The sequence below is a fragment of the Xenopus laevis genome, chromosome 7L (assembly GCF_017654675.1).
Source record: "Xenopus laevis strain J_2021 chromosome 7L, Xenopus_laevis_v10.1, whole genome shotgun sequence".
NCBI lineage: Eukaryota > Metazoa > Chordata > Amphibia > Anura > Pipidae > Xenopus > Xenopus laevis.
In genome coordinates this window covers 64,029,184-64,173,362 of record NC_054383.1, presented here as the reverse complement: position 1 = coordinate 64,173,362, position 144,179 = coordinate 64,029,184, and the positions used below count along the sequence as shown (strand labels likewise).

The 144,179-nt window shown below is 39.6% G+C and overlaps 5 protein-coding genes across 9 annotated transcripts in view; 2 read left to right on the top strand and 3 right to left on the bottom strand.

The window, feature by feature from the left end:
- The window catches only part of LOC108695810 (glycine N-acyltransferase-like), an 11,700-nt gene extending 8,605 nt beyond the window's left edge, over positions 1-3,095 (bottom strand). Inside the window, exon 1 of the mRNA XM_041570023.1 lies at positions 2,975-3,095. Within this exon, the coding sequence (XP_041425957.1) occupies positions 2,975-3,052 (78 nt within the window). The 5' untranslated portion in view covers positions 3,053-3,095. The remainder of the gene's footprint in view (positions 1-2,974) is intronic.
- Positions 3,096-27,837: 24,742 nt separating this feature from the next.
- zfp91.L (ZFP91 zinc finger protein L homeolog) lies at positions 27,838-43,661 on the top strand. 4 transcript variants are annotated; one of them, XM_018225597.2, is made up of 12 exons: positions 27,838-28,142; positions 28,555-28,586; positions 28,825-29,052; positions 32,146-32,182; positions 32,295-32,381; positions 33,854-33,943; positions 34,232-34,348; positions 34,455-34,502; positions 41,179-41,257; positions 41,357-41,471; positions 41,564-41,663; positions 42,868-43,661. In XM_018225597.2, the coding sequence occupies exons 1-12, from the start codon at positions 27,952-27,954 to the stop codon at positions 43,268-43,270; spliced, it is 1,527 nt and encodes a 508-aa protein (XP_018081086.1). In that variant the 5' UTR covers positions 27,838-27,951; the 3' UTR covers positions 43,271-43,661. The 4 variants fall into 4 exon arrangements, with proteins under 4 accessions (XP_018081086.1, XP_018081088.1, XP_018081085.1 ...); XM_018225596.2 differs by having other exon boundaries at positions 27,841-28,142; positions 34,452-34,502; XM_018225598.2 differs by having other exon boundaries at positions 27,848-28,142; positions 28,855-29,052; positions 34,452-34,502.
- Positions 43,662-72,100: 28,439 nt separating this feature from the next.
- LOC108696331 lies at positions 72,101-85,041 on the bottom strand. Of its 2 annotated transcripts, XM_041569119.1 has the most exons (4): positions 84,944-85,041; positions 84,212-84,294; positions 77,901-78,021; positions 72,101-73,027 (listed from the first exon to the last, which is right to left on the bottom strand). In XM_041569119.1, the coding sequence occupies exons 3-4, from the start codon at positions 77,990-77,992 to the stop codon at positions 72,418-72,420; spliced, it is 702 nt and encodes a 233-aa protein (XP_041425053.1). In that variant the 5' UTR covers positions 77,993-78,021; positions 84,212-84,294; positions 84,944-85,041; the 3' UTR covers positions 72,101-72,417. The 2 variants fall into 2 exon arrangements, with proteins under 2 accessions (XP_041425053.1, XP_041425052.1); XM_041569118.1 differs by having other exon boundaries at positions 84,212-85,033.
- cntf.L (ciliary neurotrophic factor L homeolog) lies at positions 81,595-91,438 on the top strand. The gene is made up of 2 exons (XM_041569032.1): positions 81,595-81,690; positions 90,864-91,438. Exons 1-2 carry the CDS (start codon positions 81,595-81,597, stop codon positions 91,317-91,319), a joined length of 552 nt encoding a protein of 183 aa, XP_041424966.1. The 3' UTR covers positions 91,320-91,438.
- Positions 91,439-100,745: 9,307 nt separating this feature from the next.
- Positions 100,746-139,594, bottom strand: osbp.L (oxysterol binding protein L homeolog). The gene is made up of 14 exons (XM_018225592.2): positions 139,211-139,594; positions 130,156-130,364; positions 121,991-122,241; positions 108,341-108,533; positions 108,126-108,234; positions 106,767-106,818; positions 104,842-104,973; positions 103,817-104,062; positions 103,530-103,650; positions 103,303-103,406; positions 103,125-103,220; positions 102,878-103,047; positions 102,564-102,784; positions 100,746-102,475 (listed from the first exon to the last, which is right to left on the bottom strand). The coding sequence occupies exons 1-14, from the start codon at positions 139,510-139,512 to the stop codon at positions 102,333-102,335; spliced, it is 2,349 nt and encodes a 782-aa protein (XP_018081081.1). The 5' UTR covers positions 139,513-139,594; the 3' UTR covers positions 100,746-102,332.
- Between the last annotated feature and the right edge of the window lie 4,585 nt (positions 139,595-144,179).

Here is a 144,179-nt window from a genome sequence, read left to right as displayed (position 1 = left end):
AGCTAACTTGTATGTATGTATATTTTTATATGTATAGCGCTCCTTGAGGGCAAAGCACTGTACAGCAAACTTTAGTATAATATGACATTAAGCATAATACTTTCGCCAAAATTCAAAAATTTTCACTATGTAATCTATCGATGGTACCAGATCGATGGTAGCAAAGGTGTCAGCATGAGATGTTGCTGCAGAGCCCAGCACAATGCCATGACAGTGCTGAGAAAAAATACTTTATTGCCAGGGTATCAATATATACAGAGAAGATAAGAGGGATAACCTTAAAATACACTGGCAGAATAAATACACCTTTGATCTGGAAGATTGATTTTTTTTTATAAGGTAATGCTGATTGAAGGGTAAAGTTTCTTTTGAAATTTGTTAAGTACTTTGTGTAACTCCAATAGGAATGAAAGGAGCTGTTCACCTTTGAGTTAAAGTGATTCTGTCATGATTTTTATGATGATTTTATTTCTAAATGACACTGTACAAACTGCAAATAATTCACTCTACAATCTAAAATATCATTCCTGAACCAGCAAGTGTATTTTGTAATATTGATGTTTAGGCAGTCATTTGAGGTCATTTTGCATGGTCATGTGCTTTCAGAAAGAGCCAGCACTTTAGGATGGAACTGCTTTCTGGTAGGCTGTTGTTTCTCCGACTCAATGTAACTGGATGTCTCTCAGTGGAACCTGGATTTTACTATTGAGTGTTGTTCTTAGATCTACCAGGCAGCTGTTATCTTGTATTAGGGAGCCCCATGTCAGATTTCAAAATTAAATAGTAAAACATCTGTTTGCTCTTTTGAGAAATGGATTTCAGTGTAGAATTCTGCTGGAGCAGCACTATTAACTGTTTTGAAAAAATAATTTTTTTCCCGTGACAGTATCCCTTTTAAGTATCCCTTCTAGTATGATGTAGAAAGAGGCTGAGACAATTTGCAATTGGTTTTCATTTTCTATTATTTGTGTTTTTGAGTTATTTAGCTTTTTATTCAGCAGCTCTTCAGTTTGCAATGTCAGCAATTTGGTAAGTAGTGTCCAAATTACCCTAGCAACCATGCACTGATTTAAATAAAAGATAGAAATAGGAGAGGGCAAAAAAGTAGCAATAACAATACAGTTGTAGCCTTACAGAGCATTTGTTTTTTTTAGATGGGGTCAGTGACGCCCATTTGAAAGCTGTAAAAAAAAATCAAAAGAAGGAATATAATTCAAAACTATTTAAAAAAATAAATAAATAATGAAGACCAATTGAAAAGTTTCTTAGAACTGACAATTCTATAACATACTAAATGTCAAATTAAAGATGAACCACCCCTTTAAAGAGTACACCTCCCTACAAGCTTTTTTGTCCTTTTTAGATGGTTCACAAAATGTAATATTTGGTTGGACATCAACATAAATATAAATGAGGACCAGGAATTCTTGTGAACAGCTTATTTTCTTGACCTTGGCTAGATTACAGACTACTTCAGTTTTGGAGTTTAGAATTCTTTGAAGACAAATCCCAGGAAGACTCAATGTGTAGAGGCACTGAGCTCCTACTGAAGTTAAAACAAAAGACTACCTATATGACACTTTCTGTTACACATACCGATGCAATTGTACACTTCATTCATAACCTTGATCATGATCAATACTCAGAATATGCATAACTAGTAACTTCACTCTTAGAGGATAAGGAATAACTCCACCAATCCAAGTCTTTGTAGACAGAAGTATGGTGCAGAAAAATGCTATATGCAATAAGGCTTGCAGACAAAAAAATTGAAAAAAAAAGGACTGCACACAATGCTGAAGTTGTGCAGCATTGTGTGTGGTTTGTTTTTTAAACTTTTGTCTCTGCAAGTTTGTACACGAGGAGCATTGGACTGGTAGTGCACTGGCAGTTATTTTACTTTTTTCTAAAGAGTGTATGCACCACTCAGACTTGTTTGCTACATGTCAATAAAGCTTGGGGAAAAATTTATTTTAATCATTGATTTAATTGTTTATTTTATGTAATAAAAGAAAGTTCTTTCTTATCTTGTTATCGCCTATCTTCCAAGTCATAAATACAGAATTGCAATGTTCAACTTGCTCAACCTTTCTCTGCCAGTACAGTAATCTGTTTGTATTCAGCAGTCCATTAAAGGGGTGGTTCACCTTCAAACAACTATTTGTTTTCAGATAGATCACCAGAAATAATGACTTTTTCCAATGACTTTCTATTACCTATGAGTCACCGTTTTTCTAGTATTGAAGTGTCAAGTGTCTTTTTTCACCATCTGAAGCAGCCCCAGGGGGGTCGCCGACCCTGTAAACTGTTCTAAATGGGTACATTTAGTTGATACATTTCTTATTTTTGTCCCTGCTGAGAAGAATCTTTGGGTTTTATTACAGGCAGCTGTTAGAATTGATACAATAGTTACTAAAACTCCAGAGATGCTGCTGAGAAATGTATTAACTAAATGTTGCAAAATTGTAACAATTTAGAGTCTGCGCCTCAATTACTGAGCTGCCAGACTGAAACACCACAGACAGGGACATTCAACTTTAAACTTAGATTTTGGAAAAACAGTAAAAAATAAATAATGGAAAGTAATTGGAAAAAGTCTTTATTTCAGGGGAACAATCTAAAAACAACTGAATTGAAAAAAGTGTTTGGAAGGTGAACAACCCCTTTAACTTACATTTTCTCTTTATAGTAAACATTAGAGTTTATTATGCATGAAAGCCAGGCAGAATAGGAAGTCGAAACAGCCATAGTAAATAAGTTAATTTGCAATGTTGCTAAGAATGGATGATGTTTAGTAAGAATTGTGATATTTCTGCCATGAGACAAGATAATAACCAGCCCTCATTTAGCAGTAACAAAATTACTTTCTTTATATTTTTCTAAAATTTCTATATTTCTTTTTATTGCTCTCCTACTATATTGCTTTATTCTTTATTTCTAACTTGCATTTATCTGATACACTGTGTTTTCTTACCTTCAGAGCATCTGGAAGACGACCACCTAAATCTTGTTTGAGAAGCTCCAGCTTCTCAGGAGACTGTAAAGTTATCATGAAAAAGCAAAGTGCAAACCATTCAACGATCAATGTTCTTGAGTGAACGTAAGTTTCACAATGAACTTCTAGATCAGGAAAGTATCGTTTATTGTCACCAAGTGTTAATAATTACATAAATTCATGATGAAGTAAGTAGGAAGTTGAACAGTGGAGTTGCAGTCGATGTGATTTATTTGGATTTTAAAGTATTCGATACAGCTGTGAATAAACATCTGCTTTCTGAACTAAGGTCTTTTGGTTTTAGTAATGTTGTACATGAATAGGAAACTGGCTAAAGGATTTTGTACAGAGGGTGGTTGTCATTGTTAGTTGGGGTCCTGCAGGATTCTGTATTGGATCATGTGGTAGGTTCACACAGTGCAAAAGTCTCTTTAAAGAAAAGGGGCTTTTATTTTATTAACCTGCAATATATGAAAAACAAAGCCAATTTTCTATCAGTAAACAGTTCAAAAACAAAAGTTAGCTTTCTTCAGCAATACTAGTTCAGCAATATTATGATGGCAGCAATATTACAGACCTTTGGACAGGCAACTGTGTGTGTATAGATATATAGGGGGAAATCATTAAAGGGATCCTGTCATCGGAAAACATATTTTTTTTCAAAACGCATCAGTTAATAGTGTTACTAATGCAGAATTCTGCACTGAAATCCATTTCTCAAAAGAGCAAACAGATTTTTTTTATATTCAATTTTGAAATCTGACATGGGGCTAGACATTTTGTCAATTTCCCAGCTGCCCCCAGTCATGTGACTTGTGCCTGCACTTTAGGAGAAAAATGCTTTCTGGCAGGCTGCTGTTTTTCCTTCTCAATGTAACTGAATGTGTCTCAATGGGACATTGGTTTTTACTATTGAGTGCTGTTCTTAGATCTACCAGGCAGCTGTTATCTTGTGTTAGGGAGCTGCTATCTGGTTACCTTCCCATTGCTCTTTTATTTGGCTGCTGGGGGGAAAAGGGAGGGGGTGATATCACTTTAATTTCCAGTACAGCAGTAAAGAGTGATTGAAGTTTATCAGAGAACTTGAGGCAGCTGGGAAATTGACAATATGTCTAGCCCCATGTCAGATTTCAAAATTGAATAGAAAAAAATCTGTTTGCTCTTTTGAGAAATGGATTTCAGTGCAGTATTCTGCTGGAGCAACACTATTAACTAATTCATTCTGAGAATTTTTTTTTTACCATGACAGTATCCCTTTAAAGGGCGAATTTTTGCCTCGGACGGCACTCCGTTCCACTCCGTCAGACGTTAACTCGCATTACATACACTAATTCATAAATATGCAAATACGTCTCGCAAGAGAAACGCTGGTGAAGCTTAAGTCAATTTGAATAGGGTGGGTACATATAGGTCATATATATGTCTTTATTAGTGATGTTGGTGAAAATGCTTGAAGTGGCTATTTATTATTAAAAATGTTAGAGGAAGCAAAATAAAGACAAAAGAGATGCTCTAATGCCCTAGACATGGGCCACCCTAAAACAAATGTGACATGACCCTCAAATGGTTAAAAAAAACAGTTACAACTTTTAAACACAATCCCACTTTAAAATATGAAAAAAAATATGTATTTTTTTATGATTTTTCTACATACAGGATATGATGTCACTGACATAAGATTGAGGAGGATGTAGCTTCATCTTATCAGTTTGCCAGGTATAACCTGGCAAAAGGTGTAATGTAATGGAAAATTCGCACTTTAGTGAATTTGTGGAATAACGTTTGTTCGCCTGAATGAAAATTCGCCTGATGAAAGGGCGCAAAACTTTGTTAGCGATAAACTCTTTAACTAGAGAATTCTCCTCTATGCCTGTTAGTGAATTGGCGATGTCCCTGTGGATTGTATTTCTGATGATTTTCACTAGCTACGGCCACTTCACCCAATGGTAAATTTGCCCCATAGACTTTAGGTTTAGTCTCTCTCTCTGATACTTCTGTTAAACTGACCAGCTAGGGTATTAAAACCTCTTGATTAGCCAGCTGAGACTAATTAGACTCAGCTCATCAGTCTGTAGTTGCTCACTCTACTGCCAGGAGGCCCTGACTTCCACAGCTGAAGCACGACTTGGCAAACTTTGTCTGAACAAAAAAAAACATTTTGATTTGTCTTCCAATACCTTTGTTGTACCACCTCATCTGCCCTGGGTTAATGTTCTTCATGGAGAGTAACCACATAAGGCACATAGTCAGTCAACAATACAAATTGTATCGCTTAGTGAATCAATGACCCACTTTGAAGCTAAACACTGTTTTTCAATAACTTAATAGTTATTTTCTCTGTCTGAGAGCTGGCACTTTGTCTGCTACAGATCTCACCTACCTCATATACCAAGTATTTTGTTTCAGTTTTACCCAATGTACAGTTCTTGGGATTTCCTGTCAAGCCTGCTTCTCTTAAAGAGTGCAAGACAGCCCTTAACTGGTTCAGATGACCTTGCCATGTTTTACTGTAAACTACAACATCAAGATAGGCAGCAGCAACCTTGCATGAGGGGGCAACACCTTATCCATGAGCCTTTTAAAAGATAGCTACAGGTTGGTGACATTTGGTGGGCCAAATGGAATAATGGTAATTTGTGAGTTGCAAAGAATCAGCCAATAGCCTTTTGTTAAGTCTATACTGCCTCACCTTAGTAATCCAATAGTTCATCTATTTGGGGCATTGTGTAGGCTATGGTGACTGAGTAGATGGGGTTTGAGTGTGCAGGACACCATGCACACTGATGACCTCATGCATTTCTGGGTGTCTAGACTCGACCAGTGGCTAGAACTGGTGCAGTATGCTCTGGAGGTGCTGGCTTGCCCCCTTTTTCTGGTGGGGATCTGTTGTTACTCAAGTTGGGTCCTACTTTATACTAACCAGTTTCTAGAAAATGTAGAGACACCTGCATTCATACCAATAACAACTCTTAAAGAATCAAATCAAAGCTGTTGTCGTCACAGGCCTAGTGGTAATGCTAATAAAGTTGTCTCTAAGCACTCTCTAGACACCTGCAGTTATATTGGCAATCTCTTCAACATGTGCTTAAATTTAAAATCACATCTCTAAGGCTGTTGCTTTTGTCTCTAGCCTATTAAAAGATGAGGCTACTATACAAATCCTGCTGCCTCTGAGTGCTCTTTCTAGAGATGTCTGCAATCACACAAATTAAGTCTCTTAAATGAGTGCTCAGCTGCCTCTTACATGCTGCTGTCTCGGGCCCGCTAAGAGATTTATAGTCAAGTCCTGCTGTCTCTAACTGCTTTCTCTAGACTACCTCTTACATGATGTTCTTACATGCTTTTTTCAACTAATACTAGTGTTGGGTTATATTTGTATTGAAGGCTTGTGTTATGTGTAAGGAGCAACCAAAAAGAGCATAATGGATTTGCCGCTCACTCAGTTCAATAGCAGATTTGTCAAAATGTACGATGGTGCGTAAAATTGGGCAATTGCGAGTCAAAATCAAAGCTTGCTTAGCAAATGTAATGCACATCAATGAGAGCAGCTGCACTATTTTATAAAGTTCCTGCACCAGGAGGGATATGACATCCCTCTGGGGACCCCTGATATTCAGGAACTTAAAAGGGGCATACTGGAGCAGCTGCAGTGCAGACTGAGGTGTTGCTACAATATGACTTAGGCGCTCTGCCTCCAGGGGCGATCCTTGCCCCTCCACTGCCTGAGGCAACTTGTTGCTACCACCTCCCTCCCTCGTTCGCTCACCTTTTTACACCACAGGAGGTTGAGGGGGTGTTCTCAAAGTCGTTGGAGGGGTCCAGGGGGGTCCAGGACGCTATTGCACTCTCTGCACTAGAATAACCAAATTTCTAGTTTTAAAATCGGAAATCTGGCCCTTAAAGTTACCAGGAACAGCATTTTTGCCACCCCTAGTAACTAGTGGGGCCTGCTGCCTGAGGTGTGTTTCTCAACTTGCTTCTTCATTTATGCAAGAGGAATGGGTGACTTTGCTTCCTTTTTTTGGAATTTAGTCACTATACTGGCAACCATCCCCTGCTGATCAAATCGCGTACTAGTATAAAGAAATAAAGACTTGTGAATGCTTTATTACTTCTTACTACTGCTTGCATATATATTTGAAAATTTGATTAGCATTTTCCACTGTTTCAAACAATCACACTTATTTGTATAAAATTGTGGGAAAAACATTGCGCTTGAAATTACAGTTTGCTCACTGCACGTCTTTAAGTGAATGAGCCATGTTCACATCTCTTTTGTTGCATTGGCACCCAACATTTCATGGTACCAGTATTAAATGTATGTTTGCAAATGCAAGGAGTCTGACTGGTAAAATGGGAGAGCTGGAGATGTGACAATTAAGCCAGCGATTATAGAGGGGTAGGGGGCGGTGAACATCCTGCACTCGGGCCCAGGCAGACCAGTTACGCTGTGGAGCAGCATGGCGTTTGGTGTGTCACACACTGCTGCATTACTGCTGAGAATCCTCCTGATCTGTGTGGCCAACTGGGATTCCGCCTCTCCACCAGGCACCCTCATGAATCATCCTAGGTGAGGGTGAGTGGCTCATCATTGACAAATTGTCAATGTAATCGTCTACTCGTCTATTAGTCTCTTCTCTGGCTATGGGCAGTGTGGGGTATTTATGCATGGAATTTACCCTTTGCCATCCTACTACTATGAGTTCTGGGGGTATTTATACATGTAATTGCACATGTGTCATCCTACTATGAATTCTGGGGGTATTTATACATGGAATTGCGCCTGTGCTACTATGAATTCTGGGGGTATTTATACATAGAATTGCGCCTGTGCCATCCTACTATGAATTCTGGGGGTATTTATACATGGAATTGCACCTGTGCCCTCCTACTATGAATTCTGGGGATATCATTGCCAATTTGTCAATGTGCTCATCTTATTGTCTCTTCTCTGGCTATGGGCAGTGTGGGGTATTTACAGTATACATGGAATTTACCCTTTACCATCCTGCTGCTATGGGTTCTGTGGGTAGTTATACATGGAATTGCGCCTTTGCCATCCTACTATGAATTCTGTGGGTTTTATACATGGAATTGCGCCTGTGCTATCCTACTTTGAATTCTAGGGGTAGTTATACATGGAATGGCACCTGTGCCATTCTACTATGAATTCTGGGGGTTGTTATAAATGAAATTGTGCCTGTGCCTTCCTACTATGAATTCTGGGGGCATTCATACATGTTATTGTGCCTGTACCCTCCTACTATAAATTCTGGGGGTATTTAAACATGGAATTGCACCAGTGCCCTCCTACTATGAATTCTGGTGGTATCATTGCCAATTTGTCAATGTAATCATCTATTTGTCTCTTTTCTGGCTAAGGGCATTGTGGTGTATTTATACATAGAATCTACCATTTGCCATCCTGCTGCTATGGGTTCTATAGGGTATGTATACATGGAATTGCCCTTTTGCCATCCTGCTATGGGTTCTGGGGGTAGTTATACATGGAATTGCACCTGTGCCATTGTATTATGAATTCTTGGGGTTTTATACATGGAATTGTGCCTGTGCCCTCCTACTATGAATTCTGGGGTATTTATACATGGAATTGCCATTCTGCTATGAATTCTGGGAGTATTTATAAATGAAGTAGCCATTCCGCTATGATTTCTAGGGGTATTTATACATGAAATTCTACTGTGCCATCCTGATTTCTAGGTGGAGGTATACAGAAAATACACGGTTTAAGATCTTAGTACAAAGTTAATCCAGAAAGTTGCAATTGCAACTTGGAGTCAGGAAGAAATTTTTTGAAGCAAATTGGAGAGGCTTTAGAAGGGATTGTTCTCCTTCCTTTGTATCAGATAGAAGTTAGAAAGGTTTTACTTAGGCCAAAAGGCTATGGGCAGTGTGGGGTATTCATGCATGGAATTTACCCTTTGCCATCCTGCTACTATGAGTTCTGGGGGTATTTATACATGTAATTGCACATGTGTCATCCTACTATGAATTCTGGGGGTATTTATACATGGAATTGCGCCTGTGCTACTATGAATTCTGGGGGTATTTATACATAGAATTGCGCCTGTGCCACCCTACTATGAATTCTGGGGGTATTTATACATGGAATTGCACCTGTGCCCTCCTACTATGAATTCTGGGGATATCATTGCCAATTTGTCAATGTGCTCATCTTATTGTCTCTTCTCTGGCTATGGGCAGTGTGGGGTATTTACAGTATACATGGAATTTACCCTTTACCATCCTGCTGCTATGGGTTCTGTGGGGTATTTATACATGGAATTGCCCCTTTGCAATCCTGCTATGGGTTCTGGGGGTAGTTATACATGGAATTGCGCCTTTGCCATCCTACTATGAATTCTGTGGGTTTTATACATGGAATTGCGCCTGTGCTATCCTACTTTGAATTCTAGGGGTAGTTATACATGGAATTGCACCTGTGCCATTCTACTATGAATTCTGGGGGTTGTTATAAATGAAATTGTGCCTGTGCCTTCCTACTATGAATTCTGGGGCATTCATACATGTTATTGTGCCTGTACCCTCCTACTATGAATTCTGTGGGTATTTAAACATGGAATTGCACCAGTGCCCTCCTACTATGAATTCTGGTGGTATCATTGCCAATTTGTCAATGTAATCATCTATTTGTCTCTTTTCTGGCTAAGGGCATTGTGGTGTATTTATACATAGAATCTACCATTTGCCATCCTGCTGCTATGGGTTCTATAGGGTATGTATACATGGAATTGCCCTTTTGCCATCCTGCTATGGGTTCTGGGGGTAGTTATACATGGAAATGCACCTGTGCCATTGTATTATGAATTCTTGGGGTTTTATACATGGAATTGTGCCTGTGCCCTCCTACTATGAATTCTGGGGTATTTATACATGGAATTGCCATTCTGCTATGAATTCTGGGAGTATTTATAAATGAAGTAGCCATTCCGCTATGATTTCTAGGGGTATTTATACATGAAATTCTACTGTGCCATCCTGATTTCTAGGTGGAGGTATACAGAAAATGCACGGTTTAAGATCTTAGTACAAAGTTAATCCAGAAAGTTGCAATTGCAACTTGGAGTCAGGAAGAAATTTTTTGAAGCAAATTGGAGAGGCTTTAGAAGGGATTGTTCTCCTTCCTTTGTATCAGATAGAAGTTAGAAAGGTTTTACTTAGGCCAAAAGGCTAGACGTGTCTTTTTTCAAACTAAATTACTATGTTTATATATAAGTATTATGTCGATGCAGTACGAGTGGAGCATTTGTACAACTGTCCCATTATAATATAACATTGCTGTCTAACTAGCATAAAAAGGATCCATGTAGTGAGAGATATTTTAATTTTTCACATTACTAATGCAGCTCCTCATACCTTGCATTTTGGCAGAGCAAGAGAGTGAGGCAGTACATAGGTGTGGAGTGCCTGTGCTCACTGATTCTTACTATATAATTCATTCTTGTACTTATACCCACTTTGTTTTATTGTATATTGTGCTTGGCCTGCCAGTATTCTCTGTATCTCACTGCGTGTGGTGCCATTGTCCATCGCTCTCCTTGTATGTATTTGGTGTATTCTGCTGCCTATGGAAAAGGCTGCTAGTTAGTCAGGACCAAGGAGGAAAAAGCAAAAGTTTTATGCACAAGAGCGCTCTTTTCCAAATTTGCTTTGGTCACAGCCCAAATAGTGGACATATGGGCTGCATAATCATCTGCTGCTGGGGCATCCCACAAGAAGAAGTCTTGTGGAAAAGCTTGAGGATATTGTCTGTACGCTGTCAAAAAAGGAGCACTCCCAGTGGAAGTGTGGCATGCATTGTTATGAGCGAATTCTGCCCACGGGAGGAGATCAGACCAATCGTCTTGACAGAGGGAAATATGATTCCTCAAGAATTGTTCTAATGCTTGATTCACCCGTTGCGCTGCCCCATTAGTTTGGCGATGGTAAGCAGAAGAGAACTGGAGAGTGATACCCAGAGCTTTACATAGAGAGCGCTAAAACCTAGATATGAATTGAGAACCTCTGTCAGAGACTTGAAAAATGGAATTGAATGAAAAGCTGAGACAGTTCTACTGCTGAGGGAAGTTTCCATCTTGCTGAAGCGATCTATAACTACTCAAATAACAGTGTTCCCTCTAGAGGGTGGTAACTCCACAATAAAGTCCATAGCTAGGTGAGTCCAAGGACGAGAGGGAATGAATAGAGGTTGTAATAGACCACTGGGACAAGTATGGCTAGCCTTGAAGGTAGCACAACCAGTACAAGCAGCAAGACCACCAGACTAGACGTCGTAGAAGCTCTAGAATCTTTTCAGGACTGAGATGTCCAGCCTGCTTAGAACAATGGGTCTGTTGCAAAATGGACAGGCAAAGCTCAGGGGGTACAAACGCCATCCCGATAGGTGTATCAGAAGGAGACTGACCAGACAAAATTTGCTCTGCAAATCTGGGAAAAAAGGAAGCAATAATTCTGGCAGGAGGAATAACTGGATCTTGCATATCAGGATGACGATTCACCAGAGTGAAGCTTCGGGATAGGGCATCCGCTTTCCAATTCTTGGAGTCTGGAAGGTAGGTCAAAACAAAGTTAAGATGGGGAAAAAAGAGAGCCCACCTTGCCTGCAGGGGATTTAGTACAAACCTTGGTACTCAAGGGAAGAGGCCACTTCTGTACGGCCGAAATCTTGGCAGTGTCCATCTTGAATCCTTCGGGGGAAATGACATATGCAAAGAAAGAGATCTTGGGCATCTCAAAAACGCACTTCTCCAGCTTGGCGTAGAGGGAGTTTTCCCTTAACTGAGAGAGTACCTCCTTCACTTGAGAACGATGGTTTTCCAAGTCTTTGGATAAGATTAGGATGTCATCAAGATACACGACCCCCGATTTCCCCAGCCGGTCTCTGAAAATGTCATTCACAAACTCCTGGAAGATGGAGGGGGCGTTGCAGAGGCCGAAGGGCATTATGAAATATTCTCAATGCCCATCCCAGGTGTTAAATGCTGTCTTCCATTTGTCTCCTTCACGAATGCGGATGCGGTTATAAGCCCCACGTAGATCCAACTTGGTGAAAATCTTAGCCCCATTCAGTTGGTCAAAAAGTTCTGAGATATCGGTTTTTAACCATGATGTTATTAATTCCACGGTAGTCAATGCAAGGACGCAGACCACCATCTTTCTTTTCCATGAAGAAGAAGCCAGCCCCAGCCGATGAGGTAGAGGGATGCTCCTGGATATAGTCCTTCATAGCTGAGGTTTCCGCAGGAGACAGGGTGTAAGTGCGACTTCTAGGTGGCATGGTTCCGGGAAGAAGATCGATGGGGCAATCATATTGACGATCAAGAGGGAGGAATTCCGCAGACAAAAGACATTAACGAAATCCCTGTAGACTGTTGTCAAATTCTGTCTCCAAGAAGGTCACCCAGTGGAGAGGAGTAGCAGGTAGACAATGTTCTTGGCAAAATGGACTCCAACGAGTGATCTGATTGGAGGCCTAATCAATGGAGGGGTTGTGCAGACGAAGCCAGGGTAACCCCAACACCACAGGAATGGAGGGGCAGGTAATAATCAGTAACGATAATTTCATTTTATGTAAAGTCCCAACCTGCACGGGTAATTCCCCTGTTGTCATGGAGATTATCTCAGACGTTAACGGTCTGTTGTCAATTGCTGTAACCTGCAGGGGAGTAGTCAAGGGATACAGAGGAACATCCATGTATTTGGCATCCATGAAATTCCTTGCAGCCCCAGAATCAAGGAAGGCAGAACCAATGATTGTCTTACTGGCCAGATGGATCTGTAAAGGCAGAAGAAACCTGTGAGAGTTCTCTTGGGGTTTTGGTGTAAAGCCACCCACATGTGACACCCCAGGTTTACCTTGAAGAGTAGAACCCTTTGGCTTTACAGGGCAGGAACTGGCAAATTGAGCTTGTCCACCACAGTACAAAGACAGACCTGCCGAGCGTCTCCGAAGTTTCTCCTGCTCAGAAAGGCATGCCCTTCCGACCTGCATAGGTTCCTCAAGGAGGAATAACAGAAGGCAGCTGGGATGGAGAAGGCAACAGGGGTCTTTAAAAGCGTGGAGCCAAAGTAAGCTGAAGTCTGCGCTCCCTGTCGGATTGGTGTCCCCTGAGCCGTGTATCCACCTTGATGGCGAGAGCCATTAGGTCTTCCAATAATTCAGGACGATCCCTGGAGACTAAGTCATCTTTGATTCTGGATGACAAGCCTACATAGAACACTTCAGTGTACGCCTCGTTGTTCCAGCCAGTCTCAGCCATCAAGGTTCTGAAATCAATGGCATACTCACTGGCACTCCGGTTCCCTTGCCGAAATCTATAGAAGTCGAGAAGAGGCATTGGCAACATGACCAGGGGCATCAAAGATAGTACAGAAGGCCTGAAGGAAATACTTGGCATCAAAGGTCAGCAGGGAATTCTTCTCCTAAAGTGGTGTTTCTAGCGGTTTCCCCTCCAAACCTTGGCTCGTTCACTGGAGTACTGCGAGGAAACTCAAACTGGATCAGACACTGAGAAGCACAAAATGTCTCTGTCTTAAATATATTGATAATGGGTTGAGTGCAGAGGACCTCTTGTAGTTGACTATATGTATTTTGTGGTCACACCCTCATTGCACCCGCCTAATTGTTTTAAAAAATAGTGGTGAGCACAGCTTTCCCTTGTTTGTTATAGTTATACAGGAGCAGTGACCAGCTCCATGTTGTAGCTCCCACCCTTCCCAGCTATAGTCAGGTGATCCCACTGGTGTCTAATAAAAGGGCAGCCAAGTTTGGGAGTTTCACTTTGAAAGCAGCTAGTAAGTTGCAGGTAAAACTTAGTCCCTTTGTAAAATGTATAATTAAGCAATTGAATTCTTAATGAATCAGATGAAAATTAAGCGTAGGACTGGCCAGATATGGGATGACTTTGACGTAGTTGGCCAGCTTAAATATATTGCAATATATGAACAAACAATCCCTGTGTTGTTTAAAGGGTAAGGCATTTTTTAGTAGCAGTATGCACAAAATGTCTGTCTTAAATATATTGATAATGGGTTGAGTGCAGAGTATATATATATATATATATATATATATATATATATATATATATATATATATATATATATATATATATATATTGCTCTTTCGAAGGAGCTACTGCGCATGTGCCCAAAAGTCACGAAGTGTCCGATTTCCTTTTTCAGAAACTTCGTGACTTTTGCTACATGCGCAGTAAATCTGCACCGGCAAATGCATCCTACTACGCATGCACCAGTAGACGCCGCTGAATCCAGGAAGAAGAACGCTCGGGAGAAAATGGCTGCTTTAGTTTAGAAATACACTGGCATTAGTGCTAATTTGTGCTTAGGGCGCCCAGCCACTGGGATACAAGTGTAAATAATGAATTAGCCTTTCAGTGTGTTAATTTTTTTTTTTTAAAAAAAAGGCTGAATGCCTTTTTGGCTAGAATGGTTTTAATGTTAACCACAACATTAAGGGGCACATTTACTAAGGATTGAAGTGAATTCGGAGTGAATTTACGAATTCAAAAACTTTGACTCAAATTGAAAATCAAAGTACTGTCTCTTTAAAAAACTTCGACTTCGACACTTTGCCACTTTAAACCTGCCAAATTGCTATGTTAGCCTATGGGGACCACCTAGAACCTATAGCCAACAATTGGCTATGTTTTAAGAAGTTTAAGTTTTTTTTTTGAAAATCGTTCGTTCGATCAATTAAATCGTTCAAACCAAACGATTTCTACAATCGATCTAACTATTTTAATTAGATCGAAAACTGCTAAATTTAATCCAAAACAAACTTTGACTATCTAATTTATTAGATGGTCGAATTTCGAAGTTTTAGCATATGCAGTTAAACTGCACCGGCAAATGCCTCCTACTGCACATGCGCCAGAAAACGCAGCTGAATCCAGGAAGAAGAGCACTCGGGAGAAGATGGCTGCTCTGAACTCAGCGAAGTTTTAGCACTTCGAAATCCGACCCTTAGTAAATGTGCCCCCAAGTCTGATTGCCCTTTGCAGTTTGCAGTTTATTTTTTTTTCAGCCTCTGAGGCAATGATTCAAATTCAGGGAGTGTTTTAGGATCCCTCTGAATCAACTGCACATCTATAGCTAAGAATAAATTATGCAAATGGTTGAACTTGATAGTGGGCTTGCTTTTAACCTAAACTGGCATTGTAACTATATGCATTAGTTATACTTTTACTTACAAAGCTACAGCAAAAAGTTATTCAGGACAGGCCAACCCAACAGCAAAAAGCAAGAAAGGAGAGGAGATAACACAAGTAGTGTAACTGGGCAGCTAAACTGAAACTGGCCACCAGTGAATATACTTGTGCAGTATGGTGGCTGGATGTGACCCATTGCGTTTTTCAGTTGTTTTGTTTTCAGATTGTTCTCCAAAAATAAAGACTTTTTTCAATTACTTTCTATTTTTTTATTTTTTACAGTTTTTCCAAAATCTAATCTTAAGCTCCCCATAGATGCAAATATTTTTCTTGCCGAAAGACCGATTTTACCAAAGTCCGACCAATTCTTCGAAATTATCGTGAAGTTAGTGGGATTCGAACAATCATACATCTAACGATTTTTCTGCCAACATCTGTCAGGAAATTGATCGGCCAGGTTAAAAAATCTTTATCAGTCCCAATGCAATCAATCTATGTTTGCAGGGCCAAGCAGGCATCTTGGCATTCCTGGCAAATTGATCTTTTTAGTTGATGGACAATTCGTAAGATTGTGCGATCGTTTCAAGATAATCGTGGTCTCGCATCTTTACATCTATGGCCAGCTTCAATGTTGTTCAGTTACTTTCTATTTTTTTATTTTTTACAGTTTTTCCAAAATCTAATCTTAATGTTCCTGGTGTTTCAATCTGGCAGCTCAGTAATTCAGGTGCAGACTCTAAACCATAGGATCTTACTAAAAGTAAGGGCAGAATCATGGACACTGGCCACCTATAAATATCCTATGGGGAATAAAGAGCCCTAAAATACCTGTCCCTTCTCCCTCAGGGGTAATTGCTCAAAAATACACCATATGTCGTAGCAATAAGACTTCATTTAGCTATGCAACAAACCACCTTGTAAAAGTGATGAAACTGAAGCCCATCTGCTTTTACAAAAAGAGGCAGCTTTGCAACTACTGTAGGTCAAGTTATTATTATGAGTGACTTCAATTATTAATACAGATAATTACTACATAGTAGCACAGAAACCAGTGCAACTAGAATCAGAATTTAATAATCAGCCCTGTAGCATCAGCTTGTATTACAGGCAAACCTCATTTTCTGCTTCATAATTTAGGATGATCCCTAAGCTTAGCTTCTCAACAGCTGCTCAGAGCCCACTGAGCATGTAAGTGCGGCAAACACTTTCCATGATGGTGATCCCATGTGACAAGTCTGAAATCCTGGATCATAACTGCTATTGAGAAGCTGAAACTTGAGGTTGGTGCAATAAGTTCTGCACTTAGGGGCAGATTTATCAAGGGTCGAAGTGAATTTGAGTGAATTTTCGAAAGTAAAAAAATTCAATAATAATTTTTTGGATACTTCAACCATCGAATAAGATACTAAGACTTCGAATTTACTTCGAATTCGATTCGAAGTAAAATAGTTTGAATATTCGAATATTCGATAATCAAAGTACTGTCTCTTTAAAAAAACTTCGAATTCAACCACCATAGATACCACCGTAGATACATTCATCATATAATCCATATAATTTAAATTCCCACAACAGTTTATATAATCAAAACCCCACTTAAACAATTCATATATATCCGTGCAGATAGCAGCAAAAATTAAAGTTTTTAAATTAACGAAAATTAAAGTAAAAGATTAAAAACAAGATACAAAGAAACACTGTTCACACATAACAATTATGTAACATCTTCCTATATAATCAATGCTGGAAACTAAGTATGTTACCAGTGTTACTAATATATCGTTCTCTGAGGATGTAAAAAAATCTAAGAAACGATTACATTTTGGCTAGATTTTTATTACATCCTCAAAGAATGATACATTAGTAACACTGGTAACTGCTGGCATTTTGTTGTATGATATACATATCTATATCTATATCTATATCTATATATTTATATATATATATATATATATATATATATATATATATATATATATAATGTTCAAAGTGGACCAGCACACCAAATCTTCAATCAAAAAAGGTTTATTTCAACATCACTCAAGTGTCCAACGTTTCGGCCCACATTAGGGCCTTTATCAAGGATAAGTGTAAGTGATCATGTGGGTGTTTAATTACAAAAAAAGTGGGCGTCAAGATGACTTCATTAACAATCAATTAATGCGAATGAGCGTCTTAATACATTCAAGTGAACAATGTGTTTTAATTCCAAATCTGGTCTCTAGGTGTCAGCATTGTACCAATTTCACCATTTTTCTTTTTATAGTAATGCTTGTGATTTCCATTTTGTGAGGAATTTCACATAATCATATGCGATCATGTGTGATTAAAGAAATTCAATTATATATGTGTACAATGTGTATCAAAGAGATTGTTAAAAACAATAAAAGAATATGTTGCAAAGAAAATTCTTTAGTCTCTTATTGGACTGCTTACTTTGTCTCAGCACAGTAGACCTATACACACCATCTAAAAGAAAAAAATGTATATCAATGTTACAAACATTGTTACTACTTATGTTTCATTTCACGTTTTGTTATTTTATTTTGTTATTATGTTTCGTGTCTCTACTTGTCACTGTCAATTGAGACTAGGGAAAAAAGATTTTTTTAAGTTAGGAAACAGTTAAGGATTAGTTGCCCATTTAGGCCCTTTGGTGTCACGCAGTCTAGCTCGTGTATCCAGAATGCCTCTTTCTTTAGAAGCATGTCATTATAATTACCTCCTCTCGGTTTTTTGGATATCTGGTCAATTGGCATACACCTGAATGCCGAGGGGCTGTGTCTTGCTTCAGCCCAATGTTTAGCTACAGGCTGCTGTAAGATGTCCTGTTTTTTACTTTTAATTTTTTGTAATCTGTCTGGGTCAAGGGCTGCTCCAGGGGTGCTTCACCAATGAGGCAAGTTGAGACACTCGCCTCAGGCGGCAGCGCCCCCCCTGGTTACCAGGGGCGGCAAAAATGCCGCTCCTGGTAACTAAGAGCCGAATTTTCAGTTTTCAACCCGGAAATTCGGCTCTTCTAGTGCAGAGAGCGCAATTGCGCTCTCTGAACTAGCGTCGTGCAGCGCCCCGACCCCCTCCTGTGCAGAAAATGTGAGCGCCGTGAGGAGGGGTCGGGGCGGCAACGGAAGGCCGCCTCAGGCGGCATAAAGGCGCGGATCGGCGCTGGGCTGCTCTTATGCTTGACCTGTGCATCGCAATGCGCTCTTTCAATTGTCTGGTGGTTTTCCCGCAGTACACTAGCCCGCACGGACATTTTATTATATAGACCACCATTGTTGAGTCACATGTCAATTTTTGTCGAATATTATATTTTTTGCCTGTCTGTAGATGGAAAAAATGTGTCCCTTGTATCAATGTTCCACACATTACACAGCCCGTACACTTGTACACACCTGGTCGTTCAGACAAAAAATGTTGTACACTAGCCTTTAGGTACTTGTCCACAGGGTCAGAGGGGCTTAGGGTTTCTTTTAAATTTCTACCCCTTCTGAAATTGAATTTTGGTTTCCGAGGCAGGTATTTAGAAATAGTCTCATCCGTGGTTATTATGGGCCAATGCTCTACCACACTTTTTTTAATGGGCATGCTGTTCGCATCATATTGACTAACATAGTAGAGATTTTCCTTCCTGTTAGCTTTATTACATCTTTTTAGTCTCACCTGTTCACCCAAGACCTCAGCGCGATCCAGGGAGAGTGCCCAATTTTTAGTGTCAGATAGCAATTGCACTGGGTACCCCCTCTTCAAAAATTTGTCCTGCATGTCCGACAAGTCTTCCTCTCTCTTGGTTCGATCACTGTCTATCCTCACTACCCTCAACATTTGCGATTTGGGGAGGGAGTTTAATAAATGTTTGGGGTGATTACTATGGTAGTGTACCAGAGTGTTCCTATCTGTAGGTTTTGTGTAAATGCGTGTGTATTTTGTGTAGATGGTGTGTATAGCTCTACTGTGCTGAGACAAAGTAAGCAGTCCAATAAGAGACTAAAGAATTTTCTTTGCAACATATCTTTATACAGCTCAACATCCAAAAAGTTCATACATTGCAGATCATATTTCACAGTCTATATCCATAAATGTTCTGGATGCAGGGCTGTAGTATATAGTCCACATATTCGGCTATGCCCTCATTGAGTGATCCATTGGACGAAATTATCGGCCGCCCGGGTGGTCTTTGGGCATTTTTGTGCACTTTCGGTAGTGTATAAATCACTGGTCGTACAGGATACAGAGGCAGAAAATATTTATACATGTCCCTTGTAATCCAGCCATTACTTATAGCCATGTCCAGAATTATACTTAGTTCCCTGCTGAATTTCTCAGTCGGATCAAAGGTCAGCTTCTGATATTTGGATGTATCTGATAATTGGGATAGTAATTCTTGTCTATAGTAACTATAATCCATGATTACTATCCCACCTCCCTTATCAGCGGATTTAATGATAATATCGGGATTTCGTTTTAGGGATTTAACTGCCTCCCTTTCCACTGCTGTAAGGTTGCCCCTCCATCTATGTTTAGCATTACGGTGGGCAGACATATCTGTGTTTAACATACGGTTATAGGTTTTGATGGATGCATTCGTGCTCAAAGGATCATAATCACTCCTTGGCTTAAACTTGCTCATAATAGATGGATTTGCCACCTCAACATCTGCACCCCTTGTGTTAGTTATGTCCAATTTCCGCAGTTCTGTATTTGTCACATCTGTATTTGTAGCATCCATGGCCCCTTCAGGAATAACCGTGCTAATATCTGGAGTTTTATCTGATACATCCTCAGTGTCCCCAAAATGTTCTCTAAGCCTCAGCTGCCTAGCAAACTTATAATTATCTATGAAGTGAGAGAAAGAATTGCCACTCACCATAGGTAACGTATCCAAGGCCTTTTTGCAGCAGTGATCTCTCTGGGTGCGTGAGCTGGAGCTGGTGAGTCAACTTGTCTTCACACCAGCTCACGCACCCATAGATATATTTTTTTGTTTTAGATGGTGTGTATAGCTCTACTGTGCTGAGACAAAGTAAGCAGTTCAATAAGAGACTAAAGAATTTTCTTTGCAACATATTCTTTTATTGTTTTTAACAATCTCTTTGATACACATTGTACACATATATAATTGAATTTCTTTAATCACACATGATCGCATATGATTATGCGAAATTCCTCACAAAATGGAAATCACAAGCATTACTATAAAAAGAAAAATGGTGAAATTGTTACAATGCTGACACCTAGAGACCAGATTTGGAATTAAAACACATTGTTCACTTGAATGTATTAAGACGCTCATTTGCATTAATTGATTGTTAATGAAGTCATCTTGACGCCCACTTTTTTTGTATTTAAACACCCACATGATCACTTACACTTATCCTTGATAAAGGCCCTAATGTGGGCCGAAACGTTGGACACTTGAGTGATGTTGAAATAAACCTTTTTTGATTGAAGATTTGGTGTGCTGGTCCACTTTGAACATTGTATACTCTGATTGACCAAGCACCCTCTCTCGCCAACAAGGAAGGAGTGCAGGTACTTTGTGAATATTTATATATATATATATATATATATATATATATATATATATATATATATATATATATATATACACACACATATATATCCACTCGAGAAGAATGCTGCTGCACACCAGGATTTATCATGAAAAAAGTTAATGATTTATTTGATCGACATTTCGGTCCTCACCATGGACCATGATCAAGATACATCAATAGACAAATGAAAATAATTTATAGACTCACCCACCAAACAACCACCACCAAACCATGCCCCTATTACAGGTGTGTGAATTAATGAATAAGTGAACCTTCAATCAACTGATGTGTGATCTCCAAAACTATGGTCTGAAAGAAAATACAAAAAATACACAATACTGTATAAATATTTTGAAATGTTGTATACAAAACTTATAAAATTGATCAAAAACATATAAAACACGTTATATAAATGTTAAAAAACATTCGCAGTAACCATAGATATCTGTTTAAGAAGGCCTAGAGCAACAGGGTTATATTTCATATTAGCATAAAGATCAACTGTTTCTATCTGATATCAAGAAAGGGAGTGAAAGAGCAGTATTCATTTAATCCCCATGGGGCCACAGTGTCCAATGTTTTAATCCAACAAACTTCTTTTTGTAATAACATTCGATCCCAATCACCACCCCTATTTGGTTCAGGTACTGAATCAATAACCATGCATTTCAAAGTGGGGAGTCTATGGCCCTTCAATAAAAAGTGTTTAGGTAACGGAAGATCTGATTTACCTGTCTCAAATGCTCGTTTGATAGAGGACCTATGGTTTCCCATTCTTTCTCTTAGAGTATTCTGAGTTTTAACAACATATGTTAAACAACAGGGACATGTTATAATATAGATAACGTGTGTGGTTGTGCATGTGATACGATGTTTAATGTGAATCTCTTTACCAGAATGGGGATGACGAAAAGATTTACCTGATGTCATATTTCTACATGTGGTGCAACCTGCACATTTATAACAGCCCTTCTTGAGTGTATTCAAAACACTATTATTTGATTCATAACACTTAATAGGACCTGTCTTCATTAATAGATCCCTTAAATTAGGGCCCCGCTTGAAACCCCACATAGGTCTCCCCATCAGGGACTTAGACAACTTTTTATCGCTCTGTATAGTTGGCCAATGTTTATCCACAATAGTTTTAATTACACTAGAACCTGAAGTATAGCGTGAAGTCAAGATAAAGCGATTTTGTGTAGTAGACTCATTTTTACTAGGTCGAACACCATCCTGAATTATATATTCACGTGCTTGGGCCAGAGATCTAGATAATACAGAGTGGTTATAACCTCTCTGTTTGAAACATTCGAAGGTTTCTTGTAATTGGATTTCACATGTATCACGATCAGAATTATTCCGCATAGTGAGGAGAAATTGTGAGAATGGAACAGATTCCTTAGCACTAGGTGGATAGAAACCAGTTGAGTACAACAAAGTTTTCCTATCTGTGGGCTTACGATATAACCTAAAGACCAGTCCTCTATCTCTCCTGTATATTTCAACATCAAGAAATTGGATTTGTTGTATACTATGTGTGACTGTAAATCTAACGGGACATATAAGTTTATTGAGGTTTTCTACCATGTTAATCAACTCAGATTCATTCCCTCGCCACACTATTAGTATATCATCTATAAAGCATTTGTACAGTAAAAGAGAATCACTGTATTTGGACACAATATTCTGCTGTTCATAGTGGGCCATATAGCAATTGGCATAGGCCGGAGCCATCGAAGCACCCATTGGATTGCCTGTTTCCTGTAAATAATACTGTTTTTCAAACCGAAAGTAATTATATTTTAAAGTTAATTCCAATAACTGACATATAAAATCAATGGGAGGACCTTTATAAACAGCAGAATTTAGTAACGCCCAACATACTGCCTCAATACCCTCCTGATGAGGGATTATGGTGTATAAACTGCAAACATCATGGGTAGCTAGAACAAAAGGCTCGTCAGGTAAAACCAAATCAGTTAGGATTTTTAATAAATGTTGTGTATCCTTTAAATAGCAGGGCAACGATTGTACTGTGTCTTGTAAATAATGGTCCAAATAAAGACCAATAGGATGCAACAAGCTCCCCCTAGAGGAGATTATAGGTCTACCTGGGGGGGTTGCTTACATCCTTATGAACCTTAGGAAGACAATACATTATCGGACATATCGGATATTCTTGTACAAGATAACGTTGTTCTTTTTCAGTAATCCATTTTTGGTTTAAAGCAAACTTCAAGACTTGTTCAATCTCTACCTTATATTTAGTTATGTTTAGCTAAGAGCTTTCTTTTAATTATTAGAGGAATGTGAATATGCAAGTGCTAGAACCAGTTTTTAATCTTTAGAACTACAGTATGTAACTATTAAATTTATATTATTTTCAAATGAGTTAGATATTCGTGATTAACCCTTACTTATTTATCCCTTTAGTGGAATTTAGGTCTGAAAATTTTTTCAGATAGAATTAACTCAATTAAAAGAAGAAAAAAAAAAAAGAAAAAATGAGGGATTCTTTTTTTCTTCTTTTAATTGTATTAAATGTATATTATCAACAACTTAACCAGATACCACATTGTGCTAAATTGTTTGTATCATTATGGCCGAACGTGGCCGAAACAGAAAATTCCGTATGTGCACCAGCCCGTCAACGTAAGTTAATGCTCAGTGCCCATCTAACGAAGATGGTGAAATGACAGGAGTTTGGGGGGGGGGGTTCTAAAACCTGGTAACTCCCAGGAAAAGTAGGCAGCTGCCTAGGGTCTTGCAAATAGGGGCGAAATTAGAAAAAAAATTACTTTCCTGTACTTACTCATGGCAGTGGGCAATAAAGGGTTAAATCCCTCTGACAATAGTAAGGCACAGGAATTAGCAAATAAAAGCACTTCTGGGTCCCCACCCATGCCCATCTCTATTCTCCTGTTGAGGAATACCCCCAGACCATAAAAGCTGCTCTCTCTCCTTCTGAAGCGCCTGGGCCGAGGTTGTCACCTTGTGAGTGCCCCAGGGGAAGCTGGCGGGCTTCAGGCCTTTGTTGCCTCCAGTGCAATCGGCTGCCATTCAGGAAAAGGCAGTGCATGTGTGATAAGACGCTGAGCGCCCATCTCCTATATGGTCCCTACGGATTACAGTGACAGTACGCATGTGCACATACGCGCAACTTTAAAGGGACTCGCCTGCCAAACACAGGTGAGCACAAAGTGGCATTTTTTTCCCCGGAATACACAATCCAGCCCAGGTATAAGTCATGCTGGAACACTGAAACGCAGGAGCCTTTATATGCATTAGCTATTACTCATGATGCCATTACCTTTTTCTTTCCAGACTGTCTATAATGAGCAGACGCTCAGGCTCCAGGGGGTAAGTGCACTAAAGAGAGCTTCCTAAAGGGATATCTAACGAGTAATTCTACTAATCTGTTTTCAGGAGTCCTCCTCTAAGAGAGGAATCTCAAAGAAAGATACCTAGAAATTATTGCATTTCCTGTGGAGAAGCAGCACTACAAGATGTGAAAGGTGCCTTCATGAAGCGGCAGATGCTTTCCCGATTTACACATTCTAAGAGACTGGATGCAGACTACCATCGAAGAATCCATAAGTGACATGGTCAATCAAGTCACGGAGAGAGTCTTACATAATACTGATGACAAATACAAGTCACCTTCCTCTATGGCATACAACAGCAGTAGGCCCCACAGGAAAGGGGAATTCCTACATTTTTTGAGTGTTTCTGAAGGGAACTATCCCAATCAGAAGTTGAAGAACAAGAAGACACATGTTCCTTCAATCTAGATTACCTAGATCCTCTGATTAAAGCAATGAGAATCTCTCTGGAGCTTGACAGAACTGAGGACACCCCGAAACATGATAAGATGTTCAAATCGGTGGAAAAAAAGGTGCAAAATTCCCAGTACATAGGGTGATCAAAGACACCATTGTGGAAGAATGGAAAATTCCTGACAAGAAAGTCGGCTTTTCTCCCACAAGACAAAAGGGAGAAGAGACCCTTCAGCAAAAACTCCATACAGGAGGCCAAACAATACATACCAGGGAAGCCTTCCTCCAGACAGCCCTAGAGCCCAGGGACAAGGGATTTCAAATCTGAAAAGAAATCGGCATGAAAGTGTGCAAGCCCCCCTGTCTTGCCTTGGAGGAAGGATAAAGGAATTCAAGATAGTGTGGGTTCAACGCATACCGGATACCTGGCTGCTGAAGTTTCTAAATGAAGGTTACAGGTTAGATCTTCGCACATACCTGACAAGTCTCTTCATATCTTCAGAGAAACCAAGATCTCCACGGTGCAGTGTTAATATTAAAGAGATCTTGTTCCTAGGAGTGATAATCAACTCCAAGAAACTTCACATCAGGCTACCAGAGGAAAGGATCAGGGAAGAACCAAATCCAGATGACTGTCAACCTTGACAACAACTATTTTCGAATGGGCACAGAAGAATGTGAAAAACATCAAAGCTTCCTACATTCCCTACAGACCCTCGAACTCCCTAGCGGACCACCTTAGCAGAAAGTTTCCGGCAATAGGCGAATGGGTATTGAACCAAGAGGTCTACATCCAAATATGCAAAAAATGGGGCCACATGTCAATAGATCTAATGGCGACATTCCAGAACAAGAAGAATCAAGTGTTCTGTTCCTGGCAGAAGGATCTCAGAGCAACCTTATGGGATGCGTTCTCCTTCCGGTGAAACTTCCATCAAGCATACATTTTTTCTCCAATCTCCATAATAGCGAGAACCATTAAAAAAATCCAAGAGTACAAAGCTCATGTGATTCTCATCCGAGGAGACCCTGGTTCCCTCTCCTTTTCCAGATATCTCGAAAGGAGCCATACAGACTCCCAGTAACTCCAAACATGTTACTCCAGGGATCCTTCCTACACCCAGACCCAGGAAGTTGGGCTTTGACTGTTTGGAATCTGAAAGGATAAAATTAAAGGAATCAAGAACCTAACAGCATCTAGGAAAATATTCACCTCTACCAAGTACAGCAAAATATGGGAAAAATTCTCAAGCTGGGGCTCTGAAAAGTTCGGAACCTCATTTACCATTTCCGAAATAAACATCATAGAATTTTTTCAATCAGGATTAGAGGTAAACCTCAGTACCTCTACCCTGAAAAGGTCAGATATCAGCAATCTCCACATAAACGGATAAACAATGGGCAACTTCTCCTCTGATATAGAAATTCTTCAAGGCTCTCGCCAGATTTCGCCCTCAAGTGAGAGATACGATTCCTCCTTGGGATCTCTCCCTAGTGTTGGATGCTCTGACAAAAGCACCTTTTGAACCAATAGAGGACATCCCTCTTAAGATCCTCAAGCTAAAAACTGTGTTTCTGCTGGCCATATCTTCAGCAAGAAGAGTAGGGGAACTACATGCGCTCTCTGCTAGGGAGAAAAAGATCCCATTCCTCCATGACAAAGTAATCATAAAAACTCAAGACAACTTTGTTCCCAAGGTGGTTACAAAATTTCACATGTTCCACGACATTACGCTTCCGACCTTCTTTGACAACCCTAAAAATGAAGAAGAGAAAAGACTCCATCTCATAGATGTTGTAAGGTGCCTAAAAACTTACCTTCAAAAAGTGGCAAGCTTCAGAAAATCCGACAGCCTCCTTCTGCATAACGGAGGACCCAGAAGGGGCTAGGGAGCTTTCAAAAAAGTAATTTCTCAATGAATCAGAGACTACATACAAATGGCTCACGCCTCTCAGATAGTACCTGGGCCATCAAGGAATTGTTCAGTATAAAAATAAAACCTGGGTAAATAGATAGGCTGTGCAAAATAAAAAATGTTTCTAATACAGTTAGTTAGCTAAAAATATAATGCATAAAGGCTGGAGTGACTGGATGTGTAATATAATAGCCAGAACACTACTTCCTGCTTTTCAGCTCTCTTGGCTTCCACTGACTGGTTACAAAGCAGTAACCAATTAGTGACTTGAGGGGGGCCACATGGGTCATCTCTGTTGCTTTTGAATCTGGGCTGAATGCTGAAGAATCAATTGTAAACTCACTCAACAGATATATCCCATGTGGCCCCCCTTCAAGTCACTGACTAGCTCAGCGTTATAGAGCTGAAAAGCAGGAAGCAGTGTTCTGTTAGACATCCAGTCACTCCAGCCACATTACATACTAACTATGTATCAGAAATGTTTTTTATTTTGCACAGCCTATCTAATTACCCAGTTTTTATTTTCACACTGAACTGTTCCTTTAAGAGCACACTCCACCAGAGGGATAGCGGGATCTTGGGCCCTCCATGCCCAAGTATCTGCAGATGACATATGTACAGCAGCTGCCTGGAAATCTCTACATATTTTTTCTAAACAGTACTGCTTAATTTAGCTGAATTTTGGCTGAGTGTCTTTTCAGCAACTGCAATAAAAGCTTCTCAGTTTTCCCTCGCTGTGTGTATTGCTTTTGTACATTCCTTTATTGCCCACTGCCATGAATAAGTACATGAAAACAGAAAATCTATACATACGTAGCAAGATTTTCGTTTCCTGGACTGGAACATGGCAGTGGGCAGGGGTTCCTTCCCTACTTTGGGGGTATTGTCTCCAGTTGTTGAGATGTGCGCTTTTATTTGCCAATTCCTGTGTCTTCCTATCGTCAGGGGGATTTAACCCTTATTGCTCAATGCCATGTTCTGGTCCAGGAAATGAAAATCACGGTAAGTATAGATTTGACGCTTGATGACGTTATTAACAGGGAAGGAAACAATTTCTCAAAAAAACGGCATGTGAATAATGTTATGCCTCTTCACATAACTTTAATTTAATAATATAACGCTTGAAAGCCATGTTTAGCATTTGTATTCACTAATAAAGTTATCTGACCGCAAACAAAAAAAAACTTTACAAATAACTACAACTCCCAGTGTGCGTCGGTAAAAAGACACGCATAAGTTTATACGTAGAACCAGAAACGCCTAAACTCCAACAAATCAGACGATAGTCACAAGCAAATTATGGAAGAGCTTGTACTAGAAAGTAAGCATGCGCATTCAATACCAGAAGCCTGGAGACTCAAGTCCTCGCATGCGCAGATTCTTGTGGACAGGTCCCCTACCGATGCGCAAAACTTATGACGTCAGACCACTGACCCGGAGGGGGAGCCCAGCGCATGCGCAATATTGTAATCGGAGAGTGGACTGGTTGACGGACGGATGCCGGGAGGGCCGGAGCCGCGGGGCCGCCCGAAACAGGGACCAGGCGCCGAGGGAGCGGCGGGGGATGAAGAGTCAGTGGCAGGGGGCTCCTCTCGCAGGAGGAAAGCGGAGTGTCCCCGTAGAAGGCGGTGCCGCCGGGAATTGCCTGAGGAGGAGGAGCAGCAGCAAATCCAGGAAGGCAGAGACAGGTAAAGAGACCGTCATTATAAAAATAATATGACGCGATATTGAAATCCATAGATCCTTTGTTAACTGATGTTAAGACTTCTATTGGATTATTAAAAGTGGGTTGAAAAGTTGCAGTGGGAGGGACTCGTATAATTTGCATGTGGGACGGACACGTATTGATTTACATGAGGAGGAGCCTGTTCTATTATTTCATTTTACTTCGAATTAGCAAATGTGAGGTTATCGTGTAGTCTTTTATTGTACATTAGTCTCGCTTTTCCCTGAACTAAGGCTTGTCACTTGCATTCGCTACTTTGGAGGTGTGGGACGGGTTTGTACAAAACAGGAAGTGAGCGAATGCAGGTGAACCTAGTGTACTTATTGGGAAAGCACTAAAGAATGTACATTAATAAAGTACTTTTGCATTTGCAGTTACATGGAGGAAAACATGGTGTCTGAAAAAGGTAGGAGTAAATCCTTTTGTTTATCTGTGCCCTGAAGGAGCTTTATTACAAAGTTAGTCCTGGATGCGTTGTGAAAGTGCACCTGTAATATTATGTCTTTTTGTTAAGCCTAGGAGTTTGGTATGATTTTTCCATTAGTATTTTCTAGTGTTACCTATTAGGGTTAACTAAGCACCTAACAGGTAAATACATCATTACTGGTAACTTTCTTTATATCAATAAACATACCTCATTACAGGTAACTGCTTCAAAAACGTTTCCCTTACAGCTCTAAAGCGAGAAGTAGAAGAAGAAGAAGTAGTTGTACAGGAGTTAGAGCCAACAATTTTGGTTACGGATCCACCACTGGAAGAAGAAAGCCACTCAATAGTAAGGGGAGGGGTTCTTCGTAGTTCACGTGCACGACAGACTCCAACGCTGCAACTTATCTGCAAGACAGAACCAGAGCCGCATCATCTGGTGTATGGTGAGGAGCCTACTGAATGTGAAATATTTCTCTAAAGGAGACCTGTTCCTGAAATCTGATTAACAAAACTGTTTAGGAGATGGTAAGGTTTACTTAATAAATTGAGCCATATAGATTAACACCCTTAATAAATTGAGCCATTCAGATTTACACAGCGTATCAGCTGTATGAGAGATGAGGCATTTGACATAGTGAAATTTCATTTGTGAGGTTATGTGGTAAAGTTTTAAAAACACTTGATTTACAGGTTAATTACAATAAGACTTTCTATTCTATAACTGTGACTGACCCATATCTACTAATTGGTTTTTGCAGTATCTGTAAGACCTCCACTAAATAGTATACCAGCTTCACGCTTATACTTTTCTGCTTTCATTAAATTATAGAGTTGCTATATTATTTCCCAAGGTCAGCAACCCCAAGGTGACGTGCATATGTGCATGCTCACAGGAGCAGTGCACCCAAGGGCAACATCATTTACAAATACTTTATAGCAAAATATGACAAGGCTTTGCAAGAAAAATCCATAATGTGAATTTTTTCGCTGGGTTGAAGAAGGCAGTAAAAATTTTACCTGAAGAGAATTACTTCCACGTACAGTAGCTCATGCCAGTAATATAAGTTATAATTGTTGGGCCTTTAATTTAACTTTACGTGTTATTCAGGTTACTTTAATTTCCACATTTACTTTATTAGCCACTTATATGCATGCTTGTCCTGTCTACTTTTTGCAGTTTCGCTGAAAAAGTCTGGTCTCATATCAATTTGTTCTGTTCTATTACATTTATATTAGAGTTTAGTTTACTCTCTTGTAAGTTTGAGCAAGGGCACAAAAAGCGAACTTCGATTTTAATTTACGTTCCATTATAGTTTTGTTAATGTAAATTTTTATAGGAAACATAAGGGGTTTGCTTGGTTAAGTGTAGATTAATGCTCCATGCCATTTCCTGTTGCACTTAAAGGAGAAGGAAAGGTTAAAACTAAGTAAGCCTTATCAGAAAGGTACATCTAAATATACCAGTAAACCCCCAAAGTAATGTTGCTCTGAGTCCCCGGTCAAAAGAAACACAGCATTTCTTTCCTTCTATTGTGTACTCATGGGCTTCTGTATCAGACTTCCTGCCTTCAGCTTAAACCTCATTGCCCTGGGCAAGAGCATGCTCAGTTTGCTCCTCTCCCCCCACCCCTCCCTTCTCTACTGTAATCTGAGCCCAGAGCAGGGAGAGACACAGGCAGGAAGTGATGTCACACCATGTTTATACTGCAGCTCCTATCCTAAACAAACAGAGAGTTTCTAGAGCTTTTTACTCAGGTATGGTAAAACATTCTACAGAATAAATATAGCATTCTAGATTGCACTAATGCAGCTAATCTATTGGCAATAAAATGCCTCTGTAGCTTTCCTTCTCCTTTAATATAATTAAGTTTTGCTCGGTATTTTGGTTAACTTTAAATCAACAATGTATTTGCCGCATGATTCAAAGTTCAGGTTATTAACAGCTCCTAATAAGCAATACTATCATGACTTTGATATTTAATGGTGTGTGGACAGCTATCAGTTGATTATGCATGATCCTTTGCTTGCAAGAACAGCCAAAATGGCATCATGCAAGTCCTTTTCAGCACCTACTATCTCTGTTATTTAGCTCTTATTTCCTTGTCCTATTCTTCTGCTGGGTTCACTTTTAAGATTTGCCTCTAGGTGGCACATAAATACATATTCAACAGTACTGATGATTTCAGAGCTGCTTTTGACCTGTAGGTAACTGAATCCTTCCCCTGTCCTTAGGTTTATTGCTTTTTGGAAGACTAAAGGGGTGTCAGAGGTTAACTTTTACTGTATATTACCCATTACCTTTTACTGTATATAATGCATTTGAGACTAAAGTTTCCACTGTTGCTCATTATAATTAATGTAATTGTGGTGTTGGTACCCTTTGCCTCTCACAATGTATTTGGGATGTGGGGGAATTGTTCTTGGACATAACTGTGAACACTTATTTACAAGCAATTTACTTTATAAACTGTGAAAGGCAGAAGTGCGTTTTGACCACTTGTTGTTCAAATTACGTACCCTCACAAGTCTAATTGACGGGCTGGAACTTGGCAGCGTGAGGTCTCTTTGCGGTAGCTAGCTTGAACCCGCAGGTTTCGGGCCGGCCCACACAGCACTATTGGTAGCAGCTTAGAAACAAATAGTCTCTATTAGTTTAGGTTGATGGCAAATGGGGAGTTTGCTTGCGGACAATATGTGCCAACCACAGATGATAAATCTCTGGAAAATAACTTTGCATTGTAGTCAGCAGAAACATAAGGAGAATAACTGCATAAACGGTAATTTAAAATCGGTCCACTTTACGCATGTACACTGTATAAATAATGCTTTGACGACCAGTTCACTTTAAAATTAGCTTTTTAGAGTGATTTAAGGATTGTAAGACCTTTTCCGACCTTTTTTTATTCTGTGGTGCATGGGTACCAAATTCCCTATCTTATAGGCTGTAGTATGAATGAACTACCAGAAAATCAGTAGGAGAGAGGCTCAGAGCAGAAAAAGAAGTAATTAAAAATATATTAGTAACAATGTAAATCTATCCTCCGGATCAGTCTACTTTCTGGTAACCAGATACCTTAGTAAATTGAGGCTGGATGGAGTCCAAATAGAGGTGAAAATGCATATTTTATAGTATATTTAATTTAACAGATAGGGACAATTATGGAAGAATGTTTTTTGGTGGTCGGACACCCTCTTTAAGCCTGCTGAAAGTGAAAATAAGTTAGGTATTTTGCTTTCATTCTGATTTAAAATTCTATTGAGCCCTAGTGTTAAAATACCTGGGTTTCTAGATCTCTGAACTTGAAATATAATCTTTCTGAATGCTATGTTTAAATCTCAATTAACTAACAACTATCTCACCTTTATCAAGGCCATGATAGTAAATTATGGTGGCTATGTAAGTATTCGAGCAAGGTGAATGTAAAGCAAATATTTGGGTTGTGGGCTTATGTAATGTAATTCTTTGGATCATTGAAGGTTTGTTACCTTGGTATATGTCAATGCAGAATATTTATCTGACTGTTTTGCCTTTTCAGAAATCAATGAAGGGCCTTCTTTCACTGCTACAATTAGGTGAGCCATTATCCATACACTTGTGTGAGTGAACCTATAACATATGCAGTTATTTCTCAACCTCTCCTTTTTCATGTTTTTCTTTCTTTCCTTTACTACCTATATTGTCCAGTGAGGAGGAGGACGTAATGATAAGTGAGGAAGAAGTTCCATTCAAAGATGATCCCAGAGATGAAACTTACAGACCTCAAATTGAAAGGTAATGAAGGTTAAACAAAAAAAAAGTGATCCCTTATTAAATAAATTTATCCTGCGGTAGAAGCGGAGGTCTGACCTTAGTCAGTACAAATTAATGATTTAAAAGAGAAAAAAGTACCCCACTAGCTTCAAAACTCGCTCAGCAGTCTCTAGTAGTTTAAGCCTACCTAATTTAAATAGTCTCAATTGCTTGCAGATTTGCTGATTACTTTAATATAAATCCCAAAAAAAGTGCTTGTGCTATAATTAAATCGATTAGAATCCAATAATTATGAATTAATTAAATAATTGTGATACAATTCATTCTATTATATATATAGGGGTTAAGAAAAATTGGTACCCATATACCCTTAGCTATAGCCAATTTTATTCCACGATAGTGTATATCCTTTTGCTACAAGGATATATTATAGTCTAAGAGTTAATAGTAACCCCCTCCAATCACTTTAAGTTAAAAAACTTTAAAGTGCAAGTGCTTAACAATTAATGAAGAGTAGTAATTTCATCCAGACTGACAAAAAATTCATAAAATTGAAAGTGCTCGATAGTGCTTAGCAATAAATTAAAATTGAGAAAATTGATTAAATAGAGACCGCAATAAATAGGATAAATATTAAAAAACACACAATGCTCAGGTTCAGAAAATAAGTCAGAAATGGAAAAGAAGAGGAGGTGGAGTTGTCCCAAATCTACTACCTGATTATTTCTATCCCTGGGACACCACAAAGTCAAAGAAGGCAGAGTACCCGGGACTGTGGTCTCAAATTTTAATCTAGTCCTAGACTGGAAGAGAACTGTATAGGCCTAAAAAACCACAAATCCACGGGCTCTTGTGAGCTTTAGTATCAGATAGATTAGCGAAGAACCGAGCACTGGCTGAGATTTGAAACCTCCCCACCCCCTCCACTACTTTGAAAACCCAATTGACTTGATTATAAAAAGTTAAGGTTAAAAAGGACTCAAAACGCCGACGCGCGTTTTGCAATACTGGCTTTGTCAAGGCGTAATGAGAAAGCTCCCCTGCTTTTAAACCGACGGCAGGGGAGCTTTCTCATTACGCCTTGACAAAGCCAGTATTGCAAAACGCGCGTCGGCGTTTTGAGTCCTTTTTAACCTTAACTTTTTATAATCAAGTCAATTGGGTTTTCAAAGTAGTGGAGGGGGTAGGGAGGTTTCAAATCTCAGCCAGTGCTCGGTTCTTCGCTAATCTAAGCGAGTTTTGAAGCTAGTGGGGTACTTTTTTCTCTTTTAAATCAGGTAATGAAGGTTCTCAATTTACCCTGCTCAAATCTTTGCACATACCTTTACTTTGGCAGTATATTCTTTTCCACATCTGTACATTCTGCCCATCAATTACCAATGTTCTTTGAATGTCTTTTTTTTTTCTTTTTTTTTTATGTTTTGACTTTGCATCAATTTGTGAACATGTTTTTCACTTATGGAATATCTTCCATTTCTCTTTTTATCTCTCAGTGAGGATGATGAAGACGAGTTGATAAGTGAGGAAGAATTACCATATAAAGATGACCCTCTGGATGAAACCTACAGACCCCAACTTGACAGGTACTTGCAGTTATCTTTTCCAGTACTGTATGGTTATAGGGATTTCCCTGGATATGATTTCCTGTCAAACAACTTCTGCTTTATTGTAAGTATGCTTAAGTTCCCAAGAGCCATTTATTTGTAGCAACAATAACAGATTTTATTTTAAATTACCGTTCTGCCTGTGTTGCGTTTTAGGTTATGGGTGGAAAGGTAACAGTTACATGCCACTTTTTGGTTTTTTTCTGTGTCGTATATTCTCATCTCCTACTTTACACATTTTGGTCAACCTCATCCATTTTCTTTCAGAGAGACTCCACGATCAAGACGAAGAACTTCCCGTGCTAAAGAGGAGGGACTCCCTGTGGAGGTTAAGATGGAAGTAAAGGAAGAAAGTCAGGTACAGGAAGAGGAGACACCTAGAAAGTGAGTGCCAGTCACAGAAAAGGTATTTTCCTTTTCCCACAAGCCTTTTGTGAAAGCTTGTTTGTTTGTTTTTTTTCCCTGCACTTTCCTCTCTTCATCACAGAAGGGGTCGCAGGCGTAAGGATGATAAAAGCCCAAGACTCCCGAAACGAAGGTAAGTTAAATACATAATCAAATCATGCTCATTACACTACTTATAGTGATATGTTCCAACATGTTGCTCACCAACCCCTTGGCTGCTGCTCCCAGTAGCCTCAAAGCAGGTATACTTCTGAATTCTTGGTCTGGAGACAAGAGGTGGCCTCTATTGTGTTCATCCTTTTTTATGGGAAAAAAAGATTTTAGAAAGAGACGGTGCACGGCATTCAAACGATCACAGGAAGACAAAGAGCATATCATCCTCTCGCCCAGTTGATCCCTCGCTACCGCTCTGGGCGTGCAATCAGGCTTTTAAGGTCAAAACTTGGCTATAAGGATCATTCTGCCGGGTCACGATTCACGAGGAAACCGAACTTGGTTAAGGCAATAAAAAAGTTTTATTGATCCATTTATAATGCAACAATTGAAGTGGGCAGGGGAACTATCTTAATGCATTTTGTGATTGTCACTTCATCAGAAGGAAAAACAATTCTGTGCTATCTGTTTATAATGTACTTGTACTTTCCAGAGAAAACAGCCCCACTTTGACAGTGCAGCTTTGTGAGCCATAGTTTGTCTATGAAACAGCAAAGTTCCAGCAAAGAACCAAGTACCTCTATTCCTTTAGTGCAGCTTCCTTTTCTCCTGTAGCCGTGATGGCAAATGCATGTCAGAGTACTTTTTTTTTTCTCATTTGCATACTTTGCTGTGACACGATGCCCGTTATTCTTGACTCTAGAGGACAGCCTGCCAAATTCCAATCAATACGCCCCCCTATCATTGCTAAGACAACTATACTGCTTATGTCAGTTAAATTTATTACAAGCAAAGTGTTTAACTCCTTCTTTAAGCTGCACTTTCTTATTACTAAGAAACTAAACTCGGCAAATGCAGGCTAGGGAAGAGCAGCTAAAGGAAGTGACGATCATTAATCAAATATGGTGACTGCGAGTCAGGGGGCATCCCTGCATTTCAACGGTGGATTACTCATGTCAGAACACACTTCTGGGTTCAGTAAGCAAGAAGGAGATGAAACTGTAGGTATGGTTATGTATCTCCTTTAAGGACTGGAGCCCAAATCTGGACTGCATAGTCAAGGTGAGGCCTTACCAGGGACATATAAAGAGGCCAAATTAGGTTTTCAACCCATGAGTTATGGAAGACAGCACTTTATTTGCTTTAATAGCCACAAAATGATGCTGCCTGGAAATGGACAACTTATCTACAAAAGCCTCAGATCCTTCTCAATTAAAGGGATCCTGTCATCGGAAAATCAAAACGCATCAGTTAATAGTGCTACTCCAGCAGAATTCTGCTTTGAAATCCATTTCTCAAAAGAGCAAACAGATTTTTTTTTATATTCAATTTTGAAATCTGACATGGGGCTATACATTTTGTTAATTTCCCAGCTGCCCCATGTCATGTGACTTGTGCCTGCACTTTAGGAGAGAAATGCTTTCTGGCAGACTGCTGTTTTTCCTTCTCAATGTAATTGAATGTGTCTCAGTGGGACATGGGTTTTTACTATTGAGTGTTGTTCTTAGATCTACCAGGCAGCTGTTATCTTCTGTTAGGGAGCTGTTATCTGGTTACCTTCCCATTGTTCTTTTGTTTGACTGCTGGGGGGGAAAGGGAGGGGGTGATATCACTCCAACTTGCAGTACAGCAGTAAAGAGTAATTGAAGTTTATCAGAGCACAAGTCACATGACTTGGGGCAGCTGGGAAATTGACAATATGTCTAGCCCCATGTCAGATTTCAAAATTGAATATAAAAAAAACAGTTTGCTCTTTTGAGAAATGGATTTCAATGCAGAATTCTGCTGGAGCAGCACTATTAACTGATTCATTTTGAAAAAAATGTTTTTTCCCATGACAGTATCCCTTTAAGGAAACCCCCAAGACACTACCATTTAATGTATAACTTGCATTTATATGATTTCTACCAAAGTGCATAACATTGCCTTTATCAAATTTGAACCTCATTTGCCAGTTTGCTGCCCACTTTTCAAAATGAGTCAAATCACTCTGTAAAGTGGCAGCATCCTGCATGGAACTTAGTTTTGAACAATTGAGTATAATTGGCAAAAATAGAAACATTAAATTCAATGCCCACCTCCGTGTCATTAAGAAACAAGTTAAAAAGCAAAAGACCAAAAACCCTGTATTCCCTCACTTGCTAAAAAGCCATCCAACCCCTTCTTAAAGCTATCTAATGTATCAGCCTGTACGACTGATTCAGGGAGTAAATTCCACATCTTCACAGCTCTCACTGTAAAAAACCCCTTCCGAATATCTAGGCGGAACCTGTTTTCTTCTAATCGGAATGGGTGACCTTTTGTCAGCTGGAAAGACCAACTGGTAAATAAAGCATTAGAGAAATTATTATATGATCCCCTTTATATGTTTATACATAGTTATCATATCACCTCTGTAAGCACTTCTTCTCCAGCGTGAACATCCCCAATTTGGCCAGTCTTTCCTCATAGCTAAGATTTTCCATACCTTTTACCAGCTTAGTTGCCCTTCTCTGGACCCCTCTCTAATACAATAATGTCCTGTTTGAGCACTGGAGACCAAACTGTAGGGCAGTAGATGGGGCCTTACCAGTGCTCTATTAAGTGCAAGAATGACCCCCCCCCCCCCTCAGCTTTTAAAACAGCTCAAGGCCTTTTTTGCCCTCGATACTGCTGACTGCCATTAGTTGCTACAGCCAAGTTTATTATCTACAAGGACTCAAAGGTCCTTTTCCATAATGGATTTGCCTTGTGTAGTCCCATTAAGGGTACAAGTGGCTTGGATATTTTTACATTCCAGGTGCATGACTTTACTTTTATCAACATTGAATCTCATTTGCCACTTAGCTGCCCAGATTGCCAGTTTGTCATGATCCTGTTTCAAGGATGCCGCATCCTGGATGGAATTAATTGGGCTGGATAGTTTTTTTGTCATCTGCAAACACTGAGACATTACTTAAAATACCCTCCCCTAAGTCATTAATGAACAAATTAAATAAAAGTGGACCCAAAACCGAGCCCTTACCTCCGAAATTGCGCCAGCGACGGCTTCGCTGACATTGCAACACTTCGCCAGGCGTAGATTCGCCAGGACAACGCTAATTCACAAAAATCCAAAGTTGTGTGCAGGGGGCGAACGCTTACGAAGTTGCTCTAGCGTTAATGCGGGAAGCAAAGCAAATTTACGATTACGTTGGCTAATTTGCATACAGCTGGAAGTTAAAGTTAAATGGACGTATATGTTGCAGCCAATGCATTACACTACACAAGCCCAGGGAACCTTAATAAAATAAACTAGAGTTGTTGTATTGCCCTACACATGTGCCCACTGTATAGTTTATGTGCCATATGTTAGTAAATGTAGGGGGGAAGCCGGGAACCCCAAAAACAAATTACAATCTTTTGCAGCCTATCACCCTGTAAAAAGTAAAAGATGCCAGCGTTTTTTGGGACTTAGAAAAAATTTCAACAAATTTTTGACCAAGTCCTATATACTATAATGCATTTTGCCTGGTCTGAGCTGGCGAAGGCATGTCTGGCTCAAGAGGTAACGTTCAGTCAAATCTCAATCTTGGTGAATTAGAGTAGTTAAGTTCGTTCGCCAGAGCGCAAATTCGCCGTTAGGGTGCGAAGTACCGCTAGAGTCTATCTCCTTCACTAGCGAAGTTACGCCAGCTCCTGTTAGTAAATCGGCGAAGTTCCAGTTAACAACCAACCTCTGTATCCTATCCTGTAGCCAGTTTCCTATCCATGTGCAAATGACTTCATTAAGCCCAACGGAACTTAGTTTAGAAAGCAGTTGTTTGTGGGGTACAATATCAAACGCTTTGGCAAAATCCAAATAGATCACATCTACTGCCCCCCCACTGTCCAGCATCTTACTTACCTCATCATAAAAAGCAATCAAATTTGTCTGACATGACCTATCCTTCATAAAGCCATGCAGATTGCTACTCATAATGCCATTCACTAGGACAAAATTTTGAATGTGATCCCTTACCAAGCCTTCAAATAATTTACCTACCACAGATATCAAATTTACTGGCCTATAATTGCCAAGTTGATATCGTAATCCCTTTTTAAATATTGGAATGATATCAGCTTTTCTCCAATCCATAGGTACCATACCAGATGAAAGCGGATCTGAGAAAATCAGAAATAGGGGCTGGTCTAAAATTGAGCTAAGCCTTCTTAGAACCTGGGGGTGTATGCCATCTGGCCCTGACGCCTTGTTTACATTAATTTTTATTACTATTATTATTACTCTTCTATTGTATACACTGAAGAAAAGAACTGAATTAGCACATTTGCCTTTTCTGTATCTGTTACAACCATACTGGTACCATTATTTAAAGGAGCAACCCGCATCTTTTTACTATTAATATACTTAAAAAACGTTTTGGGGTTAGTCTTAGCCTCCGCCTCAGTGCACTCATCGTTTCCTTTCTTTGCCTTCCGGATTGCTGTTTTACAATATTTATTATAGTGTTTATATTCACTAAATGCAACTTCTGTCCCCCAGACTTGTAGTATTTAAATTCCTTTCTCTTCTTTCCTATTAACTTTTTTATTAAGCCACATAGGGTGATTCTTAAAGCTTCTACACTTACTCTTTAAGGGAATAAATTGAGAACAGTAACAATTTAATATCATTTTAAATAACCATTTCTGTTCTTTGTTTTTAGCTGAAAGCATAATGCCCCAATCGGTCCTCAAGGCACTAAAATTAGCTTTTCTGAAATTCATGTTTTTTGTGGCCCCGGTGTATTTTGTTTTTTGCACCAGACATTAAATGATATAACATTATGGTCACTATTACCCAGGGGACTTGCACATTTGCTATAAGTTCTGGGTCATTTGAGATCATTAGATCCAGAATAGCATTTTTTTCTGGTGGGCTCCCCATAACCTGTGCCATAAAATTGTCATTCCACAAGTTTATAAACTTGTTCCCATTAACTGATCTGGCAGTACTGTTGCTCCAGTCAATTTCTGGGTAATAAAAATCCCCCATTATCATTACTTTACCCAAACTAGCAGCCTTTTCTATTTTCATCAGGAGATTAGCCTCCTCCTCACTTTCATTAGGGGGTCTATAGCATACCCCTACAATTAATTTGCAGGACTCTTTACAATTGGTGAAGAACTCCACCCATAAGACTTCTGCCCCCTCATTTTCTAACATAACCTCCTCCTTTATATAAGCTTTTAAATCCTGCCTAACAAACAGATACCCCTCCTCCTTTTCTATTGCCTCTGTCCCTCTGAAACAAAGTATAGCCGCTGATATTAACTGCCCAGTCTTGCAACTCATTCAGCTATATTTGGCCACACCATTCCCATAATATTTTCCCTCCAGCACCTCCAGTTCTCCCATTTTACCAGTCCGACTCCTTGCATTTGCAAACACATTTAATACTGGTACCATATTGAACATATAACATGTGGTCCTCCTCATCCTTAACAGTACCCCCAACCAAATCTCCACCCCGATTTTCCCTTCCTTTGCCCACTATCTAACCTGTCTTCCACTGAATCTTTTACTGAACCCTTCCCCCACACCTAGTTTAAAGGAACAGTTCAGTGTGAAAATAAAAACATAGGCTGTGCAAAATGTGTTTCTGTATAAAGGCTGGAGTGACTGGATGTCTAACATAATAGCTGGAACACTACTTACTGCTTTTCAGCTCTATAACTCTGAGCCAGTCAGCGACTTGAAGGGGAACCACATGCATGCAGCTCAGATTCAAAAGCAACAGATATAACCCATGTGGCCCCCTCAAGTCTCTGATTGGTGACTGCCTGGTAACCAGTCAGTGTAAACCAAGAGAGCTGAAAAGCAGGAAGTAGTGTTCTGGTCTGTTATGTTAGACATCCAGTCACTCCAGCCTTTATACATTACATATTTGCCTAACTATATTAGAAACATTTTTTTATTTTGCATAGCATTCTACTTACCCAGTTTTTATTTTTACACTGAACAATTCTTTTAAAAATATCCACCAACCCTTTAGCCATTTTCTCTCCCAAAAAAGCTGTACCATCATTGAGGTAAAGCCCATCCCTAGTAAAGAGCCTGTAGCTGACTGAGAAAACAGCCCAGTTATCCAAACTTAAAACCTATCTATTGGCCAACATTGAAAGTTAATACCTCAGCTTAAAGGAACAGTTCAGTGTAAAAATAAAAACTGGATTAAAAGGCTGTCAAAATAAAAACTGTTTCTAATATAGTTAGTTAGGCAAAAATGTAATGTATAAAGGCTGGAGTGACTGAATGTCTAATATAATAGCCAGAATCCAACTTCCTGCTTTTCAGCTTTCTAACTCTGAGTTAGTCAGCGACTTGAAGGGGAACCAAATGGGACATCACTATTCAGTGGATTTGCAATTAATCCCCCCCCCTAAAGTAACTGATTGGTTACTGCTTGGTCACCAGGGTAACTAGTCAGTGGAAACCAAGAGCGCTGAAAAGTAGGAAGTAGTGTTCTGGTTTGTTAGACATCTAGTCACTCTAGCCTTTATATATTACATTTTTGCCTAACTATATTAGAAACCTTTTTTATTTTGCACAGCCTATCCATTTACCCAGTTTTTATTTTTATACTGAACAATTGCTTATACTGAACAATTGCTTTAAAAGTTTGTGAATTACTCCTTTTGTTTTTGTTTTTTTGTAGGAAGAAGCCTCCTATACAATATGTGCGCTGCGAGATGGAGGGATGTGGTACTGTCCTAGCTCACCCGAGATATTTGCAGGTGAGAGAATTCAACAGTTAACTTATATTCTGAAAGGTAAGTATTTTTCTGTCTGAAAGGAAGCTTACAAGTGCTACAACATTATATTCTCTTCCGCAGCATCACATTAAATATCAGCACCTTTTAAAGAAGAAGTATGTATGCCCACATCCATCATGTGGGAGACTCTTCCGTCTACAAAAACAGCTTCTGCGCCATGCAAAACACCATACAGGTCTAGAATTATATTTCACTTGTGCAGAGACCATATAGAGTTACCTGTGTGTTATGCTGCTGAGTGATGTCTCTTTGTGACCCTTTTTTTAGATCAGCGGGATTATATCTGTGAATACTGTGCTCGGGCGTTTAAAAGCTCCCATAACTTGGCAGTACACCGCATGATTCATACAGGAGAGAAGCCCTTACAGTAAGTTAAAAATCTTCTGTACTCTGTGGTAGTGTGTGTTTCACAGGTACACATTTACACTGTTGTATTGAGAAGGGTTCTTTTGGGTTCTACAGAGTGATTGAAACTGACCACACAAATAAGGTGTACTCAACATTTAGATCAAGTTCAGACAGAAGTCATCTGGCCAACCACAGAAACATCTTTATATATGATTAGCAAAACAGGATATACTGTATATTCCAACTTGCATACTATATATGGTAAAATCAAGCATTATGTGGTTTCACATCTTCAAACTAGCCAAAGCCTTCGGCACCATCTTTAAGGTGGTGTTCTGTTCAGTGAATCACTAATTTTCCCCACAACAGTTTTTTGCTCTGATGTTGAATCCTTCTTGCTTAATTTGTGCAAAAACAAACAGAGTTGGCTGGGCCAGGCGCGGAGCCTTGAAAGCCCTATTGACTGAAAGCTAACCAGTTTAGACGTAGTTAGAAATGGTTAAAAACTAAAACGTAACTTTTAATCCAAATGAATTAAACAAACTGAATAACAAAAGACTCCATAGTGGAAGTGATGAAGTCCGGGAAAAGTGTCCCTAAAACCATTTAAAAAAAACAGAGACTTATGCCCCTGAAGAAGCCGCGCAAACGGCGAAACGCGTCGGGCTTGTGGCATAGGTGGACAGTGGGCGACTAGCTCCCACTTGTTCCCTACGTAGCTAGGTAGGAGATTCTATCTGGGGAACTATTGGAAGGGAGGGTTCTGGAACTGCGACTGGCATCCAGTGTTTAAACTTTTTGCAGCAAGCACACTGTCATTGGTCATGTTCTAAGTTGTGCTAGTTCACCGTCCCACCTGTAGCCTGGTTTTTTAAATGGTTTTAGGGACACTTTTCCCGGACTTCATCACTTCCACTATGGAGTCTTTTGTAATTCAGTTTGTTGGTGGTGTGTGTATGGGTTTTATTTATTTGGATTAAAAGTTACGTTTTAGTTTTTAACCATTTCTAACTACGTCTGAACTGGTTAGCTTTCAGTCAATAGGGCTTTCAAGGCTCCGCGCCTGGCCCAGCCGACTCTGTTTGTTTTTGGTCTAATATTATACGTTCTTCAATGAACACTAACCTGCAGACAAATTCTACTTAGAACAAATTTATACTCGCATCAGGGCATTATATATTGCTTAATTTGTGTTTTCAATGCTTGCATTTTTTCCAAAATAGATGTGAGTTCTGTGGTTTTACCTGCCGACAGAAGGCCTCATTAAACTGGCACATGAAGAAACATGATGCTGACTCTTTCTACCAGTTCTCCTGCAACATATGTGGAAAGAAATTTGAGAAGAAGGACAGCGTTGTAGCCCACAAGGCAAAGAGCCACCCAGAGGTTCTTATAGCTGAGGCCCTGGCAGCTAATGCTGGTGCCCTTATTACCTCCCCTGAACTGCTGGTGCCCGAGAGCCTAGCCCCAGCAGTACCTGTGGTCTCAGAGGAAACTACATCTCCCCAAACCTTGTATCCCAATTCAAGTTCTAACATTTTAGTGGCTTGTCCCATCCAACCAGTGCTTCCACTGGTTGCTACCACTGAGGTTCTTATTGAGGATTCGGACTCTGCTGGACCATAGAGAGGGAAGACAATCTCTTCTGCACAGTACCATGACTGTTTCCTCTCCTTCACCCCAGCGGGCTGGCTATTTCAACCCTTTAATACAGGGCTCTTTGCTTTCTTTATGACCATTTCTGTATTCAGATTCTGCCCCATGTTTTCTCATCATCTTTTACTCTCTCAGCTACACTTTTATGCTATTTGATTGTCCATTCTTCTCTCATCATATTTCCAGTCTGCTTTGTCCCACTCATCTGCTCTATTTTTGTTCTCTTTTTAACTGTTTTGTATGTTTCTGCCCTTTGACTATTTTCTGTACTCCAGCTCTTCTTCCATTTCTCATGGGTGCTGTGCTCTGCACTCTTTGTACATAATATGTTTAATGAATAAAACAGAGCTGTTATGTCTCACAAGTGAAGCCTTCTCCCAGAGAAAAGCTGCTAGCACTAAGTGGAGCACTACCCGAGGTTAACTTTATTTGGCAGTTTACTTTATGTCCTCCTTGTTGATCACTTTTTCTTAATAAGTTTTTTTTTGTTTTTAAAGTAAGTGAGATAATAGTTTGAGGACAGTTTTTTGCTTTTCAAAATACATCAGCTCTATATATTACCCACTGGCGACATTATATAGAAACATCTGAAAATACCAAAGCTAAATAACTGTTTTGAGATTACGTGTTCAGCACAAATGTCTGTACTAAAGATATTGCTGCTCATCCTGTAGTATTATACACTGTGCTTATAGCAGATATCTATAGTACTACTTTGATCATATATATAGCAATCTTTAAACAATCCTTATATAAATATTACACCGGTATTGCACGTACAATTTACACCAAATATGAATGAATATTTTGGTGAAGATGCTAACATGTTAATATTAGATTACAAAGTTCCTTCATACACTCTTTCCCATAAAATGCTCTTTGATGTTTTTCCAAAATTGTGACACCATGTGCCAATCACAATACTTTCAATACTATAGCAATTTCCATTGATTTTTATAGATTTGCTTCCATTTATCACTTCAATTCATATTTATAGAATGGTATGCCTTGCAGGTGTGTTAAAGGTGTTTGTCTTGATAATGGATTTACCGTGTCTGAATTTGTAAGTAGTTGTGGAGAAGTGTGTGCTCCATTGAAGACTAGGTGGTAATATTAAGTGTGTAACGGTCATATTAAAACCCAATTTCAATGTAGGGCATTTCTATAACTGTTTAAAATGCTTGTGCTCCAAAATGCATTACCACGCCCATATAATTTATACAGGCTTTTGGGAGACATTTCTCTAGAGCAGGCCTGTCCAATCAGAGGCATGCAGCCCTTCAAGGTATTTTTAATTTAAGTCAGAAGCATTCAGTTCCAAGCCAATAAGGGTCAAATTTAGGTGGAAAAGATAAAGAAATGAATTTGCCTGAATGAGAAATAATCATACACTTGCTCATGCATTTTTAGAATTGTTTAAGGCTATTAGACTCTAGGCACGGATAGATCTGTTCTAGGTTTCACTCACTCTTCAGACTTTAATGCAGTCAAATTGGGTCAGGTAGCTCAGACATCTTCTGAACTTTTGATTGTTTGTTGCTTGGTGAGGCATCCCTCCCATCGCTCCTGTAACAAGGTTCCGATTTAATATACGTAGGCATACATTTCAGAGCTGACTTTACCTTTACGCTGAGCTTTCTCTAGCACATTTTGAGCCTCTCCCAGCAGTGCCAGCACCACAGTCTAGGAATCGGTGGCCTCTATATGGCATATAAAGGGCTGACTGGACTAACTTTGGTTTAGTGATGTGCGCTCCCCCCCCCCCAGAAAACCACGGGTCGGTCGGGCCGACCTCACACCCCCATTTTCGGTTCCCCATTTCGGGTCATTTTTCAAGCTCTTCTTCCTGCTTTCTTCGCCCGCCACCTTACACTGCTGGGTTCTGGTTTTATAGCCGGTCGCCCTGCCCCTTTTCTGACGTAATCGGCAGACAGGTCTATAAAAGGAACCCAGAAGTCGGGTGAGTGTGGGTCAGGAAAAACTGACCCGCACATCACTACTCAGGATCTTCTGGTTGACCCAGGAGAATTCCCCTCAGCCCACGCTGGTTTCCACTTAGACTATACTATTTGGCACTATAAATGCTGTGAGGATGGGCTCTAGTAGACCCGGTCTTACTGATCAAAGTGGTCCTCCACCCAAAAACTGCATTTGTTTAGCATTTGTGATTCTAAGCAACTTTCCAATATATATTAGTTAAAAATGTCCAGTGGTTTTTAAATATATTAATGTCATTGCATTTGTAAGTGCAGAATGTAAACAGCAAGACAGATACTGCTTTTAATACAGGTATGGGACCTGTTATCCAGAATGCTCGGACCTGGGGTTTTCTGGATAACTGATCTTTCACATAATTTGGATCTTCAAACCTTAAGTATGTTAGAAAATTATGTAAACATTAAATTAACGCAATAGGCTGGTTTGCATCTATTAAGGATTAATTATACCTTAAGTTTGGATCAAGTACAGTGTACTGTATTATTATTATTATAAAAAAAGGAAATAATTTTTAAAATGTTGTATTATTTGCATTAAATGGAGTCTATGGGAGACGTCCTTCCTGTAATATCCTGAATTTTTTGGATAACATAGTTCTGGAAAATAAATCCCATACCTGTACCAATTCCATTTTGCAAATAACTATACCAATTGATTTTTTTTTTTGTTAAAGCAGAATTCAACCTGTGGGGGAAAAAACCCCGTACCCCCCCCCACCCCAGGTAGATCTCCCTCCCTCCTCCCCCCAGGCTAACTACTCCCTGGGGAAATGCCCCATACTTGCCCCTCGCCGCAGATTCTTCCAGCGGAGTTGCACTCATCCATCTTCCGGCTCCTCTGTAAGTCGACTGTGAGATTGGTATTTCTGCGCATGCACAGTTGGAGCAGTTTGCCGGTTTGCGACAACTGCGCATGCGTGGAATTACATGGAAATTGCAGGTCTCTCCGTCAGCTTACCGAGGAGCCGGAAGATGGATGTGTGCAACTCCGCTCGAAGAATCTGCACCGAGGGGTAAGTATGGAGTATGGGGCATTTCCTTGGGTGGGGTAGTTTGCCAGGAGGGAGGGGGTCTACCTGCTGTGGGGGGGGTATGGGTTTATTTCCCCACAGGTTGAATTCTCCTTTAAGGTGTGTTGCTTAGAATTACATTTTAACTACAGGTGCTGAAGTATGAATCACCTGTCTGCATGATGTTTAATTCTAAGCATCTTTTCAATTGGCCTTTATTTGCCACCTTCTGATGCTTTCCAGCTTTTAGGTGGGGGTCACTAACCCCATTTAAAAACAAATGCTCCGTAAGACTGCATATTTATACTTCTTGCCACTTTTGACCTTAGCAACCAGATTGCTGAAATGGCAAACTGGAGAGTTGCTGAATAAAAAGCGAAATAATTCAAAAATAACAATAAAAAATGAAAATCAATTGCAAACTGTCAACGGTTTTAATGAATGTATTTAAAAGTTCTTATTTTTTACTAAGCAGTATTTGCTTTTTAAACAAGATTCTTATTTCATTACCTGTCATAGTAGTGCCGACTTTAACCCTTTCATTGTCAGCCAATTTGGTACATTTTAAAACAATATATAATATTTTTTCAGGACAACCTAAGCTTTCAAAATGTTCTAGAATTGTGGTGTAATTCCACTTCTGTAAAAAAAAAAAAAAGTATAGGCTTCTAAGTGTCTAAAAAATGGAAAATAAATGTTTCTCATAATATATAAACACATATCGGAAACATAATTTATTTTATGAGTGGGAACACAGCAGATTTGGAAAGTTCCATGTCTCCTGAACACACCATTTTCATATATAGATATATATATAGATAGATAGATAGATAGATAGTTTTATGGAGATTTCTCACTTGTATAGATCAAATCTACAAGCAGTTCATTACCAAATTTCCAAAGCACCGCTCCACAAAACCAAATACTTCTGATTTCAAGGCCAAACATTCCACAAACAGTAGGTTTACCATAGAAAACTACACATTATTGGAAAGTACTCTGTTGAATCCAAAATGGGTTAATACATGTTTGTAATCCAAAATACCTAGTTGAAATTGTTTCCTAAAGTTAACATTTATTTAAAAAATATGTAAAATTTTTGAACAATGACCTCAAAACGTCCAACTTGAAGCATCTTATCTCCCACATACCAAGATAAAACACCTTAAATATGAATGCCTGGGGTCCGCTAAACTTTTTGATGCCCAATATGTATGGGTTTACCCAAGTATGTGGCATATACAGTAGGGGCCCAAGAATGAAGAAACCCCATTTGAGCCATTAGTTCTGTAATTCAAGATACTACAAAATCAAAGCATTTACAGTATTTTTTTGGGGGGGGGGGCAATGGTAGATAGAGGTACATTCACCCCAGAAAACTATATATTTTCAGAAAGTACACATTCTCCCAAATCCAATTAGGTATGCATGTCTTTCTGCTCCAAAGCATCAAGCCACAAACCTTTCCTAAATTTGGAGATGTTGGTGACAGTTCTGAAAATCACCTCAAAGCTCTCACCTTGCAGCATTTTATCTCCCACATACTATTAGGTACCAATATAAAATAACCCAAATCTGAATGCCTGACTCTGAACAGTTTAATATCCAATATGTATAGGTTTACCTAAGCATGTGGCATATATGGCCCCCAAAATGAAGACATGAAAGTCTTTCATTTCAGGTACTGCGAAATCAACACATCTACAGCATTATTTGAGGGGCAAAGATAGAAAAAAAGTACATTCACTCCAGAAAACCAAATATTCTCGGAAAGTATACATTGCCCTGAATGCAAATTGGGTATGTATGTCTTTCTACTCCAAAGCACCAAACCACAAACCTTTCCTAAATTTGGCGATTTTGGTGACATTTCCAAAAATCACTTTTAAATGTCCAACTTGCAGCATCTTATCTCCCACATACTATTCAGTACCAAGATAAAACATCCTAAATGTGAACGCCTGGGGTCCGCTGGATAGTTTGATACCCAATGAACATAGTTTTTACGAAGCATATAGCATGTGAAGACCCCAAAATCTACTTTGTGCATACTTACTTGATGGCTTACATTTACACTGATTTATAAACACTGCCAGTTTTATGTGGGATAAAAGCTACAAAATGTGACCACTGAAAACCATATATTTTTGGAAAGTACACATTCTGACTAATCCATAACGGTTAAAGGGGAACTATCTCAAAAAATTTAATATAAGCTTCCTCATACTGAGGTAAGAAACTTTCTAAATACAATCAATTAACAATTCTGCATTGTTTCTGAAATAATCAAGTTTATATTCACTATCCCTCTCTCAGCATCTGTTTATCTTCATTCTGTCTTCATGCAGCAGTTGGGTGTCAGATGAATTATCCAATATATCCTATAGGGAAGCTCCCTTTCCTAGCAGATGTATGTATTAGAGCTCACTCAACTGATTCTAGTACAGACATAATCTAACAAAATAACTGCCTTTTGCACAAATTCTGCATGTAGAGGGTCTGGATTTCTGGTGATTTTAATACAGTGAGCTCTAATACATCTTCTAGGCAAAAGGAGCCCCCTATAAGATATATTGGGTCATTCATCTGACACAACTCCTGAATGAAGACAGAATGAGGAGGAACAGATGCTGAGAGAGGAATAGTGAAGATAAATTTGATTACTTCAGAAACGGTACAGAATTCTTAATTGATTGTATTTAGAACGTTTCTTATTTCAGTATGTTGAAGCTAATATTTAATTTTCACGATCATTCCCCTTTAATTATGTCTTTCTACTCCAAACTACCCAACTGCAAAGCTACGCTAAAGCCAGTGGTTTTTGACATTTCTGAAAATCTCCTAAAAATATTGTAATTTGCCACATTTATCTCACCCAGTTTCTTTTTTACAATGGTAAAACTAGAATAGGGTGTGTAAGTATGTGTGAGTGTAAAAATAGAAGTAGTAATAAAAAGTAAAACAATTAAAGACAAATATAATAAAAAAAAAAAAGTGAAACCACAAACCTGGAAGCAGGAAAGGCTTAAAAATCTACAGGAGGACCACAGGAAGACCACAGGAAGAAGGTTCCAGCAGCATCCCCAAACATCTATGCAGAAAGGAGCGGGGCTAGAGGTATGCACTTACATGCTCTAACAGCAGGCATGTGTTGATGACATCTCTGCTGTATGATGTCACCAGGGAGGTGATCCACTGGCTGTAGGGCATCTTGGGAACCTCTGCTCGTTGCCTAGGGGATTGGGGTAAGTAATTACAGGTCTGGGGTAAGGGAGCAGTGCTGGGAGGGTTCTTGATTGCTACTCCCAACAGCAGGCATCTGGATGCTTTTGATGTGCCAGCTATTTTGGATCTTGGGTGCTGCGATTGGGGGATGGGAGGCTGGAAGACCTGCCTGTGCTTGCTGCCTAGGGTTTCCTAGTGACTGCTAATGCCCTGCATTGACTGCTTTAGCCAACGATGCAAAGAAATCCCTCTAATTGCCAAAGAACGTATTACATACGTTCTTGCCAGTTGGAGTCTAAATGCCTGCCAGCACTTACAGAATACATGCTTGGCAGGCAAAGCATTAAAGGAACAGTAACATCAAAAAATTAAAGTGTTTTAAAGTAATACAAATATAATGCAGTGTTGCCCTGCCCTGGTAAAACTGCTGTGTTTGCTTCAGAAACACTACTATAGTTTACATTAATAAGCTGCTGTGCAGCCATGGGGGTAGCCATTCAAAGGAGAAAAGGCTTGGGTTACATAGTAGATAAGCTCTGTAGAGCATAATGGTATTATCTTTATCCTATTTAACCTGTGCCATATAGCTACACAAGCAGCTTGTTTATATGAACTATAGTAGTTTCTGAAGCAAACACATCAGTTTTACCAGTGCAGGGCAACAGTACATGATATTTTCATTACTTTAAAACACTTTTGTCTTTTGGTGTTACCAAATGGGTCTTCCACCCAAAAAACATTTTTTTCTGCATAATGAAATAAAATGTAATTAAAAGCAACTTTCCAATATACATGACATTTATTATTTGTAAATGTAATTGGAATAGAAAGCCATATTTGTTTATCCATTTCTTCTTACCAGGGTCTGACTTGCAATGTAACATGAGTCTGATATCCTCTAGGTCTTTTCAACTATAAATAACAGGCTTGCAAAATTGTTTTAGAAGTCAGTAAGAATAGAAGAAAACATAAAGAGACAGACTGGCTTTTAGTCTGCCCAGAAGCCTGTGAGACCAGATGCATGAACGAGCAAAGGCCTGCGGAACGGATGATTAAACGCAGGCTGAGAATCAACCCCCTCTGGCAGCCTTAGGCTAATGCCACCCATGGCATTTTTAAACCTCCTGCAGCGACATTACACCAATAATGCTTTCATATTGAAAATCTTTGGATCAGCCAACATGAGCGTCAACAACGCAGCATTGGTGTTAGCTGAGAAATGCCATTTGTTTTCCACGAGTTTTAAATTGCAATGCCAATGCAATGGTAACAACCAGACATAGCTGAAATAGCTGCATGTTCAAGATGGCAGAAGCAGCAATTCTCATGTGAATGTGTCACACATCATTACATGAAGCATTGTATCTCATCATTCATGGTGCCTTGTGTCATTACTTAATTATGCCAACATAATGACATAAGGCGATTATCAGTAACTTCGTGTTCCCTAAAATACAGTGGACTATGGGAAAGTTAAAGAAAACTGCAAGGCTCAAATCAGCTTGAATGGCGCTTACGTGATAGCGTAATTACACCACAAAGGGGATTTTTTAAAAAGCTGTTTAAAACCCCAAATGTGACATAAGCCTTTAGAAGCTTCCTTAGATGACAGCCCTGTCTTGCAATTGCCTTAACATTTTCTAGACTAAGGGGCAGATTTATTAAGTTTGGAATGGTAAATTCAAAACAAAATTTCTGTCAAAACTCACTAATTCAAATTTAAAAGCACCAATTTGAATGTGAATTTGAATGTGAGATTTATCACATCTCGACCATGGAAACAGTTCTAATTCGAATATTTGCCACCTAAAGCCGGCCAAGTTCATTTACAAGTCAATGGCAGAGGTCCTTTGAAGCATTTGAATATGTTAATTGCCTTTCTGACATTAAAGTTTTTTTTCTAATTTTTTCTTAGAATTTTTGGTTCGGAACTATTTAATTGAATATTAGACGTTAAACTTTTTTCATAACTAACCTCCCATTTGAGTTGTGAGTACATTCGTTTATTAGAGTACAATAAATCGCATAAATTCTAAATTCGACCTTTAATAAATAACCCCCTTAGTGTGAGCTGACTGCTGAATCAGATTACAATAGCAAAATTAACAAAGCACCTCCCTCTAGTTTTTAAAAGTGCGCGCACATTTAAAATGTGCTCACAATAACTTTTTTTGCATACATAACTAAGAAGGAATTAAAGGGAATATGCTCCCACCCAAATCAACAAAGCAATTAAATGGTGTGCAGGGTCAGTCATATATACAAATCTGACCAAGAAAGAAAAGATTCTCAAAAGTAACCCAGATACTGCAGTTATCACTCAAGAATCTAGAGATCGATTATTGCACAAATCTTATTATACTCGAATACAAACTCCCCTGCATTGAATGGCAAGAGTTATGATTAAATTGAGTGTAATATGTTGCCATGCCCTTCAGCAGTCATTTATTACTGCAAATTTGAGTCCTGTATCAGGTCCACCTCTGATCTCCCCCACCACTGACCCACACCCACCCCCGTTGTGGGTTATCAGTATGGCAGTATGGATACCAGGTTAGGCTGGAGGGAAGCTTTGGAAACGTGTCTTTCCAGGTTCTAAGAAGACACAAACCCACACAGAAAAGTCCTCAACTACCAAGGCACGGAGCATCTAAATCAGTGCTTTCCAATTGCAGTCCGTGTGCCATCTGTGCACCTCACCCATGTTCTGTTCATTCCTATGGGATTTTAAGAATTGTATGTATCAATGGGTGAACGTTAGAACTCACAATTTGATAAATACGGTTCTAATAATCCCATAGGAATGAATAGAACATGGGTGTTTTTATTTATTAAGATCTAAACTTACTATTTGATAAATCTTCCCCTCAATGTCCAGTGGCCTTTGATTTATTTCTACTAGATACAGTACTTCACGACCTGGATGAATGAGAATTTTCATAGACACCAACCATTTTGTTTTTTCGTGTGCTACCACCATTAATGCAGGTATGGTTTTAACATTTTTGGTGATAACATGGGTGTGGTTTAAAGTGACTTTTAAAAGGGGGAGTGGGCAACACTGCCTCCATTATTGGCCCTCCATCACGTAGACTAGAAAGATTCCTGCCCCTGGTAACACAGAAGTTGGACAGAACTGATCTGAATAATTTAAATAATGATTTTCGTCATTCCTTAAAAAAAAGTCTGACGTTATGACGTAATGTCAAACATTAAAGAGTAATCTGGAAAAAAAATAAGTCTTTGTTTGTGTGCAGTGAGAGTGTATGCGAGATCCTCAGTTTCCTGTTCCTTCCACACAGCAGTGGGCAACAACGGGTTAATCCCCTCCCGCCATTTAATGGGACAGGAAATACCAATATAAAAGCCAGCTTCCCAGTAACGGAACTAGGTGGGGGCGGGCCCTGGTGTGGGCCGTGCAGCCGGGCCCGCCCCCACCCTCGTCCGTGTGATTTTTCACAGCTGAATCCAGCCGGCTGCAGCCCGCGCGATCTGCCGAGGGGGCCCTGCAGGGGTGCGGGCCCTGGCCCAGTTGCACCCCCTGCTCCCCTGGTAGTTACGCCCCTGCAGCTTCCGCTCCCTGGCTGCCATCTTTTTTTCTCCTGTCGCTTCCCCCACTAGTTGCAGATTGGGTACCTCTCCTCCTTCTGATGTCCCTGGACCGAGGATTGCCCTATGTGTGTCCTTGGGAAAGCCGTCAAGGTTTGTGCCATGTGTGCCACTGGTGCTGTAAGCCGCTTATGCCTCCCTAGGCACCGTGCGCGATAGGATGCAGAGTTTTCAGCCTCCAAGATGGCACTGGCGCATCAGCGCATGCACGGTTACACAAACCCGGAAGTAATCTCGGCAGTGGCGCTCGAGGTTGGGCGCTCGGGTTTAAAAAAAAGCATACTTCCCCTCCCTGTTGGCTGCTGATCCGGTAAGCTGTTTCTGTGCCATTTGTGATGTCAGGAGGGTACTACTAAGTATATGTTCCCTGACTATTGATGTGAAGCCTGCAGGGATCCTCCGGGGACAAATGTTCTAATCTATTATGGATCTTTTAGGTTGGATAACTACATCTGCTGGAGTGATCCCTATATGCATAATGAGCTCTAGAAGGCCTCACGCGGGCTCGCGGGGTTCAGTGTTTTTAATTTGAGAGGTGAAATTCACAACGGAGAGGACAAGGGAGCCAGATTGACTATAGGGCAAATTCACTAACCTCCGAAAATTCGCCAGTGATGGCTTCGCTCACATCGCAACACTTCGCCAGGCCTAGCTTTGCCAGGACAACGCTAATTCACTAAAATCCGAAGTGATTTTAGAAATCCAGGGTGACGAATGCTGACAAAGTTGCGCTAGCGTTACTGCGCCAAGCGAAGTGAAATTGCGCTAGCATTGGCTAATTTTCATACATCAGGAAGTCAAAGTTCAATAGACGTATATGTTGCAGCAAATACATTACACTACACAAGCCAGGGAAACCTTAATAAAATAAAATAAAGTTGTTTTATTGCCCTACACATGAACCCAGTGTAAAGTTTATGTGCCATATGTTAGGAAATGTAGGGGAAAGCCGGTTACCCCAAAAAAAGTACGCTCTTTTTCAGCCTATTACCCTGAAAAAGGAAAAGACGCTGGAGTTTTTTGGAAATTTTCAATTATTCTTTAAGGAACTTCGCCTGGTCTGAGGTGGCGAAGGCAAGTCTGGCGCAAGAAGTAACGTTCAGTAAAATCCGCATCTTAGTGAATTTGCGTAGTTAGGGAGAGAAGTACTGCTAGAGTCTATCTTCTTCACTAGCGAAGTTACGCCAGCGACCGTTAGTAAATTGGCGAAGTACCAAAATTACGTCACACTGGCAAATTTTCGCCGGCATTAGTCACTTCGCCCTTTTTGCCCCTATGTGCTAAATGCCTACATGATGCTTCTGGAGTTAGTCCATCACAGTTTGCTGATATGATTAATCGGATGAAGGAAACAATTAATCAGTCTATGTCTTCCATGATGTTGCAAGTCACTAATAATGTGCTCAAAAATCTAGGTCTCGTCAGTAGATCTTCTTCTGCCGGGGATAAAAGTAGTCCGGATAGGATTACCCCTTTAAGAGCAGATGTTTCAGGGGCAGGATCGGATGAATCTGAAGGTGAAATTTCAGATGATGATTCAGTGTAAGAGGGGGAATTTACTTTTAACACTGACATGATTATTATTAAATTATTAAATTATTATTATTAAAGCTGTGAGAAAGACCCTGTATCTGGAAGATCAGGGGAAATCCCCTATTAAGCAGGATAAAATTTTAAATCTTCTTCCAAAAAGAATCATCTCTTTCCAGTTCACAAAGTTATCAAATCTGCTATTCAGTCAGAATAGGATTATTCAGTCAGGTAGCAAGTGATTCCTAGAAAGCTGAAAAACAATTAAATTTCCAGTGGATGTGGCTAAGCCCTTGGAAAATCATCCCAAGGTCGATGCAGCCATTACCAGAGTGGCCAGAAAAACTACCCTTCCTGTGGATGAGGGAGTATCCCACCATGGAGAGGCGGCAAGATGGGGCCCTAAAAGAGTTTATGTGGCAGGTGGAGCGGCCTGTAAATCTGCTATTGCTATAACGTCTGTTACCAGGGCCAATAAAATATGGCTTCAAGAACTGGAAGATGCTATCAAGGCTGGCACAGACAGAGATAAACTAATCAAATTACTTCAAGATGTGAAAGTTGCCAATGAGTTTGCTGCAGAAGCTTCCTTGGAATCTATCAAATTAGTGGCTAAATCTATAGTTACATAGTTACAAAGTTACATAGTTAAATTGGGTTGATAAAAGACAAAGTCCATCAAGTTCAACCCCTCCAAATAAAAACCGAGCATCCATACATACACCCCTCCCTACTTTTACATAAATTCTATATACCCATACCTATACTAACTATAGAGATTAGTATCACAATAGCCTTTGATATTATGTCTGTCCAAAACCATTCTTAAAGGCATTAACTGAATCAACCATCACAACATCACTGTACATTTTGAATATTATGTCATTATACTAATTGCAGCACATTTTCTTTTTATGCATTCTACTTGTTGTCATATTGTCTTTTTGGTTTATTGTGAAAATAAAATAAAATATCTTGAAACAGAAGAGTAAACCAACAGTTAAAAGTCCCTTCTTTGAAGATGGAATCCTTGAAATACATTACTCAATGTGTGGATCCAGGAAAAAAAGTGTCTGAATTTTTATAGCCCCAGGAATATTGCCTTCAGTTCTTTCCAATTGCGACTGGTTAGTGAAGTTGGGCATAAAGGACACATATTGGCACATTCCAGTAAGCTCACCCTCCCCTTTGACACCAATCACGAATAACATAGATTTTCCACCAGCCTTAAACAGAGAGGAATACAAAATATGGCTTATCGATGACCAACTACAAATAATTCATCTTATGGATAAAGGCACCATGGTGACCGGGAAGAAATTGGAGCAACAGCGCACCTTCACCCACTTATGCATCTCCAATATAGTCAACTTAAACATTTCTACATTACACATTTCTACATTACACAAGGAGGAGGCCGTGCCTTCGGCCAAAAATTGACAAAATTCAAACAACTATGCAACAGCTCAACACCACCGAGGCACACCCTCTTGCAATATATAAGCCCCTAACAGGTCCCCACAAAATACTAGAACTGCCATTTATCAAAGTATGGACTAAAGACCTAAACATGTCTCTTACAGAAGAAGAAGCCACTGATATGGTTTGTACTTTAACACAAAGCTCCAGATGTAGTAGGCTCCAAGAGCTAAATTACAAAATTCTGACTAAATGGTATTATACGCCCTCTAGCCTCCACAAAATATACCCAAACACAACGTGCCTGTGCTGGAGATGCAAAAATGAAGAAGGCACCTTGCTCCACATATTTTGGACATGACCTATGATTAAGGCATACTGGGATTCGGTCCTCCGCCTATGTCAACATATTGCAGGAGGGAAAAATCTGAATGACCCCGCATACACCTTGCTATTTCATATGCCCACAGAAGATAGGCTTCAATTCAGTAACTCTGCCCATCCACACCTGTTAAATGCCGCTAAATAATTAATCCCCAGATACTGGAAAAAACAACAGACACCAACAACCCGGGAGTGGCTATTAAAAGTAGATCAGATCCAACAATTTGAGGAGAGATCAACACACACTGACAAACAGATAAGAGACTACACAGCCCAATGGTTTACATGGATGCTCTTCAAGGGAGAACAAGATTACAAACAACTGGTGGTATAACAAAACAGCCTTTTAAAATAAGATACATGCTACCAACAGCTGGCCCTCTCCTCCCCACCCTCTACCTAACCTCACCCCTCCCTCCACACCTAGACCCATAGTTTTTCTCAGGGATAAATAGCCAATGAAAATATAAGTACAAATGTTTTATGTGCTGAAAATGTTGAACATCTTGTAACCTGTGTCATTTGGTGAACATTCATGATTGCAAACCCTTATTCATAAATGTAATTTCAATAAAATATATTTGAAAGAAATAGAAGCCTCTGAGAGACCTGAAGATGAAAGGTTGCCTGGATGAGGATGGATTATTTCTCACTGCATCATAAGATCCTCCCAAAGGGGATGTCTGAAGGGGAATCCTTTGAGAGAAGCAAGATCTGAGAAAACCAAGTCCTCTTCAGCCACCAAGGTGCCACTAGGACTACTTCCACACAATCTTCCTTTATTTTCCTCAGAACTCTTGGGATCAAGGGCAAAGGAGGGAATACATATGCTCTGCGGAACCTCCACTAAATTGAGAATGCGTCCATCATCCAAGCATCCTGCTCTGTTATCCAGGAGACATATTTTGGCAATTTCGCATTAGTCCTTGATGCCATAAGGTCGAGGCAGAACTGACCCCATTTTGTCAGGATCATGTTGAAGACAGATTGATGCAGTTCCCATTCCCTGGATCGGGAGACAACTCTGCTTAACCTGTCCGCTATCACATTCTGTATTCCCGGAATGTACTCTGCTCTCAGTTCTTCCAAATTCTTTTCTGCCCAAGCATGGTCAAGTCTAATAAACTTTTTGAACTCATCCCTCCTTGTCTGTTCAGATTTATGACTGAAGTCATATTGTCTGACTTAACCAGCACAGACTTGTTCAGAAAAAAAGTGTCTGAATTTTTATAGCCCCAGAAATATTGCCTTCAGTTCTTTCCAATTGGAGTATCTGGAGATTTCCAATGGGGACCATCCGCCCTGAGTCTCGAGCCCCAGCGTGTGAGCCCCGCTTGCTGGCATCTATGGTCAATACCACCCAATCTGGCTGACTCAAGGATACTGGGCTTTTGAGATTTACTGCCTTCACCCACCATCTCAGGGACCTAATTGTAGTTGGCGCTAGCCGAATCTGCTGATGAGGCTGGAGATGATTGTGATCCCATTTGGTCAGGAAGTCGTACTGTAAGATTCTGAGTATTGGCCCTTTTTCACACAGTCTATTGTCAAGATAATTTTCTCCACTATTCTCTGGCACTTCACCAATGTCTGTACAGACCTAGTTCTAAAAATGTTCACCGAGTTCTGAATGTCCGAAATTCTCCTTTGCGGGAGAGTGAAGTTGAAGTCCCTGGTGTTGATAATCACTCCCAGGAATTCTAGCAGTTGAGCTGAACGTATGATGCTTTTCTCCCAGTTCACCATCCTTCCCAACCTTTGAAAAAAACTGGACACCCTTATTAGGTGATCATCGAGAATCTCTTTTGAAGCAGCTTTGATAAGGATGTCATCCAGGTAAGCGAACAACTGGATCCCCTGGAGCCTCAGACGCGCTATGGTAGGAGTCAGCCTTGAAACCTTTGCTAGGCCGAATGGAAGAACCATTTACTGATAATGTTCGTTCAGGATCTTGAACCGAAGGAACTTTCTGTGAGATTCTTTTACTGGAATGTGCCAATATGTGTCCTTTATGCCCAACTTCACTAACCAGTCGCAATTGGAAAGAATTGAAGGCAATATTCCTGGGGCTGTAAAAATTCAGACACTTTTTTTCTGAACAAGTCTGTGCTGGTTAAGTCAGACAATATGACTTCAGTCAGAAATCTGAACAGGCAAGGAGGGATGAGTTCAAAAAGTTTATTAGACTTGACCATGCTTGGGCAGAAAAGAATTTGGAAGAACTGAGAGCAGAGTACATTCCGGGAATACAGAATATGATAGCGGACAGGTTAAGCAGAGTTGTCTCCCGATCCAGGGAATGGGAACTGCATCAGTCTTCAACATGATCCTAACAAAATGGGGTCAGTTCTGCCTCAACCTTATGGCATCAAGGACTAATGCGAAATTGCCAAAATATGTCTCCTGGATAACAGAGCAGGATGCTTGGATGGTGGACGCATTCTCAATTCAGTGGAGGTTCCGCAGAGCATATGTATTCCCTCCTTTGCCCTTGATCTCAAGAGTTCTGAGGAAAATAAAGGAAGATTGTGTGGAAGTAGTCCTAGTGCCACCTTGGTGACTGAAGAGGACTTGGTTTTCTCAGATCTTGCTTCTCTCCAAGGATTCCCCTTCAGACATCCCCTTTGGGAGGATCTTATGATGCAGTGAGAAATAATCCATCCTCATCCAGACAACATGTTCAACATTTTCAGCACATAAAACATTTGTACTTATATTTTCATTGGCTATTTATCCCTGAGAAAATCTATGGGTCTAGGTGTGAAGGGAGGGGTGAGGTTAGGTAGAGGATGGGGAGGAGAGGGCCAGCTGTTGGTAGCATGTATCTTATTTTAAAAGGCTATTTTGTTATACCACCAGTTGTTTGTAATCTTGTTCTCCCTTGAAGAGCATCCATGTAAACCATTGGGCTGTGCAGTCTCTTATCTGTTTGTCAGTGTGTGTTGATCTCTCCTCAAATTGTTGGATCTCATCTACCTTTAATAGCCACTCCCGGGTTGTTGGTGTCTGTTGTTTTTTCCAGTATCTGGGGATTAATTATTTAGCGGCATTTAACAGGTGTGGATGGGCAGAGTTACTGAATTGAAGCCTATCTTCTGTGGGCATATGAAATAGCAAGGTGTATGCGGGGTCATTCAGATTTTTCCCTCCTGCAATATGTTGACATAGGCGGAGGACCGAATCCCAGTATGCCTTAATCATAGGGCATGTCCAAAATATGTGGAGCAAGGTGCCTTCTTCATTTTTAAATCTCCAGCACAGGCACGTTGTGTTGGGGTATATTTTGTGGAGGCTAGAGGGCGTATAATACCATTTAGTCAGAATTTTGTAATTTAGCTCTTGGAGCCTACTACATCTGGAGCTTTGTGTTAAAGTGCGAACCATATCAGTGGCTTCTTCTTCTGTAAGAGACATGTTTAGGTCTTTAGTCCATGCTTTGATAAATGGCAGTTCTAGTATTTTGTGGGGACCTGTTAGTGGCTTATATATTGCAAGAGGGTGTGCCTCGGTGGTGTTGAGCTGTTGCATAGTTGTTTGAATTTTGTCAATTTTTGGCCGAAGTCACGGCCTCCTCCTTGTGTAATGTAGAAATGTTTAAGTTGACTATATTGGAGATGCATAAGTGGGTGAAGGTGCGCTGTTGCTCCAATTTCTTCCTGGTCACCATGGTGCCTTTATCCATAAGATGAATTATTTGTAGTTGGTCATCGATAAGCCATATTATGTATTCCTCTCTGTTTAAGGCTGGTGGAAAATCTATGTTATTCGTGATTGGTGTCAAAGGGGAGGGTGAGCTTATTATGTCTGATGTTCGTTGGAGGTTGTCCCATGTTTCCAGTGTGTGGTGTAGCAGGGGGGTGTCCTTTGATTAGGAGCCGCTGTTGGTTGTTATTGATCCACGGGAGATGTAGGAGGTGAGTTGAAGTCCCTTCAAACCATATTTCAAACCATAGTTTGTTGTCAAGGTGGTGCGACCAGTCTATTATCCTATTCAATATAGTTGCTTTGTGATATTGGTGAATGTCTGGTAGTGATGTGCCACCTAAAGTCTTGGGTCTGCTCAATTTGTTCAGCCAATTGTTTGGGTATTTAATCGGGATGGCCTGGAACAGATATAGCAATCTGGGGAGTATATTCATCTTCACTACATTCATGTGTCCAAACCAGGAGAGTGTGGTGGGTCTCCATCTTCTCAGGTCCACCGCAATTTTTTATATAGACTTGCACAGTTCAATTCACCCCAGGTATTTTAAATTTTGAGACATCCCTTGAATCGTCCGCCTTGGTATTGAAATATTAAGGGCATGAAATTTCTTTTTTTTTCTTTAATTCTCTTTATTTTGAATTTTTCAACAAGTCACATGAAATATAACAGTGGTATACAGAAATTGTATCAAGAACAATATCACGTTGTGAAATATTGCAACATACACAAAAAAAAGTAAAATAAAAATAAAAATAAAAGGTTACCTAAAAAAAAGTAAAAAAAAAAACAAAAAAACCCACATATACAAAATGGATACTAACCATAGAAAACCTGACAGTTTCAAATCATGCATTATAAAAAACCTTTATACTCACATCAAACCATCACATTGGAAGTACGAAGACTAGACAAGTTCCAACCAGACCATGTATGTGGTTAAGCCTATTTTCCACTTAATATTAATATTGAAGTTGAGTTTTCTTAAAATTTTCCCAAGGTTCCCATATTTGCTTATATAAATCTAGGGAGTCAGAAATTATAGCCGAAAGATAGGACAAGGAATGTATGTGATCCACTCTGGTTTTCATTTGTGATACAGCGAAAGTTGGTGATAGCCAGTTAAGTGCTATTGTCCATCTTGCTGCTGCCAAAATTTGTTTTGCCATTTGTTTTGCAATTTAGTAAGTTTTCTAGAGGGAAGGCAAAGGAGTGCATTTTCCGGGTCAGGGGGAATTTGTGTATTGAAAATTTCTGAGGCTATGCGAAACGTCTCTGCCCATAAATTAGCCCCCACAGGGCATTTCCACCATGAATGAAAATATGTTCCTCTCTCTTGACAGTTCCTGAAGCACGTATCTAGAAAAGTTGGTAGGTACTTTTGTTTCTGTATAGGAGTAGTGTACCATCTCATAATTACTTTGTATGCAGTTTCTCTGATACTAACATTTGGGGAAAGGTGTCGAATGGAATCCCAAATTCTCTTCCATTTGTCATGTGAAATGGTGATTGAGAGGTCTGTTCCCCATTCTCGTGTATAAGCTGGTGTGTTTTTAGGGTTTATATCAGTCAGTTGGGAATAAATCTGAGAAATACTATGAGCTGTATATTCAGGATGACGACAACGGGATTCGTAACCAGAACTTTCTAATGTGGGCTTGAGAGAAGTTTGCTGAGTATAAAAATGCAACAACTGCTTATAACGATATAATTCCGAGTTTGGAAGTTGATAGGATTCTTGTAGTAAGGTATGCAAAATAAATCCCCTAGGGGTAAGTAAGTCCTTGATACTGAAAAATTTATTATCCTTCCACCAAAAAAAAAAAATTGAATGAGTTGTGTGAAGAAGTAGGAATCAATCTGCTCGAGATCTCGAAAGTTTTTCTGGTGGAGTTCCTACAAAAGGGGCTGGAACTGAAGCTCATCATCTCTAATCTCAGGGGTTAAGTTACGGCGATTTCTCATTTTTATTAAGTGCCATGGTCTCATAATGCCCTGGTTAAGGAGCTAAAAAGCTTGCACCAGTCATTAGACCCCAAATCCCTCCTTGGGACTTAAAGGGGACCTGTCACCCTAAGAAATAATTTCAAATTCATAAAATAAATTTTGTTTCCTTCTGTCTTGGAATTATACAATCACAGCAAGCAGGCAGCAGCCATTTTGTGGAAGGGAAATTGTGTATCACCCCAAAATCTCGTGTATGCACCAGAACGGGGGACCTAATGTCCATGTGCAGTGCCCTACACAATTATAGAGCCTGAGGAAGGAAGGGGGAATGTGAGGAGAGCAGTGACATGTAGGAAGTGCTGAATGAAAGTGAAAGTAATTGACTGCCCCTCCTCTAGACAGTTTAGATATTTAAACACCTTTAAACAGGTATGGATGTTTTAATGAAAACAATTTTTGGGGTTTCATATTTAATTTGCAAAGGACTTTTATTATGCTGCTTTTTATGTGTAGGTGACAGGTCCACTTCAAAGGGGTTCCAAACACTTTTTTCAATTCAGTTGTTTTTAGATTGTTCCCCAGAAATAAAGATTTTTTTCCAATTACTTTCCATTATTTATTTTTTACTGTTTTTCCAAAATCTAAGTTTAAAAATTTACCTTTCTTGAGGATAAGGTAGTGCTCAAAACAGCGGACAAGTTTATCCCCAAGGTGATGTCAGAATTTCACACCACTCAAGACACCATATTACCTACCTTTTTTCCTAATCCTAAATCTGACCATCTGATAGATGGCATAAATTAGATGTGGTGAGATGCTTGTAAACCTACCTGGAAAGGGTCCTTTGGATAAGATCTTCAGACTCCCTCTTGGTGATCCCGCAAGGTAAAAAAGCAGGGGCTCAACCGTCTAAATCCACGATAGCAGGTGGGATCAAGGAGTGCATCCAGATTGTCTACTCGTTAAATTCCAAAACAGTACCCTCTACTATTAAGGCAAATTGAACCAGAGACATGGTGGCTTCCTGGGCCTTTTAGGCAAGGGCTACTTCAGAAGAAATCTGTAAAGCAGCAGTGTGGTCTTCCTTCCATACCTTTATTAACCATTACAAATTTGACGTGTTTGCTAGTAAATCCTCCTCTTTTGCAACTTCAGTTTTGAATTCTGCAATAAATTCTAATTATATCCTAACTTCTCCCTCTTTATTTTGCGTTTTTTCTTTGGTACATCCCATTGTTGCAGACTGCCGTGTGGAAGGAGCAGGAATAATAAAAATCATGTCATACTTACTGAGATTTTCCTTTCTTGGACTGTAACACGACAGTGGGCAAGGGTTCCCACACTCATGGGGGAGACTTCAGGAGTTCAAAGATGGCAGCCAAGGGACAGAAGCTGGCTTTTATGTTGGTATTTCCTGTCCCATTGCATGACGGGAGGGGGTTAACAGTTGTTGCCCGCTGCTGTGTTACAGTCCAGGAGAGGAAAATCTCAGTAAGTATGACTTGATTTTCACTAGTCAATTGTATGTCAGTGAGATAAAACCAGTGCTAATTCCATGTAAAATGCCAGCAACAAAGTGATAGTGGGAGCACTTAACGGTACACAGCCAAGCTTCTGCATGCTGCAACATCCAGAACGCTTTCCCAAACGGCAATCCAGGGCAAAATCAATGTAGAGGAACGGAGCACCGCAGAGCCAGAATAATATGTTAAAAAAGTCAAAATTTATTCTAAATCCATTAAAAATTACAGCAGCATCTCTCCTGTGGGGCTGCCCGCTTAACGAGTGTCGCGACTCACTGCCACTTCATCAGATGCTGTTGGCCCCCACATATGCCAACCTCTTCATGGCTTGGTATGAACGGCTCCACATTTTTTGTATGACCAACCCTCATGCTACATTGATGACCGCATTGGCATCTGGAATGGGGATGAGCTGTCTCTGAATGACTTTGTCAGTCACTGCAACAATCAAGTGGAGGGTCTGTCCTTTACTATGGAGACCGATAACACTCAAATACCCTTCCTGGATGTCATGTTTCTGGTTAAAGACCATCGGATACGGGGGGCGTGGCCTGCATGGGGAAAGGCTAGGACGTGTGTCGTGTGAGCTCCGACCTGGGGCGCAAAAAAACTGCTATTATCCTGCTGATACCCGGTGAAATTCGTAACCCTGCCAAGAGGCAAGTACCTTACCAAGATAGCAGCTGATTCAGATGGTGCGGAGAGGTCGGAGCAAAAGCGCAGCACCAGCGAAAACATCGAGGCGCACCATGCCGAACCAAAATGGCGCCGATCCGACTGCACGCAGCATGACGCCTGAACACACACTGGGCGCTCGGGATGCGGCGGCACAAAGGCTTGCGCAGTTTGTAAGAGACCCCCAGACTCAGCGACCAGCAAAAAGGTGAGACTAGTTGCCCACAGGGAACTGACTCCCAGCGGTTTGAAACACCAGGGAAGGCCACACCGCCTGATCCAGTACCCCAGGCCTCACTCAGCCCTGAGCCTGTAGAACCCACGCTAAATGAGGTTCTAAGTGCAATTACATCTAATCACACTGTGCTCATGGGGAAAATTGATGAGCTTAAAACTGACTTTGCGATTCTAAAACATGACACGCAAAAGCTAAGAGAGAGAACGGGGGAAGCAGAGAGGAGGATCAGTGAGCTAGAAGACCATACTCGCCCCATTCCAGGCCGCCTAACTGCTGCAGAATCACATATTGCTTTATTGGTGACTAAGGCGGATGATTTGGAGAATAGGCTCCGGAGGAATAATATCAGGATCCTAGGGCTACCTGAGAGGGCAGAAGGGGCTGCAACAGAAAGATTCATTGAACAGTGGCTTACTAGCACCTTTGGCCAATCGACATTCTCATCGGCTTTTACAGTGGAGTGAGCTCATAGAGTTCCAGGGAAGCCACCTCCGCCAGGTGCCCCCCCGCGACCCCTAATAGCACGTCTGCTAAACTATAGGGATAGGGATGTGGCACTGGCAGCGGCTAGACAAGCAGGCGAGATTCTTTATGAGAACCAAAGAATCTCCATATACCCAGACTTCTCTACAGAGGTAAGGAAACAGAGAACAAGGTTCACGGAGGCAAAAAGGCTCCTGCGGCAGAAACAGCTATCATATGCCATGTTGTTTCCGGCGAGACTGCGGGTCAATCTCAGTGGTAAAGCCTATTTCTTCACCAAGCCGGAGGAGGTCATACAATGGATGGAGGAGAGACCACGCAACTCCCCACGCAGAGATTGATGAGGATTTACACGCAGCTTGGAATATGGTTGTGCCACACATAGTTTACGGGCGTTCGTGATTGGCATTGTAGCTCCGACTCCCCTTTTTTATTGTCCTGGGTTTGGTGGATTCGTACGCTTATCCAGATTTCTACTTGATTACCTCAGTGACTTCTCGCAGGACAGGTAATTGGTCTTTAAATTACTGCCTAACGGGACATAGACCCCAAATGATATTCTTGCAGGAAACTCACTTGGTGGGAGGGAAAACACTGTCCATGAAAAAGCCTTGGATAGCTGCGATGTATCACTCAGTATATTCTAGCTATTCTAGAGGGGTCTCTATCCTGGTATGTAGAACGTGCCCTTTTGTAACGGAAACGATTATCTCAGACAGACTTGGTAGGTATATAATTATAGGTTGGGAAAGAAAATAACTCTGATTAATGTGTATGCACCCACCCAGTTAACTGACGTTTTTTTACAGGAACTGACCAACAAACTCCTAACCATTGCAGTGACCCCGCTGCTCCTTATGGGTGACTTTAATGCGATAGCTAATGCAGATATAGACAAACTTCATCCCCCCAGAATATCCTCGGCAATTTTAAATAGGTGGCTGAACACTTTTCAAATGGTAGACTTATGGCGGGTGCGTAACCCGAGGGTGCGGCAGTTCACATGTTACTCACCTGGTTACAATAATATGTCTAGAATGGACTTGGCGATAGGATGCACTGAGTTTAACAAATGGGTTCAAAAGGTAGAAATACTTACACGGGGCATATCTGACCATTCCCCCATTCTGCTCACCATGTCGGCCTCGCAAACACCAGCTGATTGGATTTGGAGATTGAGTCCTTACTGGGCTAAGCATGACCAGCTTCAGGAATCCATACAAACTAGCATAGAAAATTTTCTGGCAATAAACAGGGAGGAAGTCTCCCCACAAATCACGTGGGATGCTTTTAAAGCTTTCATTAGAGGGGAGTTTATAAGTAATATTAAGGCGCTGACAGATTGCTACCAAAAAGATCTGGTGCAAAAAACTGAGGAGGTGCAGGAAGCTGAAATTAGGTATGTAGCACAACCAACTGACCAAACTCAAAAATTATGGCAGGATAAACAGAGGGCGCTGCAGCTGGCCCAGGTGGAGCTTACAAAAAAACATATACTTTATCAAAGGTCCAATATATTTGAGTTTGGAGATAAAAATGGGAAATTATTGGCTCTATTGTCCAAAGAAGTGGGTGGTTCTATGGCTATACCAGCGATAAAAGTACCCAATGGGGATATTGATTCCACTCCAGAGGGTATTAATGAAAGATTTATGAGCTATTATGCGGATCTCTATAGTTCCAAGATGACGGTAACGAATGAGGAGGTGGATCAATACTTAATTGACACGGAAATACCAGAATTTGATGTAGGAATAATAGCACAGCTAGCTGAGCCAATTACACAAGAGGAGGTGAAGATGGCGATAGGAGCCTTCCCGGGGGGTAAAACTCCAGGATTAGATGGCCTCCCCATTGAGTGGTATAAGCAAAATGTCAAAAAAATAGCCCCTCTGTTAGTAAACTTGTATAATGATGTAAGGGCAGGGGCACCCCTTCCGGAGTCTATGAGGGAAACGCTCATTATACTGATTTTAAAACCAGGCAAGGACCCCTTGGAATGCTCCTCGTATAGACCAATATCGCTTATTAATGTGGATGCCAAGATACTGGTGAAGGTGCTTGGGACTAGACTGGCACCGCACCTGGCCACAGTTATTTCACCGGATCAAACGGGCTTTATGCCGGGTCGCACAACTGACATTAATATCCGGCGGCTATTTACTAATATTTCAGTGGTACATGATAACCAAGGAGAGAGGGTAGTGGCGTCACTGGATAATGAGAAGGCGTTTGATTCGGTGGAATGGAGCTATTTATGGGCCACAATGAGGAGGGTGGGAGTGCCCCTAGAATACATCAAATGGGTGCAGGCACTTTACCAAGATTAGAACCAACACTAAAGTGTCAAAGGCCTTGGCAATCGGAAGGGGCACTAGACAAGGTTGCCCCCTGTCCCCTCTTCTGTTCGCTCTTGCCATGGAACCAATGGCCTGTCTAATTAAACTTTCGCAGGAGGTGAAGGGTTTACACCTGGGTTCGTGTAGGGAAATTATCTCCATGTATGCAGATGACACTCTTCTTTACCTACCTAATCCAAATCATGCTCTCACTGGGGCACTGGCCATAATAAACTTACACACAAGGTACTCAGGGCTGAAGATCAATTGGTCTAAATCAATGATTTTCCCCATTGACCCCCTCCCACCGAACCTACCTCAGAATGTACATGGTCTTCAGTGGGCAGAAACCTTTAAATACTTGGGGATATGGGTACATTCTGATCTCCAGAAATATGTTGAGCTGAACGTACAACCCATCCTCAAATATATAGTGGAAAGAAGGGAAGCTTGGGTGCATCTCCCCCTAACCCTACTAGGTAGAATTAGCTTGTTTAAGATGATAATCCTTCCAAAACTCACATATGTATTTCGACAGTCCCCGATTGGCATACACAAGGCTATTTTTACCAAACTAAAGAGTATAATGTTGTCCCTATTTTGGAACAGTGCTCCACCCAGGTTGGCCTTGAGCACTCTGCAGCTCCCTATTGCCCAGGGTGGTTTAGCGGCTCCTAACCTCTACTGGTACTACTTGGCGTCACAATTGGTGGTGGCGAAAAGCTGGGTTACTCCTTCTCACACTAACGCAGCAACGCTCCTGGAAGCACAAATAGTGGGTTCATGGGAAGGTTTAAAGTATCTACTGTATAGGGGTACCTCCCTTACTAAGAATCTGTCGCCCTTAATGTCCACCACAATCACAGTGTGGCAAACTGTCTTGCATTTTTATCCCAAACCTCAACCGCACTGTTCAGAATTCTCCCCACTGTGGTGTAAGACTCCACCATCTCCGCACTATACCAGACCCGCAGTTGTGGGCACGGTATGGAATTAAGTACCTATCAGACGTTATGCCTGATGGAAACCTCAGCTCATTTCAGGACTTAAAGCAGAAATTTTCTCTTCCTAATCCAATGCTCTTTAGGTATTTGCAACTGAGGCATGCTATAGAAAATCAATTTAAGACTGGCCCACCAGACACCACCCCCAGGAAGGTAGAATTAGACATCCGCTCAGAGGCTATTAGGAAACCTCTTTCATACTTTTATGCCCAACTGACCAGGGTTGGTAGTCCCTCACTCACCAAACTGCTAACTAGATGGCAGCAGGATATTCCTGGGCTTACTTCGGAGGAATGGGAGGAGATTCTAGAATTGAGTTTGGATGGGATCATCTGCAGTAAGGACAGAATGACCCAGTTGAATTACCTGCATAGAATATATCTTACTCCCTACAGGCTAAATAAAATGAACCATTATTTGCGGGATGAATGCCCCAGATGTTCTAACTCGCCAGCGAACTTTATGCACATGATTTGGAACTGCCCGGCTATGCAGACGTTTTGGGGAGAGGTCAGTCAAATAATTGGCACTAAAACTGGTTTCCCAGTGCCAATGAATCCTAAGGTGTTAATATCGAATCTAATGGGGGAGATCTCCCACAACAGGGCACAGAGGACGCTTCTAATAACTTTATGCATGTACGCAAAAAAAGCTATAGCTTTGAAATGGAAATCTAGAGGGGGACCAACGATACAGGGCTGGGAGCAACTAATCAACAATGCGCTCCCCTTGCATAAACTTACGTATATGAGAAGGGGCTGTCTGGAGAAATTCAATAAAATTTGGGTACCCTGGACAGAGGAGGATACGGGTCTGGGCTAACTGCAGTAGAAGGAAATACCTGTATGTAAAACTGTTTTTACTGTAAGTATTCGGAATGAACCTGTGTATAATAACCTGAAAGTGAATGATGACATCATGCTGGTTAATGTTTGTAAAGATTGTTTATTTGGTTACAAGGAAGAAAAACAAAGATGCAATGCTATTATATACTTGTCTTTCTGTATTGCTATGATTGCACAATAAAAGAATTGTTAAAAAAAAAAAAGACCATCGGATACATACTGATCTTTACAGGAAACCTATTACCCGTAATACTTGTTGCACTATAAGAGTGCCCATCCGTCTGGTTGTTTGAAGGGCATTCCAGTAGGACAGTTTAATTTTAAATGATTTTCATTCTCAGGCTATGCGGCTTTGGGATAGGTTCATTGAAAGGGGTTATGAGATGAACGATGTTAGGACATCCTATGAAAGGGTCGTAGCTATGGATAGGAATGCCCTACTGGCGGGCAAGAGACATAGTAGAAGGGCTGTGGAAATTGTGAGACAGACGCCCAAAAAATCCTCCATGAGATTTTGCACGACATATAGGAAAGAGGCGTGGCCCATACAACAGAGTATTAAGAGATATTGGCGGGTGTTACTACAGGATCCGGTGCTGGCTAAGGTGTTGGATGTGAAACCATCCTTTGTTTTCAAAAAGAATAGGAATTTGGCGAGTTGGATATCGAAAAGTCTTTATAGCTCCAAAGACCAAGAGACCTCTAGGACTTGGTTGAGATATAAAGGGAATTTTAAATGTGGTAGGTCCAGATGCAAATCATGCCAACTTTTGAGGGAGTTTATAGCCATGAGCACGGGGAAGACCTATACTATTAAGAGATATTTTAATTGTACATCTAAGAGAGTGATCTACCTTGTGACATGTGGCTGTGGTGCCAGTGGGTAAGACGATTAGGAAGGTGGGCACACATATCCTGGAACAAATTTCAGCCCTGGGTAGGAAGGATTTCAAATCAGCAGTGGCGAAACATATATATGAGAAACATGATGGGGCGATAGACATACAATTTCAAATTATAGATAGCCCGAAAATGGACACCAGGGGTAGAGATTTTGATAAGAAGCATTCTGAATTCATCAGTTGCGAACTACTGAAGTATATGGGGGTATAAATAGGGAATGAGAGATATCATGCTTTTATCCGTTTATTGTTGTGCAGGGGGTCCACACTGTACTATTCCTTCGGGTCTTTTGTACATTGGGTTGGATTTGGTTATTTATTGTTTGTGTATGGATTTATTTATTCATTATCAAATTACTGACTCACTTGATATATTGATATATATATGGACAGCACATTTCTCACCTCTCATTTGTTAAACCATGTTTTCCATCACCTTTTATTTTCTTTTTTTCTTCTTCTTTCTTTCATTATTCCTTTGTATTTTTTTCCCAATTTCTCCTGGTGTGCTACTCTTATATCGTTTGTCATCATTTCCCATGTATTCTATCCCTTGCTCATTCTATAACATGTTTCTCATTCTAAAACAATTTTTCCATATTTACACCATGCCTCACTTTGTCCTGTGATTACCCATCTTCCCTCACTCTACTTCCCTCTGCACAACTTTTGTGCTGCATTTTTCTTCCTTTCTCTACAACCTTCTCTATCGCAACTTTATATTCCCTTTTTTATTTCTCCTCTCTGCCTCATTTGGTACTCTTTTTTGCTTTCTTCTTTACCTCTTTGTCTGTGTATCCTCCTTTCAACTTTTAACTATCTGAATTTAAATTTTTTTTATTCTCCCCATGTTTTATTTGCCCCATTGATGTTTACCTGTTTTCTCTCTCTCTCCTCATTTTTATTCAATATCAGTGCAAGCTGCAGATACAGGGCTAACACCTTAAAGGATAACTAACCCCCCTAGTAAAAACAGTCCCCTTTTCCCTTAACTACCTTCCATCAAAACCCTCACCTCTCCCTCCCTGCATTGTTTATTAGACAGAAAGGTGCCCTCTGAAAAAAAACCTAAGCTTAAAAAGCAGAGCAGCGTAGCAGAGTACCATGGCGCCATCTTCTTCCAGTTCGCATTTTCTTCCGTTCTCTTCACCGACACTAAGCCTGCGGGAGCATGCACAGTTGAGCCTAGTTAGGAATCGGCTTCAACTGCACATGTTTACGCATGCTTCACGTCGATGAAGAGACCTGAAAGAATACTAACAGAGGGAAGATGGCGCCAGCATTGCTAAAATTGGCCCCATGCCCCACCTAGAGGTAGATATGAGAACAGTACTCAAAGCTAAAAATCCATGTCAGGCTAACCCAAGATGTGACTCCTTCAGTTCATCTTCATGTATGGGCGGGAGTTAAAGTGATACTAAAAAATGAATTTTAGCATATGAATGTACATTAAATGTTACCTATAGGTCATGTTGATCATTTTTTGTTTGAGTGGTTTGTTTTTGTATATAATTGTTAGTTGAAGTTCCTAAGCCTGACTCTCTGACACTCTGACTTTGCCAACCTGACTGTCCCATCTCAGCCTGTTAGTTACAGTTTCTAATGCTAACGGACTCCTGCTGCACAAATATGGCAGCCCCCTCATACAGGAACATGGGGGATCAGACAGGTAATGTAAAAGCATCATGCAAATACTTTATGGCAAAGTTAGAAGTAGCTTGCAAAGCCAATATTATAATAGATGTAAAAAAAAGTTTAATTTCAGGTGTCAGTATCTCTTTAAGCAATTGTATCTACTCTGAACATTTGCTCGAAGCTCAGAAACCTCCATAGCAGTTACTGCTTATGCATGGCAACCCAATATTAATATATATATATAAGAATAAATAAATAAAAAAGTCAAATTGCTGCGTGCTTGTTAGTAGCAACAGTGAATAGTAAATAAACAAAAATGCCACACTCACAGGTTTTTCACAAAATGGCAAATAGTGGTTTATTAAGTTGAAGTGTTCGGGTCACATAAACGGGCCTTCCTTAGGGACAGACAAAGTTTATGTGACTCAGATATTGATTAGAGCAATAAAACTGATAGCACAGTTAATGTAAACAACTGTAAATGCGGGGCACAATTAATTTTATGTCACAACATAAAACATATGTTGAACCCCCCAACCACAAATTAAGCCATTATATTGGATCTAGTGATCCCTATCAACCCAGAGTATTTATTAAATGGTGTATGGTAGTATTGTATACCTTTCTGGGGAGGATAAAGTAATGTAATTTACAAGGCCCAGGGTCTTTCATTTGCTACGTGTGTTTTGTAGTTTTTCAGATATTTTTTTGGAGGAATTAGAGTGTTAGAAAGTCCAACCTTTTTCTTCTTCTCCTTCTGACTCTGCTCTGTTTCGTCTATATCATGCACTTCCTTCTTTCGTTTACTTCCCTCCATACAAGTGTCCAAATGAATGGTTCCAGGTGTTTCATTTAATAAAGAGTTTTTACCTAGCTCTTCCACCACTACTCTTTCATTTCCCTGGGGTAAGTCACTACCATGGTTGTATTTGCATCTTGTTCCATAACGGCATCGACCATCCTTTTGGTAGGATAAGCAGGCACTTCTACCTAATGCCCAGTTGCTGTCACTTAGCTTTACATGCCTCTCCAGTATGCTCAGCTGTGCTTGTTCCTCCTCGTGAAATGGGTTTGAAAAGACCCCACCAAAGCCACTGGTGTTTTGGGATCCCAAGACAGGGGCAGGGAGACGGACAGAGGAATCTGAGAACTTTACTTGCATACATTTTTTTTCCGTTTTTTCTTTTTTCCCAACAGATGCCTCTTCTTCTCGGCTGGGGTGAGGGTTTTTAGACCAATTTGCTGATGATGTAGGAGTACTAAAAAAATAGTAGGAAGATTAGTATATAAACCCAATAGCATTGTTTTGCCTACAAAAACGTATAACTATATCTTAGTTTGGCTGAAGTACAAATTAGTATTATTTTATTACAGAGAAAATGAAAATACATTTTAAAAATCTAAATTATTTGATTAAAATGGAGTCTATGGGAGATGGTCATTTTGTAATTCGGAGCTTTCTGGATAACGGATACCATACCTGTACTAAGCCTAATTAACTTGACAGTATTCTCCCTGATTTAACATGACTTAATAATACTTTTTTCCTATTATTTTAATGATGAAAAATCTATGGCATTTCTTGAGATAAATAGGCTAACCAGGAAAAACTGCTAACAAATAGATTACTACTGCAGAGTTAACAAGAAAAAAGTACAAAATAAGGTATTCATTGGAGAGTCCCATTATGTACATGCACCAACATGGACACCCACTAAGTGCCTATCAATACCTTCAATACCGATAGTTTGATTACCCAGGTACACAGTATTAGGAGTCTGACCTTAAAATGGATAGATGTGGAAGGTGCAGTCAATTCATATAATCTGCACAGATACCCAACCTTCATAATTAGACTCCTTCTTGTCTGTAAACCAAACAGTCATAACTGTGTAAGTGGTGATGGGAGGGGGTTATTTACTAGTATAAATAAACAAAGTGCATTAAATAATGCAATATGCTATTTGTAACTGTGTGGTATTTTCCAAAATACATCTTGTTAAAAGATGTTTTTTTTCTGCCATACAAAAAGCTACCAAACACTGCTCTACTTTGTCCAAAATCAGTGTAGATAGGGTTATCAGCAGTCTTCCTACTCTTTCTGGCATGTCTTCAATGTCTACTCGAAGTTCAGAAGTGTAAAGGTATATTATACACATTCAATATTGTCTATGAAGATTTTCATTCATCCAGGTCATGGTATATCTATTATAAGTAATTCTAAAATAACTAGACTTGTGGAGTAATCATTGAAGACGTTTCACTACTCATCCAAACAGCTTCTTCAGTTCAACTGACTGGTATGGGAAGTCCTCAGCATATTAACTCTTCCACTAATCCAATCACAATGGCACATTGTAACTCTTTAGAGAGGTGACATCTGAAACTCATATAGGTGTAGCTATGTGTTCCCTGAAAAGAGGCGAGGGCCTTTGACACCACATGTCTACTACATACAACACTGTTCTAACATCTGTACACCGGCGGTTTCAGAACACTTCACACATCCAACATCTGTTTCTAGGAGTTGCATGATACCTTGGTAATCCTATCACAGTAACCCACAAACCACAACTCTGTGAGTTTCAGATGTCTCCTCTGTAGTTATCAGGGTTTTAGATTTAAGCCATATAAGTGGTTATTATAAAAGGACAAAGATTACAGAACATGACACTAATACAGGCCATTCTGTTATTAGGGTTGTAGAATATTTACACAAAACAAGGAATGTTGTCTCATGTCACAAGTATTCCTAGTGTAAGGTCAAGAAAGACACATGTAGTTTCAGAAACTACAGCATAGATACCATTCTGGACACTGTGCTGACACAGTAGATGTACCTTATTTGGCTATTGTACTGAGTCTGTCCCTAAAATGGAAATAATGACACAGTTATGCTAAAACAAGAATGATGATTGGATGCCACTGGATCAGCCCCATGGCAGAAGAAGTGGTTAAATTGTAACATGTTGTATTGCTAATTTTTCCCTCCACGTCGAATATATTTATATGATAATTTATATTTGACTATATATTATACTATATATATTATGCAACATAATTCAAATATGACAGCCTCTCTAAAGAGTTACAACGTGCAATTATGATTTGATTAGTGGAAGAGTATATATGCCAAGGACTTCCCACACTAGTCAGTTGAACTGAAGAAGATGCTCGGATGAGTAGTGAAACATCTTCAACGATTACTCAGCTAGTCCAGTTGTTTTAGAATAACATACTAGATATTCAATATTGTCAGTCAGCCCCTAACTCCGATAACTGAGAGCAGCCCAGTAACTGTGAAGTAAACTACCAAAAAACAGAAAGACTGACTGCTGTGAGGTGGATTGTGAAGAATAATTTGAATATCTGAGAAATAGTACAAAATATTTCATTGATTATATTTAGATGTTTGGTAGCATATTATTTGTTCACAAAGTCTTGCCCCGGTTAACTCTGAAATAGAAACGTGCTTAGTTTTAAATCTGAACATAGATCGAAATCAAGATTGCAAGTTTACCAAAGAGGAGCTCAAGCTGAGAGACAAAAAAGCAGAAGGATGTGTGATGAACTGTAATATGTTGTAGAGCAGTGCTGTCTAACTGGCGGCCCGTGCTGTGACTGCATACAATGTGTAAGATTTAAAAGGTATCAGTACTGAGATTAACTGGCCCCTGCATTGTTCCAGGGACGTGAGCCTGGTAGGGCAGTTGGAAATTGTTGTTAGGGGCCCATAATGTGTAAAAATATGTGCTGGGGGGGTTGCTGTGTTATCCACAGGGAAGGAGGGGGCATATCGATTTAAGGGTATGTGGACATGGTCTCAAAAGTTCTTGTGGTAACATAAATGTGGCTTAAAGTGGGTGTGGCTTAAATGGGAGTGGTCAACACTGGCTTTCATTATTGGCACTCCACCATGTAGGCCTGAAAAATTCCTGCCCTCTGTACCACAGAAGTTGGACAGCAATTGAAAGAGTACATCTGAATGGAGTGTGGGAACAATAATATAATATGCCTGGTGTTTTACAGTAGAATTTTGCATTTACATATGAACAAAAAAGACAATGTACCCTGTGGTTTGGCTGGAAAATATTTGCAATAGACTGAAGATGTCCAGGGCAAATAAAGCAAATTATTCCACCCTGGTCATAACGTGTGTTTGTATGGGTTTCTGGAAACCCACACTGCAAAAACATACCGTATATACTCGAGTATAAGCTGACCCGAGTATAAGCCGAGGTACCTAATTTTACATAAGAAAACTGGGAAAACTTATTGACTCTAGTATAAGCCTAGACACAACTACAGCCCTGTCTCCCAGCAGCGCACATTCTGCCAAAGCGACCCCCCCAGCGATCAACCGGACTTCTTTGCAAAGTTGATGGTGGCAGAGAATAGCCAAACGGATTACTGTGTGCATTGTCCCACTGTCCCACTACCATGTGCAGAGGGTGCTGTGTGATATTGCCATCACTGTTAATCTTTCGTATAACCAACAGAGGGCGCTGTGTGATATTGCCATCACTGTTAATTCTTTATATAACCAACAGAGGGTGCTGTGTGATATTGCAGTCACTGTTATTCTTTAATATAACCAACAGAGGGCGCTGTGTGATATTGCAGTCACTGTTATTCTTTCATATAACCAACAGATGGTGCTGTGTGATATTGCAGTCACGGTTATTCTTTAATATAACCAACAGAGGGCGCTGTGTGATATTACAGTCACTGTTATTCTTTCATATAACCAACAGAGGGCGCACTGTTATTCTTTCATATAACCAACAGAGGGCGCTGTGTGATATTGCAGTCTCCCCAAGTGAACTGTTGGTATAGGAATGATTAAAAGTGACTGCAATCTCAGCTACACGGGTCAGGCCCGAGTATAAGCAGAGGTAGACTTTTTCAGCACATTTTGGATGCTGAAAAACTTGGCTTATACTCGAGTATATACGGTATATGAAAGTTAATGGTATCCTGATAAAACTGACCCTAGTGTTGCCCTGTGAATGTGATACACATGTATGTGGCAGGGATGTTTAGGTATTGTAGCTCTTGTATTAGCTGTTTTTGTATGTAAATCTATATGTTCAAGGTATACACCCATTTATTGTACACCGCTGCAAAATACGTTGGCTGTTTATAAATATGTGTTAAAGGGGTAGGTCACCTTTAAGTTAACTTTTAGTATGTTATAGAATGGCTAATTTGAAGCAATTTTTCAATTGGCCTTCAATTTTTCTTTTTTATTTATAGTTTTTGAATTATTTGCTTTCTTTTTATGACTCTAGATTTTAAATCTAAATACAAATGCTCTGTAAGGCTACAGATGTATTGTTATTGCTTTTTTTTATTACTCTTCCTTCTAATTAGGCCCACTCCTATTCATATTCCAGTTTCTTATTCAAATCAGTGCATGATTACTAGGGTAATTTGGATCTTAGCAAGCAGATTTGATTTGCATACATTCATTTATTGAGGACTGTAATCCTAATTCCTCTAATGTTTATGTCACATACCTGTTATTCAGAATGCTTGGGACCTGGGGTTTTCCGGATAACTGATCTTTCTGTAATTTGGATCTTCCTACTTTAAGTCTACTAGAAAATCATTTAAACATTAAAAAACCCAATAGGGTGGGTTTGCTTCCAATAAGGATTAATTATATATTAGTTTGGATTAATTAATTTGGATTATTTGTCTTAAATTGAGTCTATGGAAGATGGCCTTTCCGTAATTCAGAGCTTTGTGGATAACAGGTTTCTGGATAACAGATCGTATACCTCTACTAGTATAATAAGATATACTAGCTTTTAACCCTCTGAGGCAATACAGTCTCTTCTAATGTGACCTTAATTAACTTTAAACATATACAGCAGTTTACGGTCACCCCCTATGAAATAAAAATAGTGGGTGCATAAATAGTAATCCAAATATTCATGTTGCAGATTAGACTGGTTTCTAAGCAGCCATGCAGTTTGCATCAAACTCGAATGCTAATCAGCCTAACGTAAATTTCATAAAAATGAGATAAAGATACATTACTAAAAGACGTGCAGGTAAAATGCCTAAAAATTGCCCAACGTGCCTTTAATTGAAGGGTAATTATGATGGTATCTTTACAGTACTCACCAAACTGCTTTCTGGACTGTTTCTTCCTCGTCATCTGACCCAGAGGAAGTATATCCTGAGAGGAGCCCCAGTGAAGAAGGAATTGATGCCATAATTAAATGTAGAAACTTGTATAGCTGGACTGCAATTATAAAAAACATAATAAGTATATATAGTCTATTCTAATTCATGAGCATAACTGGTTACTACCCAAAAAGGAATAATGTCCAAGAACCACCCGTCAAAAACACAAACAGGTTTAGACCTCTCTATAAAAGTAACTATTTCTGCTTTGTGAAGCACTTTAAAGGAAAAGGAAAGGCCTATTTACTTACCTCACACCCGGGGCCGGTGCTCCTAACAGGAGAAAACTGCACCGGTCCGGGGGTTCTTCCAGCGAGCACCACGGAGCAATAGGCTTCCTCCTTCTTTTTTTAACAAATTTCCCAGGGCATGAGCACAGGCAGTAGAGCGAAATAGCCAACTTAATCATTAAGATTCGGCTTTTTGCACTACTGCGCATCCATGCAAAGAAAGAAGAAGCAGGAAGATGATCGTTCCGTGGTGCTTACTGGAGGAACCCTGGGCCAGTGCAGTTTTCTGCTGATAGGAGCACTGACCTGGGGTGTGAGGTAAGTAAATACAATCACTTGGTGTGCCTAACTTTTGGCACCCCCAAGTAAATAGAGCCTTTCCTTCTCTTTTAAGCACCATCAAGAAAATAATAACTACCATTGTAGAATAGACAGCAATGGTGGGTACGTTTGTAATTTGCAAACATTTAATCACACCATTATCAATGAAATGCATTTATCAATATGTTTTAGATATCATAGTAATGTTAGTAATGTTAATATTATTACAGTACATACATGACAAGTAATATTTGCATCCTGAACCTTTTTATATGTATTGTGATTATATTCTAAATGTATTAATTATTAATTCTCATTTTTGGGTTTTTTGTTTTGAAGTGTACATCTATTCGGCTATTACTGCATAGTAAAACCTATGAAGGCTAACTAGTAAACTGTCCCAGCTTGACAGGATTTACAAACATATCTAACCAAAGGGGGCTGAATCACAAACATACATGCCAAATTGCACTTGTACAGTTGCCAATTTCGCAAAAAATAGTTTGCAATGCGAATAAATGTTCTTAACATGAACAATTTTGCCTTAGCACTTTGCCCCTCAAGGGACAGTAGCATATCGATTGTGAATGATATAGTTTGTGATAGTGTGCAGTGTATGTATTAAAACTTCTTAATGAACAAATTGTTTTGTTTGCTCCAAAAGTTTACGCCACCTTCAAGCAGGTATTAAATGTTAGCAATGAACAATTAAGATTGGCAATGCAATAAAAGACTAATGGAGAATATTACCATTGCGACATGCAAATTTTTAGCCGCAAAATTTGTTCTCTTTGCAAATGTTATTACATTCCCACCTGTGTTTGTGTGGTATATGCCAATTTAACAAGTAGCTGATTTGTAACACACGGGTGTTACTTGTGATCAACCTTATTGCGCTATATTTTTTTTTATTTCATTTCCCCCTGCCCTGGGCGCTGATCTGTGGTGCTATAGCAAGTTGAAGATGTAGATTGAAGAACTGTGGAAAAAATATCGGCTACAAAAGAGGACTTATTACAAAGGGGTATATTTATCAAAATTGAAGTTAGAGATCACCACAGTCCTCTAGAGTGAAAATCCGCAGCTCTCCATTCATTTCTATGGGATTTTTAAAAGAGTATTTATTTATCAATAAGTGAAAGTTCATCCTTTGATAAATACGCCTTTCAAAATCCCATAGAAATAAATGAAGAGTGGCGGAATTTCACTCTAGAGGACTGTGGCAATCTCTAACTTCAATTTGGTTAAATATACCCCAAAGTGTTCACTTCTACTTGGTACTAAAAAATTATTAATTAGAAATAAGGAATCTTTACTGGAGACAAAACAATTCTATTTGGTTTATTTAATGTTTAAATGATTTTCTAGTAGACAAATCACAACAAAAAGACCCCTTATCCAGAAAACCAAAGGTCCTGACCATTCTGGATGACAGGTCCCATATCTGTATCGACAATGTATGTAAAGAGAATATATGTTGGTCAAACTTCCTATGCATGCAAAATACAAATAAATGAACATGGTGGGAATATCCATAAATTTTAATTTGATTCTCTAATACCTTGATACCAAAGTATCTTTTATGATCTGAATCACAATCAGAATCAATTAAAACAGATGGCATTAGAAGTAGTATGAATTTGCTCAGAGATAGCAATATAAAACACAGTCTGCTATAAAGAGAGATGTTTTGTATAAAAAAAAAAACCTCTATACAATTACTCCAAAAATTTTGAGTTATAATTGGGGTACAAAATAACTATAATAAATGTGCATATAATGATAACTTCTTCTTTTCATACAAATCCTAATGTGTTGTGTCATTAATAGTCGACAAAACAGTACAGAGTACATTCCTTGTTGTGATCCTTTGTGCTGTCATGAAATGATGTGTGTACAGCATAGAATAAGTCCTGTATTTCTTTTTCTTTTTCAAACCCTACCTAATACAAATTACAGATATGGGATCTGTTATTCGGAAACCAGTTATCCAGAAAGCTCCGAATTACGGAAAGGCCACCTCCCATAGATGCCATTTTATCCAAATGATCTAAATGTTTAAAAAATACTTTTTCTTGATTCAAACTAAGATATACTTAATCCTTATTGAAAGCAAAGCCAGCCTATTTGGGTTTTCTTATGGTTTACGTGATTTCGTAGTAGACTTAAGAAAGACTTAAGTAGACTTAAAGTGATACTGACACTAAAAAATTATTATTCAAAATATTAATGCACATCAAAAGGTACCTATAGCTCATGTTGATCGTTTTTCACTCATAGGGCTGCTTTTGTAAGTAATTGTTACTTGAAGTTCCTAAACCTGACTGTTTTGCTAAACTGACTGTCACTTTTCAACATGTCAGTTAGAGTTTCTTATGTTAACAGACTGCTGAAGGTCAAATATGGCAGCCCCCTCAGAGAGGAACATGGGGGATCAGATGGGTAATGTAAAAGCATCTCTAATTACTTTTATGGCAAATTATAGATAGCATGTGAAGACAATATTATGATAGATGTAAAAAAAAAAGGTTTCATTTCGAGTGTATCTCTTTAAGGAATGAAGATCCAAATTTATGGAAAGATCCATTATCTGGAAAGCCCCAGGTCCCGAGCATTCTGGATAACAGGTCCCATAGCTGTACTATATACATAAAAAGTGCCTAGTATATAAAGATAACTTTGTGTTAGTGATTGGCACCCACGAGTGTAATAGCCTTTCCTTGACTTTAATATACCCCCATCCTCTTACAATTATACAAAGCTATAATACTTTGTGGTACTAGAACCACTTTGCTGCATAATTATAGCTTAGAAATTACTCTCTTTTTCTGGATATTATCTTTTCACAAAACCATGGCTTAGTGTGTTGTCACTGAAATCCCTGTACTTTTGAACTCCTCATCAATGAAAATGCATTCCATTGCTAATCTCAGGATTCATTTTCAACAAGCCCTCCTGTGCAGTGGCAGCATCTCTCTGACTCCACTAGCATTTTCTCTATTCTTGCATTTCTCTACTCTTACTAATTTGCCTATTTTCTATTAAAAAGTGTCTTTGTGTCTATATGAGTTTGCAGTGGTATGGATTCAGACACACTCTTCCAGGATCTCTGTTCTCGCGTAATTCATCAACTTGGAAAACTACAAGAGCATCTCATACCTCTGACTGAGAAATATGTGAGAATCATTGTGTGTATGTGTGTGCTTATAATACAGTTAAAAAAATTACAAATGTATAGTAAACAGTTCTTTACTAGTACAGCTCGAATGTGGCATTGTATAATACTTTTTATTGGATTGTTGCATAAAACAGAAAAATCCAGTTGACTCATTCAAAACCTTGGACATGTCTGGTAGGTAAAGTCCAGCTTTTACTTAGCGTATTTTGAGGGTTTATTTCCCGCGAGCTCTTCTTGGTAGTTTAAGTTTTGCCTTTCAATACTGGTAACATCTGTGTAATATGCAAGTACCTTTTTGAGATACATGAATTCAATTTGTTAGTCTGGTTTTATGTTTTATACACCACATTTTGATCTATTATAGAGGTATGGGATTCGTTATCAAGAAACCCGCTATCCAGAAAGCTCCAAATTACGGAAAGGCTTTCTCCCATAGACTCCATGTTATCCAAATATTTCAAAATTCTTTCCTTTTTCCTCTGTAATAACGAAACAGCAACTTGTACTTGATCCCAACTAAGATATAAATAATCCTTATTGGAAGCAAAATAAGCCTATTGGATTTATTTAATGTTGACATGATTTTCTAGTAGACTTAAGGTACAAAGATCAAAATTACAGAAAGATCTGTTATCTGGAAAACCCCAGGTCCCGAGCATTCTGGATAACAGGTCCCATACCTGTACATGTTATAATAACTACATTAAGGTTGTTGTGCTTCCTATTTAACTGTTTATATGATCAAAGTAACAAACACAAAAATGTGTGCGTGCCCACCTGGCAAAAAGACTTAGTACCCCTACAAGTTACAGGTCTACTTGCTGCAATATTTATATGTCATAAATCATATTTCTTTTTTTTTCTGACTTTAGATTATAAATGTTTTCACACAAGCGCTATGCATTGTTCTCATGTATACTGACCCTTTAAAAGGGTGGTTCATCTGTAAGTTAACTTTTAGTATGTTATAGAATGGCTAATTCTAAGCAATTTTCAATTGGCTTTCATTTTTATAGTTAAATTATTTGTCTTCTTCTTCTGACTCTTTCCAACATTCAAATGGGGGTGTCACTGACCCCATCAAGAAACAAATGTTCTGTATGGCTACAAATGTATTGTTATGGTTATATTTGTATTACTCATCTTTCTATTTAGGCCCCTCCTATTCATATTGCAGTCTCTTATCCAAATCAATACATGGTTGCTAGGGTAATTTGGAGCCTAGCAACAAGATTGCTGAACATGCAGACTGGAAAGCTGGTGAAGAAAAAGCTAAATAACATAAAATACACAAATAATAAAAAATGAAAACCAATTGCAAATTGTCTCAGAATATCACTCTCTCCATCAAAAGGTTAATTTAAAGATGAACAACCCCTTTTATAACAAATGTGTGCAGTTTTGTACTTGACTAGTTAACATAAAAAATCAAAATTAGAATTACTTTAGATAGAACAAAAAACAATGTTAATTTAAAATATGTTAAAATATGCCCCACCACCAACCTGTATTGGGTAAAAGCCGACATCCGACTGGGTTCAAAGCATCATAACTCCCGTAGTGCCTCTTAAAAAAAGCACCCACGTAAGGAGAAATAGAAAACTATCTATCACAGTTAGGCAGCAATTCTGTTATAACCACTCTTTACAAGTACAGGTATGGGACCTGTTATCCAAAATGCTTGGGATGTAGGGCTTTCCGGATAAGGGATCCTTCGGTAATTTGGATCTTCATACTTAAGTCTAATAGAAAATTATGTCAACATTAAATAAACCCAATAGGCTGCTTTTTCTTCCAAAAAGGATTAATTATATCTTTGTTTGGATCAAGTACAAGGTACTATTTTATTACTACAGAGGAAAAGGAAATTATTTGGATTATTTGAATAAAATAGAGTCTATGTGAGACCATTCCATAATTTGGAACTTTCTGAATATTGGGTTTCCAGATAACGGATCCCATACCTGTACATGTAAAAAAAATGTAATGTAAAATACAGGTAACTTTAGCTACTACTGCTTCTTTTATCATTGACTACAAAGCATATAAACATATATTTAGTAGCAACATCTGGATTTCCTTTAAATATGGGAACTTGTTTTCACTACAGTAAATTGAATTTAATAAAACAGTGGTGTCATGATGCTGAAACTACACAAACCAAAGAAACAACACCTCTTTTGCCTTAACAATCTAATATTGGCAATAACTCATAGCAACAAATCAGTTATAAGATGGGTGGGAGGTGGCCAGCTGCAGGAAGAATAATGACAACAAGAATGTGATTGGTTGCCATGAACCACTACAAATGTGGCCTCTTGTGCTACATTAGCTTATTTTAGATCTATCATTCCTGATCTGGAATTTAACATGTTTTTGCTTCTATTGTCCTGCGTTGTAATTATTTGTTTTGTATTTTGCTATAAATGTTAAGACGGCCAGCTGTCTCTTCACTATCTGTAGATAAAAGTAAAGACAAAGAAACAACTGTATCTTGAATATAAAAGAAAGGCACTCACCTTCATATAGCGCTGTCTGAGCCACAGAGGAAGCAGGAAACAGGAAAACAGCATTGAACAGAAATAGTGTTAACAGCGACACCCTGTGTTGAGTTAGAGAACCAACACCACAGGTTATACAAATAAAAACTACTGTAAGCAGTTAAGAAAATACAGTAGTAACAAGAAAATTAGACTAATGGGGGGAGAGAGCAAAAATATCCAGCAAAATAGGTCGGGGAAAAAAAATAAATGTATATGTAAAATAGCGAGAAAAGCAACTATTCGATGTATTGTTTTATAGAGCAGAAATTCCGTGCTCATTTAACCTTTGCGTGTCAAATTCTTTAATCCAAAATACTTCACACTATGAAAGTGTCATTTGCCACAGCTGCTGATTCTGCCAATTGTAAATCATCCACCAGTAAAGTAAATACTAAATCAGCAATGCAGGATTATGGATCTACTGCAAAGGAATGAGCTCTAACGCTGCTTACTACTTGCCGGTTTCTTGATTTTTAGAAAACATATTTAAATTAATTTGGCGCAGGAATCCAGTGGTGTGCAACTCATACGGAATTGAATATTCAAGGGTGGAGAGCACGAGCCATATTCTGCAGGCCCCTCCCCATTCATACGCGTAAACATTACGAAGCCCACTGCCAACTAGATATACCAATATTACAGTTTAATTTTAATATGCGTTCAGAAGCCCACTCCCAACTATAACCCTAAACACTGAAATTCTGCTACCCTGAGGGGGGTTGTTTGTAGGATAACTCCCACAAAGCATTCTAGAGGCACAGAACATTTCCGGGTTTTAAAGTCCTGCAGTTATAAGAGCTTCTAATCAGCTTCCGGGAAAACAAAACCAATCGCGGTGGGGGATTAAAGGTTTCCACCAATCAACATTACCGACCAATCAGGATTAGGCGTGTTTATAAATGTAGCCGTGTTTGACAGCAAAATCTATGCACGCAATTGGGGAACAATGCTAGTCTTGTACTATTTTATAATGACAAAAACAAACGTGTCATCAAGTTCATATCAGAGCAATAACAGCTCTACGCACTGGCATTTATTGGAATATTAGTGCAATGAGTACAGTACAATCATTAAAGGGATGGATCGGCCATGTACGTCAGAGTTTTGAAGCTGGACTGCGTCTTAGATTCAGCTGGTTCCATGAAAAATACAATCAATTGTATAATCTCACTCAAATAACTGATTCCAGTACAAACAAAATAACTTCCTTTTGCACAAATCCTACATATAGAGAGACATGATGTTTGGTGATTTTAATAGAGTGAGCTCTAATACATAGGCAAAGGGAGCCCATATATCAGTGATCCCCAACCAGTAGCTCGTGAGCAACATGTTGCTCTCCAACCCCTTGGATGTTGCTTCCAGTGGCCTCAAACCAAGCACTTATTTGTGAATTACTGACTTGGAGGCAAGGTTTTGTTACATAAAAACCACATATTCTCCAAACAAAGCCTCAAGTAGGGTGCCAGTCCTCCTAGGGGCTACCAAAGGGTCAATCACTGCACTTATTTGGCACCCCAAGAACATTTTTTATGCTAGCGTTGCTCCCCAACTCCTTTAATATCTGGATGTTGCTCACAGGTTCAAAGGGTTGGGGATCCCTGCCATATATATATATATATATATATATATATATATATATATATATATATATATATATATATATATATATATATATATATATATATATATATGATAAAAGAAAATTAATATTATACTTACTGGAATTTTCTTTTCCTTGTCATCCTCCCAACATGAAAATTCACTAATGGGTTAATCTGCTACTCCTAGCCTGGCAGGCCCAGGCTGGCAATCTCTGGGTTTTGGCAAAGGCCAGAGGGGCTGCTATAAAGTACCATAGCAAATCAGTATTTAGTGGGCTGGTGGGGGCTGTTTGGGCCTCTGTGTGGGTTGATTGAGCCTCTGTGTATCTGAAATGGAAGGGCCTATTTTACTCCTCAGTCCGGACCTGCAGCCTGCACAGAAGATAGTTAATTTTAAGAACCCATAAAGCCCACCCCCTCCTGGCTCACATCAGTCTGTTTATAAAGCCACCATAGGGAGGGCATGTTGACAGGGAGGATGGCCAAGAAAAGAAAATTCCAGTAAGTATGATATTAATTTTCTTTATTCCTGGCCATCCCCCGTCAACATGAAAATTCACTAATGGGTCATACCCAAGCAATTAAACCACAAGGGAGGGAAAATAATTATACTTCAATTTATATGGCCCAACAGGCTAAAAAATAAGATAACTAACTGTCCAAACAGGACCTGAGATGAAGACATAACCTCGAATCTGTAGAGTCTAAAAAGAAACGTAGTAGGGGTAACTGCAGATCATTTCAGAAAACACTCCTGCCTCGGATGCCCATGAGGCTGCCACACCACTACCTTACTCCCCTAGGCAAATAGTTGCCCTGCTATTTACAAGCACTTGATATGGTCTTGACTATCCAGGAAGAGTAGACTTGGAGGCAAGTTCCCCTTTTCTCCTTCCTTTCTGAAGTCTTCTCTTCTTCTGAATAAATCTCAAAACATTGTAAGACTATATCTATATTTGAATCCTCATCCCGAGAGGATGCTGGAGGCTCCATGGACAGCAATACAATTGGTTAATTAATGTGGAACTTAGAAACAACTTAAGACAGGATACTGATTAGTCTGAGAAATACTTTCTCCTCATGGAATATCCTGTAAGGAGCATCTATCGAAGGGCCTGGCCCTCGAAGGGCTGACGTCAAAAAGTTTGAATTCACAGCTAACTAGGAGTAAGCAACCACAAAGAACTTGATCTAAATGCTCAGTCGTGCAGTAGAGAGGGATCTCAGATCAAGAGGAAGACCCCATGTTGGACAAATAGACGAGTTTATCGGTGGACGAATTTTGAGTTTTGATTGGAAAAACGTATCTACTAATGGATCTCTCGACCACCAAATCGCCAACAACGCAGAGACTTGGTCTTTTCAGAGTGCTGAGACTCTTTTTTGTAGCCATATGTTAAGAAACTTCAGGATATCCACCGCAGATGGTGTTATGATTAAGATTCATCTCAACAGCCCAGTAAGAGAATATCTGCCATGTTTATAATATTTACAATTTGTATTGCATTTCCTGGCATTGATAAGGGTTTGACCTGATCAGAACATTCATACTCTCTTAGGATCCTCCTTTTAACCACCACACCATCAGTTGGTGATTGGGTTTGGATGCTTCCAACTGCCCCGGAGAAGGAGACCTCTGGTTTGTAGAAGTAGTAACAAACACAAATGACAGTCCTCTCAGGAGTAGATAACAAGGTCTTCTGGGCCAAGTGGAAAAATGGTCATCATGTCCATCCTTGACAATAAGATGCTTTGCAGGATTCTCAATATCTCAAAGATGTAAGCAAACAGACCCTCCCAACTCTGGGAGAAGGCATCCATTGCCACAGTCCCACACAAGGGACTCTGAAGAGGAAGATCTGAAGCTTGGAGTTCAGATCTATCGCCATCATATTCAGCTCTTGACAGTCCCAACAGATGCTGGCTGAGATAATCTGCCTCAAGATATTGCGCTCCTGGAATGTACAGAGCAGTTAAATTTTGAAGGTGGATCTAAACCCATTCCATGATTGGGACAGTCTCTTTGAGCAAGAACTTAATCCATCTTCCCCATGATTTCTAAAATAAACTGCAGCCACTGCATTGTCTGATCTTCACTGCAGACCCTAGGAGAACCACACTGAGCTCCAGGATATTGGTCAGTATCTCGGAAAAGGTCTTCTACCTGCCCCCGAGGCATCTGTGAACACCTCTATCCAAGCTGGTTTCCCAAGGGGAAACTCCTTGCAGGGATTGCTGGGTATTTTCCACCAGGCTAGATGTCTTGCACTCTTGTGTTGATCTGAATTGCCAGTTTCAAGCTATAGGATCCTACTGCCTGAGAAAATAACTGAATAGACCTCATCCTCCATTTGGTCCATTTCACCAAGTTTATAGTTGAAATCAGAAGGCCCAGAACGATCACGAATTACTTCGCATATGTGAATGACCTCTCCCAAAATTGCGTTACCTGAAGGACAGGTGTCAATTTGAGCTCCAAGGTATGCCATTTTCTGGCATGATATCATCTGACTTTTGGCTACCCTTATGATCCAGCCAAACTTCTCTAAAACCTCCTTTTTATGAGATGGATGGGGATGTGGCTGGATCACTCACCCCTAAAGTAAATCATCCAGGTAATGGTAGATCTCTATGTTCTCCTGCCCTATAGCTTGGCTATTATCACAACAAGAACTTAGGTAAAAGTTCTGGTAGAAGTAGCAAGGTCAATGCGAAGACAGCAACATTGGTAATGTTGGTCTTAGAGACAAAATTGTAGAAATCTGTAAAGTTCTAAAGCAATGGACACATGCAAATAAACATCTTTAATCTAAAGAGGCTAGCCAATCTCTTGGACAAATACAAACTTTATAGTAGCATGGGTCTCAGTTAAAGTTTGGCTCTTCAGGAATCTGTTATTCCTCAAGGTCTAATATGGGACGTAAGTCTCCAGTAGCAAATAGCAGAGAATAGAAAACTTTTCCTTCTTCCTGAGATGGAACCACTGAAATTGCTCTCTTAACATCAGCCCTGGAAACACTTGCAAGAAATGTCCTATTCCCTAAGTTTTAAGGAATTGCAGTAGGAACAAATAATTGAAAGATACATAAGTTTTCACCCATGAATCTTGAACCTTTCTAGCCGAGACTTCCTGAAAGGTGAGAAACCTGGGGTAGGCTGGACGGAGTGACTGTAAATGAGCTTTGGAGGAAGGTTTGGGAGATCCTTGTCCTGATCGCCAAGATGAAAATCTATTTAATTTAATTCCTGGGATGTTTCAGTGCTGAAATGTCATCTATTGGCAAAGCTGCCTTCTAGCTAATCTATCCATTGGAGTATGCCATCAAATCCACTCATCTCACCTGAAAAAAAGGATACAGCTCTTACACTTATCTCTCAACCAGAACTCTTTTGGAGATTTTAAACTACTCTGCCTGAATAAAATCTAAAAGTATTCATCAAAGGATCACAGCTGGTATTCGAGCTCCACAGCCGTAAACCAGGCACTGTGCCACAATGTCTGAGCCCTTGGAAAAAGAAGAGAAGTGGTTAGTTGGTCAAACTCCTCCAGGTTGAGGGTACATTTAATAGTCTTAATAAGGGAATTAAAAGCTTTTGGTCAAATAGCGAGATCTCCCTCTCAGCCCCCCTTCTTAAGCTGTATAAAAGGTACATCTTTGCATTTTTCTACAAGGCAAATGATTACAGTTGTAGGCTTTCTTTAATTGCTGACCATGTCACTGAGCTTAGCTGCTGGCCCTTTATTAAAGGAAACTTCCTAGATAGAGAAAACCTTGATGGGCACAGAGAGATCTTAAGCAGAAGCACTGTCTCTTTAAGAGTTTGGGATACTGCTCTCTTAATTAAAGACTCCTGATCTGGCAAGGAGGTGGAAGGAATGGCTGCATAAAGTGAAACAATTCACCTTCTTAGAAAGATATTCAATGAAAATGTATTACAAATCCTATGCCCTTCATTGCAGACTTGTTGAATGCTTCTGAATCTCACTTACCCACTTTTACTGGGCTCTTCAGAAGGAGCAGAGGCACTTAAAACAGTAAGAGAATGCATAATAAGCATAACACTCTGGAGGTTCTTATTTTTTCGAAGTGCAAAGCATGGTACTCACTTGGCAGCTTTTGGAGCGGCTCTTTTAGATGCAGCCAGATCCTCATAGTGCACATGTAGGCAGCAGCAGTAGCAGCAGCAAGGAAAATCCAGATTGGCACCAAACAGATTTCCATACAGGGTGTGCAAAGCACCAGCTGGCACTGCAAAGCAGCAGCAATAATACCCCAGCCGCACAGGGTCCCCTTCCTGACAACGCAGTTGTCAAAACGGAACAGGTGCTTCGGGTGGAGAAAGAACCTCCAGAAACAAAACTGCACCCGGTAATCTACAACTTGGCAAATAAGTGAGTACTCTCTTTTAACTGTTTAAACTGTTAACCCTCTCACACTATGCCCAGGCTGGGACAGACGAAAAAGACTGATGTGAGCCAGGAGGGGGTGGGCTTTATGGGTTCTTAAAATTAACTATCTTCTGTCCAGGCTGGGAGTAGCAGGAGATTAACCCATTAGTGAATTTTCATGTTGACGGGGGATGGCCAGGAAAAATATATACTGTGCTGCTGAACTCACTCTTGAAGTAATGACACCTTTACAAGTATAAAGCATTGGGGAACCTGGACCAGGAAAATCGAGAGTTCAGGCAGTGTGACTGAAACCAAATTACCATTATACAGTAGGTCTCATCTTGTAGCCTATACACAAATTCTGTTGGTTACTTGTAATAGGAATATCAGTCAACTGGCAGTCTTGGGGATGCAAAGCAAATAATTGAAAATATTAGAAAAGCCACAACAGAGTGTGAATAATCAATAACATTTGTATGTCTCATTGATTTAATTATCAAATACAAAGCAAACATTTTAAAAACAAGATTTAATTGATTCTTTAATTGGTGACGCAACCCACTATTTGTTAGAAAATTATAAACATGCTTTACTGAATTCTTATAACTTGCTTTCTTTTTGTCTGTCTCAGTTGTTGCTCCAGGGATTTGACACACTCACACTGTTTGAAGATCCTGAAGATGAGTTATTCAAAGATAGAGAGGAGTGGGCACAAATGACAAAGGAGGAAAGACTACAATCAAATCTGAATGCATTGTTGGGTTTGGAGAAGAAGCTAGAGAAGATGGTGGTGCAGCACTCAAACCAGACATCTTCGAGAGAAAATGGACTATTTGGGGGTCTCCAAGATGTTCTTGCTCAGGTGGCAGCATTGAAAAGCAATATGACTCGGATTGGGAAAATTATGAGGTTGAGTATGGACACAGCATCAAGCACAGAAGATGATATATCAAAAGGGGATGTGTTTGATGAGAAGGTTGAGGGATATAAGGTACTGAAGCGACTTTCCTTCTGGGTAATTAGAAGTTTGCCAGACATGAGGAAGTTACATGGGTACAATGGTGCGGAAAAGAAGACCATATCATGAAATTCAATGTCAAAATATTATGGAATATGTTTTAAAAAATACAGGTTAATTTGAAACTGAAACATTTTTAAATATTTTTGCCTGAAAGTATTTGAAAATGATGAAAGATTAGTGAGATGACTAGGGTGGTTAATATTATATTTTTACTAGTTTCTCTCTTTCTTGCATTGCTATAGTTAAACTTAAAGGGATTCTGTCATGATTTTTATGATATACACTGCAAATAAATGACATGTAAAATTTCATTCCTGAACCAGCAAGTGTATTTTTTTAAGTTGTAATATTGGTGTGTAAGCAGCCATCTCAGGTCATTTTGCCTGGCCGTGTGCTTTCAGAAAGAGCCAGCACTTTAGGATGGAACTGCTCTCTGGAAGGCTGTTATTTCTCCTACTCAATGTAACTGAATGTGTCACAGTGGGACCTGGATTTTATTATAGAATGTTGTTCTTAGATCTACCAGGCAGCTGTTATCTTGTGTTAGGGAGCTGCTATCTGGTTACCGTGCCATTGTTCTGTTGTTAAGGTCTCCATAGACGCAAATTGCTGAACGACCGATTTTAACGAAGTCCGACCAATCCTTCAAAATTATTGTGCGGTTAGTGGTATTTGAACAATCGAACATCTTACGATTTTTCGTCCAACATCTGTCAGGAAATTGATCGGCCAGGTTAAAAAATCTTTATCGATCCCAGTGCAATCTATCTATGTTTGCAGGGCCAAGCAGGCAGCTACCCTTTGTTTTCCTGGCAAATTGGTCTTTTTAGTAGATGGACAATTCGTACGATCGTATGATCGTTTTGAGATAATCGTGGTCTCATGATGACGATCGGATATTTTAAAAATCTTTATATCTATGGCCAGCTTTAGGCTGCTGGGTGGGGGAGGGGTTATATTACTCCAACTTGCAGTACAGCAGTAAAGAGTGACTGAAGTTTATCAGAGCACAAGTCACATGACTGAGGGCAGCTGAGGAACTGACAATATGTCTAGCCCCAAGTCAGATTTAAAAATTAATTATAAAATAATCTGTTGCTCTTTTGAGAATGGATTTCAGTGCAGCATTCTGCAGGAGCAGCACTATTAACTGATACGTTTTGGAAAAAAATTTTTTTCCCATGACAGTATCCCTTGAAGTGCTTGTTTTAAATTATATTAATGAATGCAGTCAGATGCAATGGATAAATGTAATGCATTTAGATAAAATAAATTGTGAACAGACAATCTGGGTAAAATTAACAAAATTTATCATACTGGTGAGGTTTTATTACACTAAAATAGCAGAATCCAACAGTTTGTATAGTTTTTTTCTTTTTGGATATAGAACGAATAGAAATAATAAAATTGTTTGCAGAGTGAACAAGGCTTACATAAACTATTCAGCAGAAACCAATTAAGACTGCTTCCAAACTCACCACCCCTTTGGTTGCTCCCTAGTTTTCCGGGTGCTAAGTCCGCAGCGTCCCCACACACAGAGTGCCAACATATGATACCAAGCGAAAAGGACGGCACTCCATTAAAAAAGGCAGATTTATTGCAGGATGCTGTGTTTCGGGAACAGATTCCCTTAATCATAGGCTTGCAGGGTGGATCATGCATGCGCCATATATACAAAAGATTGATGGCGACCCCTATTGGCCGTCATCACATATCACAGTTAAAATAATTATTTATTTCTGTCAATAAAAACATGCAGTGAACTGTTAACATTTCAAACTTAATAAAAAAGGGAGGTGCTCATCCTTGGGATCTCTCTGTGCTTATTTTTACTTTGATTGTTCGTTGCTGTTATTTGTATGTCTCTAACTTACATGGTCAGTTCCTTGTCTCCTATTGTATTTCTAACTTAGTGTACAATTATTAGTTGTAGGAACTTCTCCCATTATAGGTGCAGATCTGTCTGTATTCATCTTATCAGATTCTGATCAGACGAAAAAGAGCAAATATTTGATATGGAGTGGGGGCACATATATTAAAAATTAGAAATTTAACAAAAATCTATATAAATCACCTTATACTCACTCCTATAAATTGTTATATATTAACCAGTATGCATCTTGAAAATTTTTTTTGCATTTAGTGTTATCAGTATAAGTATGCAATATCGTGTCTCGTATTTAGGCCCTTCGGTATTATCGTATCTAACTTTAAAATTCAAAATGCCTCTCTTAGATTTATAGAGTGCATTAGATTCCCCCCTCTTAAAGGTGTCCTAACCTGTTCAATAACCTTGACTGCCAAATCCTGAATACCGTTAGGGGAACATAAATTAAAGTGCTTGCCTACAGGGGACCCCTTATCTTTTTTATCGATTGCCCTCATATGTTCCTTATCCTTTTTTAGACATCGAGTTGTACGTCCCACATAGTGTTTTCCGCAACATTTGCACTCCAATAAGTATATTACTCTTTTAGTATTACAGTTATAGAAGCCATAATGGGAGAAGTTCCTACAACTAATAATCGTACACTAAGTTAGGAATACAATAGGAGACAAGGAACTGATCATGTAAGTTAGATATATACAAATTACAGTGACGAACAATCAAAGTAAAAATAAGCACAGAGAGATCCCAAGGTTGAGCACCGCCCTTTTTTTTTTTTTTATTAATTTTGAAATTTTAACAGGTCACTGCATGTTTTTATTGACAGACATAAATAATTATTTTAACTGTGATATGTGATGAAGGCCAATAGGGGTTGCCATCAATCTTTTGTATATATTGTGCATGCATGATCCACCATGTAAGCCTATGATTAAGGGAATCTGTTCCCGAAATGCTTAAGGCATCCTGCAATAAATCTGCCTTTTTTAACGGAATGCCGTCCTTTTCGCTTGGGTATCTTACATAAACTATTGCTGTGATTTCGAAGACTTCTCCACTGTTGTTTTTCTGAGTTTAAAAATTCAAATAAAACCTTTAGAAAAGACAGATCTGGTTATTTTGTTTCCTTTAACAAATTAACTAAAACCTATTAACTTACTTGTTGTTGTGAATCTATGAGCAAAAATATTTTGTACAGTAAGAAATCATTCATCAACAAACAGTATTTGTGTTTCTCTCTTTAAATTGTAATATCTATGATATGGATAATAGTATGTAAGGCTATAGTAAATGGAGCGGCACTTTTACCAAACTTTACCCTATTTTGAACCCAGGTGTGGGCCCTTGCAACGGTGTGGAGGCAGGGTGTTTGAAACTGTAATCTTTAGTATTTCACAATTATGTGTGCCAGAAGTTTATTTATTGAGGACAATCTACAAAGGAGATCACCGAGATAATAAAGAGCACAATCATTGAATAATCAGTACATACAAACAGCACTGTGAGCAGAGAATTCCCTTCTGTAAAGCATGTAAAGAGCATATAAAGAACTATCTAGCCCCTAGAACCTGCACACTGTTTCCTCCCTAGGCAACAATGCCACTGGGGACCTAGCCCCTCTAACACTCCTTGGTGGAGCCCAAAACTGCTCAGCCTTGAGTCTGACTGTCTCTCCTAGAGAGACCTATGACAGATGATAGCTGCCTTTACACTAAATCCTGTACTAATATTGGTTCCACTCTTGACTGCCTTCCACCTAGGGGAGTCTCTGGCAAAGCCATTAGAAGCACATGGCTTTCCTTTATATATTTCAGTACACTGTCAACTAGGGAACACAAAAGGTCTTGAGCTGACCCAGGAAAAGAAGTACCTCTTCCTTAAACAAAGAGGCCCTTTAGCAGCCACACTTCAGGGATTTGAATACAGGTATAAAGGAGATAACATGGCTGTATGCATACTTATACACCTGTCAGCAGTGGGAGTGGCTTAAAGACTATTCCAATAACTAAATGGAATGTTCAGACAGTTTTGACCATATATCAATAATATAGGTACCAATAGCATTAACAATAAATGTTAATAAGTTGACTGCCACACAATTTCCCTAAAGTCTTTACATAACAAACTATTTTTCAACATTTTGTGCTTTTTCATGTTCAGGGCATGGAATCAACTTCGAACAACTTGTCAGCAAGGTTTCCTCTCATTTATTTTAGGCTGTGTGTGCAAAAAAAATTCTTTTGTGCAACTTTTGCGGACTAATGTACAAATTTATGTGAAATATTATAGATACTCATATGCATGACAAAATAAATACATCTTATTTATTTTTGCATACACAGCACAGTCATATAGCAGTGTGTACACTTAAGGGAGAAATAAAGCATAACAATTAATATGGCAAAAAATGCCATCTTTTATATAATGACCTTATTGCAACAGCCTAAAGTTTCAGCTTCTCAACATCAGCAATGATCCAGGATTTTAAGCCTGTCACAGGGGGTCACCATCTTGGAAATTGTCTGCAACACTCACAAGCTCAATGGGCTCTGAGCAGTTGTAAAGAAGCTAAGCTTAGGGAGGGGTTGTCGCAAATTATCAAGCAGAAACTTAGGTTTGCCTGTAATATAAGCTGATGCTACAGGGCTGATTATTAAATTCTGATGCTAGTTGCACTGGTTTCTGTGCTGCCATGTAGTAATTATCTGTATTAATTACTAATCAGCTAATCAGCATTATATTGTGATATTTCTATTCTATGAGTACTGTATATTATGCAGTGGCGTAACTAGGGAGGAAGCAGACCCCGCAGCTGCGGGGGGGCCCGGGAGGAGAGGGGGCCCGGCCGAAATTGATGTCCTCCTGGCTGATGAATGCAGCCAGCATCGCATCTGGTGTTTGATCCGTCATCCGTCCCCACTGCCACTGGCCCTACCTCCTCTCCAGGCATACTCCCGAGTTACGCCACTGCTCCCGAGTCCGCCTCATTGTTACTTCCGCCCTCTCTCTCTCTCTGCTCGTCTGACGTCTGTACTCGCCTCTCGCCCACCCTCCCTCTTCCTCTTGTGTCGTCGTGTGGACGTCGCACATTGTGACGTGAGTCACGTGACGGATGGTGCAGGTGAGGCAGGGAGAGCGGAAGAAGCAAGATTAGGCAGAGTCTGCCTGCCTGCACTGGCACCGCGTGACTGCTGGACTCGGGGCGGGCTGGTCCAACTCGGAGCTGCCTGTGCTGCTGCTGCTGTGCATGTGAGACAGAGAGTGGAGACGAGTACATACCGTACGTTTCCAACTTTCCCCCCCTGACCCAGTGTTTGTACCTGTGTGTGACTGTGGATGGTGCTGGCTGTGTCTGTCTGTACTGTATACCTAATAAAATGTGTGGGAATACGATGCTGCAGGGTCAAAGTTTTGAGGGGATTTTTTGAAAGTTTGAAAACCAAACTACAGATGGAGGAGAGAATTGGGGAATTGAAAACTGTAAAAAAAAAAAAATTGTAAAAAGTAATAAATCATAAGAAAAGAAGAGACCAGATAGAACACAAAAGGGGAGCAGTATAAAAAGTGCTATAGAGATATTTTAACAGAAAAGGAACTGAGATTAAACAGGTAAAGGGGTTTTGTAGAAAGGGAGAGAAAATCATTATTATCATTAATAACTGGTTTCCTATTAATAAAATTGGGATCATATCACTGGCCTTCATATATATTTATCTTTATTCCCTCTTAATAACATTTAGATGATAGATCAACCATCATTTTTACCGGCCAGGCCAGTAAAATACCAACCAGATGCCAACCCTACCTACAAATTGTAAGCAGCAGCCCTGCTTTATGGCAGCTGAGATTCTAGCTATCTGTATAACAGTGCATTCTGTCCCAGCAGCTGCACAGTTGGGGGGCCCATAATTTTTCTTTTGCAGGGGGGCCCTGTTACTTCTAGTTACGCCACTGATATTATGAGTTGGTACCTAGGCTCAGTAAGTGACAGCAGCACAAAGCATATGCAGTGAATCATAAGAAAAGAAGACCGGGAGCGACTGGGGCATCTTTGGAGACACATATCTTTACTACTAAAGGGCTGGGATTGCCTTGAGCTGATATGGAAGCCCAAAACATAACGTACAACAGTTCTAGCCTATGTCTACAGTTAAGCTTTAATCCCCTTTAAAGGAGAAGGAAAGCTACGGAGGCATTTTATTGCCAATAGATTAGCTGCAATAGTGCAATCTAGAATGCTATATTTATTCTGTAGAATGTTTTACCATACCTGAGTAAAAAGCTCTAGAAACTCTCTGTTTGTTTAGGATAGGAGCTGCAGTATTAACATGATGTGACATCACTTCCTGCCTGAGTCTCTCCCTGCTCTGGGCTCAGATTACAGTAGAGAAGGGAGGGGTGGGGGGAGAGGAGCAAACTGAGCATGCTCTTGCCCAGGGCAATGAGGTTTAAACTGAAGGCAGGAAGTCTGATACAGAAGCCCATGTGTACACAATAGAAGGAAAGAAATGCAGTGTTTCTTTTGACAGGGGACTCAGAGCAGCACTACTTTGGGGGTTTACTGGTATATTTAGATGGACGTTTCTGATAAGGCTTACTTGGTTTTAACCTTTCCTTCTCCTTTAAGAGGTTATTCTTGACCTGGGGAGGGGGGACGCAAGTGAAGGAGCACTAAGGGACACAAGAGCAGAAGAGCATGTTACTTAGTGCTCATTTATGGAGCACTTTGGTCCCCTAATCTGCATTGAGTGCTGAATTTTAAAAAATCCAGCGCAAATCTCCTCTTCTTCGGGGCAACTAATCTCCTCGAACTGCCTCCCCTGCCTTCCCACCGACTAGAATGTAAATTGCTGGCAGGATGGCACTCGGAACGCGAGGAAACTTCGGAAATCAAAGCATTCCGAGTGCCATCACGCCAACGTTTTACATTCTAGCAGGGGGGAAGGCAGGGGAAGCATTTCGGGGAGATTAGTAGTCCTGAAGAAGAGATTTGTCGCCGGTGGACTAATCTCCCTGAATCGCAGCGTGTCTCTGCCCTAAAGAGTGCAGTGTGTCAGGGCGCACAGCTAATCGCTGAACCCACACACCCTTTAGGCGTGTCATGTCGCTTATACCTTCTGTCTCAGAATGAAATGCAAGGAAGGCACCAGGAGGGGAGGACACTTACAGTAAAAGCTCCTCCATCTCCTCACTACTATAGTGCTGACTAATGTAGTCAGCGCTGTTTTAACCAAGGGAGTTGCAGGTCCCTGCACTCCAAACCGGAGTGCAGAGGTGTGTGGCTATTTCTCTTTCTGAACAGGCTATAAGCTATAAGGGGTTGTTCCTGCTGAATTCAATCTCGCATAGCTGGAGTAATTTTACTCCGGAGTAATAAGCTCTTGCAGCAATTTTACAGTTTGCTTTGATTAGTCAACTACAGTAAGATTGATTGTTCATATTAAAGTTTTCATTGAAGGGGTTGTTCACCTTCCAGACACTTTTTTTCAATTCAGTTGTTTTCAGATTGTGCAGCATAAATAAAGCTTCAATAGTTTTCCATTTTTTAAAACCAAGTTTCATGTTTTTCCCTCTGGTGTTTCAGTCTGGCAGCTCAGTAATCCAGGTGCAGAATCGGAACTTTTACAATTTGCTACATTAGAAGATACATTTCTCAGCAACATCTGATAAATACTAGTGTATGACATGACCAGGCACAGCTGGGAAATTGACAAAATGTCTGGCTCCATGTCAGATTTCAAAATTGAATATAAAAAAATCGGTTTGCTCTTTTGAAAAATGGAATTCAGTGCAGCAGTCTGCTTGAGTAGCGCTATTAACTGATGCGTTTTGAAAAAAACATGTTTTCCCATGACAGTATCCCTTTAAGAGAAGCCTATTGTGTAATATTTAGGCATCTGGCTGGGGTGTCTGGGCTCACCAGTGCTGTGTCTTCAAGAGCCATCCCCCCAAAGTCACCCCACCCACCACATTACCCTAACATTACTTTAGACAGGTTGCCCTGGAGTCTGAAACAGCAATATTAGGTAAATGTCTCTCACTTTTTACACACTCTGTTTTAGCTTGTGTGCATGCGCATAATTGCACACCTTAGAGGGAACGCCTTGTTTCTAGTAGTTCACAGATATGTGTTTTTTAGGGAAGTCAGACTCTATATTCAGATAGGAAAGGTATTTTTTTGAAACCACAGTCCGTGATACTCTCTATGGCTTTTCCATCTTTGTGGTGTCCCAGAGGTAGTCAAAATACAGATAGTCCTTTTGGAACAACTCCACCTCCTATTAATTTCTCTTTCCGGGCTTTCTAAGTATTGGATATAACTAATTTGAATTGCTTAATCAATTGCAACAGTACTTTAAAATTATGGAATTTTTCTTGGTCAATGTAATCGATTAGTCATTTATTTGATTAGTTGATTGGTGGCTAAATTGAGTAATAATTTCTTAATTATATCACAAAATGTATTGGTCATTTGTCTAAAAACAGTGGAATAGCTAGATATCTCTATATTTCTTTTATAAAAGAAAAAAATTAAATAACTCAAAAAAACACAAATAATAATAAAGAAAACCCAATTGCAAATAGTCTCAGAATATCACTCTACATTGTAAAGTTAATTTAAAGGCGAACTCCCCCTTTAACAGAAAAATGGTCATAACTGCCCATAAAACGCCAATTCATCCTACAGTGCTTTGTGTTTTTGTTGGCTGTCCGAAATCACGCCCTGTGAATAACATAGTGCCAGAAAATACTATTGCATTGTGCCTTACCTGAATTGCCTTGTCCAAACAATTTCTTCTACAGGGTTTTCACACAATTATATGATTTAAATGGCACAAGTAAGTTGCCATGATAATGTAAATTAGGTGTTTTCTCAGCTGTCATAAATACGTCAGCAGAGAAAACATGAACTGCTGCCACCTGCCCTATGTTTGCAAATGTACTAACATGGTTGAGATCTGCCTGTCAGCATACAGATGGGGCGAAATTTAGTGTGAAAATGCAGTTTGTGTTTCCATGATGAAATCTGTGCACTGCTAGGAAAAGCTGTTTCTGTCAGTGAAAAGGCAGCAGATGGTGTTTTCTATTTTGGCTTATTCACGGACTGTGTGCCACTAGCCAAAAAAGGGCAAGGGCATGGGGGGAGGGGAGCGCGGACAGCAGCTCTTTCAGGGAAAACCGGCAGTGGTTAAAAAGCTCCTGCTTACCTATCTAATGACAATTGCCATGGCTGGCACACATTGAGTGGTGACATCGGTAAGCAGGCATTTTAGCTGCACTGACCTCTGGCAGACAAACCAGTGTTTCACAGCTGGGAGGAATATTTATCAAACGCTGAGCACTGTTTTCCTGAGTAAAAATGTAACAATACTACAGAACTAAATTGAGCTCTGGAATTCTCCTCTGGCATGCTGTTCAACCCATAAGGAATATGCCCCATTTAAGAGCAATACACCATTTATTTACAATCACTAGATGGTGCAGTTTTATTTAAGCCTACTGAAAATTCAAGCAATATGGATTCTCCCACTTAAATATAAAAGCAAAAATTTGGAGAGCAAAATTTGTGCACAACAGGCAATATGAGAAAATAAACATACTTGTAACAGGATATATTCCCCTTTAATGAGAGATAAGTGTGGTTTTAAAACCATGTTTGTACAGAGATAATATGCCTTTTACATAATAACCATTTGCACAAAATGCTCATAGTGATAAAATCTTTTTTTACAATAAGGCTGCAATCTTGTGTAGTAAACACACATAGAAAACCCTTGACATTTGGTTTTTCTGTATTCCTAGCTTGTCTACTACAAAGAATGTAAGGTTTCCTTGCTCATGATATAAGTGTATTGACATTGTGCAATTATATGGAAACTGAGGAAGTGTCATCTGATCTTTATTTAATTTATTATAGAGAGAAAGGAGAGTCACCAGACAACAAGAAACACACAGAAAGAGGTAGAGAGACAGAAAGAGAAGTGAAAAATTTACATATATATTTATATACCAGGTAAGGGCAGAAGTCAGAATAAATCAATAATTGTAAACACAAAAAAATCATAGCAGAAGTCTGAGATCATTTGCCTTCCTAACTACTCCTTTAAACTATAAGTTAAAAAAAAAACCCTCCCGCAGAAGTTATTTCACTCAACAAACTTAATCAAAGGGAATTAAACCAGCAAACATAAGGCAGAATATACCCTCACCCCTACTAATGATCAAAGTGTATACTCTGATCTAATATGAGAACTGGGGATGAAGGTTTAAGGTAACAATGCTCTGTAGGTCAACCAAACAATTGTATAGCAAGGCAGCACAAATCATTACAGAATACCTCTACTGGTACAAGTGATACATTGTGTGCACATTCTATGATTATTAATGATTTTCAAAAAGATGTACATGGCAAAATAAAATTTGTATCTTATAATCACTTTGGCAGAGTACATATATATATATATATATATATATATATATATATATATATATATATATATATATATATATATATATATATATATATATATATATATATATATATATATATATATATATATATAGAGTGATATAATGCAGTAACCCTTTCATAATTAGGAATATGTGGAAGAAACAGTCATTAAAACTAGGGATGCACTGAATCCACTATTTTGGATTCGGCCAAACCCCATCCTTCACGAAGGATTCGGTCGAATACCGAACCGAATTTACATATGCAATTTAGGAGTGGGAAGGGGAAAATATTTTTTATTTCCTTGTTTTGTGATAAAAAGTCACGCGATTTCCCTATCCGCTCCTAATTTGCATATGCAAATTAGGATTCGGTTTGGCCGAACAGAAGGATTCAGCCAAATCCTGCTGAAAAAGGCCGAATCCTGGCTGAATACCGAACCAAATCCTGGATTCGGTGCATCCCTAATTAAAACACTAATTAGTGTGTGTGTGTGTGTGTGTGTGTGTGTGTCTCTCTCTCTTTACCCATATTCTAAATGATAGGGTATAACAAACCATATGACCATTCTTTACAATGCAAACCTAAACTTTACATCATCATTAGCCTCATCATTCTTATGTTTGTGCTAGAGACCTACAGGGCACTGCTTATCTGGGAAAGAAGATTAAGGTCAGTAAGGCATCACTGTAGATAAAGGAGGGATCTGGGAAAAAGACAAGAAGCTGCTCCTTCATCTTCAAAATATATCTGGGCATGATGCCCAATCTTGTCTCTCCTTGCATTCCCAGTAGGTGCCCTGGTAAATGTGCACCATCTCCTTGCTTACAGGATCCATCTTTCTTTCAAACCACATTGGTTTGTATGTATCCACAGGGGAACCTAAGGGATGAAAGAAAGTACATAAGATAGCAACTAACATGTAACCTGCCCATCTGCTTGGCTAAACTTGTCATTCTCTCCCACTTACCATCCTCCCCAGCTTTCTCCCTTTCTGCCTCTCTCCTCTTTCTAGTATTTCTCTGTTTTTCTTCAAGTCTCTGTTTTTCAGAATTGGCTTCATCCCAGTTTCCATTCTCCATTAGACGCTGGTCTGGCCTCTGTCGGCTGTCTGTTGGAGCAGTGCCTTCCTCAGGGGCATTCAAAGTAAGAGCAAGCTCAGTAAAGTAATACATGTACTCTGCATTCTTACTGTAGGTAGAAAAAATAATAGAATACAAAATAATAAATAAAGAGACAATACAGACAAGTATACTGAAAACAATATAGCTGATAGATACTAACGGAAGGGGGTTTCTTTTCCATAGCGGAATTCTGCTCTCTGCAGCCTTGTCTCCCCCATTTTCAGAGACAATACCAAGAGAACTCACAGGTACACACTCCATACGCTCATCCCATGTACCCATCAGAGTGTAATGCACCCGTCCAGTTGCATCCATTACTTCCCCAGAAACCTGAGTATTATGAAAATAATTTGTTAGGGTTTGTTTAAACAGAACTATTAGGATGGAAATAAGCAAATGTTACTTACCTTCCGAGCCACATCTCTGGAAAAGTAGCTATATGGAGCAAACTTAAGTTTACACTTATCCCCTGTCTTGTGATTTACAATGTCTATCTCTCCTGACTGCAAAAAGAAACAAGTAGAATTAAAGTAGAAATCAGGTGGTAGTGACAATTTAAGCAGCTGGGGTAAGACTTGTACTTTCCTGATCAATCCAGAGTTTTCCCACAATTATATTGTGAACAGTTGTGGTGACCTTTTTCCAAGTATAATTATTCCCAGAGTTATGAAATACACAGTGTATAGTTCCTGAAGGGAAAAAATGCAGGGTCAGAGACAATAAGTACAGATTACATGAGGCTGAACACTGTTTTTCTTGCCAAAACAACCTATTATCCCCCACTACTGTTTCTCTCACACACTTCAATTTACCAAGTGGCATGATGGAAAGGTATTTGCCCCTGAACTTGCTGGTGACTGTTATCTCCTGCCTCAGGGTCCAGCCGTGGCGAGATTCTGCATAGTGTGCAGCTGCAGGGGGGTGATGACTGACCTGGAAGCAAAACTTTGTTAATCTGAGAAGAAGAAACAAATAAAAGCAAAAACATGTTGCATTAACTATATTTTGTCACATTAGCAAGATAAATTTTAAATAATATGAGCCATTTAAACTACAGTTCTCCCTTCCCTATACAGACAGTGCAGCATCCATTTCAGACCTGCTCACACAGCGAGCGGTAACCACTCTCTTCCATCCGATCTAACTCAAAAGTCTCTCCCAACAAAGGATTAAAGGGTTTGCTTGTGCGGAAGACAGTGGTGGAATATGAAGAGACGGTGAATGCAGCCACAAGACAAAGTTGCTCAAGGGAACTCTCACACTGAGCCCCCCGATCCAGCAGGGTGTGATATTCAAGGTCCTCGGTCAGTCGCTGAAGCATTGAAAGTGGCTCATTAAAATTAACCTTGTTAAGAAAAAGATTGGAAAGGGGGTATGAGAGAAAGGAACACTTCAAAAGAATTGTAAAGAAAGCAAACAAAATAATTTACAACCATACATAAAATATACTAAAAAACATAAAAAATATATAATTAATTATTTTGAAACACTCAATTTTTATTATTTAATCTAGCTGTCATCATTGCCGTTTTTCATTAAGGCCAGCCTCTGCAAGATTATTGTAATTACAACACAACTACTGCTGAATCAGTAGTGGAGGTAGTGGAGTGGAGAAGAATCTTCCGCTATCCGCCCTGTGTTATTTCAGCAACACTGAGAGGCACTTAATCCTCCTGTCATTCCACACATGGGGCTGAATTTTACCCTAAAAGACTATTCTGGGGAAGTGCGGGCAGATGAGAGCACATTGGCATATTCTCCACCAGTGTATTTATGTAAGCAGAGAAAATGACATGTCACATTAGTCAAAATATGAATGTACATTAAAAGCTATCGAAAGGTCATAGTGACCGTTTTTCTCTGATAGTGCTGTTTTTGCAAGTAATTGTTACTTGAAGTTTCTAAACCTGTAGTCGTATCTAACACTAGCGGACAATTGCTGCATGAATATGGTAGCGTCCTCATAGAGGAACGTGGGAAAGGGGGGGATCAGATAGATAATGTAGAAGCACCAGCAAATATAGTTATGACAAAATTAGAAATGCAAAAACTGTTATAATATACTGTAAAAAAAGGTTCAATTTCTGGTGTCAGAAACTCTAACTATCCTTGTTCCTTACTCACTGGCATGGGGATCTTGCTAAGCTCTTTTCCAATACAATTCTTCATGACACTCCACAAATTAAGGCTGTAGTTGGGTTTGTAAGGAATCCTAGTTCGTCTCTCTTTCCGGAGATCCTCTGAGGATGGTCGCACCTGAGGTCCACAAAACAATAATGACTTAATGAATGAAAGTTTCAGTAAACTGGTGAAAATCTATCCTAGATGATAGGTTGAATGTGATAAGCCCCATTTTCCACATCTTCTCAGTCTCTGAGCATTCTAGATTATAAAATCCACCCTTCCAGGGTTTTCAGTTACAGCGGCACTCTATATATAGATAGTCATATTGATATAGTTACAGTTAAATAGTTGGTGATATTTCTTGGCACAGTGGGCATGCACCAGAAGGCTGGATTAACAGCTTTAATACAGAAAAGCAAAGAAATCTAGAATAGCAGTTAAAGGGGGTGTTTGCAGGATTATACAGTCATATGTAAAAGTTTGGGAACCCCTCTTAATTCTTTGGAGTTTTGTTTATCATTGGCTGAGCTTTCAAAGTAGCAACTTCCTTTAAATATATAACATGCCTTATGGAAACATTAGTATTTCAGTAGTGACAAAGTTTACTGGATTAACAGAAAATATGCAATATGCATCATAACAAAATTAGACAGGTCCATACATTTGGGCACCCCAACAGCGATATTACATCAATACTTAGTTGAGCCTCCTTTTGCAAATGTAACAGCCTCTAGACGCCTCCTATAGATTTTGAGTGTCTGGATTCTGGATGGTGGTATTTTTGACCATTCGTCCATACAAAATTTCTCCAGTTCAGTTAAATTTGATGGCTGCCGAGCATGGATAGCCTGCTTCAATTCACCCCATATATTTTTGTTGATTAAAGTCGGGGGGACTGTGACGGCCATTCCAGAATATTGTACTTCTCCCTCAGCATAAATGCAGTGTGTTTAGGGTCATTGTCTTGTTGGAATATCCAACCCCTGTGCAACCTCAACTTTGTGACTGATGCTTAAACATTATCCTGAAGAATTTGTTGATATTGAGTTGAATTCATCTGACCCTGGACTTAAACAAGGGCCCCAGTCCCTGAACTAGCCACACAGCCCCACAGCATGATGGAACCTCCACCAAATTTGATAGTAAGTAGCAGGTGTTTTTCTTGGAATGAGGTGTTCTTCTTCTGCTATGCAAATGCTTTTTGTTATGACCAAATAACTAAATTTTTATCTCATCAGACCAAAGCACTTTGTTCAAAAATGACTGTGGCTTGTCTAAATGAGCTTTTGCATACAACAAGCCACTGTTTGTTGCGTGAGTGCAGAAGGGGCTTCTTTCTCATCACCCTGCCATACAGATGTTCTTTGTGCAAATTGCGCTGAATTGTAAAACTATTTACAGATACAACATCTGCACTAAGATGCTCTTGCAGGTCTTTGGGTTGTCTGTAACCATTTTCACAATCCTCTGCATATGCCACTCCTGTATTTTTCTTGGCCTGCCAGACCTGGGATTTACAGCAACTGTGCCTGTGGCCTTCCATTTCCTCATTACATTCCTTACAGTTGAACGGACAGTTAAATCTCTGAGATAGCTTTTTGTAGCCTTCCCCTAAACTATGATAGTGAACAATCTTTGTTTTTAGATCTTTTGAGAATTGCATTGAAGATCCAATGCTGTCACGCTTCAGAGGAGAGTCAAATAGAAGCACAGCTTGCAATTGGCCACCTTAAATACCTTTTCTCATGATTGATTGAATACTGTTTCACTAAAAATCTTTATTCAGAAAACCCCCCAGTACTCAGATGTTCCTGGGAAATGAAAGACCTACCACGGTTATCGTAAGTGGAGTAAATTATTATGCAGGCTGAGGGGGGGTTCCCAAACTTTTTCATATGACTGTATGCATGTATTTGACAACTCACATGTTCTTCCACGGTGTCACAACTTGCTGCACTAATGTTGCTGCCAGAACGCCTGTAATGAAACAATCTAGATTAAGTATGTTCAGCCTATATTTACCATGCTTCTATAATGTTCCTACTTAAAATCAGCTTGTGTTCTGTTGCATACAATTTAACATTAAAGGGGGTGTCAACCTAAAAGTCAAAACTTGTCCTTGGATAGAGTATTCAAAATAACTTAAATGTGGAATTCTGTTCTTGTCTATCCATGAGGATTTATACACCACACACCATGAAAAGTGCTACTATAAACTTACTAAGACAGTCCTCTGGGAATGCTCTGCACATTCTGGGTTTCGTTTTCTCTCTCAGATAATTGTACAGAATAGAGAAAAGTGTTGCATAGCTTGACTGGGTACCACTTAGTCCCACTCAGTAGTCTCTTTTAGCACAATAGTCTGGCCAACAGTACAGGGTGGAGACTTCAGTCATGTAAAGCACTAGAAAGCCCTGTGTAACCTAGACCCCTTGCAGTGGGCTTCTTCCCCTCCTGACCAATATTACACATCACGCCCAATACTGCCTCTTTGCACCTCTACCTGTTAATAAACCATAACTTGGTTTCATTTTACTTTAAAATAAATACATACACAATTTTGGTTTTGAGAGTGAGGGGGGCAAAAAAAATTAAAGACAATGTGGTAAGAAGCTGTGTAAGAATGTTTTTGAAGTTTGGGATCTGGCTAGGGAAGCAATACATATCTGGACAAAGAATAAGAAGGCAAAACCTGATAGCATGTACATTACTAGATTACATGTAGAAAAAGAAATATAAGAAAATTCTGGCCATATTTAAATAACTACAGTATAAATATTGTTGTGGCAGCTAATGATAAAAGTAAAGCTTATGAATCTGACCTGATTACCATGATCTGCTCCTTTTAAATTAACTGTAAGTACCTGCACATACTTCTGCACCTCAGATAAAATATTCATTTACCAGCCAAATTCTAAACTGCTCAAACTGACCTATGACTCATCGGCTCAGGGTTATGTTTCCTTTACTATTTGTGTTAGGGAGAAGTAATGATGTGTGTAACAAATAAACTATGGGGACTGGAGTACAAGTCAGAGGTATCCAAGGGAGATGTCACCAGCTGCCACATCTCTCCCATCATGCTGGAGTTTCAAAAGAAAGGCTAAAAGTAATTGATTTCTGAAGAGCAAAACTGGCAAAAATAAGGTATGTAAATACCTAAAAGGCAGAAGTACACAACAATCATGCATATTTTGGGTTGACACCCACTTTAAGCTCTTAAAAAAAAACTTAATTCATGTTATATGAAATTATAGAGACTTTAACAACTTTTAAATTTATACTTATGCCCAAGGCCATCCTGGGATGGACTGCTGATGATTTCAGGGGCATCAAAGAATTCATTGTCATCGTCTTCATCACTGAGGTCCCCTTTTCCTGTCACACAAGGGTCTAAGAGAGTACAAAAGAAATGTAGTCACATACATATAAAAGCCCAAAGTTCACAAAGAATGAGATGCTGTTTTCTTGCTACTGATGCTACAAAACAAAATTATACCTTTGGAAACCCCAGTGCGGGTGACAGCTGGCAAAACTGTAGCCCCACGGAATACCCTTTCCAAATGGTTGTGCTGTTTTGCTAGTTGTTCAAGTGTCTCTTCTAGGCGTAGTCGCTGGTCTCGCTCATACTGTAGTGCCCTCTGCCACCGCTTACTGTGACTTTCAGCCAGAGACATAAAGTCTCTGCAAGCCTAAAGTAAACAACAGATGATGGCTAAGGTTAAAAATATGTGAAGAAATAAGAGTATAAAATAACAATGTAAGAGCAATATTTAAATACACAACTGTTATTTTTTTTAATTATGCAGTAAATATATAAGGTACAATCATGTGCAACAATATTGGCACCTTTTTTTTCAAATTACTCTAAAATAAATTGATCAACAAAATAAGTTTGAAGTTGGCAAGTCCAGGTTAACACATGTTGCTTGTTTACAGAACTTTGATATTTAGTCACAACTTAACATGGCCTTTTATATCTGGAAAAACAAAGTTATTGGCAAAGATTTAGATTTTTAGAACACTCTTTGGTGTCACATCTCTCCACAACTTTTAATGGGATTTAGACTTGGCATTTGCTTGACACTACACCATCCCTGGGTGCTTTTTGAAACATGCTTCGGGCCACTGTGCTGCTGAAATTCCTATGATATGCGATGAAGACCCAGCCTTTTTACATTGGCTTCAATATTGGGCTTCTAATGCCTTTGTTATATTGTCATGCACATAATCAAGTCATCCAGATCCAGTTGCAGCAAAGAAATCCCAAAACATAGAGAACCTCATTCATGGATATGGATACTGTTTTTGAAGGATGCTTTTTTTTGAGAATAAAAAGATTTTGTGATTTACAAAAACTACACGTTCTGACCACATGACATTTTTCTAGAAATATGTTGGCTTTTCTGGTGTGGTTTGGCAATCTGCAGCCAGACTTGGTTTCTCTGTCAGCAGAGAGGCTTTGTGGATCTCCAAATATAGAGCACCTTATCATAGAATTGGTGATGGATAGTGCAAATATACTGCTACCTTGTGTAAGTTGTGCAGAAAAGCTACAGTGCCATGGACCTTTATTTACTTGATAAAACTGCACACACTGGACACAGAAAAAAAATTAAGGTTTCTGGTGTTGGACTTGATAGTGCTTCTTACATTTCAGGCATCTATTAATTGTATCCAGTACATTTAGAAAGTTTGTGTATAATAAGATACAATTTAGTAATTTCACCTTCAAACAAATGAAAAACATATAACAATACATTTATTATTGCCAACAAATTTCAAACACAATTGGTGCCAAGTGGAAAGGTGCCAATATTTTTGGACAGAATTGCAGCAGACAGAAGTGACAAAAATGAACAAATTAGAAAAAAAAGCATTTACATTGTATCTAAACAGGTGGCTGTGTATTCATGGGAATTGCTCTTTTCGAACTGAAATTGCCTAACGAGCAACAACTTCCAAAACCAGTCTGACTTAAAAGTTTAAATGAAACATTCGTTTAGAGTTTAAAATCTTTTGCTTGCCCACAAATAATATATTAGGTAGCAATGTAATAAAACCATAAAACTTATGAGATATTGCATAAATATGACGTTATTGCTTAATAACTGTATTATACAGTTCACTAATAATACATTTATTTTGGTGTGCCTACATTACTACATTAAAGGGCAAATCCAAAATAAAAATTTGCCTAACAAACAAAAACAACTAAGCAACTTTCCAATATACATTTATTAACAATTTCCATTGTTTTTAAATGTATGCATAAAAATAATTGCTATTAAAAGCAGCATTTGCTTAAAGGAGAACTAAACCCTAATAATGAATATGACTAAAAATATCATATTTAATGATCCAGGATGTCAAACTTGTCACAGGGGGTCACCATCTTGAAAAGTGTCTGCGACACTCACATGTTCAGTCGGTTTTGAGGAGCTGTTGAGAAGCTAAACTCACGGGATGTCACAAATTATGAAGGTTGGCCTGTAATATAAGCTGATGCTACAGGGCTGATTATTAAATTCACATGCTAGTTGCACTGGTTTCTGTGCTGCCATGTTGTAATTATCTGTATGAATTACTAATCAGTCTTATATTGTGACATTTATATTCTATGTGTACTGTGTATTTTGAGTCATTCCCTAAGCTCAGTAACTGACAGCAGCACAAAGCATGTGCAGTGAATTAGTATAAAAGAAGATTGAGAGCTACAGGAGCATCTTCAAAGGAACAGATCTTCCCCGCTAAAGGGTTGTAGTTGCCTCGGGCTGGTACACAAGCCAAAACATAATGTACAACATTTCTGGCCTACTTCTTTAGTTAAGCTTTAGTTCTCCTTTAACTCCTGGTTGTTACAATTTAAACAATTTTGCTAAAGTCTTCATCCCCCAGTACAGACAGGTCTGTTAATCAGAAGGCTTGTCTTACATTGTATCAACAGCCTGAGCTACCAGGGCAGAGAATAGAAAGGGACAGACAAACACTAATTTTAATAGCATAATATACAGTATACAAGTAACTTAAAAACCATAAAAACATTTGTAATGAATGCATATTGAAAAGTTGCTTGGAATTCTTTTTTTCTTTTATTATGCAAACAAAAATATTTTTGGGGTTGATTCCCTTTAAAGTGAGAACTAAAGAAATGTATGTTTTTTTTTTTTTTTTTATTTGTTTTTTATTTTCAACAGTTAATTACATACATTCCAGTACAGCAGCATGAAAAAATAGAATCTTAAAAGGAGCATCCCATTATACAATTGAACCCCAATCGGTTAAAATTCCCTTAAAGTGATATTGTTAATAAGTGTCTCTGTATACAGCCAGTATTGTTACAATTCACCATACCTATACATGATACCTGTGCATTATCAATTTAAAATACCTGTGTTGTTTTAAATTACTGTTGTGAATTTAACATATATTATTAATAAACTTATATCCTTCCATTTATTGGTTCTTCTTCCCCTTTAAAACCAGTGGCAATGCTAATAATACTAAATAAGAAGGAAAAATAATTAGTTAATGCCAGTGAACAATAGTGCCAGTGCCAGTGCTAAAATACCCACCAATTACTTGTAGTACTGCGGCGCATTACCCTTTTTGCTTGACCCATTTTGGCGCCTTGTTGTTTAGTGCTCGTGAATTTACTCATGATTAACAAGTGAAAGTGTTCTTTAGGGATGTTGGTTCCCTATAAAAAAAAAAAAAACCCCCCAACCCTATTTGTTCCTTCCAGAGCTCAGCTGTACCCAGTTAAAACTCACCCTCACTACATACAAAGATAAAAAGACAAACCCAGTGACCACACAGAAACATTTACAAAAGAAAAAAAAAAGAAAAAAAAAAAACCCCACAAAAATCCCCCAAAAAAGGGGGGGAGGGAGGGAATTCACTTATCTCACTTTCATGTTTAGTATTCTATCGCATATCTTCTTATCACAATTATAAACAAATAAGATTCTCCCACCAATACAGGCCCAATCTGCATATTATTAGGAGTAGAACAATAGTAGAACAATAGTACCTTCTTTCGCCCTCACATAAAAAGCAATTGTTACCACCATAAATACACTATATTATGCCACCCCCTACCTTCTACCCATGTTATATGCTATCTCTTATATAGGTGCCTCCTCAACTGACATGTTGTTTCCGCTTCCTAAAAATTCCCCATCGGATTAATATCCAGCCACGATTCCCATATTCTCTCAAACTTCCCCATACACCCTCTAGCCAGATAAGTAAGTTTAATAGACGGAAGTATTTTATTAATTAAATTAACCCATTGAATGACAGTGGGACTATTTTTACCCATCCAGTTCATTATCACCAACTTTTTAGCATAGAACAGTATAACCCTCATAAGTGTTCTAGTTTTGCTTAAGGGTACAAGATCATCCACCAGTCCCAATAAACAAATTTCCGGGGAGTGCACCTGGGGAAAACGCTAAATTATCAGCCAAATACTGTGACACATCCTTCCAAAACTGCTGCACTGGAGGACAATGCCACACCAGGTGCAGAAAAGATGCATCCAACTCCTGGCACCTTGGGCATCTGGCTTCCAATTCTCTACCCATTAACTGAAGCTTTTTAGGGGTTATATATAATTGATGGATAAATTTGTATTGGACCAGCCTGTCACGCAAAGAAATTAAATCACAATAAAGTGAGTCAATAGCCTCCTCCCACTGTTCCCCACTAAGAGCAGGAAGTACCTTTTCCCAACGCCTCTGGGCCCTACTAAATGGTGGAGGAATAGTACCTATGAGTATCTGATAAAGCCTAGAAATCAATTTATCCCTCTTTGGATCTCGAAGTATTACCTCTACTGGAGGAATATTAAACTTCACCTCCAGAGTATCAAACTGAGCTTTAAAAGCATGGCGTAGTTGGAGATATCTAAAAAACTGTAATTTTGGTTCTTTAAGTTTTATCTGCAATTGTTGAAAATTAGGGAATATTTGATTTGTCAAAATATCTCCCAAACATTTAAGACCCTTTGAATGCCAATAAACGACATCCTGAAGGGTCCCAAAGTGAGGCAGATTAGAATTCCTCCATAGTGGCAAAAAAGGAGAGATCAAAGGAGGCTTATGGCCAGTATATGCGCAAACAATCCGCCATGCTTTAAATGGAACAGATATTGTGGATGGATAATTATCATAATCACTTAACCGTCGATATGGTATATTTTTAAGTGCCTCCAAAGAGCCAACTGTGGAGGCCAGCAATAACAAACCAGGATCCTCCTCATCACTATGAAACCAACTATGAATATGGTAGAGTTGACTGGCCAAAAAGTAAAAACGTAAATGAGGTAAAGCCAAACCTCCGTTTTCGAGCGTAGCTGTTAGTGAGGTCCACGCAATACGTGGAGACTTATTAGCCCATATAAAAGGGAGTAAGATAGAGTTGATTTTACGAAAGTACCGCTCAGGGATCCATATAGGGGAATTATGCAATTTATATAATAACTTAGGCAAGTAAATCATTTTATACAGGTTGATTCTACCCCAAAGAGAAATAGGTAAACGAGACCAGACTCTAACTGCATTCCTAAATTGCTCTATGATTGGATTAATATTGTTTAAAATATACAAACTAGGGTCAACAGAAATGGTAATGCCCAAATATTTAAAACTATTAACCCATCTGAGGCCCTGGGGATTAATAAATTGAGTAGATATCTGATCCATAGGAAAAATAACAGACTTGGATTTATTTATAGTTAGCCCAGAATAGATGCCGAACCTCTCAATAATACTAATGGCCTCTTGCAAGGAAGGTCCCGAGTCTTCCAAGAATAGAAGCAAGTCGTCTGCATATAGGGCAACTTTATCCTCTAATGGACCATATTTAAATCCCACAACCTTTGGAGCCTGGCGAAGACAGGCAGCCAAAGGTTCAATTGCTATTGCAAATAAGAGTGGGGACAGTGGGCATCCTTGCCTAGTTCCCCTAGCCAGGGGAAAAAAGGAGGACACCATGCCATTGATTTTAATACATGCTGTAGGCTTAAGATACAGCATTTGAACCCATCTTAAAAAGCCCGGGCCGAATCCAAATTTCTTCATAACTGCCCACAAGTACTGCCATTCCACTGAATCGAATGCCTTATTAGCATCTAAAGACACAATAATCCTAGACCCAGCATTTGTATGTTTAGTCTGAAGATGTGTAAACACCCTCCTCAAGTTAATAGCAGTAGATTTAGTAGGCATAAAGCCAGATTGATCCCTATGTATAATAGAAGGGACTATTTTAGCTAGTCTAGTGGCCAAAATTTTAGCAAGCACCTTAGCATCCATATTTATAAGTGATATTGGCCTATATGAGTCACAGAACCCAGGGTCTTTACCCTCCTTTGCTATCAACACAATAACTGCCTCATAAAATGAAGGCGGGAGAGTCCCTCTTTCATAGGCATATATAAAGGTTTCGTGGAGATGTCTAACCAAGGGTTTCCCCTGTAATGTGTACCAAGCAGCCGGGAAACCATCCGGGCCCGGAGTCTTATTAGAAGGGAGAACCGATATAGCTTCCGCCACCTCATTTTCCAAGATAGGAGCATCCAAGTACTCCCTCTCTACCTGTGTAAGGCTAGGAAGGGTAATTGAATCCAGATAACAAGTTAGTTGGTCTTGTGAGTAATCAGCTTTTGTCCGATATAAGATCTCATAAAAATTTATAAAGACATTAAGTATATCCTCTGGGGCACTAACCATACTCCCTCCAGGATCCTGTATTTGTGCTATTAAAGTTTGTGAATCTCTGACTGAAGCCAGCCTTGCCAGTAGTTTACCCGCTTTATCACCTTGTTCAAATATTCCTTGATTAGCATATAATAAACGTTTACTAGTCAAATTAGTTTGTGCCAACTCTAAATCTCTTTGTGTCTGAACCAACACCTGATGAGTAGTCTCTGTAGGGGACTGACTATAAAACACATCTGCCTCTGTGAAGGCCATTTCCGCCTCAACAACCTCTGCTTTAGCCATTTTCTTAGCATTCGCTATACATAAAGTCTCTGCAAGCCTAAAGTAAACAACAGATGATGGCTAAGGTTAAAAATATGTGAAGAAATAAGAGAGTATAAAATAACAATGTAAGAGCAATATTTAAATACACAACTGTTATTTTTTTTAATTATGCAGTAAATATATAAGGTACAATCATGTGCAACAATATTGGCACCTTTTTTTTTCAAATTACTCTAAAATAAATTGATCAACAAAATAAGTTTGAAGTTGGCAAGTCCAGGTTAACACATGTTGCTTGTTTACAGAACTTTGATATTTAGTCACAACTTAACATGGCCTTTTATATCTGGAAAAACAAAGTTATTGGCAAAGATTTAGATTTTTAGAACACTCTTTGGTGTCACATCTCTCCACAACTTTTAATGGGATTTAGACTTGGCATTTGCTTGACACTACACCATCCCTGGGTGCTTTTTGAAACATGCTTCGGGCCACTGTGCTGCTGAAATTCCTATGATATGCGATGAAGACCCAGCCTTTTTACATTGGCTTCAATATTGGGCTTCTAATGCCTTTGTTATATTGTCATGCACATAATCAAGTCATCCAGATCCAGTTGCAGCAAAGAAATCCCAAAACATAGAGAACCTCATTCATGGATATGGATACTGTTTTTGAAGGATGCTTTTTTTTTGAGAATAAAAAGATTTTGTGATTTACAAAAACTACACGTTCTGACCACATGACATTTTTCTAGAAATATGTTGGCTTTTCTGGTGTGGTTTGGCAATCTGCAGCCAGACTTGGTTTCTCTGTCAGCAGAGAGGCTTTGTGGATCTCCAAATATAGAGCACCTTATCATAGAATTGGTGATGGATAGTGCAAATATACTGCTACCTTGTGTAAGTTGTGCAGAAAAGCTACAGTGCCATGGACCTTTATTTACTTGATAAAACTGCACACACTGGACACAGAAAAAAATTAAGGTTTCTGGTGTTGGACTTGATAGTGCTTCTTACATTTCAGGCATCTATTAATTGTATCCAGTACATTTAGAAAGTTTGTGTATAATAAGATACAATTTAGTAATTTCACCTTCAAACAAATGAAAAACATATAACAATACATTTATTATTGCCAACAAATTTCAAACACAATTGGTGCCAAGTGGAAAGGTGCCAATATTTTTGGACAGAATTGCAGCAGACAGAAGTGACAAAAATGAACAAATTAGAAAAAAAAGCATTTACATTGTATCTAAACAGGTGGCTGTGTATTCATGGGAATTGCTCTTTTCGAACTGAAATTGCCTAACGAGCAACAACTTCCAAAACCAGTCTGACTTAAAAGTTTAAATGAAACATTCGTTTAGAGTTTAAAATCTTTTGCTTGCCCACAAATAATATATTAGGTAGCAATGTAATAAAACCATAAAACTTATGAGATATTGCATAAATATGACGTTATTGCTTAATAACTGTATTATACAGTTCACTAATAATACATTTATTTTGGTGTGCCTACATTACTACATTAAAGGGCAAATCCAAAATAAAAATTTGCCTAACAAACAAAAACAACTAAGCAACTTTCCAATATACATTTATTAACAATTTTCATTGTTTTTAAATGTATGCATAAAAATAATTGCTATTAAAAGCAGCATTTGCTTAAAGGAGAACTAAACCCTAATAATGAATATGACTAAAAATATCATATTTAATGATCCAGGATGTCAAACTTGTCACAGGGGGTCACCATCTTGAAAAGTGTCTGCGACACTCACATGTTCAGTCGGTTTTGAGGAGCTGTTGAGAAGCTAAACTCACGGGATGTCACAAATTATGAAGGTTGGCCTGTAATATAAGCTGATGCTACAGGGCTGATTATTAAATTCACATGCCAGTTGCACTGGTTTCTGTGCTGCCATGTTGTAATTATCTGTATGAATTACTAATCAGTCTTATATTGTGACATTTATATTCTATGTGTACTGTGTATTTTGAGTCATTCCCTAAGCTCAGTAACTGACAGCAGCACAAAGCATGTGCAGTGAATTAGTATAAAAGAAGATTGAGAGCTACAGGAGCATCTTCAAAGGAACAGATCTTCCCCGCTAAAGGGTTGTAGTTGCCTCGGGCTGGTACACAAGCCAAAACATAATGTACAACATTTCTGGCCTACTTCTTTAGTTAAGCTTTAGTTCTCCTTTAACTCCTGGTTGTTACAATTTAAACAATTTTGCTAAAGTCTTCATCCCCCAGTACAGACAGGTCTGTTAATCAGAAGGCTTGTCTTACATTGTATCAACAGCCTGAGCTACCAGGGCAGAGAATAGAAAGGGACAGACAAACATTAATTTTAATAGCATAATATACAGTATACAAGTAACTTAAAAACCATAAAAACATTTGTAATGAATGCATATTGAAAAGTTGCTTGGAATTCTTTTTTCTTTTATTATGCAAACAAAAATATTTTTGGGGTAGATTCCCTTTAAAGTGAGAACTAAAGAAATGTATGTTTACTGAAAATGCAAACAAATACTGGCTGCAGATCAATGCACAATAGGGTGGCATATTGTGCTGTTGAAAAAATTGACTAGTAGAATTAAAAAACATGTTGATTGGCTGTCCACACCCCCCAATATCATCATGGCACTGCCGTTTGATGGCTTGCTAGTACCCTTTTCTGGCTTTTTGTAATGGTAAGAGAAACACAACTGAAAGCATGTTGTGAGTGATAAAAAGTTTGTGGCCAGCATGGCAATGACTACTTAGGCAAGGTTGCCTGAAACAAGAATACCTTTACAGAAGCTTGGAAAAATCCACAGAGAAAACTTTAAAATTACGATAAAGTGATCTTTTATAACTTTTGTATTCTGGGTCCTAAAGCAATGCTTTATCAAGCAGATAATTTCTGTAGGGAATGATGTATCACCCTAGTGTAAATTATAAATGTAAAGTATCAGAAGTCACACAGAAGTTCAATGATCTCATAAAAAGCTTTTACAGGCCATTGAACGCAAAGGTGACGTCTGATACCCTCATATTTTACAATAGGGCGCATTATCCTTTAAAATACACAAGTTATAACTAATTACATCATTAATCATAGCTTAGAAGGATATAGTTAACAGCATATTCATGAATCTTGTATATTAGATATTTATACTACAAAAGAGCCAAGATTATCCTCTAAATGATGTTCTTATAACAGGTGCTTAGTGATGTTATTTATAACTTGTGCTTAGTGATTTAATTCCTGCCACATAACTCACATGTTTTAGAATACAGTAAATGTATCCCTTGTTTAATATGAGGATATTAGAAGTCACTTGGAGTTCCATTACCAATATAAAGGCATTCTACCTTCTGCCTCATGCCTTTATTTGTTCATGGAATCCCTTGAGACTTATAATATCCTTATATTTTACAGTAGGGGGTATATTATTCCCTTTGTCACAGTCTGTTTTGGCAATTTATACCTTATATGCTTGTATGAGGTATGAGTGGTGTCACCACTTGAAATCCTTGAACATTATAAAAAGATTTAGTGGCAGACCATGGAAATGCAGAATATTTTCCACTTTAAATGTCAAACAATTTTTTGATTGTCCATGGACACGACACTAAAAATTCATTAAGTAAATCTACCCAAAATCTGTCTTGGAATATGCGGTCTATAATTTCACATTATAGCTGTATTTCAGCATCTATGAATAATTAATAATTTCATTCTGAACTCATGAGTTTTGCTTTAGAAAAAATGCTAGTTAATTAACAAGCATTCCCCACTAAATGAAAGACTGCAGCTGTAATAAATTTTTACTGGATGTATGATTATATAGTTAGATAAGTTAATTAACACATTCTTATTCTGGACATTTCTTTAAGTCTAGTTTTGCTCCATAAAAATTGACTGACATTTAATGGATAATATACATTATAGGAAATATAAATTTTAGTATTTTGAATATAAGCAAAAGTGTCAAGTCTGAAGGTACTTACTGAAACATCAAACAATTTCAAAGTTTATATTGAAATTAGGTTTGGGTGGCTATTACCAGCATACTGCCCTAGCTATGCTGAGTGAGGTTCAGCCTATAGGGTACTCCGAGCACTACTGAGTTTCCTTTCCAGAATTCCTTCAGCTTTGCATACGAATGAGAGTCTGTTCAACTAAATTGCTTGTCTTGAGGAACTACTCCACTCAAAGACTTTCTTTGTTGTTGTGCGTCATAGCTGTTTTGAATTGGTGGACTTACCTTTGTCAATGTTTCTCCTGTGCTTTTTCTACATATACAAATATCTCACTTGGCTTGCTTTTATTTGCTGTGTCCGACTGCAAAATGAACTTGGGTTCCAGCACATTCTGCTTGTGAACCAGTACCCACTGCTTTTCACAATATAATGAGGCTGGGTGCACTGTATAATATGATGGTCATGACATGAACCATTTTTTTTTTACCTAGTACTGATATAAGGCTTCCATCTTATACCTTTCTGCACTCAGTGATGGATCCATAGTAACTGGTACAGATTTTACTCCAGGACTAAAAATTCGTACAACTGTAACTGTTTGGATGTGTTCCATCATTTTAAAATTTGTGGATAGGGCCTTTAAAAGCAGGTATGCCTTACAGGCTTGCCCATCCTACACATGCACGCCTCCAAAAACATCTGCTGTCTATGGCCTTTGCCATAACCCTTCTGGAAACATGGTAATGTAGTACTATTCCTCCCAATTATAATAAGTGTGTCTTTCAATTGAAGGACTAAGCATTACGTTTAGTAGAGGGAATAGTCTGAGCATAGACATCAACAAAATTAATTAGGATTGGTTGTTGCAGTTGTAGTGACCATGGCACCTCTGTAATCCTTTACGGATAAGGATGCTGCAGACTCATTGATGGTCCAGTACATGTTCTATTCCTGACAGGCTGCTGTCCTTTTTGGATGCAGAGGAGCAAGGGTTGATTATGAAATTCTACATGAGCCACTGACACAAATGGTTGAGTGTTGATTTCTACAAAGCTGTTAACAGGAATCTTCGCAGGGCAACACCTTTTATGTACCTCCAGGTTTACTCAGAAGGGCAATCAAACATGGAGCACTTTAATTTCACACAATTAAACAATACATACATTGTATCAATGACAACTGCCACGGCTCTCAATGGTAACATATTGTTGGGCACTTGCTGCCTGTGGGAGAGTTGATTTTCATGGCGTCGGCCATCATCATTAAAGCTAACAGAAATTTCTTCCACCCAACAGGCAAAACATATATGACAATAGTGGATTTCAGATTTAAAAGTTTATTTGATTAGAGGGTAAATCCTTGTATTAAAATAACCAATTTGGGCTTTTCCTCCTGATGACTATCATCCTTCTTACTATGTGCATGTCTACAGCATACACTTCCATCATACTTGTAATTTTCCATAACTCGTTTACAGTGAACCCCCTCTGCTGGCTATTTGCTGTATCTACACAAAACCATTTTCAGCGTTTCTGAACCTTTTAAAATACATACCTTTAGCTCACGACCCAGCACAGTGTCTTTTATGACTCAATTTTGTAGCCCATGCTGTGGCAAGTGCACACCAAACTCTATCCTCGTGTGCTATGGTAGCATCCCTGGTAAGCACATGGACTTATATCTTCACTAAGCCAGCACTACAGCTGCCTGCAGATCATTGCTGCATACATTTGGGCCAGCATCTTAGTTTTGTAACAGCTGTTTAGCTTATGCATTACTTGTAATAGTTATTGTTTGCTGTGTTCATTTCAAATCATTCATGCACTCATTGCATTTTATTTCATTTGTTTCAGTTTCGCTCCTGCATAATATTTCAGTAACTTTTACAGACTTTATTATATTATATTAGTCTATTTTATTGGAGTGTGTGTGTGGGGGGGGGGGTTTATCTACATGTCAAACTACACACTTCCTCAGGGTAATACTTAATAAGGACAGAACAACATGTACAACTGAAAAAAAATCTAGTTTATAAGCACAGGGCCACCATTAGAAATCATGGGGCCCCGTACAACAAAATTTTCAGGGCCCCGCACAGTCCGGCCCTGCCCCAGGTCCCGCCCACTCCACACCACAATTAAAAGACCACATAGACATCAGTGCTAAGAAATTTAACCCCCCCCCACACAAGTTATAAAAAGCTATTGGTGGTCAGGGCCCCCCTACAAGTTAAAAAAAATAATTGGTGATCAGGGCCCCTATAATTCAAAAAAAAACAAAACAGCCAGAGCCCTCCCCATAAAAGTCACATTGGTGGCAGGGCCCTCATTACAAGTAAAAAAAAATTTGATGACGTGGAACCACTCACAATTTATAAAAAGCCATGTGATGGTGATCAGGGGCCCCCCCCAAGTAAAAAAAAATTGATGGCCTAGCCCCCCCCATGAGTTCTAAAAAGCCATTGGTGATCAGGGGCCCCCCTGCAAGTAAAAAAAAAATTGGCCAGATCCCCCCATTAAGGGCCTGGCCATGCTTCACTTACTTGATTAGCCGGGCCCCCCTGCTTTCAGCGTGCTGCCAGCTGCATAAAATATGACACAGCACCTCTGTGCACAGAAGCTTTTCTCATATTAAGGTTCCCTGTACCCTTGTGGTCCTTTAAAAATAAGTCCTGGTAAAGCTGTACAGTGATTGTATAAGGGGATCCAATCCCAATGCAGATTTACCGGGACTTATTCTTAAAGGACCAATGAGGGTACAGGAAATCTTAATATGAGCAAAGCTTCCGTGCACAGAGGTGCTGTGTCATATTTTGTGCAGCTGGCAGCACGCTGAAAGCATGGCGGTCCCCCCTTAGACACAAAACCCTGCAGGCACGGGACAACTGTTCCCCCTATGCCCCCCTGATGGCGGCCCTGTATAAGCATAATTTTTTTTATAGTAGGTGTGCCATTAGATACCCCTTTATGGAAAAAATATATTTTAAGTACTTTAGTAAACCCTCTGGCTTGTATACGGCATTTATTTTCAGTCAGGTCATCTGTAAGGGAGCTGAGCGCACAGCACATCACAAAAATGGTGACTTAAGGTATTTAGTGATATGAATATGTTATTCTGATAAAAATAAATTACCTATTAAGTATTATTTCCTTGAATATCCCTGCTTCTACTTACATTTATCATTGCATTTGATGTGATCCTGAACAGCGTGGCTCTCTCATTGACTTGCTTAATCTTTTCAGAGCTGTCTTGAGGAAGACGCAGACTTTCCAACTCACTTAGTGACCGCTGCAGAGCTGTCCCATGTTTTGCAATTAGATCATTGCATGTACCCAAATCTTCCACCTTCCCAGATAAAGCTCGTAGAGTGCTATGGACCTCTGCCTTATCTGTTTGAGAAGAGGGGTCCTCATCTCCAGAATCATCTGTGTTCATGTTAAAATAAGAGAACAGAAAAAGCAAAATTGGTAAAATTAAAAATAAAGATAATGTGTGAGTGAAAAGAAAATGGAAGGTGAAAAAACTTATAAAAAGGCAATAAACTTCAGATAAGGTTTGTGTGGCAAGTGTGTCAGCTTATGGTTTCAAAACACATCCTTATTTGTTATAAAAAATACATCTGGAAAATGCTTTACTTATTACTGGTTCTCTTTCTCCTGGCCTCTGTACTGGTGACTGAACACTAATAAGTTCATACAGAAATCAACAAGCACAAGTCAGTATTACTAGGAGTGTAGGGTAACAGCCATATTCCAAGTTGCCCCAAGTCAAGTGGTACCACTGGACTGGAGGCAAGCAATCAATTCATAAGCTGTAGTACAAATGTTTTCCAAAGTATCTGGCATGTAGAGTCCTAAAAATCAAAACTTGTAGCCCTAGACATATTGGGAACATAATTTAGAAGTCCCCTGGCATTCATTTTAAAGATCTTTTATTTTGGTACATGAGGACATGTAGGAGATGAAAAAGTTTCTATATTTAGGAACATTTGGTAGGTTAGAGTAGAAAGACACTATTTGGATATGCTGAAAAAAGGGGATTTATTTACTCACCGATAAAGCCTTTTCTCGTAGTCCCGTTATGGCAGCACAGGTGACCGATGGGTTAATGCACTCTTCCCTTCAGGAGGCAGGATGGTAAAAACAAAAGAATAGGCTCTCCTCCTAGCTTCCTCCTCTTCCAGGCATTGACCCCACCTACAACAGTTCCGACTAGCACAGCTTACACAAGGAAGAAACAGAAAAATCTAGCTTAAGGGTGGGAACTCCCTGTGCTGCCATAACGGGACTACGAGAAAAGGCTTTATCGGTGAGTAAATAAATCCCCTTTTCTCGGTACGTCCCTTGGCAGCACAGGTGACCGATGGGTTCGTCCCAAAGCTGTAGAGTGGGTGGGTTAGTACATAAGGAGAAGAAGAAGCAGGTGTGGAAGAAAGCCAGGTATAGAGAAAAGGGCGTGAGGAGCCCTAACATGGCAACTGAGGCTTTAAGGTTTACCCCACAACTGAATGAAGAACTTTGCGTCCAAAAACCGCGTCTCAAGAAGAAAAAAAACATTAAACTTGTAAAACTTCGTAAATGTATGTAATGAGGACCACGTTGCAGCCTTGCAAATCTGTTCTGCCGAGGCCTCATGTAGGTGAGCCCAGGATGTGCTGAGAGCTCTGGTTGTGTGAGCCGATGCCTTAAAAGGTGTAGGTTTGCCTTTGTTCTGGTAAATCAGAGTGATAAGACTTTTAATCCATCTTGCGATGGATGTCTTGGACGCTCGAGTTCCTTTGCGTGCCGCACCATAGAGTACAAATAGAGAGTCTGAAGACCGAAAGTCCTGAGTTCTGTGAAGATAGAATTTGAGTGCCCTGACAACATCTAGGTTGTGTAGTTGGCGTTCCTTAGACGACGTTGGCTGAGGGCAGAGTGACGGCAGATTGATCTTCTGATTGAGATGGAATGCTGATACTACCTTGGGTAGAAAGGTAGGCAATGTGCGTAAGGTTTATGACCAAGAGCCCCTAGTTCCGAGACACGTCTTGCTGAGCATATGGCTACCAGGAATGCCACCTTCCAGGGAAGTAGTTTGAGATCAATAGAGGCTAATGGCTCGAATGGCGGAAACTGTAGAGCTTGGAGCACGAAGTTTAAATCCCATGGTGGCACCGGGCATTTGTACGGGGGCTTAATATGTCCCGCAGCTTGAAGGAAAGTTTTGACGTCAGGGTGCAGCGCCAGCCGCTGTTGAAAAAATAACGAGAGGGCCGACACCTGGACTTTTAGGGAACTGAGTCCTAATCCTTTATCTAGACCCTGTTGTAGAAAATCAAGGAGAACTGGTATGTTCATTCTGAAAGGGTTCTGGTGAGAGTCCGTGCACCAACTGATATAGATTTTCCAGATACGGTGATATGCGGCTGACGTAACTCCCTTGCGGGCTTGTAGTAGAGTGGCAGTTACTTTGGGTGAAAATCCCTTTTCTAGCCAGATGGCGCTCTCAAGAGCCATGCCGTGAGCGCTAGTTTTTCCAAATCGGGGTGGTGAGACTCGCCCTGGCTGATAAGATCCGGTATGAGCGGCAGGCGCCATGGAGGAGCAATGGAGAGATGTATTAGTTCGGAAAACCACGCCCTCCTGGGCCAGAAGGGTGCGATCATGATGGCCGTGGTGCGGAACAGTAGCAGACGGCGTAGAATGGGATGGATCATTGGTATTGGAGGGAAAATATATACGAGGTCGAACTTCCATGGTGTAGTCATTGCATCTACTGAGAACGCTTGAGGGTCTCTGTACCTGGTGCAATAGCGGTTGACCTGATGATTGAAACGAGACGCCATAAGGTCGATCTGTGGCAATCCCCAGCGTTCGACAAGTGTCTGAAAAATTGTTCTCTGAAGACCCCACTCCCCTGGGTCTAGGAAGTGGCGACTGAGGAAGTCCGCTTCCCAGTTTAACTGGCCTGGGATGTAGATTGCCGTTAGTTGACACTGGTTGGCCTCTGCCCAGTGAAGTAATCGAGACACCTCCTGCCAAGCCGAGTTGCTTCGTGTGCCGCCTTGGTGATTGATATAGGCCACTGTTGTGGTGTTGTCCGACTGTATTTTCACGGGTCTGCCGCGGAGCAGTTGTGTCCAGTGTGTGATGGACAGGTAAACAGCCCTGAGCTCTAGCACGTTTATGTGTAGCTTTGCTTCGAGAGCTGACCACTGGCCTTGTACTGACCGCTGTTCGAACACCCCACCCCAGCCCAGTAGGCTGGCGTCCGTGGTGACTATGGCCCAATCTGTTGTTGAGCAGCATCTTCCCTTTAGAAGGTTGCTTGGTTGTTGCCACCATTCCAGTGATTGCTTTGTCAGTTGTGTCAGTGTGATGTTGGCTGTGAGGTCGTGGTGGACCTTGGCCCACTTGCACAGGAATTCCAGCTGTAGAGGACGCATGTGGAATCGGCCGAAGGGTACTACTTCTATGGAGGCGGTCATGAGACCTAGTAGGTGCATGCAAAATCTGGTGTTGACGTGTGCGGTGGTGGTGACCTTTCTGGCCGCTTTTGAGAGTTTTGCCTGTTTGTCTGGTGTCAGAAATACTTTGTGACAAGTAGAGTCGAGCCGGACTCCCAAAAAAACGATGGATTGAGATGGAGTCAGAGAGCTTTTGGCATGGTGTATTCTCCCCCCGTGAGCCTCTAGAATTCGGATACACTCCTTGGTGTTGGACAGGGCCTGAGAGCGAGTGGGAGCTCTGAGTAGTAAGTCGTCTAGATATGGAAGGATAAATATGCCTTTTGGCGCATGTGCGCTATCAGTGCCGCCATGACCTTTGTAAATACCCGCGGGGCTGTTGCCAGGCCGAAAGGTAGGGCGCGGAATTGATAGTGATGTCCGTCGAATGTGAATCGAAGGTATCTTTGGTCTGCTGTGTGAATGGGAATGTGCAGATATGCGTCGCGTAAGTCCACTGATGTGAAGAAATCTCCCTGTTGGACGTTGGAGATGACCGCTCTGAGTGATTCCATCTTGAATGTGGGGACATATAGGAACTTGTTTAGTGCCTTGAGATCGAGGACCGGCCTGAAGGATCCATCCTTTTTTGGTACTAGGAATAGGTTGGAATAAAAACCTAGATTTTGTTCCTTGACTGGGACGGAGACGATCACATTGGCTAATAGCATGTCCCTGATTGCCTGTTTGAGCGCTGTCCGCTTTGGGGGGGGATCTTGGGATCTTTGATGTCAGAAATCTCGAGGGGGGAATGTGGTGAAAGTGGATCTTGTAACCGGAGGAAACAATTTGGTGCACCCATCTGTCTGTGGATGTGGTGAGCCACGTCTCCCTGAAGTCTAAGAGGCGCCCCCCTACCGCCCCTGTAGACTCGGGAGGGGCTTGTATTTCAGGCTTCTCGTGACTTGTCTGAGGTCCCTTTCGAAGGTTGCCTCTGATAGTTCCATGTAGGCTTTTTGGTATTGCGGTACCCCTTAGGGTATGACGTTTGGGGTTTGGATGACTGTGGTGAGTGACGGTTGGCTGTGTAAGGACGAAAGGGACGCTTGAATGGAGTAGTTGTGGTACGTGGTTTCTTCTCTTGGGGGAGGAAGTTGCTCTTACCCCCGGTAATCTTATTGATGAGGGAATCTAATTCGGGTCCGAATAAGGAGGTCCCTGCAAACGGTAGTGCTACCAGATTTTTCTTGGATGCTAGGTCTGCGCTCCAAGTTTTCATCCAAAGGGCTCTTCGTGCCGCTATGGCCATGGCAGACGACCGTGAGAGGAGCTTTAAGATGTCTATAGATGCGTCACAAAGGAAATTAACTGCTTGAAGGATTTTTGAGAGATGTGAATGCATATCAAAAGTTTCATTTGTCATTGCCGATAGGGCTTCTTCTAGCCATAGAACCGTGGTTCTGGAGACACAGGCTGAAGCTATTGTGGGTTTAAAAGCAGTTGTGTTTGAGCCAAATATGTTTTTTAGAAGGTTTTCTGCCTTTCTATCTAGTGGGTCCTTGAAAGAGGTCCCGTCCTCCAATGGTATGGTTGTGCGTTTAGCCAGTCGGGCCACTGGAGCATCAACCTTAGGGATAGTGTCCCATGTGTCCTGATGGGCTTGATCAAAAGGATAAAGGCTGTCTAGTCTCTTATCTTTGGACAGTCGTCTGTCCGGTGTTTTCCACTCATTTTTTATGATGGTTTCTACAGTCTCGTGAACTGGGAATCGTTTTTGCGGACGTTGTGTGGTACCAAATAATTTGTCTAACGTCTTTTGCTCCTTGTGTTCTTCCTCAATGCCCAGTGTTTCAAACATGTCTGTTAGCAAGGTGTTGACTGCCTCAGTTCGTGATCTATGAGACACCTCAGTGGTATGGGTGTGGGAGCCAGTGCTCCCGCATTCACTAGTCTCATCTATATCTGGGAGCTCCCCTTCGGAAGAATAGTCATCCGTGTCCCCTTGTGGTGACTGGGGTGTTGCAGTAGCTGAAACCTTTCTGGGAGGTGGTGCCTGTTGAGGCACTTGTACTGCGGATAGTTTTTCTAATGAGGAGGACATAGTTACTAGGGCTGCTTGGAAGGGCTGAAACCAGTCAGGTATAGAGCTGGAGTCATCTCCCTGCTGAGAGGAGGTTTTGCTCTTTTTGTGTTCATGTGCAGTCTCCTTCGCCTTTGAGCGCTTAGGGGCTTTTTTAGTGGAGGCAGAGGTTGTAGCCGTAGGCCGAGTAAGTTCTAGGCCCTCTTGGCGAGGGGACCCTGATGCCTCAGAAGCCATGTTAGGCAATTAGTAAGGTAGAGAATAGAGGAATCTCTTTGTACCAACAAAGTGTTCTATATATGTATATATATATAATAGAAAAGGGGTGAGATGAGCTTTAAGCCGAACGAGAGGCGGAAAAAATGCAGCGCGTGTAGCGCTGTGCTAGTGGTACCTTTATTAGGCAGGTCAGAGTAGTCTCTGTAGTTGCGGAGCTGCGGTGGAACTCCGCTGGCTTTGTAACCACTTGCGTGATCGGTGCACGCGTTTGCTATGCTCGCCACCAAAGCTGGAGCTTTTGGATTGGGCGGAAGCGGAAGTTCTTCTACGCCTACAGCGTAAGTGACGTTGGGCGGTTAGTTGGCGCCCTTTTTCGCCTGCCCGCCACAATTCAAATGGCTGTGCCAGTTGGTAACGAATCGCTACCGTCTTTTTGGCAGTGATGTGGCGGAGGGGGTGCGGTAGCGCTGTAGCATGCCGTAGCACCTAACCCTTAGTTTGTGGCAGCGCTGAAGCATGCCTCTCTTGGTGGATCAGGTCACTGAGGGGGGTAGTAGGTAGCGCTGCAGCATACCCATATACCTCACCCCTGATGTGACAAAAGGCAGCGCAATAGCATGCCCGAACTTCTAGAAGTCTGTAGAACAACGCTGAGTAAATAAAATTAAGAGAATAAATAAATAAAAATAAAAAATGTTAGGGAGCATAGCTCCCGTGCCTCCTACCTCCAGGAAGCAGGATGGCAAAGAACTGTTGGAGGTGGGGTCAATGCCTGGAAGAGGAGGAAGCTAGGAGGAGAGCCTATTCTTTTGTTTTTACCATCCTGCCTCCTGAAGGGAAGAGTGCATTAACCCATCGGTCACCTGTGCTGCCAAGGGACGTACCGAGAAATATATGATTCTCAGGGGTCAAATTACTATTGGGGTCAGTAATGACATACATTGTTCTGATTTTGCAGTAGCTGAAGTGACAAAAATTTATATTCACTTTGCGGTTTACACAATCCCAAAGTAATAATGAATGTATGATTTAAAGGGCAGTTAACACTAACATAAAAAATTGCCTAATAAAAGAAAACATAATCCTAAACAACTTTCCAATATACACATTTAAAAATGTTAGTGCTTTTAAAGTTCTAAAAACAATCGGTATTGAAAGAAGCATTTGCTTAACTCCTAGCTACTACTTTTTTAACAATGTTGCAAAAGTCTGAAGGGAAAAAAAAGGCTTACTATAGCTCTGCTTTTGCTACAGCAGTGAACAATCAGTCAGATAATGCTTTTAACATAAAAACTTTTAAACCATTGGCATTCTTTGTGTATCATGTATGACTAATGTATATTGGAAAATTAGATAACTTTTTTTCTTGGGTGCACTCAAGTTAGGGCTCTAGCACCTAAATTATAAACTGACTTAAAGTTAAAGGATTTTTTTAGTATAAAAATAAAAACTGGGTTCTAGATAGGCTGTGCAAAATAAAAAATGTTTTCAATATAGTTAGGTAGCCAAAAATGTAATCTATAAAGGCTGGAGTGACTGGATGTCTAACATAATAGCCAGAACACTACTTCCTGCTTTGCAGCTTTCTTCATTTCCAGTGATTGCTTACCAGGTAGTAACCAATCAGTGACTTTGTCAATTGCAAACTCACTGAACAGTTATGTCCCATGTGGCCCCGCCCCCGATAAACTCAGAGTTAGGGAGCTGAAAAGCAGGAAGTTGGGTTCTGGCTATTATGTTAGACATCTGTTCACTCCAGCCTTTACAGATTCAATTTTTTTGCTAACTATATTAGAAACATTTTTTATTTTGCACATACTATCTATTTACCCAATTTTTATTTTTACACTAAATTGTTCTGAGTCTTGGTCTCATCTAATTATTATTCTTTCAGTCATAGAATAGCAGAACTTTGGTTACGATCTTTATTCTGCTGTGAGGTATGCAGGTCCCAACCGTCCAACACTAATCCTGCGTTTGCATGACCCTATTTTCTGATAAGTAGAAAGTTGCCAATAATTAACTTAGCTTGATACACTCTTAAATTTTCAACTATGTCAATGTTAAAAAATTCCTCAACTATGCCATGTTAAAATATTCCTCTATGTCTGACAACTGAATTGTACCTTACTCATATGATTCAACTGAATGTATTTATATGCTTCTAGATGTGACTGACAATACATTTCCTACTGACCAAATGTACTATAACTAGATTCTAGATTTGGAATCAAAACTATAGAGCTTTCATGCTTTTATATGGGGATGATCTTAAAGCAACAGTACTATAGATAGGTCTTACATAGATAGCTTTTGGAAAATGTTGGCTCCAGTGCCCTAAAAACAATCTGGGTGTGGTTTAAGAGGCAGAACTTGTACCAATTTAAAGTAATCAGTATAATTTTTACTGAGCAGTAGCGATTACTAATACTTTTTAAGATAAAAAACATTTATATATCAGACCTGTAATTTAATTAGACAAACATATGCAGATACATATTCAGGTTAGTCATAGACAGGTTAGTCATAGTCAGGTTAAGGTAGAGCATTTTCTCTTTTTTTTTTTAAATCAGAAGAAACAAAATGCACATAAGAGTCACTACACTAACTCACCTGACTCTGCCTGCATCTTGACAGCACGGGCCTTGGCGAGTTCTAGTGCTGTGATCCACCTTTGGCGCTCTACTTCGGAGCTAGCCTTCAAATGGTAAGTTTGTGCCCCTCCATTAGAAATTACAAAATTGCAGGAGTCTTCTACTGAGATGTTTGCTGTTGCAAGATTTATTGTCCCTCGACAGGTGTGACGCATTTCTGCTTTGGAGCTGTAAGAAGAATTACATGTTAGTGTGTACAATTATACACAAGATGCTTATTGCAGTAGTTTTAGAAACATACACCTCTAAACACCCCAGAAATAACGGATTATAAAAATAATACGTTTATATGCCATTACTATAGTAATCAATATAATATAAATATGGACAACTGACATTTATTAGTGAAAAGAAAAATCACAAAAAAGAAAAGCATAACTTGATATTTGCAGATCAGTTAAGATTTTAATTAGTTAGGGAGAGTCAAGGAAGCCTAAACTTGTTAAAAAGTTTACAAAACATTTTATGGAAGTTAACTTGCTTCTAATCATTCGAGTATGACCAGTGCCAGGGGTCTAACGTAAGAGATTAAACATGAATTTGAGTTGAATTGTCCTAAAAAGTTTGTGAATTAAATGAAAACATATTTGCAAATTATTACTGCACAGTTACATTATAACCCTTTAAGTGCCAACTGAAATTAACATTTCATTTGCCAGATTATTTTTGATTTTTTTTTTTAACAGTTTGTGCTGTCTCACTTTAAATGTATTTGTCATGATATAGGAATATATATCAGAAAAGTATTTGATTTTAGGCACAAAAATCCAACAGATGTGGAAAGCCCCATGTAGCTTAAATGCGCCAATACCAAATATGTATAGTGTCATGCAGATTTCTGACTTATACATCATACTTATACATTCTGACAGCAGTACATTATAGAATTTTGAAAGCACTACTGCAGAAATTGACATACTTTACATCCAGTAACAGTTTTATCCCAGAAAACCTTATGTTTTTGGAAAGGATACATTCTGCAGAATTCAAAATAGGTAAACGTTTCTTTCTACTACTAATGACTAAACTTTAATGACTTTCTAGGCAATTTTTATTTAAAAAATAAAAAAAAAGTATGTAAATTCCAAAAAAAATCACTTCTCATCTCCCAAATATCATTACGGATCAAGAAAAAACATCCTAAATATGAATGCCAGGGGCCATCCAGTTTGATGCCTAGTGTATAATGGATCACCAATGTATCTGGCATTTAGAGTCCCCCAAAATGGGTACATATGTCTTCAAACTCCAAACTACCATGTCCCAAAGCTTGGTAGTGAGTAATATTGATTACATTTCTTAAATTGTCTCAAAGTTTGTATTTTACCCCATTATATGCTTCACATGTGGTAACATACCAACATATAACATCCTAATTATGAACACTAGGGGTCTACTAAACAGTTTGATGATCAATATACATAGATTTATCAAGCTATGCGGCATCTAGAGGCACCCAAATGAAAATATTGCACAGAAAAGTTTCAGCAAAAACATGTAATAAAAAGAGTTGGTTAGTGAATTGGGCTTCTATAGCATGCTATAGCTGGAGATATCGGAAAACATTTTGTTAAGGACGAAGAATGACTGCTTCATCACAAAGAAGGATAGCTTACCCATTAACACTACATCATAAAGAGATATTTTATATTGTGTCGACACCTCTGGGATTCTGCTTAGGCGTCAAAGGTTGGAATAGCTGTATTGCAAGTTTTCATGCTCAAACGGTTGCCCTCATCAGTAGGGTGGCATTTTTTGTGTAGGCTATACCCCTGTATAGCAGGTTTTTAAGCTCCCCCAGTAAACCCAGTACTTGTGCTTCAAGAAGCTTTGCAGCATTAGTAAGGGATGGCACTGCCCAACTCCAAGTCACAGTTACTTGTGTAACTAGAAGGAAGGGGTTTGGGGCAGCCAATCCTCCCTAAGTGGGAGCTGTAGGGAATTAACCATTCCAAAAGAAAGACAGCATGAGACATTTAAGATTGACGATGATGGGTCTAGGGATTACAATTCGGGTTTGGGGTTTTTGCATTTGGCGTTAACTTGTGTAAATGTAACAATCAATGTTAAGGGAAGTAGCCCCCAAGTCTCTGATCTGATTTCAAAGTACCTGACTATGGGGTTAACATTGAGTTAAGAATATTTATTCAAATCTGTGTGTATCCAAAACCCTAAATATTTGAAGGTGGTCACCCATTTTTACCCGTGTGCCTGGGCGAGTGAGTTTGGAGGAGGTGCATCTATCGGAAATATGACTGATTTAGTCAATTTATTTTGAAGCCAGAGTAGATTGTGCGGTCATGAATTATAAACAAGCAGTTGTTACTGCTTGGTCAGAGTTGGCCACATACAGTAGGGTGTCATCTGTGTACATCGAAATAAGTTCCACCATATTACCCAGTTTAAGAAGATTTAAAGGGCATGTAAAGGCAAAAAATAAAATGCCATTTTTACTTTCTTTAATGAAAAAGAAACCTATCTCGAATATACTTTGATTAAAAAATGTGTACCGTTTTTATAAGAAACCTGACTGTATGCAGTGAAATGCTCCCTTCATTTACTACTATGGATAGGAATTATCAGATGGTCCCAAACTGCTCTGCAGGGAAACAATCATACTTGTGAACAGCAGGGGGAGCCCCCGCCTTACTTCCCAGCCATGCAGAACTCAAGCAGCTTTGTTTATGACGATCCCTTTGCAGCCCAGACCACACTGAGCATGTGACCCCGTGTAGCCAACTTTGAAAGCATAAATTATTTGTTTGATTAGGCTTGTGGTGCAGTGAGTTCATGTTTATATTTAGTATACAAAATACAGCACTTCTAGCCTTATTCTATTTTAGACTTTACACACCCTTTAATGCAGGCATGCCATGGGTTCCATTGCAATTGCAAATAATGAGGGGGGGGGCACCCCTACCTTGTATCTCTACTGATTGGGAAGGGATGAGACAGCTTGGAGTTAGTTCTGAACTTGGCCACTGGGAGAGCATAGAAAGCTTTAACCCAAGTAGATGGGAGGGATTCCTATCCGGTACATTGTAAGCAAGAGGTATTCTGAAGTCGAAAGTTTTTTCGTCATCAAGTAAGAAAAAATGACCCTACTAGCCTATTCCCTGAGTGGTCATGGATAGTGGATATCTTGTTAAAAAGACATCTGATTAGGGATGCACCGAAACCAGGATTCGGTTCGGGATTCGGCCTTTTTCAGCAGGATTCGGGCGAATCTATCTGTCCGGCCGAACCGGATCCTAATTTGCATAAGCAAATTAGGTGCGGAGAGGGAAATTGCGTGACTTTTTGTCACAAAACAAGAAAGTAAAAAATGTTTTACCCTTCCCACCCCCAATTTGCATATGCAAATTAGGATTTGGTTCGGTATTCGGCCGAATCTTTCATGAAGGATTCAGGGGTATGGCCAAATCCAAAATAGTGGATTTGGTGCATTACTCGCATTAATATATTAACGGATATTATTTCCTGCATATGTACTGGCTGATAAATAAAAAAAGATAGATTTAAGAAGGTTGGATGGGTTTTTAGCAAGTGAGGGAATACTAGGTTATGAAATATAGCTCATATTACAAATTGATCCAGGGACTGGTCCGATTGCCATCTTGGAGTCAGGAAGGATATATTTGCGAATAAACTGCCTCATTTCCAGAAGAAGAAGTTTTGAGTATGTAAAATTGGGGTTCTGATGAGGCAGAACATTGATATTGGATTTAACTAATGTTTACATTTTATAGAAGTAGGTATAGAGATCCATATTAAAGAAAGGCCCTTTAACCAGAAAACCCTAGGTCACAAGCATTGTAGATAACAGGTCCTATACCTGTAGTAAGAATTAGCTGCTGAATTGGGGTCCACATGCATGTTCAAGCAAAGTGACAATCACACTGAGCTAAACTGAGTCACCACACATGCCAGACTACACTGAGAAGGTGTCTACAGGCATGGGATGTAAAATATCTGAATTGACAGGGTATTGCACTGCTTATGCTTTATTTCACTTACTCTAATCTATCAGTAACTGTGCTTGCTGGTGAACATAGCGGTGCCTTGATTACCCAGGGCTACCTAATTCAGAGAGAGAGGCGAAGAAAACCCAAAGGAACTGGAGCTGCCTAACAATTAACCTATTATATGTGTCTGAGCTAAGAGAAGCAGAAGCCAGGGTGGGGGGCAAAGCAAAGAAAGGAAAGCAGTAAACATGCTGTCTGGAGTTTTCATACCAGGTAACTGCTGTGTGTAACAAAGTGCACATTTATTACAGATATTTATTTAATAAATGGAGGGGGCCTTTACAGAAAACTAGCCAGGATCGTGCCCTCACTTATTATGTACATGCGCATGACCCAACTTGGCTACTAGTGATGTAGTGCTCGTGAGGGGAGTTCATAAAATTCAGTAATATAGTTCTCCCACAATTTTTGCAAGATAGACGTCCTGTAAATAAGTTAACACAAGTACATTCAACGGTGGTATAAAGACTGCAATACAATAAAATTTGTTATTATAATTTGTTTAACTAAAACGCCATTGCCCAATGTACAGGACCTTGAATAGTATACTGTAAATGAAAAATTGTAATAGCTTTTTCCAACAGCCTAACAGTTTGGAAGCTGCTTCTAAGATCTTTAAAAATGTGTGTTACTTTTTAATTAGCATCTTGAATTTCAGTACTGCAGAGAATCTCTTGCATCAGCATCTTTGCACTAATGAACAGTAGATGGGTGTCAATTATAAACAGTGTGCAAATTTGCAGATGGGCAGTAACCCATAAGTATACTGTGTATGTGTTAATACAGTTTTGCTAATGAAGGTGAATTGCCCTTTAAGTTGAAAGTCTTGGTTCTGCCAAGACACTGGCTTATCTTATTATTAGTTACAATTTTATATTTGCTTATCTTAACAATGCTACAAATGTTTCTAAATGCAGCAGTCACATTTTCTGGGATCTCTGACAAAATCCTCTTATTTAATTAAAGGAACAGTAACAACAAAAAATATAAGTGTTTTAGGACAGAGACACACGCTGCTATTGCAGGAGATTAGTAGCCCAGCAACAAATTGCTTCTTCTTCGGGCGACTAATCACCCCAAAAAGCCTTCCCGTCGGCTAGAATATAAATCGCTGGTGGTATGGCACTGGCGGGATGGCCCGATGTTTCCTCGTGAGGCATTTTCGGAAAATGAAGCGTTCAGAGTGCCATCCCATCGGCTGAGCTGTCAAAATCTGGACTGTCTCGTGAAAAAACGGGACAGTTGGGAGGTAAGAGACAATGGTGGCTTAATTATACAGTGGAGCAAGGTGATATTTAATCCTTTCCTTAGACAGTTGGGTTGGGGAGAAAGCAGCACTCCTGGCTTTGTTGGCTACTAGTGATGTAGTGCTCGTGAGATAAGTATGAGAAAAAGGCATTGTTGCAAACATTTTTTGGAGATTATATAGTTAAAAATGCAATTTTAAAACAATATTTTTGTAGCTGCAAATTATGGACAGACAGGATGATTGTAAAGCTATATTCTCCCCTTTAACTGGAGATCAAGGAAGGTCTGAAATTAGAATCAAAATAGGCCTCGCCCCTGATATTTCAACTACACAGTGGCCCAAACATCTCCCCACCAGCCAAATAAATAGTGACTGTCTATGACAATTTACAGAAGCCCTTCTGGAATTTACCAGGACCCACAAATTGCCAGTCTGGCCCCAATTAAGAGAACGTTTTGCAATATTCATTGTGGCATGGTTACTGGAAACATAATGGAAATAAGTGATATCCCTCCCAGAATGCTCTATGAAGCAGCACAGACAGCAGTAAAAATCAGTGTCTGGTCAAATAAGTGGACTGATTAACCCCACCTGTAATTAAAAGTTGTGGTCCGGCAGTAAGTCCTCTCTTTTTCTATGTTGGCACCCATAGAGTCTCTTCAGCATAAACACTGTAGAGCCTGTACAGTGCATGTGCCAATTATGCAGGCGATATGTAGTTGATAGGGAGAGCATAGGGAACTGCCAAGTATTAACATGGCACTGCGAATACCTTACTAAATGGTTCTTTGCAAAGGAGCAGACAGTAAAATGAGCAGGAAGCAATAAAGAACCATTCCTGTAATGAACAGAGTCACCACAAGGAACCACTGGGATGGCAGATAAGACTGCACTGTGAGCCCTTAAAGGGGTGGTTCACTTAACATTAACTTATAGTACGTTATAGAATGGCCAGTTCTAAGCAACTTTTCAATTGTCCTTCATGTTTATTTTTTATTGTTCTTCTGACTCTTTACAGTATTCAAATGGGTGTCACCACATCTAAAAAACAAATGTTCTGTAAAGCTACAGATTTAGTTATTGCTACTTTTTATTACTCATCTTTCTATTCAAGTCCTCTCCTATTCATATTCCAGTCTTTTATTCAAATCCGTGCAGTGTTGCTAGGGTAATTTGTACCTTAGCAACCAGATTGCTAAAACTGCAAACTGGAGAGCTGCTGAATAAAAAGCTAAATAACTGAAAAAGCACAAATAAAAATTTAAAACTATTTGCAAATTGTCTCAGAATATCAAATATTACTCACACGCAATTGTTGATTGTAGTCAGGAAAACGTAGAAAATTTCTTAGGTACTTGTAGAACTCACCAGTTTTGAAGGGAGGTCCAGGTGCACTGCCCTGAACCCTCCGCTTTAGTGAGCGGACCACCGTATAAAGAAAAAAGGGCAGGCACTAGCAGAGACCAGTCTTCCAGGCAGGCTGGTCAAAACATATAGTAATTTATTGTAGAACTCAAGGATACAACCTCACCGCCTTATGCGTTTCATATCTCGCAGCCTATGATTCTGATATATATGAAACGCATAAGGGTAAGGTCACACTGGGTGATTTGGGGAGATTTAGTCGCCTAGCGACTAATCGCCTAGTCTTTGCGGCTAAAATGAAAAATTGCCTGCGGCATGGCACACGCGTCGCTTCGTATTCCAAAGTTGCCACAAAGATGAGGCTATTAGTCGCCAGGCGACTAAATCTCCCCAAAAATCTGTTTGTAATCCTGTGTACCTGTCCCTTATCTATGGGAAAAAATAGGCATACATTTAGAAATTTAGTGATATGGGCAAAGCAAACTCAAAAAAGAAAGAAAAAAGGTGCATATGTATTTGAATGTGTGTACTTGACAAAGGCAAACGTGTATAAGTATATTTGTGTGTGTATAGTTGTGCAAAAACCTTTGGCAACAGATCACAAAGCCAGCAGTGCTGGTGGGCATCTGAAACGGCAAGAATTGCAAAATGTGCAGCATGCAGTGAAGGAGGGAAAGTGGGGGGAGGGCCTGTGGATATGTGGCAAACAGCAGGAACGTCTTGCTCCCATTCATTCCTGAGAGGAAACCACTTTGGCTTCTGACATTGAAGTATGCAGATCACCTTTTATTCATATCTTAACCAGGAAGTACCGTAGAGCTTTTGATACCCAGACTGTAAATCTTACTATAAATGGGAGGTAAGTGGTTAAAAGATACTACCAGCATTAGTGACTTTATTGAATCATTTCATCATCATGTGATGATCATTTGGTTTACACTGTAACAGAATACAGGAGAGGTTTTGAGGTTATTTCATATGATTAACTGAAGGATCATGTACTCTCAGTAGACCAAAAGAGTTTTTATATTAGAGGCTATAGAGTTTAATCTGACCAATATTTATTTATTGTTTGAATATGAATATTAGAACTACTTGAATTACTGCAGTGAGAAGTTGGTTTTTTCCAGAACTTCTTTATGTGACTTCACTAAACTCATATTGAATAGTCTTAATAAATTAATTATGTGGAAGCATAGCTGCCTTAAATGTTATTCTGTACTTAAAATTGCTCTCATACTTTACTGTGATCTATTCCTGGGCTACAAATGATCTCTTTTATTAGAGGTCCTTTCTGGCCAGTATAACAAGAAAAAAATCAATGGGTGTGTCCCAACATGAATTTCCTAAAAATACAGTAGCAAGTTGGCAGCCAATCACCTCCAACAGGTAAGATATACTGTAGCTCACGGTCAGTTACACAGGGTCATTGGCTGCCCTAAAATCGGACGGGGATTGGTTGGAATCCTACAAAGCGCTAGGAGCACCTAGTTCTCCTGACAAGCCCGGGAAAGCAGCCAACAGAATATTGATTAAGGAAAAGTAATCAAAGCAGTGAAAAAACAAGCTTTAAATATACTTTCTTTCTATTTTACATGTGTATAATGCAATGGCCTGTACACATTTAACGGCAATGACAGTGCCACCTTTTCTGGAAAAAAATACCGTCCTTCCTATATATTTAGCTTTTTTCCCTATTAATAACTTTGGGATCACCCATAATTTTTACAGGCCAGGTGGCAACCCTAATAGTGAAACATATGTCAGTCAGTGATTTGCCCTCTGTGCAATTCCCTGCTTACTAATGGCCTCTTCTTTGAGCAGAAAGGTACCACCTGGCCACTGATGGTGCACTCAAGGGTTTTGGCATTATCACCTGGAAACATGGCAAAATTTGCTTCCAGGCTAATGGCTCTTTATGACCTTCAGGTTACAGGTGATCAAAAGCAGAGCCTTATTTACCTAATGTATAGGTCAGCACTTGTATGCATTGTTTTTCTTTAATTACGAATGATACGATATAGAAACATGTTAGCAGCATTCCATCCAATCATACCATAGCTTTATGACTTCACTGTTAGTCATACCACAAGTTATAAAGTAATCTCTGATAGTTACAAGTCAAAGAATCAACATTATCTACACAGCATTATCAGTGTTAAGTTCTAAATATAAATCGATTGTCGGAAACAGATAAAGGAAAGGGGACTTTAAACTATAAAATTCACTTAGCTTTCTCTTACTTGACTTTTAAATGTATGTGCGCGTATATATTTTGCTAAACAGTTTCAGCTAAAGTGCTTTTTCACATAGGAATTAACTTTTAGCGATTCATTTCCACAGAGCAGGGGCTTGGTATAATGCTTGCAACTCACCGATAATAAGACAGCAACCCATTGCTTAACACAAACCATCGCCTCTGGTATCCCTTGATATAATTGGTCCATTTAAAAAGCCAGCCCTCCCGGGCCGAACCCGAGGTAGACCCCGATGAACTACTTGAACTATCCCTGGTCTGGGCTGGCCCGGTTCCAGGGGGTGGAGGTGGTGGTGGCAACGGTGGCGCGCCCCCAGGTCCGGGACCAGACGGAGGGGGCGGTAAAGCCAGAGACGGAGACAGGGAACCGGAACCTGGAACGGTACCGGAAGCGACGGGAACCGTGCGTACTTCGGCCATCGGTATACACTGCAGCGACAAGCCGGAACCGGGAAACCGGAACCAGAAGACACGTCATGGACATAGACAGTGTATCCTATAGGCGGGGCCCCAGCGTTTGGGAATCGAAAGGAAGTATGAGCAGAGTTGATATCGGCAAGCGACATCTTTCTTTTGGGCGATGTGTCAGAAACGTATTCTTTTGCTTGATCATGCAAGATATTTTTCAAATTGAACATATTAGTGTAACGCACAGTAATAGTGTGACACATCTCTTCAATAAATTAGGATGCTAGAAAATGTAAAAAAAATAAAATACAGTCAAATTAGACTTGAAAAAATACATTCAAGCGATAAGCCTTAAACGAAAGAACTCACCGCAGATGGGAATAAAAAATAATATCATTGAGTTCACGCGAGATGTATGAGTTAATGGCCATGTGCAATAACACTTTATGGAGAGGGCTGTGGCCTGTGAGGTGTAATGTAAAGTTACTGGCATGTACAATTGAAATGGTAATATCATTTTTAGTGACTGGCTGAGGAATGCTGGGAATGGAAAAGATCCATGGAAATGAAAACACAATGCTTGTTTTCTTTCTTTTAATTGTTTAAAATGTTTTTTTGAAAATATTCAGCAACATACAAATGATTGTTAATTCCTATGTATGTAACAGTCCATGTAATACAGTTGCTTAATAAAAAAATAATTAAAAAAACATCACCAGCTCCTTCTTCAGTGGCTTCCACAGCTTCGACAGTTTTCCAAGGCAGCTGTCATTTCTCTTCTACCATAATCCTGTTTGGTTAAGGGGCAGTTATGAGTAGAGGCTGGAGGAACAGTTCCACTAAGTAACTTAAAGCCTGGGGGGTGGCACCACCATGGAACAGACAACCATTGGGAATTGTAAGGAGGCATGGCACAAGAGGGTTAGACAGGAGGCTAGCCAGATCATACATGTAAATCGCACAGTTGTGTAGTACCAGGGGTTATAGCTGAATACAGTATATCTAGAGACAGAGTTGGGCCATAAACTAAGGATCAAACAAATATAGCACCAAGGGATCAGAATCAAAGTCAGACAGGCCAGCTTTCAACAACCCTAACTGAATTGCAAAAACACTGTATCACCCACACACACACACACACACACACTACTTCCCACTCAGCACAACATAATCTGTTTGATCAGGCAACATGCACACAGGATATAGAAAGAAAAGAACTCACAAGTCCATGCTGTGGCCACTCTTCCATTGTGTCCAATCCCAATAGTGTGCTGGTTCCCTCATACTGGTCTCCAATCCAGTGGACATCATATGTAGGGGATTTGTTGGGTGAGAAAGCCATTCCACACACATGGGATAAAAATCACTATCCAGCTTTATTGGAATGATTAAAACAACAAACAGGCATCCTTTACAGATGTACTCCTACCCTATGACATGTTAGATCACCTGACGCGTTTCATGCCCCCTTCTGGCACTTCATCAGAGGTGAGGTCACAGGATATCCTGTGCCTTATATACCTGTGTTCATTAAAAAAATCTCAGATATAAAACAAAACTAACAAAAAACATATTTTGTTTGTTACAAGTCATATTGGTCACAACAAATATTGTCATAATATAATATAAAAGACACATTAGTTTTTACACTTCCTTGGCAGCAATATTATTCACTTATAAGTCATTAAGTATGCACATTTATGGGTTGTTATACACACATTATGGCTGAAAAAAGCAGGTTACTTCCCAGTCATTATTTAGACCATGTGGGTGCCTAGTCTTTAAAGTAAAAATCCAAAAAATTTCCCTTTGATCAATTATTTTCTTAATATCGCCTCCACGTGGTCCCAATTTGACATGTTCTATGCCCTGAAATTTAATATGTGAAAAATCACCCCCATGTCTGCGCATGATATGTTTACCAATAGCAGATGTTTGTTTGTTTGTTTGAAAAATTTGTTTCTTCTATTTTATCCAAATCTATGGGTATTAAATGCTCTCTTACCCTCTCTTTCAGTGACCTGTATGTTCTGCCCACATATTGGGCACCGCAACTACAAGTCGCTAGGTAAATGAGACCCCTTGAATCGCAATTTATATAACTTTTTATAGGATACGTCTCTCCTGATGTCATGCTCTTAACCTTTTAAATGCCACAGATCGTAGAATCTACGTTCTGTGGCAAAGGTACTTGAAATGCCACAGAACGTAGATTCTACGTTCTGCAGCATTTCCCTCCCTGCAGAAAGCGGTGCGCATTTAAAAGCTGCGCACCGCTTCTGTTCCGTTCAGAACCCCCTAGGCAACGAGCAAATAAGGTTATACTTACCGATCCGGTAAGCGATCGGTTTTGGGCAGCCAATAGGAGCAGTGGAGACGCAAGGAGCACAGTGATGACGTCTCCACTGCTCCCCCCATAAATTACACCCGGAAAGCGCCGCCCCTTCCACTCCTGCTGCGCATCTGCTACAGTTGGAGCCCCCCTGCTGCGATTCTGCTGGTTTCCTGCCGAGTTGGTCGCTTTGATTGCCTGGATTCGACTGAGTGAGCTCAACTACACCTCTCAACACCCTTTATTTCTGTTTATTTCTGTTTATAACTGTCTAAAAAAAAATTTTTTTCTTTTTTTTTTTTTTTTCTTCTCTCTTTGGCCTTAGTACACTTTTGCACTAAAACACACTTACAGGCAACTTTGCCAAGCACACACTCACACTCACACTTACTCTTACTTTTTTCTCTATACTTTTTTTCTTTACTTTTTTTTCTTTGCTTTCTTTAGTAGTTTTTCTTTATTTGTTGTTCAAACTTTATTTCTGATCTTGTATTACAATTATTTGATTGCTTTTTACTGTTTTTTGCCATTTTATCATTGGTTTGTGTTTTTTATTGCTCTTATTGGTTTATTTCCCCTTTGCATTGTTCTTTACTGCTGGTTTAGTTCCCCTTTGCATTGTTCTTTACTACTGGTTTCCCTTTGCCGTAATACTGGTGGATCTATAGTTCAGACTACCGATTTCACCCCAAAAACTTAATTTTTATTGCTTTTGGTGATTTTATTAGTTTATTCTTTGCATTGTTCTTTACTGCTGGTTTCCCCTTTGCATTGTCCTTTACTGCTGATTTAGTTCCCTAGAAAAGTTTCCCTTTGCAGTGACGCTGGTGGATCTATAGTCCAGACCACTGATTTCACTCCAATAACTGTTCATTTTCATTGCTTTTGGTGATTTTTTAGTTTATTCTTTGCATTGGTCTTTACTGCTGGTTTCCCCTTTGCATTGTCCTTTACTGCTGATTTAGTTCCCTAGAAAAGTTTCCCTTTGCAGTGACGCTGGTGGATCTATAGTCCAGACCACTGATTTCACTCCAATAACTGTTCATTTTCATTGCTTTTGGTGATTTTTTTAGTTTATTCTTTGCATTGGTCTTTACTGCTGGTTTCCCCTTTGCATTGTCCTTTACTGCTGATTTAGTTCCCTAGAAAAGTTTCCCTTTGCAGTGACGCTGGTGGATCTATAGTCCAGACCACTGATTTCACTCCAATAACAGTAATTTTCATTGCTTTTGGTGATTTTTTTAGTTTATTCTTTGCATTGTCCTTTACTGCTGATTTAGTTCCCTAGAAAAGTTTCCCTTTGCAGTGACGCTGGTGGATCTATAGTTCTGACCACCAGTTTCACTCCAATAACAGTAATTTTGCTGCATCTTGTTGATTATATTCAGTTTTTCCCTTGCATTTTTTACTACTTGCTTAGCTCCCCAAAAAAGGTTTTCTTTGCAGGGACACTAGTGCATCTAGGACCCTTGACCACTGATTTCAGTGCAATCGTTGTTGTTTTATTGCTTTGGGTAGTGTTATTGCATTTTAGTGATTGTATTCAAGAGTTTTCTTTGCACTGTTCTTTATTGCTTGTTTAGTGCCCCTAAAAAACGTTCCCTTTGCTGTGACTTAGTTTTAGTGGTCTTATTCTGCTTGATTCAGCTGATTGTCCCAGAAATTTGCTGGCTTGTGTTTTTTTGTTTTGTTCTGGTGGTTTATATTAGCAGGGGTTAATTCTTGGTCATCTTGCTGGCTTGTTTTTTTTTTTTTTATTCTGGTTGTTTATATTAGCAGGGGTTAATTCTTGGTCATCTTGCTGGCTTGGTTTTTTTTTTTATTCTGGTTGTTTATATTAGCAGGGGTTAATTCTTGGTCATCTTGCTGGCTTGGTTTTTTTTTTTTTTGTTCTGGTTGTTTATATTGGGAGGGGTTAACTTTTGGTCATCTTGCTAGCTTGTGTTTTTTTTTTTTGTTCTGTTTGTTTGTATTAGCAGTGCTTGGTCATATTTTGCTGGCTTTTTATTATTCTCATATTTCAAGTAGGAGCTGTCTTGCTTTCTCATTTGTTTGACTGCCTATTGATTCATAGTTTTGCAATTGTCTGTATATTTCTGGCACAATGGCCAAACGGTTTTATACCGCTGAGGAAGCGGCTAGGTTTTGCATGGACTCCAGCTCAGAGGAATTCAGCGATTCAGATTCTGAGTATGTCCCATCTGATGCCTCTACTGAGGAATCAGAGGTAGGTGATAGCAGCACTATTAGCGCAGAGGCTAGTAGTGGCGGCACACTTACTGCTGACGAGTCAGAGGCTGGTGGCAGTGTGCCAGATGCACCCATGGAGGTTGAAGAGGGTGAGGGT

Excerpts from the sequence above, each read along its gene's own strand:
- zfp91.L (XM_018225596.2), top strand. The coding sequence starts at position 27,952 with ATGCCGGGAGGGCCGGAGCCGCGGGGCCGCCCGAAACAGGGACCAGGC. Across the intron at positions 28,587-28,824 it reads AAACATGGTGTCTGAAAAAG|GTAACTGCTTCAAAAACGTT; the intron begins GTAGGAGTAAAT and ends ACCTCATTACAG. Across the intron at positions 41,258-41,356 it reads CTCACCCGAGATATTTGCAG|CATCACATTAAATATCAGCA; the intron begins GTGAGAGAATTC and ends TCTCTTCCGCAG.
- LOC108696331 (XM_041569119.1), bottom strand. The coding sequence starts at position 77,992 with ATGGCATCAATTCCTTCTTCACTGGGGCTCCTCTCAGGATATACTTCC. Across the intron at positions 73,028-77,900 it reads ACAGTCCAGAAAGCAGTTTG|TACTCCTACATCATCAGCAA; the intron begins GTGAGTACTGTA and ends CTATTTTTTTAG.
- cntf.L (XM_041569032.1), top strand. The coding sequence starts at position 81,595 with ATGGATTCAGACACACTCTTCCAGGATCTCTGTTCTCGCGTAATTCAT. Across the intron at positions 81,691-90,863 it reads TACCTCTGACTGAGAAATAT|TTGTTGCTCCAGGGATTTGA; the intron begins GTGAGAATCATT and ends TGTCTGTCTCAG.
- osbp.L (XM_018225592.2), bottom strand. The coding sequence starts at position 139,512 with ATGGCCGAAGTACGCACGGTTCCCGTCGCTTCCGGTACCGTTCCAGGT. Across the intron at positions 104,974-106,766 it reads GTGACACCGTGGAAGAACAT|GTGCGACCATCCTCAGAGGA; the intron begins GTGAGTTGTCAA and ends TGTGGACCTCAG. Across the intron at positions 102,476-102,563 it reads GGAGAAAGCTGGGGAGGATG|GTTCCCCTGTGGATACATAC; the intron begins GTAAGTGGGAGA and ends TTCATCCCTTAG.